The 144,179-nt window shown below is 44.6% G+C and overlaps 1 protein-coding gene across 1 annotated transcript; it reads left to right on the top strand.

The window, feature by feature from the left end:
* The first annotated feature begins 48,221 nt into the window (after positions 1-48,221).
* Positions 48,222-139,654, top strand: TRMT9B (tRNA methyltransferase 9B (putative)). The gene is made up of 4 exons (XM_040334692.1): positions 48,222-48,521; positions 110,302-110,456; positions 131,417-131,590; positions 138,464-139,654. The coding sequence occupies exons 2-4, from the start codon at positions 110,303-110,305 to the stop codon at positions 139,486-139,488; spliced, it is 1,353 nt and encodes a 450-aa protein (XP_040190626.1). The 5' UTR covers positions 48,222-48,521; position 110,302; the 3' UTR covers positions 139,489-139,654.
* The last annotated feature ends 4,525 nt before the right edge of the window (positions 139,655-144,179 follow it).

The raw sequence follows: 144,179 nt of genomic DNA, 5'->3' as shown, positions 1-144,179 counted from the left end.
CATGTGAGGTATCGCTGCGAACGTTGGAGCAAGAGCAATACTTTTGGCCCTAGAGCTCTTCTCCAACTAAAAAGATGTAACCAGTAAAAATATTTAAAGCGTCGCCTATGGGGATTTTTAAGTAGCGAAGTTTGGCGCCATTCCACAAGCGTGTGCAATATTGAAGGGTGACATGTTGGGTATCTATTGACTCGGCGTAACTTCATCTTTCATATTATGCAAAAACATTGGGCTAACTTTAATGTTTTTTTTTTTTAAAAGCACAAAACCGTTTTATTTCCAAAAAACCGCATTCGAACAATTGCTGCGAAAATAACGTGCGCGATAAAAAGTTGCAACGACCGCCATTGTATTCTCTAGGGTTTTTGCTAAAAAAGCATACATAATGTTTTGGGGTTCTATGCAATTTTCTAGCAAATAAATGATGATTTTTCCATGTAGGAGAGAAATGTCAGAATTGGTCTCGGTGCTCCAGAACGCCTGATGGTGCTCCCTGCATGTTGTGCCTCTGTATGTGGCCACGCTGTGTAAAAGTCTCACACATTTGGTATCGGCATACTCGGGAGGAATAGCAGAATGTGTTTTGGGGTGTAATTAGTGTTATGCATATGCTGTGTGTGAGAAATAACCGGCGAATATGAACATTTTGTGAAAAAAATAAATAAATAAAAAATCTTGATTTTGCAAAGAATTGTGGGAAAAAATTACAACTTCTAAAAACTCACCATGCCTCTTTCTAAATACCTTGGAATGTCTTCTTTCCAAAAAGGGGTCATTTGGGGGGTATTTGTACTTTTCTGGCATGTTAGGGTCTCAAGAAATGAGAGAGGCTGTCAGTACATCGGGTGTGATCAAATTGATCAATTTTCAGTAATTGGTACCATAGCTTGTAGACCCTATAACTTTCACCCAGACTAAATAATAACCCAATTTTTTTTTTTTTTTACCAAAGATATGTAGCAGTATACATTTTAGGCCAAATTTATGAAGAAAAATTCATTTTTTGCAAAATTTTATAATAGAAATGAAAAAAAAATAATTTTTTTACAAAATTTTCGTTCTTTTTTCATTATTAGCGGAAAAAATAAAAACCGCAGAGGTGATCAAATACCACCAAAAGAAAGCTCTATTTGTGGGAAAAAAAGGACAAAAATTTCATTTGGTTACAGTGTTGTATGACTGAGTTATTGTCATTCAAAATGTGAGAGCACCGAAAGCTGAAAATTGGTCTGGTTATTAAGGGTGTTTAAGTGCCCAGTTGTCAAGTGGTTAAGCCTGTAATTCTTAGGAATATGGTATATACTCGAGTATAAGCTGAGTTTTTCAGCCCTTTTTTAAAGGCTGAAAATACCCCCCTCGGCTTATACTCGAGTCAGTGTACCTAAAATTATTTGACAGGCTGCGGGCGTCCATTGTTTAAAAGTCGTGGTATCCTCCTGGTCCCTTCCGTGATAGGCGTTTCTCAGCAGACGCGGTTCCGCCTATCATGAACGTTCTCTCATCCTCGGACTCAGTTTCCCAGCAGACACTGTGTTCAGTGTTCCACCAATCACGGATGTCTTTTCATCCTCGGACAAGAGGACATCTGTCATTGGTGGAACACTGAACACGGTGTCTGCTGGGAAACTGAGTCAGAGGATGAGAGAATGTTTGAGATAGGCGGAACTGTGTCTGCTAAGAAACGCCTATCACAGAAGGGACCAGGAGGAGACCGCGATTTAAAAAAAATGAATGGACGCCCGCAGCCTGTCAATTTCAGGTACACTGACTCGGGCACAGTGAGGCTGCAATGGGCACAGTGAGGATGGCACAGTGAGGTTGCAATGGGCACAGTGAGGTTGGCACAGTGAGGTTGCAATGGGCACAGTGAGGTTGGCACAGTGAGGTTGCAATGGGCACAGTGAGGTTGGCACAGTGAGGTTGCAATGGGCACAGTGAGTTTGGGCACAGTGAGGTTGCAATGGGCACAGTGAGGTTGGGCACAGTGAGGTTGCAATGGGCACAGTGAGGTTGGGCACAGTGAGGTTGCAATGGGCACAGTGAGGTTGGGCACAGTGAGGTTGCAATGGGCACAGTAAGGCATGCAAATTGGCATTGTTGATCCTCTTTTCCGCTTACAGTAGCTGCTGCATGCTCACCCTAGGCTCATACTCGAGTCAATACGTTTTCCCAGTTTTTTGTGGTAAAATTAGGTACCTCGGCTTATACTCGGGTCGGCTTATACGCGAGTATATACAGTACCTCACTTAAAGTGGAGGTTCACCCTAAAAACACATTTTTAACATTAGAGCCAGCATAGTAAGGGCATATACTTTTGGCAGTTTTTTTTTTTTTTTCTCCGTACATACCTTTATATTTTGATTTGGTCCAGGGCTTCCACGTTCTGATGACTCCGGGACTGGGCGTTCCTATCCCTGCCTCAGGGTTCCGATGACTGCGGGACTGGGCGTTCCTATCCTTCGGTTCAATGATTGACGGCTTGTGAAACAGGTGACCTGTCGCACAACGCGCGTCACCAAATTTCTGGAAAAAGCAGAGCTGCGAGTCGGCACTATACGGCGCCTGCGCCCGCCATGTAGAGCTGACTGCGCAGGCGCCGTATAGTGCCGACTCGCAGCTCGGCTATTTCCCGACATCTGGTGACGTGCGTTGTGCGACAGGTCACCTGTTTCACAAGCCGTCAATCATCGAACGGAAGGATAGGAACGCCCAGTCCCACAGTCATCGGAACCCAGAAGCCCTGGACAAAAACAGAATATAAAGGTAAGTACGGAGAAAAAAAAAAAAAAAAAGGCCGAAAGTAAATGCCCTTACTATGCTGGCTCTGCTAGATTTTTTGGGTGAACCCCAGCTTTAAATCTGTCCAAACAAGAGTCTAGTAGACAGTCCAGGTATGATAAAGTTTGAAACACGAAATCATAAATTATAATATTATAAATAACTATAAATCATATTATAAAAAATAATAATACATTTTATTCAATAGTGTAATCAAATCAAAAACACAGAAATTTGTCCAAACAAGGGTGCAATATTACTAGTCACTGTAATACTAGAAACTGCATATTGGTTTAGTAAATATCCTGGGTATGAAAAATTTGAAACATGGGACTGCATAAAGTCCAATGTCACAATCAGGACAATGGAAAGCGTCCCTCTACGACAAGAGCGATAGTAAATTCGAATCACTTGCTGAATTGAGCGATAGTGAATCGTGGGGAAATTCGTCATCAGACATTGAAAGTGACGACAGGGACGATTCTGCGACTGAGCTCAGTGATGTGTGAACTTGGTGCTCTATTGACTGTGGTACGGATCACGCAGCACTGAGCTCAGTCGCAGAATTGTCGCCATCGTCCCTTTCTGTGTCTGATGAAGAATTTCCCCACAAATCACTATCTCTCAATTCTGCAAGTGATTCTAATTTATTATCGCTGTTTTCTAGCCGGTCTAAAACCGCTTTTGACGTAAAGGGGTGCTTTTTGGATGCCATGGACAATCTCAAGTTTCCAGGCAGAAAGAATTGCAGAAAGAATGGTAAAAGTACAGGCAGGTCACTGGACAAAGTACTAGGGAGTCGAGAAAAAACTGATGTGAAATGATTTGATACAGAAATGTAATCTACAGATTACAATGTATTGTGTGTGTGTTATGTTTTTTGTACTTTTTTGAATTTGCTTTTACATTATTTTCCTAAAGGGTGTACAGGACGCCATGGCTGGGTCCTGGAAGGACGTTATATTTCCCCTCTGTTTGGACTGTGGTGCCTTTAAGGGAATGGAAAGGGTTAACGCACCTGTGTAAGGAAGTAGTTTAAAGCAGACAGGAAGTGCAGGTGAGAGTGAAGGAGTGTAGGAGAGTCCAATGCATGGTGAATGGTGGACAAGGAAAGCTGTGGAAGCTATGAAAAGCTATGAAAAGCTGTGAAAGGACTTGGCAGTGTCCTGCCTAAAAACCTGCTACTGAAGGACTTACCTGGAAGGACTGTTTAACTGCGATAGCAGTTCTGAGCTGTACAAGTCGGTGAGACTGTTATTTCTTTTGTTTTTGCTGCTGCTAAGCCATTTAAGTTTAATAAACCATAGTTTTGATTTAAGAAGCCTGTGTCCTGCGATCCAGCTGGTCCCCCAAACATTACACTGGTGCTCGAATGCGGGCAGGACTGAATAACAGGCATAAGAAGAGGGAAAAAAAAAAAAAAAAACGTTTTTTTTTTTCTGTTGCATTGGACTTTATATTGAACTAACATTTAAAGGGACAGTACATTGAATTTATGTCCTGGGTTAAAGCTGCACAAACATTGAAAGTTGAAGCAATGGAGGAGCTAATTAAACAGCTGACCCTGGCTAACATACAAGCGCAAACTTACCACAAAGAGGCGCTGGCTCTGCAGCAAGAAAAAGGCAGAAATTCTGGCTCGTCTGGGGGTGACTACGGCCGTTCGGGCCCAACGTGTACACCAATGGAAATATCGTCCAGATCGGCCACCCCGGTCTCAAATGCATGACCTGGTGCAACTAGTAAAAAAATGGCTGCAGCCTGAGGTGTTGTCTGGCCCCCAAATTGTGGAGCGGGTCGTGCTGGACCGATACCTGAGGTCCCTGCCAGATGACCTCCCAACGGTGGGTCAGCCATGGAGACCCCAAAACAGCAAACCTCCTTGTTGAGATGGTGGAACGATATACAGTGGTGGAGGACCTGCTCGGACCTACCAAGCGCATAGGGCCTAGTCTGCCACGGCCTGTTCGACCAACTGCTGCCCTTCGAAAGGATGTTCCAAGGAGCCCTGGGACAAACACCCCGGAAGGCCAAGAGACACTCCCGGTACCTTCGCAGCGTTCTGTTCCTGTTCGGAGAGGAGGGGATGTACAATGTTGGCGATGTCATTCCTGGGGTCATACCCGGGCACACTGCCCACTGCAAGAGGAGCCCATGGAATGCGGGGTTCTTCGGAGGGGGTCTTTTTGTGCCCACAAAGTGTGCACCACACACCTCGACCTGGATGAGGAAAAGTTTGAGTGTGAAGTCCAAGTGAACCACCTCCCTGCCCGGGCTTTGTTGGACTCTGGAAGCATGGTAACCCTGGTTCATCCTAGAGTGATTGGGAAGATCGGTCCGGTAAGAAAAACTTTACGGGTGGTATGCATTCACGGGGACACTAGAGAGTACCCGCTCATCACGTTGTCTATCTCCTCAGCATGTGGCACTGTTACTCAAGAGGTGGGGGTGATAAAGAACTTGGTGCATGATGTTATAATAGGACGAGACTGTCCATTGTTTACAAAACTGTGGGAACAAGGAGAACAGTTCAGAGACTGGGGAGAAACTAGCCCCCCTGTTCCTGCTGCTGAGAGGGATAACCCTGAACTGCCAAACGTTAATGTGGACCCAGATGGGGAAAATGCTAATGATTGGGTTAATGGTGATGAAAGTAGTGTTGATACTATTGAGGATGTCAAGATATGTGGTCCACAGACCTACCAAAACACTAAGGGGGAGGAGCCTTTCCCACTTCAGGTAATGCTGGGGGAAGAGGATGAGGAAGTGGCCTCTACCCCTGCGCTGCCGGATTTGGGTGTTCCCCATGGGGCATTTGGGACTGCTCAGATGCAGGACCCCACTTTGGCCCATGCACGGGAACAAGTGGTAGTAGTAAATGGGGTTCCCCAAGAGCCAGGTGCGAATGAGAGGTGGCCACACTTTGCAATATATAATGAATTGCTGTATCGGGTTACCAAGGAGAGAGAAAATGTGGTAGAGCAATTGTTGGTACCCCAACAATATAGACGAAAGGTTCTGGACCTGGCCCATAACGATGTGTTAGGGGGACACCTGGGAGTTGAAAAAACGGAGGCACGGATCACTGACCGGTTTTACTGGCCAGGTCTGAAAGCAGAGGTAAAGAGATACTGTGCCTCTTGTCCGACCTGTCAGTTGACCGCTCCGGTGACTCATTTTCGGAGCCCTTTGGTCCCTCTGCCCATAATTGAGGTCCCATTCGAGAGGATAGCCATGGATATAGTGGGTCCCTTGGTAAAGTCAGCTCGAGGTCACTCCTACATATTGGTGATTCTTGACTATGCCACCCGATATCCTGAGGCGCTACCCCTGCGGAATACCTCCTCAAAGGCCATTGCCCGGGAATTATTCCAGATGTTTACACGGACTGGTTTCCCCAAGGAAATACTCACAGACCAGGGTACCCCGTTTATGTCAAGGGTTATGGCCGATGTGTGTAAGCTGTTCCGGATTAAACAGCTACGCACATCGGTCTACCATCCCCAAACGGACGGGTTGGTGGAACGCTTTAATAAGACCCTTAAATCTATGCTCAAGAAAGTGGTACAAAGGGATGGGAAAGATTGGGACTGCCTGTTACCAGCTCTCCTGTTTGCTATCCGGGAAGTGCCCCAGGCCTCCACGGGTTTTTCGCCCTTTGAGTTGGTATATGGGCGGAGACCTCGCGGACTTCTTGACGTGGTTAAAGAGGAGTGGGAAAGTGAACCTGTTCAGCATAAGAGTGTCCTGGAATATGTCTCCCAAATGCAGGAAAGGATCCAAACCGTGATGCCGCTAGTCAAAGAGCATTTGCAAAAAGCCCAGGAGGCTCAACGACGGGTCTATAACAGGGCTGCTAAAATAAGGCACTTCCAAGTGGGGGATCGAGTAGCGGTACTAATTCCCACTGTGGAAAGTAAGTTCTTAGCCAGGTGGCAAGGACCCTTTGAAGTTGTGGAAAAAGTGGGAGAGGTCAATTATAGAGTCCACCAGCCAGGCAAGAGGAAACCGTATCAGATATATCATGTCAACTTGTTAAAGCCCTGGACAGACAGGGAACCGGTGACCTCCCTGGCTAGTGCAAGGCTTGAGCCACAGGTTGGGGTGGAGAGTGTCCAAGTAGCAAATACCCTATCTAAATACCAAAGTCAGCAGGCAAAGGAGTTCTTGCAGAGAAATAAAGAGAAGTTTTCAGACTTGCCGGGGCTAACTAGTATCATAGAGCATGATATTATCACGGAACCGGGAGTCAAAGTTTTTGTCAGGCCCTACCGCATCCCAGAGGCTCAAAGGAAGGCCGTTTCAGAGGAAGTAAAGAAGATGCTGGACCTGGAGATCATTGAGGAATCGCAGAGTGAGTGGTCGAGCCCGATTGTGTTGGTACCAAAGCCCAACGGGACTCTGCGATTCTGCAATGATTTCCGGAAGCTTAATGAAGTTTCACGGTTTGATGCCTACCCCATGCCCCGGGTAGATGAACTTATTGAGAGACTAGGTCCAGCTAGGTATATCACAACATTAGACCTTACCAAGGGGTATTGGCAAATCCCATTAACCACTTACCCCCCGGACCATATTGCTGCCCAAAGACCAGAGTACTTTTTGCGATTCGGGACTGCGTCGCTTTAACAGACAATTGCGCGGTCGTGCGACGTGGCTCCCAAACAAAATTGGCGTCCTTTTTTTCCCACAAATAGAGCTTTCTTTTGGTGGTATTTGATCACCTCTGCGTTTTTTATTTTTTGCGCTATAAACAAAAATAGAACGACAATTTTGAAAAAAATGAATATTTTTTACTTTTTGCTGTAATAAATATCCCCCAAAAATATATAGAAAAACATTTTTTTTCCTCAGTTTAGGCCGATACGTATTCTTCTACATATTTTTCGTTAAAAAAAATCGCAATAAGCGTTTATTGATTGGTTTGCGCAAAAGTTATAGCGTTTACAAAATAGGGGGTATTTTTATGGCATTTTTATTAATATTTTTTTTACTAGTAATGGCGGCGATCAGCGATTTTTTTTTTCGGTATTGCGACATTATGGCGGACACTTCGGACATTTTTGACACATTTTTGGGACCATTGGCATTTTTATAGCGATCAGTGCTATAAAAATGCATTAGATTACTATAAAAATGCCACTGGCAGTGAAGGGGTTAACACTAGGGGGCGGGGAAGGGGTTAAGTATGCCTGGGTGTGTTCTTACTGTGGGGGGGGGGGTGGCCTCACTAGGGGAAACACTGGTCTTCTGTTCATACATTGTATGAACAGAAAATCAGCATTTCCCCTGCTGACAGGAACGAGAGCTGTGTGTTTACACACACAGCTCCCGTTCCCCGCTCTGTACCGAGCGATCGCGTGTGCCCGGCGGCGATCGCGCCCGCCGGGCACACGCACGGGAGTCGGGGGCGAGCGGGGGGCGCGCGCGCGCGCCTCCGGCGGCGCGCGTGCGCCCCTAGTGGCGGCTAATAGGCAGGACGTCCATTTACGTGGTCTCGCCTAGGAGAGCCACCTTGTGGACGTATTTCGGCGGTGCGGCGACGGCAAGTGGTTAACTAAGGCTGCTAAAAAGAAAACTGCTTTTTCTACTCCAGAGGGGAGTTTTCAGTACAAAAGAATGCCTTTTGGACTGCAAACTGCTCCAGCCACGTTCCAGCGAGCAATGGATAGGATTTTACGACCTCATCGGGAGTATGCCTCAGTGTACTTGGACGACATAGTCATTTTTAGCAGAGACTGGGAGTCACACTTGCCCAAAGTCCAGGCAGTACTGGACTCTCTCTGGAAAGAGGGGTTTACAATAAACCCTGAAAAATGTGCTTTGGGAATGGAGGAGGTGAAATACCTGGGCTATATTGTGGGTAGAGGGGTGGTGAAACCTCAGGTCAGCAAGGTAGAGGCTATAAAGAGTTGGCCCCGCCCCCTCACAAAAAAGCAGGTTCGTGCATTCCTGGGCATGGTGGGATACTACAGGAGGTTCGTACCCAACTTTGCCACATTGGCGGCTCCATTGACCGATCTGACTAAGGGTCGGAAATCGGTCATGGTGGAGTGGAATGCAGACGCTGAGAAGGCTTTTTTGGTGCTCAAGTCAGCACTGTGCCAACACCCTGTCTTGATAGCGCCCAATTTTTCAGAAGAGTTTGTTGTCCAAACTGATGCTTCCGATGTAGGATTGGGAGCTGTGTTGTCACAGGTTGTTTGTGGTGAGGAACACCCAGTAGTCTTCCTCAGTAGAAAGTTGACACCAGCGGAGAAAAACTACGCTATTATTGAAAGAGAGTGTCTGGCCATTAAGTGGGCTCTGGATTCCCTCAGGTATTACCTCTTGGGGAGGAAGTTTAGGCTCATTTCTGATCATGCCCCTTTAACATGGATGAGGCAGGGTAAAGGGACTAATGCCAGGATTACACGTTGGTTCCTGGCGCTCCAAGAATTTAAGTTTGTAGTGGAGCATAGGCCCGGGAGACTGCATCAAAATGCAGATGCCCTCTCCCGAGTCCATTGTTTGAGCTCCACTGTTGCCTCCACCTCCTTGGCGTTGGGGCACAGGGGGGGGATATGTACAGGACGCCATGGCTGGGTCCTGGAAGGACGTTATATTTCCCCTCTGTTTGGACTGTGGTGCCTTTAAGGGAATGGAAAGGGTTAACGCACCTGTGTAAGGAAGTAGTTTAAAGCAGACAGGAAGTGCAGGTGAGAGTGAAGGAGTGTAGGAGAGTCCAATGCATGGTGAATGGTGGACAAGGAAAGCTGTGGAAGCTATGAAAAGCTATGAAAAGCTGTGAAAGGACTTGGCAGTGTCCTGCCTAAAAACCTGCTACTGAAGGACTTACCTGAAAGGACTGTTTAACTGCGATAGCAGTTCTGAGCTGTACAAGTCGGTGAGACTGTTATTTCTTTTGTTTTTGCTGCTGCTAAGCCATTTAAGTTTAATAAACCATAGTTTTGATTTAAGAAGCCTGTGTCCTGCGATCCAGCTGGTCCCCCAAACATTACAAGGGTTTTCCACCACCCTCCTGGTGGGACACTCCTCCACAGCTGCTGGTCTTTTTCCAGTAACCCATTGACGACAATAATATTCCAAGGCTTTTGCTGCTTCTAAAAATATAAGGTAGAGGGCGCTCAACCACACAATAGTGATTGTGAAATGTGGGATACCACACAACAACGTGCAACAATAAATTAATAAAATTGTTTTCAAAAAGCATATGTGAACAGTGGTTGCTATACCATACAAAATATATAAATCAATATACAGCAGAAATGTCTCACACAAACGTGCATGGATACGCAGATTCCTCTACAGTGTAAGCAAAAAACACTAGAGTTCACTGTGTTAAACACCACAAAATATGTATAAAAAATATATAAAAAAATATATAAAAAATATATAAAAAATAGAGTCCCAATAGCATGCATAGAAAGCCAGACGAATCTTGACAATCACTGTGATCTTCCTAGTGTAGAAAAGTAGAAAATGCCACCACCGTACTTTTCAAATTTCACTTGTTTCCACCCAAGGTGCTTTGTATATAAAATGCTCTTACCAGAGCCTGTTGACCACTTTACTTAAAAAGATGGTCGTACAGGCTAGTGCAGGATTGTGCCTACACACACATGGATATGGACTATTTGAATCTCGTTTCCAGGCGTTCCAGATAAGGGGGATATGCAAAAGAAGAGAACCGGTAGACGCCGATAGCGTAATAACGTTTTAATAATAAAAACAACTAAAAACAACGGAAAGCCAAATGGCCTCTTACTTTAAAAGTGCCTACCCGGCACTGGGACTGCAGGCCTGTCACCGCCAATCTGCGGTTCCAATTTGGGTTATCAGGATCGGATACCACCGCCGTAGTTCCACCATAAACTCCTTCCTGTCAGCTTCACCAGAGCGGGGGGGCGTCACGTGACCAGGACCGCCTCCATTTTGAACCGCAGATTGACGGTGACAGGCCTGCAGTCCCAGTGCCGGGTAGGCACTTTTAAAGTAAGAGGCCATTTGGCTTTCCGTTGTTTTTAGTTGTTTGTATTATTAAAACGTTATTACGCTATCGGCGTCTACCGGTTCTCTTCTTTTGCATATCCCCCTTATCTGGAATGCCTGGAAACGAGATTCAAATAGTCCATATCCATGTGTGTGTAGGCACAATCCTGCACTTGCCTGTACGACCATCTTTTTAAGTAAAGTGGTCAACAGGCTCTGGTAAGAGCATTTTATATACAAAGCACCTTGGGTGGAAACAAGTGAAATTTGAAAAGTACGGTGGTGGCATTTTCTACTTTTCTACACTAGGAAGATCACAGTAATTGTCAAGATTCGTCTGGCTTTCTATGCATGCTATTGGGACTCTATTTTTTTATATATTTTTTTATATATTTTTTTATATATTTTTTATACATATTTTGTGGTGTTTAACACAGTGAACTCTAGTGTTTTTTGCTTACACTGTAGAGGAATCTGCGTATCCATGCACGTTTGTGTGGGACATTTCTGCTGTATATTTATTTATATATTTTGTATGGTATAGCAACCACTGTTCACATATGCTTTTTGAAAACAATTTTATTAATTTATTGTTGCACGTTGTTGTGTGGTATTTCACAATCACTATTGTGTGGTTGAGCGCCCTCTACCTTATATTTTCATTATCACAATTCAGTATTGTTCTTTGAGGAGCAGCTTATTTAGTTTAATCTAGCACTTATTTGTATTTGGCGCGGAATTTCTATTTTCTCATTTTTGCTGCTTCTAGCTTAAAGTGAAACTTTACCCAAAACAGTTTGATAAAAAATGATGTTCTTTAGCAAGGAGCATACAATCCACAATAATAAATATACTACCAAAATATTGTGTGCTGTAAATTGTCTCCAGCATTGTTCCTGTTTCTTCCTGCTGTAGGCTACCATTTTGCTGAACCCTAGAGCCCCTGGGCAGCAGTAAGTCTTTAGGCTGTCATCAGATCGACCTCTACATTTTAAGCACAGTGCCCAAAAATAAAGAGCAACTGAGCATGTGCAGAGTAGGATGAGTGTATTACTAGATTTTAAACAGTGAAAGTACTTATTTTTAATGTTTTACATTACAGTACAGCAGCTATATGCAAAAGGGGCCAGCCTGCAGACATCCAGCAGGACTTCATTTTCTGGCTAAAGTTCCATTTTAACTCCTTGGTGCCGTCTGCACAGAAAATATGCGGGCTCTCTGCACCCGGTCCTTGGTGTCAAGAGGCAGCATATTTACGTGAATTGCTGTCTATCCTGGCACAATTACCAGCGTCTAACCGAAAGCTCCTGATCGCAAGCAGCAGCGTTTTCAAGCCAATCACAGCGGTCATGTGCTCTTAAGCCCCGCCCCACCTCTCGGCATCATAAACCTCTTAAAGTGTCGGGAGGCATCGACACAAAAAGTTTAAAATAGCAAAATAAAGTTTGCTTTGAGCATGCTTATGGTGTAACAACAGCTGATAATAATATGTTATTTTCTATGCAGCATTATGGCCAGTGGATGGAGCCAACAATCATAGGAAACAAACACATTAGACATATTAGAATTATTTGCAATGGCTATGTGAGCGCTGAGATATTCTCACAGTGAATATCTTTAAAATAGCCCCCATAGTTTTGGCTGGTAGATGCAAAAAAAAATACTGTGTATGTTTTGTGTGACCACCATTATTTTCCAGCACTACCTTAACCCTCTTGGGGATGGAGTTCACCAGAGCTTCACAGGTTGCCACTGGAGCCCTTTTCCACTCCATGATGACATCACGGAGCTGGTGGATGTTAGAGATTTTGCGCTCTTCCACCTTCCGTTTGAGGATGCCCCACAGATGCCCAATAGGGTTTAGGATATGGTTTAGGTCTGGAGACATGTTTGGCCAGTCCATCACCTTTACCCTCAGCTTCTTAGGCAGGGCAGTGCTCATCTTGGAGGTGTCTTTTTGGTTGTTTTAATGTTAGAATACTTCCCTGCGGCCCAGTCTCCTAAAGGAGGGATCATGCTCTGCTTCAGTATGTCAAAGTACATGTTTGCATTCATGGTTCCATTCATGACACTCCCACCACCATGCTTGACTGTAGGCAAGACACACTTGTCTTTGTACTCCTCACCTGGTTGCCGCCACTCACACGCTTGGCACCATCTGAACCAAATATGTTTATCTCGGTTTCCTCAGACCACAGGACATGGTTCCAGTAATCCATGTCCTTAGTCTGCTTGTCTTCAGAAAACTGTTTGCAGGCTTTCTTGTGCATCATCTTTAGAAGAGGCTTCCTTCTGGGACGACAGCCATGCAGACTTATTTGATGCAGTGTGCAGCGTATGGTCTGAGCACTGACAGGCTGACCCCCCCACCCCTTCAACTTCTACAGAAATGCTGGCAGCACTCATACATCTATTTCCCAAAGACAACCTCTGGATATGACGCTAAGATGCACTTTGGTCGACCATGGACCATGGCGAGGCCTGTTCTGAGTGGAACCTGTTCTGATAAATGGCTGTATGGTCTGGGCCACCGTGCAGGAGCTCAGTTTCAGGGTCTTGGCAATCTTCTAATAGCCTAGGCCAACTTTAGGTAGAGCAACATTTCTTTTTTTCAGATCCTCAGAGAGTTCTTTGCCATGAGGTACCATGTTGAACTTCCAGTGACCAGTATGAGAGAGTGAGAGTGATAACACCAAATTGAACACACCTGCTCCCCATTCACACCTGAGACCTTGTAACACTAACGAGTTCCATGACACTGGGGGAGGGAAAATGGCTAATTGGGCCCAATTTGGACATTTTCACTTAGGGGTGTACTCACTTTTGTTGCCAGCGGTTTAGACATTAATGGCTGTGAGTTGAGTAATTTTTAGGGGATGGCAAATGTACATTGTATTTGTTGATCTCCGCTGAGCCAGCAGATAACAAGTCCGTCTCTGCTCACTGAGTGGGGAGGGACCTATCAGAGCCCTGCTGATCTCTATGGGGAGATCGGACGAAAAGAGGCAGCATATCCGTTTTCATCAGATCTCATTTGATCTGCCAAGACGGATGGCAGACGTATAGCCATACGTCTGTCCTGAGCGGATTGGATGGCAGACGGGTGTCAGCGGACACATCTCCACTTCATCCGCCTGCCCATAGGAGTCAATGGATGGTCCGATCGGATCTGCCTAAAAAATGGACAGGCGGATCCGAGCGGGATTATCGCGTGAAAAGGGCCTTATACAAGCTGTACACTCACTACTTTACATTGTAGCAAAGTGAAAATTTCTTCAGTGTTGTCACATGAAAATATATAATAAAATATTTACAAAAATGTGAGGGTGTACTCACTTTTGTGAGATTATATATATTATATACAGTAAAACCTTGGTTTGCGAGCGAGCATAATTCGTTCCAGAAACATGCTTGTAATCCAAAGCACTTGTATATCAAAGCATTTTTTTTACAGGGTATAAAAGAGAAGAGAGGCACCTCTCAGGCCGCGTACACACGGTCGTTCCAAACCGATGAGAATGGTCCGACGGGCCATTTCCATCGGTTCACCGCTGAAGTGGCCTGATGGTCTGATGTGCGTACACACCATCGTTCCAAAAACCGATCGGGTCAGAACGCGGTGACGTCAAACACACGACGTGCTGAATAAAACGAAGTTCAATGCTTCCAAGCATGCGTCGACTTGATTCTGAGCATGCGCGGGTTTTGAACCGATGCTTTCTGTACTAACCATCGGTTTGGACCGATCGGGGCAGCGGTCCATCGGTTCGATTTTGAAGCATGTTTTAAAATTTTGGACCGAAGGAAAACAGACCGATGGGCAATACACACGGTCGGTTTGGACCGATGAAACTGAACCTCGGTCCATTCTCATCGGTTTTGTCCGACCGTGTGTACGCGGCCTAAGTGTAGCAATAAGTTGTTAATTGTTGTACCTTCATTAAATGTAACCATATCGCTACACTTAGAGGCTCCTCTCTTATTTCTTATACTCAGTTTTGACATGACGCTACTCTTATATCAAGACATCACTTGTATATCAAGGCAAAATGTATTAAAACATTTTGCTTGTCTTGCAAAACGCTCTCAAACCAGGATACAGATTTATATTTAGCATCAAACGGGGTCTACCACCGCAGGTTTTTCTTTTACTTATGGAGTGGGTCATAATAGAGGGTCTGCTGTGATTTTTTTTTTTTTTTTTTTTGTACTGGTAGCTCATTTCCATTTAGCATTTCTATCACCATGGGTCCTTAATGGATGTGAGTGTCAAAAATCACTGATTTACAGCCTAGCTACAAAGGCAGCCAGCAAGCAATAAACGATCAGAGGCAGATGTCACTGACTGAACAAATACATTTACTCCTACATTTGGTTCACTCTCCATCATAGTGGAACATCGTGTCTTTTGCTCAGTTAGCTTTACGCAATCAGTTTCTCTGTAAGAGTGTGTCCTTATCTTCATGTTTAATGTTCAGCTTTGTTTCCATACTGTTGCTGTACCGACAATTATTCCCAGGAAGCTGATTCATTCTTCACATTATACAAACACTATACTATTATGAAGTGCCAATCATTTCCCTATTCTGAAGGGCATGTAATGTTTTCTGTTGCCATAGCGGCAAAATGGGCCATTGGAGAAGCTGGAATAAAAAACATCTTGTTCTATTATAAAGGCTGAAGAGGTTCAGTCAGACCTGTAATACTAACGCCTTGTGATTTGGAGACATTGTTAGGTTTACTTGATCACCCACGGAAAGTACCTTGTGCCGTACACACATGGGCCCCAAGTATGGTGATGCGTGCATTCAGGAGATCTCGAAACTCGTACTTTCTACATTTATATCTCATTGTCTTCTTCCTACGCACCTGCCAGCAGTGTGTCATTTACTGTAACAGCCTTCTTTAAACAGTGGAAAATCTAGTTTTAAAAGCTGAGATCACTGATCAGTAAAATAAGTTACTCTAATAAATATTTTGCCATATAAAGTTCTATATCATTGAGAAGCAGCTTGTGAGACCCGTGTGTAGGAATTTCCAGGCATTGGAGGCTGTTTTGTGGGCGATATTGTTATTTGTAATGTGATTTAATATGTGCAAGTTTACCTTTTTTGTAGTAGTGTGTAAAGAACCAAACTTAAACAAAACTTAAACTTCACTCTCCCAATCAACATTGATTATTTATAATCCTCATGCTCAGTGGCAGTGCGTCCATAGAGGGCGCAGGAGCGCGGCCACCTCTCGCTCCTGCACCGCCACTGAAAAACAATACATAGATTAATGCATTGCATGAATCTATGTATTGTCACCGCTGCCCACTATTCAGATGGCTAGCCCCCTGGTGAGCGCCGACCACCTGAATAACGGCAGCTGGTTGGCTGTGGAAGTGTCTCTCAGAGCCAGCGGCTCTGATAGGCTTTCCGATTACAGCCTGAGGGCTGTAATCAGCTTCCAAATAGTTAACCAGGGGACGCACGGGGTGTGCGTTCCCTGGTTAACACTGACACGCATCTCAGCCAATCAGGTTGCCAAGTGAAAGTTCTATCAGAATTAAGCTGGAGAGATCCGGGTGCTGAATCATGTGGCAGGGGATTCTGGACCAAAAGTGCCTCCTCATAAAGGAAGGTCTGAGGCAGAGACTGTACTTTATTCCGTGCAATGGACTGGTTTAGACCAAAGCATATTCATGTGTTAGAATGGCCCAGTCAAAGTCCAGATCTAAATCCAATTGAGAATCTGTGGCAAGACTTGAAAATAGCTGTTCACAGACGCTCTCCATCCAATCTGGCAGATTTGCAAAGCTGGTAGAGACATACCCAAAAAGACTTGCAGCTGCAGTGAAAGGCGGTTCTACAAAGTATTGACTCAAGGGGGCTGAATACAAATGCACGCCACACTTTTCACATATTTATTTGTAAAAAAAAATAAAAAACATTTATCATTTTCCTTCCACTTCACTATTATGTGCCAGTTTGTGGTGGTCTATCACATAAAATCACAATAAAATACATTTATATTTTTTGGTTGTAACATGACAAAATGTGGAAAATTTCAAGGGATATGAATACTTTTTCAAAGCACTGTACATCCCTATATAAGTAAATTCTGACTGTTGCATGTCCACCCCCCACAATGTTGTATGGTATATTCTAACCTCTATATTTGTAACGTTTGCTGGACAACTTGGTCTGCATGCAAGTGTGGATAAAAATGTAAAGGCATGTTAAAAAATGAAATACTGTATTTATTGGCGTATAACACTCACTTTTTTACCCTGAAAATAGAGGGTAAACTGTGCCTGTTATACGCAGGGGGCTGTGGAACGTTTGTTTTCTGAAACTTCCCTCTTAGGCGGCGTACACACGGTCGAACATGTCCGCTGAAACTGGTCCGCGGACCAGTTTCCGTGGACATGTCCGACCGTGTGTACGGCCTAGCGGACAGGTTTCCTGGCCTAGCGGACAGGTTTCCAGCGGACAAAAGTTTCTTAGCATGCTTAGAAACTTGTCCGCTGGAAACCTGTCCGTCCGACATGTCCGCTGGTTAGTACGTCTAACCAGCGGACCGAAATCCCATGCATGCGTCGAATTGATTCGAAGCATGCGTAGAAGCATTGAACTTCCTGGTTTGCGCACGTCGCCGCGTCACCGTCACCGCTACGTCACCGCGTTCTCTGTCCGCGGGGATTTTGGTCTGATGGTGTGTACACACATCAGACCAAAATATCCCAGGAGACATGTCCGATGAAAACGGTCCGCGGACCGATTTCAGCGAACATGTCTCCTCATGTGTACAGGGCCTTAAAGTTAGGGTGCGTGTTATATGCCTGTGCGTGTTATACGCCGATAAATACGATATATAGTGAATACTATGCTTACAGATCCCATACAGTTACCAAATTCAATATTCTTTACTCTACTCTAGTGGTCCTTAAAGACAAGGGCCCAGATTCTTGTACACTGGGCTTATCTCTGCGGCGGCGTAACGTATCCGATTTACGTTACGCTGTCGCAAGTTTTTCAGCCAAGTGCTTTATTCACAAAGCACTTGCCTGTAAAGTTGCGGCGGCGTAGCGTAAATCACCCGGCGGAATTCAAATTCGGCGGGTAGGGGGGCGTGTATCATTTAAATGAAGCGCGTTCCCGCGCCGAATGAACTGCGCATGCGCTGTCCGTAAAATATCCCAGTGTGCATTGCTCCAAATGACATCGCAAGGACGTCATTGGTTTCGACGTGAACGTAAATGACGTCCAGCCCCATGCACGGACGACTTACGCAAACGACGTAACTTTTTAAAATTTTGGCGCGGGAACGACGGCCATACTTAACATTGGCTGCGCCTCATATAGCAGGGGCAACTTTACGCCGGGAAAAGCCTAACGTAAACGTTGTAACTTTACTGCGTCGGCCGCGCGTACGTTCGGGAATTCGTGTATCTAGCTAATTTGCATAGTCGACGCGGAATTCGACGGAAGCGCCACCTAGCGGGCAAAAAAAAATATTGCAGTTTAGATCCGACGGCGTAAGAGACTTACGCCTGTCGGATCTAATGGATATCTATGCGTAACTGATTCTGAGAATCAGTCGCATAGATACGACGGGTCAGATTTGGACTTACGACGGCGTACATGCCGTAAGTCCTTTAAGAATCTGGGCCAAGGTATTTTCTAGAGCTGGAAAGCTGCTTATATTTTCACATGCAACCATATAAATTGACAGTGGCAGCTGGGGCTCAAAATGTTTGTGTGTGTGTGTTGGGGAGGGGGGGATATGGGCAAACAATCTGCAAAATTCTGGGGAAAAAAACACATCAATTGCAGCCTCACTGTGCCCATAAAATGCAGCCACTGTGCCCCATAAAATAAAGCCACTGTGCCCATTGAATACAGCCACTGTGCCCATTAAATGCAGCCACAGGTCCATCAAATGCAGCCACGGTGCCCCATCAAATGAAGCCACTGTGCCCATCATATGCAGCTTGTGCCCATTATATGTAGCCTCTTTGCCCATCATATGTAGAATGTGTGCCCATCATATGTAGCCTCTGTGACCCATCATATGCAGCCTCTGTGCCCACCATATGCAGCCTGTGTGCCTATCATATGTAGCCTGTGTGTTCATCATATGCAGCCTGTGTGTCCATCATATACAGCCTGTGTGCTCATCATATGCATCCTGTGTGTCCATCATATGCATCCTGTGTGCCCATCATATGTAACCTGTGTGCTCATAATATGCAGCCTCTGTGCCCATCATATGTAACCTGTGTGCCCATCATATGCAGGCTTTATGTCCCATCATATGTAGCCTCTGTGACCCCCCCACCCACTGTCTGACCGCGTACACACATCAATTAGCACTTGGCGCCCAGTGGCCTATTTAAACTGCTCGGTCACTGTAAACAGTGCTGGATGATCTTTAGCTTCTTCCTGACTTACCAAGACCTGATCTACTGCTCCTGTTTGCTTGTGTATGACCCGGCTCGCCTTTGAACGTCACCTCTGCTTGTTCCTTTACTCTGTTTCCTGGTATCCTGACTTTGGCTTGTTTACTGGACTTGATCTGCCTACTGATTTGGTACCACATTGTCCAGCTGTTACCGACCCTGGCCTGCCTTCTAGACTTGCTTTGCCTGCTGATTTGGTACCCTGCTGTCTGGTTGTTGTTGACTGCTGCTCTTCTCCTGGTTCCGCTCCTGCTTCCTGCTCCTAGGACCGTGACTGCCAGCTCTACCCACCTACAGAGGGGACATCACCAGCCAGCTACCTGGCACTCGTGCCACTCCTTGCCTTTACACTTTCTGTTCCCACCTTCAGGAGTGTAGGTGGGAGGAGCAAGGGAGGCCTCCATCACATTCCAGTCTCCATGTCATGGACAAGTCAGTCCACTAGATGACGCCAGCAGCGCATTGTCGAGCACGGGCACGCACACGAGCGGCAACGGCGCATCGGCGCACACGGGCGCGCACAATTGCGGCACTTTGGCGCGCACGAGCGGCAGCGGCATGCGAGCACGTGCGGACGCCATTTTGGTGCCGAACCAGGCTATTTAATGGAGCTGATGCTGTGGCCTCTTGCTGTTCAGTCTACAGCGCCTCCTGTGACCCATCTGATACCCGTTACCTGATTGTCTACCAGTTCCTGCAACCCGGCTTGCCTCTGATCATCCTTGACCTCCGCCTGCCCTGACCCCCAGCGTGTCTGACCTTGTCTCTGCCTGTTCCGCTAATCTGACTGCTGCCCGCCTGTTGCTGATCCGGCCTGAACTACGACTTCGCTCCTGCCTCTAACCTGTAACTGATTCGCCTGCCAGTGTTTGATCCGGCCTGTCTGACCCTGACCCTGTACTACAGCACACCTCCCTCCTGCTGTTGATCCCGGCTTCCTGCACCAAGCTCCAGCTGTCTGCTGTCTTGCTATTACCGGCACCGCTGACATCTCCCTGAAGTCTACAGGAGTCCACCTCAGCTCCAGCACAGCGTTCCTGCCAGGCGCTTGTGCGACCTTGTACTCTCAAGCTCCCTGTCCACACTGCCAGGGGCTCTGAGAGAAGCACAAGAGAAGCTCAGAGAGAAGCACGAGTAGCCGCTCCCTGCACGTCAGGCTCTCTCACCAGGTATGTGACACTCCACCAGGTACGTGATAGACATGCAGCAGGTGACGACAGCAAGCTCCTGTGTCCTCCATGGCTCTCTGGTATCCCGGTCTTCCGTTCAGTTAGGCGTCCAATCAGGTGATGGGTATTAGATCTGCGCCTCCTGTCTGCCTAATATGCAGCTCAGTGTTAGCAAAGCAAATATTCATTCATTGCTTTGCTAACCCACCTGGGTGAATTGTGAGTGCAATGCTTTGTGCTCGCAGTTCACCATTTTTGAAGCCTATTAGAGCCTATGGCTCAAACCCCCCCCGCCTCTATAATTTAGGCGCCGGCAACCGAAAAGGGGCCGGTTGCCTGATTAGAGGGTGTCTACAGCGGCAATGAATCTATCCATTCTACACAGAGGGGGGTGGCTGGAGAGAGGGGGCGGTGCCCGTGCGCCCATATGGAAGCACCGCAGCTGTAACATGGTTGATGACTAAACACGGAGCCTGTACAAAATGTGGTCTTTATAACATCGTGACTCCATCTGATATTAGCTCAATAGAATATTACAGCACCATCATTAACATGTGCTTGGACTACATGATTACTAGGCGCAGCCAGCCTTGCATTTCACATCAAACCCTTGGCCGTATTCCCCTTCTTCGTAACAGAGCATTTACTTGTGACATAAATCCTATTATTATTTTGCAATTTAGAAGAGCAGATCCATTCTGATTTCTTAAATGACTTCTCATTCAGCAGAAAGTGAAGCAGGTTCTGTGTGTGGGTGTATGTGGAAACCAGTACAGGGTGTTTATCAGCCAAAGGATAATCAAGTTTTCAGTAGTAATCAGAGGGTGAATTTCAACATGTTGTTTTTATTTTTTGAATGTTTTCAAGCACAATTGAAGTTTTTGATCTATGTATTTCCTGTACATTTAGAACTATGTACAGTAAAACCTTGGTTTGAGAGTAACTTGGTTTGAGAGCGTTTTGCAAGACAAGCAAAATGTTTTAATAAATTTTGCCTTGATATACAAGCGATGTCTTGATATACAAGTAGCGTCATGTCACAACTATAGTATAAAAAAGAAGAGAGAAGCCTCTAAGTGGAGCAATATGGTCACGTTTAATGAAGGTACAACATTTAGCAACTTATTGCTACACTTAGAGGCGCCTCTCTTCTCTTTTATACCCTGTAAAAAAAATGCTTTGATATACAAGTGCTTTGGATTACAAGCATGTTTCTGGAACAAATTATGCTCGCAAACCAAGGTTTTACTGTACTTAGCACATGTTTTATCACAATGTTTAAAGTGATACCAAATATTTTTTTGCTCTGTGCATACCTCTTATTTTGGGGCCCCCTGCCAGCACTGTTTGCTCCTCCTTATTTCAGGTGCTCCCTTATCTGGTAAGCCACTCCCCCACTCCCTCCTCAAAGGAGTTTGACTGAAAGCAGCAGCAGCCTATGGCTTCCGCTGCTACCTGTGTCTACTGTGAGACTAGAAAGTTGAGAAGCAGTGCTGAGCTGGAACAGCGCTGGATTGGTGAGAGGAGCCAGGTACAGTAAGTGTTTATGGGCAGAGATGCTTGGACAGTTTTTTTTTGTTTATTTACAAACATGTTAGACCCCTTTCACACTGGAGCGTATTGCAGGCGCTATAGCGTTAAAAATAGCGCCTGAAATACGCCCTTAAAAATCTGTCCCCATTCACTCCAGTGTGAAAGCCCGAGGGGCTTTCACACTGGAGTGGTGCGCTAGCAGGATGGTAAAAAAAGTCCTGCTAGGCGCATATTAGGAGCGGTGTGTTTACTGCTCCTCCTTCGCTTCTACCCATTGAAATCAATGGGACATCGCGGCTATATAGGTTTTAACCCTTTCTCGCCCGCTAGCGAGGGGTAAATGCGCCCTGCTAGCAGCCGAAATGTGCCGCAAATCCGCCCATAGCGCCGACGGTAAAAAATAGCGGTGTTTTACTGCCGATGCTATGGGCGGCACAGTGTGAAAGGGTTCTTATACTTACAATTGCGGGGCACAGTGGCGACAATTGCAGGGGCACAGTGGCTACAATTGATGGGCACAGTGGTAACAATTGATGGCACAGTGGTAACAATTGATGGGCACAGTGGTAACAATTGATGGCACAGTGGCGACAATTGATAGGCACAGTGGTGACAATTGATGGCACAGTGGTGACAATTGATGGCATGGCATAGTGGTGACAATTGATGGCACAGTGTCTGTGTTTGATGGCATGGCACAGTGACTGCTTTTGATGGCATGGCACAGTGGTGACAATTGATGGCACAGTGGCTGCATTTGATGGCATGGCACAGTGGTTGCGTTTGATGGCATGGCACAGTGGCTGCGTTTGATGGCATAGCACAGTGGTGACAATTGATGGCACAGTGGCTGCATTTGATGGGCACAGTGAGGCTGCAATTGTTTTTTTTTTTTTTTTCGTTTGCGCCCCCCCAAAAATTTCGAGCACCAGCCGCCACTGCCCTAACTAGAACTTGTAGGTTTTGTCTCACTCACAACTGCCATGAGGCATGTGTCTGATTCTGATCCACAGCGCCATGCCGTATAATGGAGGGACCCATGGCGCAAACAGCATCTTTAGCTAAGTATTATTGTTATATTTTCTAATATTATCTGTACCTGTCATTACTTTTATTAAATGTTATACTTACAAGTATTTGTGTGATATCTCTTTGCGCATATAGAACACCCCTAAAAATGTAAAATATCATGTGACCGTGATAAAACACATGGGTTACTGCACTTTGAATTACCCTTTCCTCCAACTCCAGGCCAGGCAACCCATTTCTTAATTATAAATATATTTTTGCCTGCGATCTTTCATCTGATAATGTGATAGCTCTTCCCCATCCAGCAGTGGGTGCTGCGGGTAACAGTAGCTAAAATCATCAACTCCGATTCCTGCAGCATTCTCCTGTAAGTCTATAGCGTGACCCAAAATGTGCCCATGGAATAATTAAATGTTCTACCAAGTGAGTTTCCATGGGATACTGCTTGCATCGTCTATTTTACAATAGAATGAATGTACGCAAGACGAATGCAGCATCTGGCAAACAGACATTGAAACTCACATGTAGCGTATCAGTGAGGATGTGTGTTAAAATACATGGGTAATTGTTGCAATACACAAGAAACTGTTGCAATATCCAAACAATAAAATACACCAGCAGTTGATACAAAAAAAGCTGTGATGAAATACACCAAAAATTACAATACACAAGCAGGGCCATCTTAATGGAAGGGCCCTCCTGGGCACTGCCCATGGGGCCCCAGGTACATGGCGGGCCCCACAATAATCTTGCATTACATCATACTTGCCAACTGTCCCGGATTAGCTGGGAACAGTCATACTTTTTACTAAACTGTCCTGATATGGTCGTGTCCTGGGAAGCTTCCTAGAACCTATACTGTGCTCTCCTGATCCCAGTATTGTGCCCTCCTGACCCCCCTGTACTGTGCCCCTCTGCACCCTCCCCCTGTACTTTGCCCTTTGTGTTGACTAGTCTTTGGTTTATGGAATATTTTCCTTTTGTAAAACCGATTTTATTGAAAGTACTAATGAATATATGTTTAATTCTATCAACTATTTATACTTTATTTCTTGAAAGTAGGTGTGTAATTGGGGCAAGCTGGTAGGGACCCCAGTGCATTACTTTGCCCAGGGACCTACGATGCTATTAAAGTGGTTGTAAACACACTTTTCATGCATGCGGGAGCTGCCAGTCATGGCACGGCCTCCTTTAGGAATGGCACGATCGCTGTTTCTAAAGTGCGCTTGTGCCGTTGTCTACGACACATGCCCCGTAGACATCGGTGCCCGGCATTATTGTAAATATCTCCTAAACCGTGGAGGTTCAGAAGATATTTTGAGCACCTATAGGTAAGCCTTAATCTAGGCTTACCTGTAGGTAAAAGTGGTTGTAAAGGGTTTACAATCACTTTAAAATGGCCCTGTACACAAGCAGTAAAATACATAGGGCCAGATTCAGAAAGGAGTTACGTCGGCGTATCTCCAGATACGCCGTCGTAACTCCGAATGAGGGCCGTCGCATCTCGGCGCCTGATTCATAGAATCGGATACGCCTCACTGTTGCCTAGATACGAGCGGCGTAAGTCTCCTATGCCGTCGTATCTTAGGGTGCATATTTACGCTGGCCGCTAGGGGCGCTTCCGTAGATTTACGAGTAGAATATGCAAATGAGCTAGATACGCCGATTCAGAAACGTCCGTCCGGCGCATTGATTTACGTCATTTACGTAAGGCTTTTTCCGGCGTAAAGTTACCCCTGCTATATGAGGCGTAGCCAATGTTAAGTATGGACGTCGGGCCAGCGTCGAATTTTGCGTCGTTTACGTCATTTGCGTAAGTCGTACGTGAATAGGGCTGTGCGTAAGTTACGTTCACGTCTAAAGCATTGACTATTTGCGGCGTAATTTGGAGCATGCGCACTGGGATACTTTCACAGGCGGCGCATGCGCCGTTCTTTAGTACCGTCAATTACGTGGGGTCACGATTAATTAGCATACAACACGCCCCCTACCAGCCTATTTTGAATTAGGCGGGCTTACGCCAGCCCATATACACTACGCCGCCGTAACTTTGGGCGCGAGTTCTTTCTGAATATGGGACTTGCCTCTCAAAGTTGCGGCGGCGTAGCGTATATGAGATACGCTACGCCCGCCTAAAGATAGGCATTTGTTTCTGAATCTGGCCCATAGACTTTGTTGCAACGCACAGAAAGTAAAGTGCACATGCAACTCTTTTAACATACAGCTAATACAACACTCAGACAATAAATGTGCACAGGTGATCCAACACACATTACATATTTGTATTACAAAGGTGGTAAAACAAATAGTAATCTGTGCAATTCACAGACTATAAAATACATAGAAAATTGTTGCTGGATATGTACTGGAGGACAATATGTCAACCTCTGCTCCTCCTGGCTCCTTTCTCCATATATTATTTTATATAGATTTTATCATAGGCCCAGGTTAAAATAATAATTCTCCAGCCCTACCTAAGGTTTGTGTGTCGTTTAGTATATCTTATGATAATGGCACCACTGGCTTTGACCTAGATCAGTGTTGTGTAAATGGGCTTTTTGCAGTCACACTGTAGCTGGATGGTATTTGTGAATTTGCCTATAGATGTGGAAAATATTGTGTCTCTAAGGATAGAAATCATTTCATGCATTGTAGTTTTTTCATGTTTCAATTCCATTTCTTGGCATCATTTTTAAGTACATCAATATTTCCTATTTATGTTTGTTGACAATCTATCAAGCTGAATAAATCATTAATCTTGCATTCAGCCACGTGCACTCTCCAATATTAGTATACACCAATAAATATGTATGTGTGGAGAGACTGATATGTAGGATTAGTTATGCATGTTTTGGATTATTAATCTGAACATGATTCATGGCTGCAGTCTGCATTATAAATAATGAATACTGACATAGATGGTAAGAATCACAGGCTTCCAACTAATTTGTGTTTTATTGAAGTAACAGAAGAAGATATGACAAACCCTCCTTGCGGATAATATTCCTCTGCTGAGGATTCATCTAAGCAATACTTATCATTAGGATAAACCTAGTTTTTTGACATTTGCGTGCATTTTTTACCTGTGCACATGTACATGTGCATTTTACCATGTCTTTACTTTTTTGCTAACTTCCAGAATCTTTGCAAACCCTTCTCCTACCCATTACCTGACAGCTGCTTGACCAGGCCCTTAGCATTCCTTGGCAAAAAATACTCTAAGGCCCCGTACACACGAGAGGATTATCCGCTGGAAACGGTCCTCCGGACCGTTCCCGCGGATAAATCCTCTGGCGGATTTTGATCTGATGGTTGTACTAACCATCAGATCGAAATCCGCGCGGAATTCATCCGCGGTGACGTGTCGCGCCGTCGCCGCGATGATGACGCGGCGACGTGCGCGTCGCTGGAAGGTAAAGACTTCCCACGCATGCGTCGAATCATTACGACGCATGCGAGGGAGGGGATCGGACGGATTGATCCGGTGAGTCTGTACAGACCACCGGATCAATCCGCTGGACAGGATTCCAGCGGATAGATTTCTTAGCATGCTAATGCCTAGTACACACGAGAGGATTTATCCGCGGAAACGGTCCTCTGGCGGATTTTGATCTCCTGGTTGTACTAACCAGGAGATCAAAATCCCTGCGGAATTCCGTCCGCGGTGACGCGTCGCGCCGTCGCTGCGATGATGACGTGGCGACGTACGCGACGCGGTGATATAAAGGCTTCCACGCATGCGTCGAATCATTACGACGCATGCGGGGGATGGATTCGGACAGATTGATCCGGTGAGTCTGTACAGACCAGCGGATCAATCCGTTGGAATGGATTCCAGCGGATAGATTTCTTAGCATGTTAGGAAATTTTTATCCGTCCCCGGGGACAAAAATCCGCGGAAACAGATCCGCTGGATTGTACACACCAGGGGATCTATCCGCTGAAACCGGTCAGCGGATCAATTTCAGCGGATCGATCCTCTCGTGTGTACGGAGCCTAAGAAATTTTTATCCGCTGGAAATCCATCGGCCCGAAAAATATCCGCAGATAAACATCCGCTGGGCCGTACACACCACCGGATCTATCCGCTGGAACTGATCCGTGGATAAAGACCAGCGGATAGATCCTCTCGTGTGTTCGGGGCCTTAGCTGTGTGCTGTGTCATATGTATGACTGGGAAATAATAGGGCTTAATTTTATCTGTGGCCCTACAGCTTATTAAAGTGGTTGTAAACCTAGTTACACTAGTTATAATAAGGCTTACCTGTAGGCACGGTTTAGGAGATATTTACCATATACACTTGCGCCAACGTCATCAGGGCATGCGCACTGAAGAAAGGGCATGATCGTGAGGTTTCAAAGGGGACGGCAGTTCCGATCACATTTGGGAGTGATGCCATGTGAATCCAGCCAGTCACAGAGCCAGAGTCCACGGCCTCAGAAGGAAGAGGGGGTGAAGATGGATGCGGCCACCAGCTGGGACATCACAGGCTTCGTTTGCAGGTAAGTGCAACATAATCAGCTTGGATGCGATGTAAATTAGTCCATTATGCTTTTTACTTTGCAGGGGGAAAAAGAGGAATTAAGTAAGTTAACTTCCTCTTTAACCACTTAAAGCTGAGTTCCGGCCACAATTTCACTTTTTAAATATAAATACCCCTGTAATACACAAGCTTAATGTATTCTAGTAAAGTTAGTCTGTAAACTAAGGTCCATTTTGTTAGGTTGTTACAGCATTTAGACACTTTATAAAATAGAAATTGACTGGGGCCATCTTAAGTGTGGGCATCATGAAGCCAGACTGTATGACTTCCTGGATTTCAGCCTTGTAGATCTCGCACATGCTCAGTGCTGCACAAGCAGTGTCCAATCAGGTTTCAGCACCTGTACTGTCCAAGTCACATGATTCTTCGAGACTGGGGAGTGCACAGACTCCTGGAAAGTTACACCCACTACATTCCCAGGAGTCTGTGCGGTGAAGCTTAAGCACCTAGGTGCAGGAAGAGGGAAGATTAACTATTCTGCCTAGCAACAACACTTTGAAGGCATCTAAAAAAAAAAAAAAAAAATTCTTAAAGGACTAATGACATTTTTTTAAAACTACTGATGTAATGTTATATTTATGGGTGGAACTCCACTTTAAGGACCGCCTCCTGCAGATATACGTCGGCAGAATGGCACGGCTGGGCACAAGCACTGTACGTCCTCTTTAAGTGCCCAGCCGTGGGTCGCGGGCGCGCGCCCCTGACCCGGTCCAAAGCTCCGTGACCGCGGACCCGATCGCCACTGGAGTCCCGCGATCGGTCACCGGAGCTGAAGAACGAGGAGAGTTGTGTGTAAACAAAGCTTCCCCATTCTTCACTGTGGCGCTGTCATTGATCGTGTGTTCCCCTACAGTTATGCCCCGTACACACCATCACTTTATGTGATGAAAAAAAACGACACTTTCTGTGAAGTAAAAAATGACGTTTTTGAAACTTCAATTTTCAAAGACGAAGTTGCCTACACACCATCGTTTTTCTCACAATGTTCTAGCAAAGCGAGGTTACGTTCTCACCACTTTTTCTATTGAAGCTTGCTTCATAAGTAGCTTCTGGGCATGCGTGGGTGAAAAAACGTTGTTTTAAACTACGTTTTTTACTACACACGGTCAATTTCTGTGAAGTAAAAGTTGACGTTTTGAAAAACGACACATAAAATTGAAGCATGCTTCAATTTTTTTTGGTCGTTTTTTAGAAGACATAAAACGACGTTTTCCCCCACACACAGTCAATTAAAGTGACGTTTTTAAAAACGTCATTATTTTTCATCACATAAAGCGATGGTGTGTACGGGACATTAGAAACACAGATGAGGTCACACTTAACCCCTTCAGCGCCCCCTAGTGGTTAACTCCAAAACTGCAATTGTCATTTTCACAGTAAACAATGCATTTTTAATGCATTTTTTGCTGTGAAAATGACAATGGTCCCAAAAATGTGTCAAAATTGTCCGAAGTGTCCGCCATAATGTCACAGTCACGAAAAAAAATCGCTGATCGCCGCCATTAGTAGTAAAAAAAAAAGAAATTTATAAAAATGCAATAAAACTATCCCCTATTTTGTAAACGCTATAAATTGTGCGCAAACCAATCGATAAACGCTTATTGCGATTTTTTTACCAAAAATAGGTAGAAGAATACGTATCGGCCAAAACTGAGGAAATTTTTTTTTATATATATATATTTTTGGGGGATATTTATTATAGCAAAAAGTAAAAAATATTGCATTTTTTTTTAAATTGTCGCTATATTTTAGTTTATAGCGCAAAAAATAAAAAACGCAGAGGTGATCAAAGACCACCAAAAGAAAGCTCTATTTGTGGGGAAAAAAGGACACCAATTTTGTTTGGGATCCACGTCGCACGACCGCGCAATTGTCAGTTAAAGCGACACAGTGTCGAATCGCAAAAAGGGGCAAGGTCCTTTAGCTGCATTTTGGTCCGGGTCCGAATTTTTTTTTTTAACATTAGATTGATGCTCATTTTGTCAAGGGGAATCGGGTAGTTTTTTTAAAATCGAAGCAGTACTTGCCGTTTTAGAGAGCGATCTTCTCCGCCGCTTCTGGGTATGGTCTTCGGGACAGGGCGTTCCTATTTGATTGACAGGCTTCCGACGGTTGTATACATCGCGTCACGAGTAGCCGAAAGAAGCCGAACGTCGGTGCGGCTCTATACGGCGCCTACGCACCGAAGTTCGGCTACTTTCGGAAAATCGTGACGCGATGTATACGACCGTTGGAAGCCTGTCGGAAGCCTGTCAATCAAATAGGAACGCCCAGTCCCGCAGCCCATACCCGGAAGCGGCGGAGAAGATCGCTCTCTAAAGCGGTAAGTGTGACGGTATTAGAATGATATCCCCGTCAAAGATTCCCTTCTTCCCATAAAAGAACATCCCATCCTGGAATCGCCATAATAAGCCACACATGAGCCAGAGCTTACTGCTGGAACAAGACACACTTTAATGGCAGCATTCAGCTGGTTATATGCAGGTTACAAGCTGTTACAATGACAATCTCCGCCCCCCCTCACACAGTGGGGGGTCTTCAATACAGATCCTTGGAAACAATGATATCTCCTTGAACTAATCAGTCTCTAGACCCTCTGGCACCGAACCTGCCAGGCACATTTCTTTAGATAATGACATCAGTGACGTTAATTACTAGTTGTACAGAATACATTATCTAGACAGCTTGGACCCGCATATAGAAGGGATGATTACCACAATGAAGCAATCAGAATAATTAACATGAGCCACTTATCTAATAACAGTAAACAGTAAACACAGGGCTTCTTCACACAACACACTAGACCATTTACCCTTTGAACTAGGACTGGCTGAGGAAAGGTCATTACCATATCAACAGCCTGTTAGCCGAGGAATGAGTCACACCTGAAATCCTCTAACCCACACACAGCATAACGAGCAGGGAGAATTAAACTGAAGCATCCTTCACAGTAAGTACTGCTTCGATTTTAAAAAAAACTACCCGATTCCCCTTGACAAAATGAGCATCAATCTAATGTTAAAAATTAACTTTTCGGGTGAACCTCCACTTTAAGTGGTTAACGAATAAAAATGCATTTGTCTAAAAAAAAAAAAAGTTTAACGAAAAAACAAAAAATAGAAATATCATTGTTTCTCTTCTTATTCCTTGTTCAGAATATGAAGCCATAAACAAACCTTGTACCTGGTCCCTGCAGAGAAGTAAGCCAGAAAATCATTAATTTCTGTTGTTACATTAGATTTCCTTGAAACTTCTATTTCCTCTACTATTTGTATGAGGAGAGCCAGCAGATTGTCCAGACATGAGGATTGCCAGCAGGAGGTAGGTAAGAGGCTTTGTGCGGGAACGGATAAGGAAAGAGTAGCAGTTTGGCCACCTGAGACACGGTTGTTTTTATAGTCTGCAAACAACAGGATGTCTTTGTACAAGGAAGAGCTTTCAGAACATTGGACCGAAGAGGCTTTTAAACTTACTGATCTGTCAATAGAGACTGATGAGTTGAAATGACTGACAGTGTTTAATAATACACACTATCAACTTACTTAAACAGCAACCCACTCATGTCAGAACTCAGCAGAATGAATCAGCAGAATATTCATACAGTCTAATGGGCATTGAGAGAAAATTTTAAATATAACACATTCCAATGAATTTTTGGTTATATGCCTGATAAAATGCAATATATACTATAATGTATGATGTGGACGTTTTGTAGTGCCTGTGTTCTACAAGTTGAAAGTGTATCCATGGCCAATTTTTGGTTTCAGATAGAGTAGGGAAAGGTTATAGCGATTGTAAAATTTAAGGTCACTTACCTTCAGACATTTATGCAACAGCCCCCCCCCCCCTCAATATTTAGTCGAGCCCCATCTTGATCCAGCAATGTGCACGAGAGTAGAGGCTCTCACAGGTCTCGCGCTTCGTGTGTAAATGGACACACAGAGCAGTGGCTTGGGAATGAGCCTGCTCAGGTGCCCCATAGCAAGCTGTTTGCTATTGGGGCACCAGACAGGAAGGAGGGGCCAGGAGCACAAGAGAAAGACTGGATCAGGGCTGCTTTGTGCAAAACTACTGCACAGAGCAGGTTAAGTATGACATGTTTTTTTATTTAGAAAAAAAAATCACTTTAAAACTCCTGCTGTTTTTTTGTTTTTGTTTTTAGTAAAATACCTATTTTTCTGATTCTTCCATTATCTACTTAAAGTGATGTTCCGGCCCAATTTTTTTTTTCTATTGATCCGAACATTAATAATTATTAATTTAAAAACCGAGTATACAATGTTTGTTCTGGATGTTCCTAAAATCAAAATTTACCCAGCATGCGCCTCTTGATCTCGCGCATGTGCAGTTCACTGGTGGCCGTAGCGCCAATTGTTCGTTATTTCCTGACGTCACAAGGGGGTGGAGTCTCCAGTTGATGTCACCACATAGCCATGCCGAATGACTATATAAAGGATGGCAGACACCAAACCTGACATAACAGTGGGAGGCAGCGTCGGAGAAAGACTGGGTCAGCGGAGGAAGAAGAAGCAGGAGAGGAAGTGGAGGGAGAAGAACCAGGAGGAGACTGGAGGAAGAAGACACGGAGCTATGACAGGGGACATTCTTAATTTTTAATAAAGGACTTTTCCAAAATCGTCTCTTGTTTTTTTGTAACACTATACATTTTTTGGGTGAATGAGTAGGGGTACAATGTACTCCATACTCATTCACCTGGGGAGCAGGGATCTGGGGTCCCCTTGTTAAAGGGGCTTTCAGATTCCGATAAGCCCCCAGCCCAAAGACCCCCACAACCACAAGCCAGGGTTGTCGGTAAGGGGCCCTTGGCCCCTTACCCCAAAGCACCCACCCCCCATGTTGAGGGCATGTGGCCTGGTATGGTCAAGGAGGGGAGGGGTGCTTGCTCATCCCCCCTTTTCTGACCTGCCGGGCTGCATGCTCAGATAAGGGTCAGGTATGGATTTTTGGGGGGGACCCCACGTTGTCTTTTTATTATGGCGTGGGGGTTCAACTTAAAATCCATACCAGACTGAAGGGGGTGGAATTCCCCCTCAAGATGCAAACCAGACTCAAAGTCGGATCCCGTTCATTGAAGTCGCATGGAAGTCGGTTGCAGGGCAAAGTGGGATCAGAGGTCATGCAACTTCAGTGTCGGAACAGTGTGAACATAGTCTAATTGTTACAACACATAGCAATATTTTCAATTTTCTTCTCATTTAAGCCCAGGTATACAGTGCACCGATTTGGCATGCGATTTGACATTTAATTCAGTGTGAACATAGATTGAATGCCACTAAATTACATTTCATTCAACTCTACGAACTGCAAGGTGTTGGTGTGCTCTAGATTGCATGGCATAAAAATGCAGACATGATTTTTCTTTATGCCACGTACTGTAATGCACTGGAACACAGTTTTAAGGTGTCAACGGGGCACAAAAAAGGTTTCTTTGTGTTGATCGCGATCAATGCAGATCAACCTTGCTCAATCTGGTGTAAACAAGCCCTTGGGTATGAAAATATACAATTAACAGATAAAATTATGTTATTTGTTAATTATGTTGTACTTTAGGTTTTTACAGTTATATATATTATATTTAATTAATAAACTTAAATCCTGAACTTTTGATTAGATGTGAAATTGGATAATGAAATTGAGCTAGTATTCCGTTATTATATTGTATATCATTAACTTAATCACCTAATGAGGGACGCAACCTTGATGTTGCTATGTGTTATAATGAAAAATCTGGCTATCAAACTGATCGTAATACTTTTTTTCTTAATAAGGAGGTAATTAAGTCTTATCGGTAACCAAATAAAAAAAAAGAAGAAAGTGTTTCTGAAAAAAAAAAAAATGGTATTGTATAAAAAAGAAAAAACATTTTAATTAAATGTATTCTACTCATGTAGCCATGTTAAACATTTGGAAATCCACTTATTCAGTATAACCTTGAGTTTAAATTCAGGCAATTCAAAATGAACTAACAAGAAAAATATGCAGAGGTGATATCCAGTTAAGGCCCCTCTGTCAAGGCATATAAGCAGATGAATCTATATACAAATCATGACTTATCCAACCTCTTTCCACTGTTAAGCTTTCTTGTTTGTCAGTGAGATCACCCATTACATTACACCCAGCAGGCAGGCACAAGTGGGCTGAATCAAGGAAATATTGAGATTTGCATATAACATCAACTGCTCATATCTGTGTTTTGCCTAATTGGTTTGACATCGGTAACCTTTGTGGATTTATTTCATCGTATACTGAATTGTCCAAGTTCTTGATGGGTTTATTCTAATGCTATCATGGATAAATGATATGCCAAATACTTAACAAGGCTTCCATTTTTTAGCCAGTTTATTTATAGAATCAAGGAGTCTTTTCGCTTTCCTTCCTATTGTTAACATCCTCTGTTCTGGCCATTTCCGTACACTAAACAAACCGCATTAGCAGTTTCCTGGAAGACTTTCTATAATGAGCACAGTCCTTATATAGTACTGTATTCGGTATTTCAGATTTAGTGCTTATATAGTACTGTATTCGGTATTTCAGATTTAGTGCTTATATAGTACTGTATTCGGAAATTCAGATTTAGTGCTTATATAGTACTGTATTCGGAATTCAGATTTAGTGCTTATATAGTGTTAGATTTTTCAGATTTAGTTCTTATATAGTACTCTATTCGGAATTTCAGATTTAGTCCTTATATAGTACTGTATTCAGAATTTCAGATTTGGTGCTTATATAGTATTCAATTTTTCAGATTTAGTCCTTATATAGTACTCTATTCGGAATTTCAGATTTAGTCCTTATATAGTACTGTATTTGGAATTTTAGATTTAGTCCTTATATAGTACTGTATTCGGAATTTCATATTTAGTGCTTATATAGTATTCAAATTTTCAGATTTAGTGCTTATATAGTACTGTATTCGGAATTTCAGATTTAGTCCTTATATAGAACTATATTCGGAATTTCAGATTTAGTCCTTATATAGTACTGTATTCAGAATTTCAGATTTGGTGCTTATATAGTATTCAAATTTTCAGATTTAGTGCTTATATAGTACTGTATTCGGAATTTCAGATTTAGTCCTTATATAGTACTGTATTCGGAATTTCATATTTAGTGCTTATATAGTATTCAAATATTTAGATTTAGTGCTTATATAGTACTGTATTCAGAATTTCAGATTTAGTCCTTATATAGTACTGTATTTGGAATTTCAGATTTAGTCCTTATATAGTACTATATTCGGAATTTCAGATTTAGTCCTTATATAGTACTGTATTCAGAATTTCAGATTTGGTGCTTATATAGTATTCAAATTTTCAGATTTAGTCCTTATATAGTACTGTATTCGGAATTTCAGATTTAGTGCTTATATAGTATTGTATTCAGAATTTCAGATTTATTGCTTATATAGTATTACATTTTTCAGATTTAGTGCTTATATAGTACTGTATTCGCAATTTCAGATTTAGTGCTTATATAGTACTGTATTCGCAATTTCAGATTTAGTGCTTATATAGTACTGTATTTGGAATTTCAGATTTAGTCCTTATATAGTACTGTATTCGGAATTTCAGGTTTAGTGCTTACCGTATTTATCGGCGTATACCGCGCACTTTTTTGCCCAAAATTGTGGGTGCGCGGTATACGCCGATACCCGCTTTCCCGCGCCGAGTTTGAATACTGCGCCGACATATACCAAGCGCAGTACACTCGGGTATAGTCGGGCAGTCTTGGCTCCTTCCGCGCTCACGTCCTGGACGTACAGGACGTCAGCGCGAGAGTTGCCGAGCCTGCCCGACAATACACAAGTGTACTGCGCTCTGCATATGTCGGCGCAGTATTCAAACTCGGCGCGGGAATTGAGCGGGGAGGACGCGAGGACGCCGCAGAAGGACGCCGGACCCGACGAAGAGGACACCCGCAGACGGACGCCGGACCCGACGAGGCCGCCGATGGACGCCGCGCAAGACACCAAAACTGTAAGTACAAAAAAAACTTTTTTTCCACAGGATTCGGGGCAACATTAGGGGTGCGCGGTATACGCGGGATCGCGTTATACCGCGATAAATACGGTATATAGTATTAACATTTTTCGATTCAGAGCTTATATAGTACTGTATTCGGAATTTCAGATTCAGTGCTTATATAGTATTTGAAATTTCAGATTTAGTGCTTATATAGTACTGTACTGTATTTGGAATTTCAGATTTAGTGCTTATATAGTATTAAAATTTTCAGATTCAGTTACAATTGTACAAGTCAACAAGTAAGTTAGCTTTTGTTCTTCATTAGGATTCTATACATCAGAATTTTATAAATAAGAATAAAATACGCTTTAACATTTATAAAGCGTTTATTACAGGATTTTTACAATAAAAATATTACAGCGCATAATTCCTTTTTTCACTGCACACGCATTGGAAGGTGACATCCATGTGACATCTAGCAACCAAACAATTCACCTAATGAGCTCTATCATTCTTGTATACTGAATTTCCATTAGACCCAGAAATATTACTATAGAAAACAAGAGCTCTGGATTCATTAAATATCTTTCTATTCATAATATGTAGAGGGGAAAAACAAAAGCATATACAGTGAAACATGCCATGGGAGATAATAATTCTTATAGGAATGCTTATAGCTATATAACCAAAAATAGACCCTGGATATTTATGCAACATGGACTCGCCACCCACAGGTTTATCTAATAGCTAGTACCAAGATAATCAGATTAAAGTGTAGAGTGAGCAGCCAAGTCAATGGAAGTAATGCCGCGTACACACAGTCGGAATTTCCGACAACAAATGTTCAATGTGAAATTGTTGTTGGAAAATTGGACTGTGTATATGATCCATCGGACATTTGCTGTCCGAATTTCCGACAACAAATGTTTGAGAGCTGGTTCTCAATTTTTCCGACAACAAAAGTTCTTGTCGTAAAATTCAGATCGTCTGTAGCAAATTCGAACGCACAATGGACCAGATTCACGTAGAGCGGGCGCAATTTTACGTAACCGGTTTACATTACACGCCGCAATTTTTCCGATTTAGTGCCCGATTAACAAAGCACTTACCTGGAAATTTGCGGCGGTGTATCGTAAACAGGTCTGGCACAAGGCGGTCCAATTCAAATGGGGCGGGTACCATTTAAATTAGGCGCGCTCTCGCGCCGGACATACTGCGCATGCTCCCGTCGCAAATTTCCCAACGTGCTTTGCGCGAAATTACGACGCGCCGACGTTTTGTGAATCGCGACGTGAAAAAAGAGTTGCGCCGGGAAAATTAAAAAATTTCAAAATAATTCAAAAGCGACACGGGAAAGACAGGCATACTTTAACATGGTGGAGTACTTTTACACCATGTTAAAGGTGCACTATCTTTGCGACGCAAATCTAACACTCGTGACGACGTAACGACAGGAAAAAACTTTGTGGATCGCCGTAACTCCTAATTTGCATACCCGACGCTGGTTTACGTTGCGAACTCCCCCCAGCGGCGGCCGCGGTACTGCATCCTAAGATCCGACAGTGTAAGTCCATTACACCTGTGGGATCTTCTGCCTATCTATGCGTAACTGATTCTATGAATCAGTCGCATAATTAGAAACAGAGATACGACGGCGTATCAGGAGATACGCCGTCGTACCTCTTTTGTGAATCTGGCCCAATAATCCTACGCATTCTCGGAATCATGGAACTTTTTCTCGGCTCGTCGTAGTGTTGTACGTGACCGCGTTCTTGACGTTCGGAATTTCCGATAACATTTGTGTGACCGTGTGTGCAAGACAAGTTTCAATGAAAAATCAGTTGGAAAAAAAAACAAGATTTTGATGTCGGAATGTCCGATCGTGTGTACGCATCATAACAGTGAAAGAGGGCTCAGATGTTGTCACTGTGAAAAGGTGAGAATTTTGTCTTAAAATTGGGTGCACAGCGGGGGAGGGTTGGATATACTAAAGGAAAATAGACTGTGCACTTTGCAAGTGCAGTTGCACTCATTTTCCTCAATGCTTATGTAGTGCTGGCCCTGCAGGAGCCACTTGAATTTTGTGCCCGGGTCTCCCACTGATTAATCCACAGCCAGTTACATGGTATTTTCAAACAGCCAGGTGCACAGGAGAACTTGGATAGGAGAAGGGATTGAGTAGGATGCTCCAAATAACTATTCACAAGTGAGGACAACTTTCTCAATAGAACATTGTAGCAGACTTTCAGTGGAACTATGCAGCAGGCTGTACAAAATAAAGCAAGTTGCTTTGTAGCAGAAGGAATTTAATGGAATTAGCTTTTTCAAGACACTAGCCAGTGTCCTATTTAGCTTACACCCAGTATGCTGACTTCTAGCACCAAGATGGGGATTTTAGCAACAACATTCTCTAGGATCCCTTGAGGGCAGGGGTAGGCATCCTGGGGCCCTCCAGCTGTTGCAAAACTACAAGTCCCATCATGCCTCTGTAGCACTACCCCCGAAGGAGCTGCTGGTTTTAATTTGGGCCTGCCGTTACCTCACCACATTCGTCTTCCTTGAAGAGTTATTCACAAATGTCGGCCCCAACACTTTTTCTTCCAAGGTTTTATTAACAACTCATGGATGGAGGGTTAGGGGAGATTCAGGTACCTTGCTTTGCGGATCACGGGTACGTTCTTGGATCCAGAGGACAAACCGTTTCCACACTGGATTCAGCAACCACCGGATAGGTCTCTCTCACTGACCTTGCAGCCGATGCAAAGCTCGTTCAAAAGTCTCTGCCACAGACTTGATGAGTGCCCTTGAGTCGTTGCACAGTCCTCTGCCACAGGATCGTGTAACCACACACACACACTTTGCAAAAGTTCCAAAGAAACAGCTACACAGTACCAGGATCTTTCAGTCAGCCAGCAGCACTGTGAGGTAGATTGGCCAGGATGCGTCCTCCAATTGAATCCCCAACTCTACTGAAGAGATCCCAAGCTACGTGCTGTGCGGTGGGGGGTCGGCTCAAGGAGAACCAATCGGCAGGTTGTCTGAGAAGCTTGAACGAACCATCGGGGATCTGGGTGACCGAATACTGACAGATAACCTTAGTACTGTCAGTCGGTGACCCCAAAGCACAATTTACTGGGAGGATAAGCTTAACTATTCCGCTTATCCAAGTTCTAGGCCTGTGGCAGAGGCCCCACTAGAGCCAGGTCTGTGGCAGAGGCCTGTTCCTCCCAGCAACCTTAAAGGGGAGTTCCACCCACAATTTCACTTTTTAAATATAAATACCCCTGTAATACACAAGCTTAATGTATTCTAGTAAAGTTAGTCTGTAAACTAAGGTCCGTTCTGTTAGGTTGTTAGAGCATTTAGATAGTTTATAATCTAGAAATAGACCGTGGCCATCTTAAGCGTGGGCATCATGAAGCCAGACTGTATGACTTCCTGGATTTCAGCTTTGCATATCTCGCACATGCTCAGTGCACAAGCAATGTAATAGGTTTCAGTCAGGTTTGCAAGGACTACTGGGAAACATGATGCCTATCTCAGAAACCCTTGCAAATAGCCTAGGCAAATAAGGAGGAGGAAGTAATGAAGGACTACAAAATAAAGGTATTTACAAGCAACAAATTAAATAAAAATTGTCCATTCTGAGCACTATGAGATTAGAGCATGCAGCACAGACAAACATAAAAAAATGGGTGGAACTCCACTTTAAAGTGACACTTCGGCTGCCAGGCTCGTGGCAGGAGTCTGTCCGGGTGCACTTCACCCACTCTGGCTAGAGTGGCGACAAACTGTATCTATTACTACTGAGAGCAGGATTACTCGTCTCTTATCAAAGCCTGATACTGCAAGGTTCTCTTACTTCATCAACCTTTTCTGTCCTATCTCATGTTGATGTTGGTCGTGTTGGGCCGAGACAATAAAGCATTCAGAAAATCGTATACGCTGATTGGACATTCGTTTACTGCTCTACTCACTACAATCACCCTAGACAACGATTGAAGGTATATTCCAGAAACATAAACATTAGCCAGGCCAAGGTCATACACAGGGAGATCAGCAGATGGGATAAGGAACACAGGACAGGGAGAGGATGGATGGTCAGGACAGGGAGACAGGATCAGGAACTCAGGTAGCAGATTTCAGGAACAGGTTCAGATAATCAGGCAGCAGGTACAGATCAGGGCACGAGGACGATAGCAGGGCAAGGTATGTTTGCACTTGCCGGGTATTTATAGGAATGCCTGTATTTGGCCTCAAGTCACACCTGAGCGCAAAAGGTGCTGTCTGCTCCACACTGCCAGGATCCATCCGCTGGTGGACGCCAGTACTTCGGCCCAAGGATGACATAACACCAGCAGGGAGAAGTTCCCCTGACAGTTCAAAACTGCCAGGAGACACCTGCTGGTGGACCTCAGTACTGCATGCCAAATGATAGATATTACCAGCGGATGGAACCTTTCCTGACAGCAACTAGCCAAAATTCTCTACGTACTTGGCCCTATTGGCCACCTTCTCCCTGACATCCTTCGACTGAAAAATTAAAGGAGTTGGGTGAAAAATGATTGTCCAAACAGCAAATGCATCCAATCAGGTGCAGCAGTTGCCTAGATATTCTGACAAGCGGTCAGACTATAGTAGCCACAGTGGGAGATTCCTTTATTCACGCTATATAGCCTAGATGGGGAATCGGTTTGGATATTTTTGTTCAGCTTGCAGGTATAACCTAAAATAATCTACTGTATGTGTGTATACTTAGCATCACTCAAGTTTAAGCACAAATGGATTGTCCTGCACCAGTTAATAAGGCAGGTCTTCCTGCAATACTCCCATTACCTCCTGCTTTATCCCACACAGGCTGACTACTCTGTAATCCAGCACCAGTCCTTATCTGGGTTGAATGAAGCCTAGGATGTCTAGGGTTGGTCCTCAGGGGGTACATTATCAGACCACTCTGGGCTCAGAGGAACATGCTGCAGAGACTAGCACCACATCATAAGATAACTCAAATCTCCAGAACATTCAGAATTACCAAGTGCCAGAGGAAGAAGAGGAGGAAGAGGACATGTGGAAATTAAGAAGACAACAGACTCATAGAAAAAAAAGCATTGCTTTTACATTTTCTTTACTTAATAGGAAAGTATGACAGTTCTGTTCATGAAATACAACTTTGATACGACTTTACACCTCTGGCACAAAAGTAGCATTAAAATAATGCAGAAACCTTTATGTGTCCAAAGTCACTAGGGTTAAATATTAGTGTTAGGCCTTGTACACACGACCGAACATGTCCGCTGAAACTGGTCCGTCGGACCAGTTTCCGCGGACATGTCCGACCGTGTGTACGGCCTAGCGGACAGTTTTCCGGCCTAGCGGACAGGTTTCCAGCGGACAAAAATTTCTTAGCATGCTAAGTGCAACTTAAAGCGGACCTTCAGTAATTTTTTCAACTTTCTGTCTATTAAATCCTGTGTCCTGGTTGTTTAAACTTTGGATCGTAAAACATATTTTTTTCTGCCAATAAATACCTTATACAGCCCACTTCCTGTTTCTTGTCTGGTCATTAGCCTAGGCTTTTGACATCATGCTCAGGTGTCTCTATTACTCTTGTCTCTATTACTCTTGCCAGGAAGGGAAGGGGGAGGAGTCATAAGAGGGCCAATGAGAGCTGCAGAGCTGGAGGTGTGTCTCTGTGTAAATCCAGGAAGTGAATAGGCAGCAGCTTCAGTTGCCCACAGTTAAAATGGTTGCAGCCAGACTCAGTGGAGGGAGATTTCTGCAGCATATTTGGCAAGTACAGATCCACAGCATATATAAAATAATATGCAAAGTGGTTGGAGGGAAGCTTCAGAATGGCAAAGAAGTTTTCATTACAAATTATGTGAGCAGATTGCAGTTCCTCTTTAACTCTAAGCTAATGAGCTGTAATGCTTTTTAAAGCCTATGATCTCTTCTTTTATATTTTACAGAAAATGTGGAGATTGTCTTGTGTATTATTTTTTTATTGAAAATATAGATTTGATAAACAATTGACTAATATTGTGCAACATACAAAATTGTTACTACTATCTTTTAAATCATCGGGCCCATTGGGTTTTAAGTGGCCCATTGGGTTTTAGGTGGCCCATTGGGTTTTTACTCATTAATAAGTGACAGAAATGTTAGCGTGAGTGCGTTGCGGCAAAAAAAGGTGACCTGGCAGGTTTTCTGATAAAGCAAGAAGAAAAAAAATAGGTGTACTGTTTAATGAATCTACCATTCACACCTATAATTCTCACATACCAAAGGATTATATCACACCACGACAATGACAGAACTGCCTAAGGTGAGCAGGGATTACTGCATGAACAGCAGCTATGTCATCTTTAACTATTTTGATTATATACTCATATATATATTTCTATTGTATTCCTGCCATATTTAGATAAATGATGATATAACTACACCTCTTAAAAATAGTCTACCCCAACCTCAGGTAGGCAAACACAGGGCTGGTCCGGTATCCTCCCTGCCTCTGCATCACCTTTCCACCTCCTGCACTGTGCAGAACTGAACTGTCAAGCTGATGGCTCAATCCTGAAGATTTATCATGTGTAGATCATAGGTCTCCCTGTACAACCAGCGCAACTCCCCTGTGAACCCGCCCCTGCGTGTCTTTTTTAGGTGGGCAGAAAGGGGTGGTATAACCATAGCTCGATCACCTGCTTTTACAGCCTCCTGGCCGCCCTTGTAAATGAGCCTTTAGTGTGACAGCTCCAACCTTTTAGCCTTTAGTGAACCATTTTAGATTTTTTCATTTTTTTTTAGGTACAATCCCTTAACATTTTGTTTTTTGCTTTTTCTTTTCCTGATTTTTTTGGTTTGTATGTTTGTGTTCATTCATGTTTGTAACGCCAAATAATAAAAAAAAAGCTTTGTACCAAAAACCTGATTCACGTGCCTTTTTATTAAAAAAAAGGAAATATCACAGATTAAAACTTGTGGTTAAAGTGGAGTTCCACTCTGTAACGGAACCCCAAATGGGACAGGGGTTAAATCCGTTCACGATTTTCCATCCCATCCAAGACAGCTTATCGACACCCCAACCAACAGGACCCGATCCATCCCATTTTCCCAGAATCAAGACGAGACACGCAGCTCTGTACTTGTTCCAAAATGAATGAATGCTTTAATGGTTTCTTCTCAGCTTTTTATGCAGTTTCAAGCATGTGACAGTAATCAAAGGGACAATGCAGTCTCCACCCCCCTAATCACACACTAAGGCTAATTACTAAACATTCTAGACATCTCGGCGCTGGGCTATAATTATCCGGACCTAATCACTGCACATTCCTTCATTAACAGAACTCAAACAAAACACCATCACACAATGATCTCTTCTCAATCCACATCCCTAGACAGACGTTCTGTCTCCGCATACAGCTTGACAGAAAGGTATTCACACCTCTGCATCAACAGGCTCCAAACCGTGCTATCACACGATGGAAAGGTCTAGGAGCAGACCTGAATTAACACCTTTACACAATGGACAATGAAATGTCTAGGAGTAGATGCAATTAACACCTTTCAAAAGAATGTGTCCCCACATTGAATAAGCCAACAACTTGTGATATCTCATGACATCCTGCAAACATGAATTATTATTAATGTCCCATCTCATGTAGTACATTAATTATGATTCACTTGCCACCCCATCTCCTGGCTCAATCTGTGCCCAAAAGTCACTCCTGTTACACACTCATTTTTGTGTTTATTAACCACTTAAGACCCGGACCAATATGCAGGTAAAGGACCTGGCCCCTTTTTGCGATTCGGCACTGTCGCTTTAACTGACAATTGCGCGGTCGTGCGACGTGGCTCCCAAGCAGAATTGATGTTGTTTTTTTCCCACAAATAAAGCTTTCTTTCGGTGGCACTTGATCACCTCTGCGGTTTTTATTTGTTTGCGCTATAAACAAAGATAGAGCGACAATTCAAAAAAATAATGCAATATTTTTTACTTTTTGCTATAATAAATATCCCCCAAAAATATATAAAAAAAAAATTTTTTTCCTCAGTTTAGGCCGATACGTATTCTTCTACATATTTTTGGTAAATGTCCTTATTTCTTCTGAGAAATCCTCACTTTCTGTTCTTCCATCTGTAACTCCACACAGTAATGCAAGGAGAGTCATGATGCCCACTAACACACAGCTCCTTTCTCTATCTGCAACGTAGCGTCCTGACTCTCCTGTAGTGCAAGGGAGGGGGCGAGCACGACACTCCACACCAGGGAGAAAGCCTCACATTACTGTGTGGAGTTACAGACAGAAGAACAGGAAGTGAGGATTTCTCAGAAGACATAAGGACATTTAAAAGCAAAATGGAAGGATGAGGTAAGTGAAGGAGGACTGCACTAAGGTACAGGAAGCTATTTAGGGAAACAAATTGTACCTTTACAACCCTTTAACCACTTCAATACCGGGCTTTAAAACCCACCTCCTTCCCGGGCCTATTCTGGCACTTCTTTCCTACATGTACAAATCCTCATTATTTTGCTAGAAAATTACTCAGAACCCCCAAACATTATATATGTTTTTTTAGCAGACACCCTAGGTAATAAAATGGCGGTCATTGCAACTTTTTATCTTGCACCGTATTTGCGCAATCATTTTTCAAACGGCTTTTTTTTGTAAAAAAAATGGTTTCATAAATTAAAAAATAACAAAACAGTAACGTTAGCCCAATTTTTTGGTAAAATATGAAAGATGATGTTACGCCGAGTAACTAGATACCTAACATGTCACGCTTTAAAATTGCGTACACTCATGGAATGGCGCCAAACTTCGTTACTTAAAAATCTCCATAGGCGACACTTAAATTTTTTTACAGGTTGCCAGTTTAGAGTTATAGAGGAGGTCTAGTGCTAGAATTGTTGCACACGCTCTAACGCACACGGCGACACCTCACATGTGTGGTTTGAACGACGTTTACATACGTGGGCGGGACTTACGTGTGCGTACGCTTCTGAGCGCGAGCTACCGGGGACAGGGGCATTTTAATTTTTTTATTATTATTTTTTATTTTTTATTTTACTTATTTCTTTATTTTTTACACTTTTTTTTTACATTTTTTTTTTTTTTTCAATCGCTTTTGTAAACATCCCTTGTAATAGGAATGTGTGTGACAGATCCTCTTTAAGGAGAGATGTGGGGTCAATAAGACCCCACATCTCTCCTGCAGGCTGGAAAGAATGAGATCGTGAAAAAAAATTCACAGATCTCATTCAAACTAGCCGCAATTGCGGTTTGTTTACTTACGGGGACCCGGGCGTGACGTCATCACATCGCGCCCGGGCCTCCGACGGTCATAGAGATGACTGGTGACCAGATGGTCACCAGTCTTCTCTATGGCAAACATCCAGCGGACGGTGATCATCTCTCCGGGCCCCCGGTGGGACGGGAGAGCCCGGAGAAGCACCGGATGGCGGCGGGAGGGGGGGGATGTCCCCTCCCGCCGCCTGTAAGAACAATCTAGCGGCGGAACCGCCGCTATGATCGTTCTTACGGTGCGCAGGATCGCCGCCGCTAAAAAATGATATCTCAATGATGCCTCCGGGTGCAGGCATCATTGAGATATCCCCCCGCAAATCCCAGGACGTCATATGACGTCCACCCAGGATAACAGGTCCCCGTTTTGGACGTCATATGACGGCGTGCGGGTGTCAAGTGGTTAACCACCAGCAGCTATAAATACTGCAGCTGCTGATTTTTAATATAAGTACACTTACCTGTCCAGGGAGCCCGCAAAGCCGACCCTTCCCTCGGCTCCAGGCCTTGCGGCTTCATATCTGGTTTCCTACTGCGCATGCGCGAGTCACGCCACGCTTTCTGAATGGTCCCTGCTGTGTTCTGAGACCTGTGTGTCTTCCAGAAGGCAGTGGTGGAGAAGGAGGAGCCGAAAATTGCGTAGTTAACCGCACAGATTGCAGCGATCTTTCCCCCAGAAGTGGGAACAGATACCTGGCTTTGACAGGTATCCGCTCCCCCCTCCCCCAAATGTGGAGGGGGGGGGGGTCCGATCCGCGAAAGTTCAAATTCTGGGTGGAACTCTGCTTTAAAGACCGAGCCTTGTACTGACTTTTGTTGCTTACAAGTTCTTTTTTTTAAACTTTATTTAATACACCCGTAAGTGAAAATGTCCAAATTGGGCTCAATTAGACATTTTCCCTCCCCAGTGCCACGTGACTCATTAGTGTTACAAGGTCTCAGGTGTGAATGGGGAGCAGGTGTGTTAAATTTGGTGTTATCGCTCTCACTCTCTCATACTGGTCACTGGAAGTTCAACATGGCACCTCATGGCACAGAACTCTCTGAGGCTGCATTCACACCTGAGCGACAAAACGCCTGAAGCGCGACGCTCAGATACGCTGGAGGGGAGAAATAACATTAATCTCTATGGAGATGGTTCACATCTCCATGCCAAACGCCGAAACGCCGATCGCGTGAAGCTCAAACAAGTCCCGGACCCTTTTTTGTCGCGTGTATTCAGGCGGCTTCGGCGTTCGGCATAGCCGACAATGACCTGTTAAAAAAACGCGGCGTTTTGTCGCGCCAAATCGCGGTACAAAACGCCGCAATTTTGTCGTGGCAAATCGCGGTACAAAACGCTGTGCTAAGGTGTGAATGCAGCTTGAGGATCTGAAAAATAATTATTGTTGCTCTACATAAAGATGGTGTTGCTTACAAGTAGAGTTGTGCGGACACCTGGATGTTCGGGATGGGGTCCGAACCCGAACTTTAAAAAAAAAATTTGGTTCGGGAACCCGAACCCGAACTCCGAACCCCATTGTAGTCAATGGGACACGGACTTTTAGAAAAAAAAATGCGCGGAGGTCCCTGCAAATTCAATAACCAGACCCTTTAGGTCTGGTATGGATATTAAGGGGAACCCCGCCGTCAATTAAAAAAAAAAAATGACGTGCGGTTCCCCCTAAATATCAATAACCAGACCCTTCAGGTCTGGTGTGGATTTTAAGGGGAACTCCACCCCAAATTTAAAAAAAAAATGGCGTGGAGTTCCCCCTAAAATCCACACCAGACCCCTTATCCGAGCACGTTGACCTGGCCAGCCACAGAAAAGAGGGGGGCACAGAGTGCGGCCCCCCCTCTCCTGAACCGCACCAGGCCACATGCCCTCAACATTGGGAGGGTGCTTTGGGGTGCCCCCCAAAGCACCTTGTCCCCATGTTGATGGGGACAAGTGTCTCATCCCCACAACCCTTTCCCAGTGACGTAGCACAGTGTGCGTCAGAGGGGGGTGGGGTCACGTGACGCGCGGCCGCCTCCCCTATAAAAGCTCCGGAGCGTCATTCGCTGGACCAATCGTGGGCGAGAACACCCGTACACCCGTCGATGGAGAACTAACCCGCCCCTGGATACAAGACAACGATGGATCAGGGAGCAGCATGGATCGTCTATTTTCAATGCTGGATTTTTATTTGGTTTAATTAATAAAGTATTTTGTTCAACGGTGTGTGTTTTTTTTTTCAGACAACTACTATTTTCACTTCCTTCGTGAAATGGTAGAGGTACAGTGTACCCCATTACCATTTCACATACGGGGGGGGGGCGGGATCTGGGGGTCCCCTTTGTTAAAGGGGTCTTCCAGATTCTGATAAACCTCCCGCCCGCGTACCCCCACAACCACCGGGCAAGGGTTGTGGGGATGAGACCCTTGTCCCCATCAACATGGGGACATCCTCCCCATGTTGAGGGCATGTGGCCTGGTGCGGTTCAGGAGAGGGGGGGGGCCGCACTCTGTCCCCCCCTCTTTTCTGCGGCCGGCCAGGTCAACGTGCTCGGATAAGGGTCTGGTTATGGATATTTAGGGGGAACCGCACGTCATTTTTGTTTTTTAATTGACGGCGGGGTTCCCCTGAATATCCATACCAGACCTAAAGGGTCTAGTTATTGAATTTGCGGGGACCTCCGCGCATTTTTTTCCCCCGAACTCCAATCCCGGACCCGAACTTTTGCTAATTATTCGGGTCCGGGTTCGGGAAAACCCCAAAGTCCGTACCGAACTTTACAGTTCAGGTTCGCTCAACTCTACTTACAAGTTAAAATCAGTATTTTTTTGCTAGAAAATTACTTAGAACTCCCAAACGTTATAACGTTATAGACCCTAGGGAATAAAATGGCGGTCGTGCCAATATTTTACGTCACACTGTATTTGCGCAGTGGTTTTTCAAAATGCAATTTTGGGGGAAAAATACACTTTTTTTGTATAATGTGAAAGGTGATGTTCTTGAGAATCGTGATCTTTATTCTAAGCAAAAAAAAAAATATTGTGATTCTGATTTTTTCCAGAATCGTGCCGCTCTAATCACTAACCATGTATTGTAATATGAAAACATTTTGTATAAAATTTTCTTTAAATTGTAATATGAAATGAATAAACTTCGTCCTTGTAGCATAAGGATGTTGTGCCTGAAAAGTCCCAATATTGTGATCCTCCTGAGTTTTGAGGGATTGGACATGGAGGGACACACACACACAGATCCAAATGTATCTGGTTCATCGGGGACATTTGATTGGTCTGTTGTCACCTTCAGGATTTTCTCCCACTTTAGGGACCATGATTTCCTTTATTTGTAGTATGGGAGGGGGAGGTGGAGTGTAATGGTACATCCATGGAGTGAGGGGTAAATATCAGACAATGACATGTAAGGAAGGTGATCTGTGTGTGGATCATGTAGGATGGATGGACACACACTGGCCGATGTGTGTTGGAATGGACTTGTCACGTCCTGTCACCTTGCAGAGATGATCATCACACAGGCAGGAAAAGAGAAGCGAGGTCACATGAGCAGCCCTCCCCTCCCCCTCCTCCCCGATCGGCTGTGTGATGAAGCCGGGACTGGAGGAGACACATCTGGACCGAACCTCGTCCATCCGACCGACACCTGACCTTCATCCGTCCACCGAGGGGGGGCGATCGGTGTCAGCTATGGAGGGGCCACCTACCCATGCTGGCCACTGACCGTCCAATCCATCCGCCGCAGGTAAGTCACAGCCGGCTTCTACTGATCTGGATGGGGGCTGAGGACACATACCGATCCTGGGATCACACAGCACCGTACACTCATCATCACCCCCAACTTTTCATTCATTTCCCGGAGTTCAGCTGTGTCGGGATCACTGATCACATAGGGATCACATAGAGATCACTGATCAAATAGGGATCACATAGAGATCACTGATCAAATAGAGATCACTGATCAAATAGGGATCACATAGAGATCACTGATCAAATAGGGATCACATAGCGATCACTGATCAAATAGGGATCACATAGCGATCACTGATCAAATAGGGATCACATAGCGATCAGTGATCAAATAGGGATCACATAGAGATCACTGATCAAATAGGGATCACATAGCGATCACTGATCAAATAGGGATCACATAGCGATCAGTGATCAAATAGGGATCACATAGAGATCACTGATCACATAGGGATCACATAGAGATCACTGATCAAATAGGGATCACATAGAGATCACTGATCACATAGAGATCACTGATCAAATAGGGATCACATAGAGATCACTGATCAAATAGGGATCACATAGCGATCACTGATCAAATAGGGATCACATAGCGATCACTGATCAAATAGGGATCACATAGCGATCAGTGATCAAATAGGGATCACATAGAGATCACTGATCAAATAGGGATCACAGAGCATTGATCACATAAAGAGCACTGACATAGGGATCACATAGAGAACATTATCACATAGGGATCACTGACATAGGGATCACATAGAGAACACTGACATAGGGATCACATAGAGAACACTGACATAGGGATCACATAGAGAACACTGACACAGGGATCACATAGAGAACACTGACACAGGGATCACATAGAGAACACTGACACAGGGATCACATAGAGAACACTGACATAGGGATCACAGAGCATTGATCACATAGAGATCGCTGACATGGAGATCACATATAGGGATCACTGACATAGGGATCACATGGCGATCACTGATTATATGAAGGTCACATAGAGATCACATATAAACCACTAATCACATAGAGAACACTGACACAGGGATCACATAGAGATCACATGGAGAGCACTGACACAGGGATCACATAGAGATCACATGGAGAGCACTGACACAGGGATCACATAGAGAGCACTGACACAGGGATCACATAGAGATCACATAGAGAGCACTGACACAGGGATCACATAGAGAGCACTGACACAGGGATCACATAGAGATCACATAGAGAGCACTGACACAGGGATCACATAGAGATCACATAGGGAGCACTGACACAGGGATCACAGAGCACTGTTTGCATAGGGATCACATAGAGATCGCAGAGCACTGATCACATAGGGATTACTGATTACATAGGGATCACATAAAGCACTGTTTAGCTCCAGTCCTGGGAGAGCAGCATGGAACTCTGGGTATTTCCAACAGATGACATTGTAAATATGAAATTGCTGTAGGTGTCACTGGTAAGTGCGCATGTTTGGATGTGTGCCCCGGGGCAGATGACAAGCTATTAGATTGTAAGCTCTTTTGACCCTCTTGTATTTTATGGTACTGTCTCCCTTTCTATATTGTAAAGCGCTGTGTAGACTGGTGGCGCAATATAAATCCTGTATAATAATAATGACAGCGGCCACACATCCCCATCCAGTGGCATTCCCAGTATGAATGTGTCATTGGAATGTCACTGTGTTTGGAAGCGCGCTCCGGGGTGTTCATTGAGATGGGAAATGGGGAGATCACAGTGAGCAAATGTCATTCATCTGCCGCGCCATATCCTAAAGGGCAACATTTACACTTCCAGTGAATGAATTTCTGTTCTATATGTTATCAGAATTATTAACCCCCTCAGAGCCAACATGTTTCAGCCCCTTCATTACCCGGCCATGTATCAGTTTTCACTGCTGTGATACCTGGACTGACAATTACTCGGTCATATAACACTGTACTCTCATAGAGATCTGCTGGGAGAGCAGCATGGAACTCTGGGTATTTCCTTCTGATGACTGCTGACATACATCCCCATCCAGTGACATTCTAAATATGAATTTGTCATGTGTGTCATTGGAACGTGCGTGCTTTTGGATCTGTGCCCCGAAATGCGTTCATTGAGATGTGAAATGGAATGAGTCCAGTCTAATGGGAAAAGATCATGGTGGGCAAGTGTCATTTATATACCTCGCCATATCATAGAGTCCCAGTTACTGAATATGTTATCAGAATCATTGACCATCTCATTACTGCCATGTTTTACCTCCTTCATTGTCCGGCCATTGGGCAGTTTTCTGCACTGTGATACTTTGACGGACAATTACTCAGTCATACAACACTGTACTCTAATGGAGTTTATATCATTTTCAGAGACACATGGAGCTTTCTTTTGGTGGATTAAAACACCATTTGTTTTTGTTTGTTTACTTTATAAAGAAAAAAGACAAAAAGAAAAACACTGTTAAGTCTTTGCTAAAAAACAAACAAATGAAAATGACAGGACAGTACAACCCCCCCCCCCCCTCCCCATAGCAAATGAAAATGCCAGGACAGTACAACCCCCCCCCCCCATAGCAAATGAAAATGCCAGGACAGTACAACCCCCCCCCCCCCCCCCATAGCAAATGAAAATGCCAGGACAGTGCAACCCCTCCCCAAATCAAGTGAAAATACCAGGACAGTACAACGCCCCCCCCCCCCTCCCCATAGAAAGTGAAAATGACAGGACAGTACAACCCCCCCCCCTCCCCATAGCAAGTGAAAATGCCAGGACAGTACAACCCCCCCCTCCCCATAGCAAGTGAAAATGCCAGGACAGTACAACCCCCCCTCCCCATAGCAAGTGAAAATGCCAGGACAGTACAACCCCCCCCCCCCCATAGCAAATGAAAATGCCAGGACAGTAAAACCCCCCCTCCCCATAGCAAGTGAAAATGCCAGGACAGTACAACACCCCCCCCCCCCTCCCCATAGCAAGTGAAAATGCCAGGACAGTACAACCCCCCCTCCCCATAGCAAGTGAAAATGCCAGGACAGTACAACCCCCCCTAATCCCCATAGCAAGTGAAAATGCCAGGACAGTACAACATCCCCCCCCCCTCCCCATAGCAAATGAAAATGCTAGGACAGTACAACCCCCCCCCCTCCCCATAGCAAGTGAAAATGCCAGGACAGTACAACCCCCCCTAATCCCCATAGCAAGTGAAAATGCCAGGACAGTACAACATCCCCCCCCCTCCCCATAGCAAATGAAAATGCCAGGACAGTACAACCCCCCCCCCTCCCCATAGCAAGTGAAAATGCCAGGACAGTACAACCCCCCCTAATCCCCATAGCAAGTGAAAATGCCAGGACAGTACAACATCCCCCCCCCCTCCCCATAGCAAATGAAAATGCCAGGACAGTACAACCCCCCCCTCCCCATAGCAAGTGAAAATGCCAGGACAGTACAACCCCCCCTCCCCATAGCAAGTGAAAATGCCAGGACAGTACAACACCCCCCCCCCCCCCTCCCCATAGCAAATGAAAATGCCAAGACAGTACAACACCCCCCCCCCCCCCCATAGCAAGTGAAAATGCCAGGATAGTAGAGCCCGCCCCCTCCCCATAGCAAATGAAAATGCCAGGACAGTACAACCCCCCCCTCCCCATAGCAAGTGAAAATGCCAGGATAGTAGAGCCCGCCCCCTCCCCATAGCAAATGAAAATGCCAGGACAGTACAACCCCCCCCTCCCCATAGCAAGTGAAAATGCCAGGATAGTAGAGCCCGCCCCCTCCCCATAGCAAATGAAAATGCCAGGACAGTACAACCCCCCCCCTCCCCATAGCAAGTGAAAATGCCAGGATAGTAGAGCCCGCCCCCTCCCCATAGCAAATGAAAATGCCAGGACAGTACAACCCCCCCTCCCCATAGCAAGTGAAAATGCCAGGATAGTAGAGCCCCGCCCCCTCCCCATAGCAAATGAAAATGCCAGGACAGTACAACCCCCCCTCCCCATAGCAAGTGAAAATGCCAGGACAGTACAACCCCCCCTCCCCATAGCAAATGAAAATGCCAGGACAGTACAACCCCCTCCCCATTGCGAATGAAAATGCCAGGACAGTACAGTAGTATATAATGTACAATGCGTGTGTTTCTGTAATCTAATTGTGCCAGATACCTTCGGTACAGCGCTGCTCGGCGCTCAGCTGACCTCCCGCTACCCTTCCCCCAGCTGACCCCCCCCTGCAGTGCTCGGAGCAGGGACAGCACTATAACAAAGGTATTTGGCACAATTATATTAGAGAAACACAAACATTGTACATCATATACTAATCATGTAATAGAGTGTTATTATAGTGATTATAGAATTTCACAAGCATTTTAACTCCGTTCTCACTGGGAATTCCTGACAGGCAGGGAGGGAGAGGGGGAGAGAAGACAGCACAATACATGGTAAGACCTACTCCGAAAATAAGCCCTACTATGTCCGGGGGGGGGGTGTTACTGTAACAGAGTAGATGAATGCATTTTAAACTAGGGCTTATTTTCGGGGTATTTACATGGTAAGACCTACTCCGAAAATAAGCCCTACTATGTCTTTTGTTGCCAAAATTAATATAAGACCTGGGCTTATTTTCGGGGAAACACGCTATCACATAAAATCCCAAAGAAATAAATTAACAAATTTCAAGGGGTATGAATACTTTTTCAAGGCACTGTGCTTAAATAGAAATTACATTTTTCAACCAGAGTTTAGTGTCGTATTAAATGTACAGTTCATGTGGCCTTATTAGGTCAAGATATCACGAGCACGATCCTATTGGATGCCTAGGAGGAGAGGAGGAGCCAGGGCAGCTATCGAAAAAACAAGTGTAATCTCTTCTCTCCTCTCTGGGGACCATCGGGCCCCTTACAGGTGTAATGCCTGTAACCCCCTGATGGCGGCCCTGCTCGGAGCTGAGCCGGTGCACCACGCTGCATCCTCGCCCCTTTGTTATGTGCAGATGCTGGAAGTCTTCTGGTCATAGCTCATAGGGCCAGCGGGGATGTGATCAGGGAAAAATAAATGAAGTAAACGCTAAACAAAATAAAATAACAGCTGCTAGCAAAAAAAGGCAATATAGCCAATCCTCCAAAGCATAAAACATAAAATATGTAGAGCTGCATATTTTTTATATTTATTGCTTTGGAGGATGTGATCATGTATACCGCGCACCCCTAAAGTTGCCCCGAATCCTGTGGAAATTTTTTTTTTTTGTACTTACAGTTTGGTGTCTTGCGCGGCGTCCATCGGCGGCCTCGTCGGGTCCGGCGTCCGTCTGCGGCTTCGGGTGTCCTCTTCGTCGGGTCTGGCGTCCTTCTGCGGCGTCCTCCCCGCTTGTTTCCCGCGCCGAGTGTGAATACTGCGCCGACATATACAGAGCGCAGTACACTCGTGTATTGTCGGGCAGGCTCTGCAACTCTCACGCTGACGTCCTGTACGTCCAGAACGTCAGCGCGGAAGGAGCCGAGACTGCCCGACTATACCCGAGTGTACTGCGCTCGGTATATGTCGGCGCAGTATTCAAACTCGGCGCGGGAAAGCGGGTATCGGCGTATACCGCGCACCCACGATTTTGCCCTGATTTTCAGGGCAAAAAAGTGTGCGGTATACGCCGATAAATACGGTACTTTCCTTTACTTCCTACTGCTCCGCTCAGCATCGGGTGCCTAAGGAAATACTAGGTGCCTCTGAGTGGGGTTGGCAGAGCTCTGGGCATTGCCTGGAACTGGAGAGGAGCTGATCACGTTTTCTAGATACGCTGGAGATGAGTTACTGGAATTGGAGCAGAATGGCGTTCCGAAGTCTGGAGCTGACATTCTGCAGCTGCTCTTTTCAGTGCTGATCCCGATGACTATCATACATTTCAAATAACAGGTCAGAATGTAACATTTCCTAATAGAATAACAATTGTCTGGTTATTGGAATGCAGAGTGTTCACCATGGGATCTATTTTGACCATGTTAGTGCATGTCTTATATTCTACCTTCATGTAAATTTGTTACATTGCATTTAAACTAAAAAAGAGAAAACAAATGTATCCACAACATCTAAGGATTGATGAGCTGCAATATATTACATTTTTGTTTTTTAATTTTTCACACACGTTTAAAATCACAATTTATTTATTTTTTTCTCTAGAAAAGGATTTAGAACACCCAAACAATATATAACAGTGTAAATTTGCCATTAATGGCTGTAACGGTCAGGGGTTAACACCGTTTGCGATATTCCATTCCACCAACCCACGACAGCTTATCGACACTCCACAATCCAGCAGACGAACACGACCCATAGGATTCCCCAGAAACGAGACACACAGCTCTGTTCTCTGGTTCAAAACGAATAGATTTTAATGGGAAACTCAGGCTTCTTATATACACGAAAAAAGCATGCTGCAGTAATCAAAGGGACAATGACACACTCTACCCACAACATCATACAATGGGTACTAACCAGCCTCCAATACACATCTTGGGTAGACTTTCTGGCGCCAGGTCTGACACAATTCACATGAGCTAATTTGCTACAGCTGACAAGTCAGACATCATGACTCCGGCTCTTCTCACCTGCTATACAATACACATTTATCATCAATAGAAATTCACACAATACAGTGTTAATTATCATCACACAATGGAAGGTAAAAAAGGAGGATCACCGCTCCAGATGGGTCGCTATGTAGAGTAGACTGACTCAGGATACCGTGGGTGCTGGCAATGCACTGACCATGCATAAGATACGAAGAGAGGAAATGGATAGCCGCACTCCAATAACCAAAAAGGTTGTCTTTTTATTCAAACGAACAGCAAATACATCACTTCACAAGGTTACAGCAAAGGAACAGGGGAATAGCCGAGGCGTTTCGCACTGAGCTAGTGCTTAATCATGGCTGAACACAATGGAAGGTCTTTAGAAGCCAGACTAAGGTTAGTTTACATGACCGTAGCAGACTTGTGTGATTAACAGTCTGTGTTCCCACATGAATGAGTCACTCTTCTATTGACCTGTTGGGTTCAGAATTTAACAACCTGTAATGAGTTCTTGCAGACATTCTTAAATATATTGTGGATTACATTACTGCCCCATCTCATGTAGTCCAAGATATCATTTATCAGTCATCCTATGCCCCTAGTGGACATAGGATGACTTTAGACACAAGTACCCCACACCCTGCAAGAGCCTCTGGGTCCCACGGGCCCTCCCGTTACAATGTCTAAACCACTGGCAACAAAAGTGAGTACACCCCCTAAGTGAAAATGTCCAAATTGGGCCCAAAATGTCATCATTTTCCAGCACTGCCTTAACCCTCTTGGGCATGGAGTTCACCAGAGCTTCACAAGTTGCCATGGAGTCCTCTTCCACAGACATCACAGAGCTGGTGGATGTTAGAGACTTTGCGCTCCTCCACCTTCCATTTGAAGATGCCCCACAGATGCTCAATATGGTTTAGGTCTGGAGACATGCTTGGCCAGTCCATCACCTTTAACCTCAGCTTCTTTAGCAAGGCAGTGGTCATCTTGGAGGTGTGTTTGGGGTCATTATTATGTTGGAATATTGCCCTCTGCGGCCCAGTCTCTGGAGGGAGGGGATCATTCTCTGCTTCAGTAGGTCACAGTACATGTTGGCATTCATGATTCCCTCAATGAACTGTAGCTCCTCAGTGCTGGCAGCACTCATTCAGCCCCAGACCATGACACTCCCACCACCATGCTTGACTGTAGGCATGACACATTTGTCTTTGTACTCCTCACCTGGTTTCCACCACACACGCTTGACACCATCTGAACCAAATACCTTTATCTTGATCTCATCAGACCACAGGATTTGGTTCCAGTAATCCATGTCCTTAGTCTGCTTATCTTCAGCAAACTGTCTGTGAGCTTTCTTGTGCATCATCTTTAGAAGAGGCTTTCTTCTGGGATGACAGCCATGTAGACCAATTTGATGCAGTGTGCTGCGTATGGTTGAGCACTGACAGGCTGACCCCACCCCCACCTCTTCAACCTCTCTAGCAATGCTGGCAGCACTCATATCTCTATTTCCCAAAGACTGAGCATGTGCACTCAACTACTTTGGTCGACCATGGCGAGGCCTGTTCTGAGTGGAACCTGTCCTTTTAAAAAGCTGTATGGTCTTGGCCACCGTGCTGCAGCTCAGTTTCAGGGTCTTGGCAATCTTCTTATAGCCTAGGCCATCTTTATGTAGAGCAACAATTCTTTTTTTCAGATCCTCAGAGAGTTCTTTGCCATGAGGTGCCATGTTGAACTTCCAGTGACCAGTATGAGAGAGGTGAAAGCTATAACACCAAATTTAGCACACCTGCTCCCCATTCACACCTGAGACCTTGTAACACGAATGAGTCACATGACACCGGGGTGGGAAAATAGCTAATTGAGTCCAATTTGGACATTTTCACTTAGGGGGGGACTAATTTTTGTTGCCGACGGTTTAGACATTAATGGCTGTGAGTTGAGTTATTTTGAGGGGGCAGCAAATTTACACTGTTATACAAGCTGTACACTCTCTACTTTACATAGTAGCAAATTGTAATTTCTTCAGTGTTGTCACATGAAAAGATAGAATAAAATATTTACAAAAATGTGAGGGGTGTACTCACTTTTGTGAGATACTGTGTATGTGTGTGTATATGGGCCAGATCCACATACATTTACACTTGCGCCGCGTATCACAGATATGCTACGCCGCCATACCTTACCTGGCTTACTTTTAAATCCACAAAGATTTTGCGCCGTAAGTTACGGCGGCGTAGTGTATTTCTGGCGGCGGAATTCAAATCGGCGATCAGGGGGCGGGTTTCATGTAAATGAATCGCGTCCCCGCGCGGAATGAACTGCGCATGTTTTGTCCAGAAATTTCCCGCCATGCTTTGCGCGAAATGACGTCGCAACGATGTAATTTTTTGAACTTAGACGTGAGTTACGTCCATCCCTATTCACGGACGACTTACGCAAAAAAAAAAAAAAATTCAAATTTCGACGCGGGAACGACGGCCATACTTAACATGACAAGTCTATCTATACGCCGCAAAATACCAGCTTTAACTATACGCTGGAAAAAGCCGACTACAGACGACGTTAGAAAATGCGACAGTCGCACGTACGTTCGTCGATCGTCATAAATCGCTAATTTGCATATCCGACGCGGAAAACGACGCAAACTCCACCCAGCGGGCGCCAAAGTATTGCACCTACGATCTGAAGGCGTACGAAGCCGTACGCCTGTCGGATCAAACCCAGAAGCCGGCGTATCTTGGTTTGAGGATTCAAACTAAAGATACGACGCGGGAAATTTGAAAGTACGCCGGCGTATCAGTAGATACGCCGGCGTACTTGCTCTGTGGATCTGGCCCATAGTGTGTGTGTATATATATATATATATATATATATATATATATATATATATATATATATATATATACCGTATTTATCGGCATATATTGCGCACTTTTTTGCCCTGAAAATCAGGGCAAAATCGTGGGTGCGCGATATACGCTGATACCCGCTTTCCCGCGCCGAGTTTTGAATACTGCACCAACATATACCGAGCGCAGTACACTCGGGTATAGTCAGCCAGTCTCGGCTTCTTCCGCGGTCACGTCCTGGACGTACTGGACGTGAGTGCGACAGTTGCCGAGCCTGCCCGAGTGTACTGCGCTCGGTATATGCTGGTGCAGTATTTAAAACTCGGCGCGGGAAACGAGCGGGGAGGACGCGAGGACGCCGGACCCGACGAAGAGGACACCCGAAGCCGCAGACGGACGCGGGATTCGCCGATGGACGCCGCGCAAGACGCCAAAACTGTAAGTACAAAAAACTCTTTTTTTCCACAGGAATGGGGACAACTTTAGGGGTGCGCGCTATACGCGGGAGCGCGCTATACCCCGATAAATACGGTATATATATATCAGATATATATCAGCATGAATCTGTAATCCTTGTTTGTCCTCACAATAGAAAGCGTCTTAGTTGGGGATTTAATAGTACATAACATTAACCAGACACAAAGGGTTATAAAAAATAAAAATAAAAAATATAATAATTATATATTATAATTATTATATTTTGTATTTATTTTTGTAATAACCCTTTGTGTCTGGTTAATGTCATGTCCTATTAAACCCAAACTAAGAAGCTTTCTCTTGTGAGGACAAACAAGGATTACAGATTCATGCTGCCAGCATGGAGCAATTTATCTTTCATGTTCTTCTCCTATAAATATTTTCTACTTTTATCTGCTTCCTGCATGTCCCAGAAATACATTAGGGCCTGAGAAATGCCTCTGAATGACACACAGGTTTTGTTTGGTCTGTCACGTTTGAGCAATCCATTTAGTATTGAGCAATTTATTGTTTGGAGGTAAGCAGTTTGTTTGACAAGATAAAAAAAAAAAAATAGTGCAAACAAAAGCCTATAGATGAAAAAGCCTTGCACACCATAGAAGGTGACACGCGGGAAGTCATGGCAGGAGGATGGTGTGCGCTATGTAACCTTATAACCTTCTCCGTTGTAGAAAGCCTTGGTGTCTCAGTGCTGGTAATTAAAAGTCACCCCGGAAGACTTATTGTGCCCTATATTGTGAGACGTGGTCTTGATGCTATTATTCGCCAGCTCATTCCCTCTGCACTTTGTCTTTTTCCATGGAATTTATATTGTCATTATATGGAAGCTTTAGGTGAGCTGATTGATATTTGCTGGTCTTGTATAGTAAAGTTCCGATAATTGGCTTCCACCGCTAAACCCCCAAGAGATTTTTTCTACATACTTAAAATAACCTAAGAAGGTGATATGCGGAGAGTAGAAGAATCAATTTAAAACAGCAGCTCATTTGTAGGGAAATGATTGGTGTATAACAGGGGGATTGAATTAAAAATCAAGGAGCTTCGATCAGTAAAACCTTTTTTGTCGAAATCTCATGTTTGTGCTATGACTCAGATCTTAGTACAGTTGTGTGAAAAAGTATTTGCCCCCTTTCTGATTTTTGTTTTTTTTTTGCATATTTTTCACACTTAAATGACTCAGATCATCAAACAAATTTTATTATGTGTAATAATAAAATTTGTTTGATCTGAGTCATTTAAGAATGAAAAATATGCAAAAAAAAAATCAAAAAGGGGGCAAATACTTTTTCAGATAACCTGAGTAAATAAAAAAATGTAGTTTTTAAATGATGGTTTCATTTATTAAGGCAAAAAAGCTGTCCAAACCTTCCTGGCTTTACGTGAAAAAGTAATTGCCCCCTAAACTTATGTAGCACTACCCCCGAAGGAGCTGCTGGTTTGTTTTGGGGGGCATGCTACCTCATGTTTCTCCGCCGTCTAGGGTAAACGATGAGAGCTGAGAAGAACTGCAATGTCCACACTTTAGATGCAGTGGCGGCTGGTGCTCAAAGTTTTTTGGGGGGGCGCAAACGAAAAAAAAAAACAATTGCAGCCTCACTGTGCCCATCAAATGCAGCCACTGGGCCCATCAAATGCAGCCACTGTGCCATGCCATCAAACGCAGCCACTGTGCCATCAATTGTCACCACTGTGCCATGCCATCAAACGCAGCCACTGTGCCTGTCAATTGTCGCCACTGTGCCCTTTAATTGTCGCCACTGTGCTCTTTAATTGTCGCCACTGTGCCAATTGATACCACTGTGCCCTTTAATTGTTGCCACTGTGCCCATTGTCACCACTGTGCCAATTGATGCCACTGCCACTGTGCCCATTGTCGCCACTGTGCCCATTGTCGCCACTGTGCCCATTGTCACCGCTGTGCCTTGTAAAATGCCCCTTCCTCCCGCCCGGCACTTACCTTTCTGGGGTCGGCCATCCTCCTTCCACGTCCCTCGATGTCTTCTCCCGCCCTCGATGACCAGAACCGGTGAACCTGATTGGCTGAGTTGCCTGTCAGTCTTATCCAAGGAACACACCCCCTGTACGTCCCTTAGATAAGTATTTGGAAGCCGAAAACAGCCTGAGGGTTGTACTCGGAAATCCTATCAGTGCCGCCGGCTCTGATAGGCACTTCCACGCAGCCAACCAGCTGCCGTTATTCAGATGGCTGGCGCTCACCATCCGGCCATCTGAAAAGTCGGCGGCAGCGGCAATACATAGATTCATGCAATGCATGAATCTATGTATTGTAATCAGTGGCGGTGCAAGAGCGAGAGGGGGCGGAGCTCCGGCGCCCTCTATGGACGCACCGCCACTGTTTAGATGTCTTTGTCTGTGCTTTATTACCCAACGGGGTAAAATAGCAGTTGAAGAGGTAGAAAGGATAGTAGAAGTAGGTTCAGGTGTATAACTTCGTTCGGAAACAATCCTGCTTCCAGCAATAAACTTTCGTCGCCACTCTAGTCAGAGTGGGTATTGTGCACCTGGATAGGCCTCCTTCACCAGCCTAGCAGCCAGAGTGTCACAAGGAATTTTAGCAAAGTCACTGCCACAGACCTTCCCAAAGATGGAGATGTGTTCGGTCCAGAATCCTTCTTAATACAGGATTAAGCACCCGGATCTCTTTCTTGAATAAACTTTGGTAATTCAAAACTGACTGGCGACCATCATTCAGCCCTTCAGTAATAGTGCGTCCTTCGATGAAGTTCAAGGCCTCTCCTGAGATACCGGCCTTGTGCTCGGTACTCCCCCAGACAGGTTTTTCATCGGGCGGCTTCCTCCCTCAGGACAGACAGCACAGGACCACTCTGCAGCTGTAGACCCAGTCTGACTACCGGGCCTACACGGTAGATTAGAACCCAGGACCAACATGGTCCCAGAGCCAGGAACACCTGAACACGCACCCCCGGCCACGATGGCCATACACGGGTGGTGGTGGGACAACAGACCTGCAATCGACGCCCGCGAACCAATGACGTCTGCCCCTTAAGTACTCTCCCCCAGCATGCACAGCGTGGCGACCAACCCTCACTGATTTGCTGCTGAGGAAAAACACCCAATGCACCTTGACTTGACTGCTGCCACCCTTGACCTGAGGTGGTACAGGCACCCCAGGCAACAATAGTGGTCACTCACAGCACAGCCATGGTTGAAACGGAGGCCCAAATTTAGCAAAATAACATGGTCAGAGGCAACTAAATCTCTGACCAACCTCTACATTTAAGGCAGCACCAGCTATAAAAGTAGCAGGGCGCTACACCTAATAACTGGTTGGCGGCAATAACCCTTGGCAACAACATATACAATCAAACTTTTGCGATAACTGGCAATGAGTCTTTCACATTGTTGTGGAGCAATCTTGGCTCACTGTTCTTTGCAGAATTGTTTTAATTCAGCCACATTGGAGGGTTTTTCCAGCATGAACGTAAGGTAAGGTCATGATAGAGCATCTCAATTGGATTTAAGTCTGGGCTTTGACTAGGCCACTCCAAAATCTAAATTTTACTTTGTTTGAACCATTTGGAGGTGGCCTTTCTGTTGTGTTTTGGATCATTGTCCTGCTGCATAACTCAAGTGCACTTGAGCTTGAGGTCACAAACTGATGGCCGGACATTCTCCTTTAGGATTTTCTGGTAGAGCTCAGAATTCATGGTTCGTTCAAGGTCGTCCAGTTCCTGAAGCTGCAAAGCAGCCCCAGACCATCACACTACCACCTTCATGTCTGACTGTTGGTATGATTTTCCTGTTATGAAATGCTGTATTCGTTTTATGCCAGATGTAACGGGACGCACACCTTCCAAAAAGTTACATTTTTGCCTCATCAGTCCACAGAACATTTGCCTAAAAGTCTTGGGGATAATCAAGATGTTTTTTGGTAAATGTGAGATGAGCCTTTTTGTTATTTTCGGTCAGCAGTGGCTTTGGCCTTGGAAGTCTCCCATGGAGGCCATTTCGCCCAATCTCTGTTAGAGGTAGACCGATATGGGTTTTTCTCTGGCCGATGCCGATGCCGATATTTGGAAATCGGGGCGGCCGATGGCCGATATGTGTGGCCGATATGTGTGGCCGATTTTTGCGGCCGATATTTTAGGCTGATTTTTTTAATTTTTTTTCCCTCATCTCAAAAAACCTAGGGTGGAGAGGTGGGGAGGAGATAATTGTTTAGGGTGGAGAGGTGGGGTGCACCCTGTCAGTGTCACATCAGTGCCCACCAGTGCAGCCCATCAGTGCCACCTCATTAGTGCCCACCAGTGCAGCCCATCAGTGCCACCTCATTAGTGCCCACCAGTGCAGCCCATCAGTGCCACCTCATTAGTGCCCACCAGTGCAGCCTATCAGTGTCCATCAGTGCCCAACAGTGCAGCCCATCAGTGCCACCTCATCAGTGCCCAACAGTGCAGCCCATCAGTGCCACCTCATCAATGCCCACCAGTGCAGCCCATCAGTGCCACCTCATCAATGCCCACCAATGCACCAGTGCATCCCATCATTGCCCACCAGTGCATCTCACCAGCGCATCACCTCATCAGTGCCAACCAGCGCATCACCTCATCAGTGCCAACCAGCGCATCACCACATCAGTGCCAACCAGCGCATCACCACATCAGTGCCAACCAGCGCATCACCACATCAGTGCCAACCAGCGCATCACCACATCAGTGCCAACCAGCGCATCACCACATCAGTGCCAACCAGTGCATCACCACATCAGTGCCAACCAGTGCATCACCACATCAGTGCCAACCAGTGCATCACCACATCAGTGCCAACCAGTGCATCACCACATCAGTGCCTCACATCAGTGCCCACCAGTACAGCATAATGTCATTTACTGCCACAGTGCCACCTCATCAATGCCCACCAGCGGAGCGCTCCAGGCATCTCCTAGCACAAGAAAGCTCCATTGTCCCTGGTCCTGAGTGCTGCCCCGCCTCTGCCTACAATCCCCAGAATGCAGAGCGGGCCTGTAACAGCCAATCGGAGGCGGCCGCTGCCGACATCCTCCACTCTGAAAAAAAAGGTCCCCTGACGTGCTGCGCGCCCTGCCTCTGCCTACAAAGTCCAGAATGCAGCGCGGGCCGGCAGTTACCGGCCCGCGCTGCATTCTGGGCTTTGTAGGCAAAGGCAGGGCGCACAGCACGTCAGGGGACGTTTTTTTTACAGTGGAGGATGTCGGCAGCGGCGGCCGCCGATTGGCTGTTACGGGCCTGCTGGTTGGCTGCCGCGCTGGGTGTACCAAGATGGCCGCGGCTCCGGAGCTAGGCCGAAGCCGCGGCCTTTCCTGATGCTGCGACCGCGGCGGCAATCCGCGGATTGCCGCCGCGGTCACAGCATCAGGAAAGGCCGGGGCTTCGGCCTACCTCCGGAGCCGTGGCACCGCTAACGGCCATGTTAAATATCGGCCTACTTTTGGATAAAAATCGGCCGATGACGATTTCTCCAAAACGGCCATATATCGGTCGACCTCTAATCTCTGTCTCATTGTTGAATCATAAACACTGATCTTACCTGAGGCAAGTGATTCCTGCAGTTCTTTAGGTGTTGTTCTGGGTTCTTTTATGACCTCCTGGATGAGTCTACGTCATGCTCTTGGAGTAATTTTTGTAGGCCGGCCACTCCTAGGAAGGTTCATCACTGTTCCAAGTTATCTCTATTTGTGGATAATGACTCTCCCCATTGTTTAATGGAGTTCCAAAGCCTAGACCGATACATGTACATTACTTTGTTTCTAATCTGTTCTCAAATGTTTTCAGATTGTGGCATGATGTGTGGCTTTTTGTGATCTGTTAGGCCTTGTACACACGGTCGGACCAAACTGATGTGACTGGACCGTCGGACCGTTTTCATCGGTTCACCTCTGAAGTGGCCGTACGGCCTGATATGTGTACAGACCGTCAGTCCAAAATCCAATTGGGTCAGAACGCGGTGACGTCAAACACACGACGTGCTGAATAAAACGAAGTTCAATGCTTCCAAGCATGCGTCGACTTGATTCTGAGCATGCGCGGGTTTTAAACCAATGCTTTTCTGTACTAACCATCGGTTTGGTCCGATGGGGCAGCGGTCCATCGGTTCGGTTTTGAAGCATGTTTTAAAATTTTATCGAAGGAAAACAGATGGCCTATACACACGGTCAGTTTGGTCCGATGAAATGAAACTTCGGTTCATTCTCATCGGTTTGGTCCGACCGTCTGTACAAGGCCTTAGCGTGCTTCACTTTGTCAGACAGCTTCTATTTACGTGATTTCTTAATTCAACAGGTCTGGCACTGGCAGTAATCAGGCCTGGGTGTGGCAAGTGAAATTGAACTCCGCTTTCCAAAAAATTGTGATCAAAGCAGTAATCAAAGTTCATTCATGAGTCAGCATGGGAGGGGGCAATTACTTTTTCACATAGGACAAGTCAGGTTTGAATAGCTTTTTTCCCTTAATAAATTAAATAATTAAAAAACTTGGATTTACTCTGGGTATCTTTGTGTAATATAAAAATTAGTTTGACGATCTGAATCATTTAAAGGATCACTAAAATTTTTTTTTTTAAATAACAAACATGTTATACTTACCTCCACTGTGCAGCTCGTTTTGCACAGAGTGGCCCCGAACCTGGTCTTCTGGGGTCCCTCGGCGGCTGTCTCGGCTCGCCGCCGCAAGGACTCAACACCTTAATGCGAGTGAGCTTGCATGATGTTGAGGGCTTGCAGGCACGCTCCCGTGATACAGCCGGCAGCCATAGCTGCTCACGGTATCACGCGGCCCCGCCCCCCGGTGCGGGCGTCATTGGATGTGATTGACAGCAGCGCAAGGCAATGGCTACGCTGCTTTCAATCAACCAATGAATGAGCTGGGAAGACGGCCGAGAAGCCTGCTCGTTCACGGCGCGGGACTTTCGAGGGGGCAGGTAAGTAATTAATGCATTAAGGTGAATTTTTTTTTTACCTTTACAAACCCTTTAAAGCGGATGTTCCATTACAAAAAAAATAAAATAAAAGTCAGCAGCTACTAACTGCTGACTTTTAATAAGGACACTTACCTGTCCTAGCCGCCAGCTATGTCTGCCCCCGCCGAGGCCGATCCTAGCAGCTCCAAGCGCCGCCATCCACAGTAAGGGAAACAGGCAGTGAAGCGGTACGGCTTCGAATTTGACGTCTGGATCAGTCATAAGCACAGTTATATGGTGAAGGCTCTTCAGTGCTTATAGATATTTATTTGTGACTTTGGTTTCTACCTTTAGACTGCCTTTGACATCTAATCATTTCAAGCCTGTAATTGTTTTAATAAAAGTGCTAATATCTTAGTAATTTTTTTCCAGGGGCATATTTTCATTTTGCTCAATGTATTTAGTATAGTAGCTTACCTATATCATCTCCCAGCCAGATGCCCATGGGTACGTCACAGGTTATGGGTGCCAACTGAAAGGATGAATGGGAAAAATCAAAGTAATGTACCAGTTAATTCATTTTCTAAGAGTCTTCCATGATAACAGGTATAGCTGCTGACTTTTTAAGAAAGATGCTTACCAGATCATGGAGTCCAACACAGTCGATTTTTTGCTGGGATGATCCTCCCTGGCACCGCCATCTTGGATTTGGAATCTGGCTGTGATTTTCTGATGTCTCCAAGCCGGCACAGCAATGGTGTCCTGCAGGCTCCTAGAACATGTCCCAAGAGAGTGTGGGCAGGGAGGTGATTCCAAATAGACGTCATTCTTGCCTAGGCGAGTATTGAAGAACCACTTGACCCCTGGAAGGTTTTACTCCCTTCATGGCAGGAGCGTTTTTTGCTGGTCAGCACTGTGCTATTTTAACTGGCAATTGTACAGTCATGCAACACTACGCCCATTCAATTTGAAGTAATTTTATTTCACACAAATAGAGCTTCATTTTGGTGGTATTTGATCACCACTGAGTTTTTTAATTTTTTTATTCTATAAATAAAAAAAGACAAAAGATTTAGAAAAAAAAAATATGTTCTACTTTCTGTTATAAAACATATCCAATAAAATATATTTTTTTTCATTCATTTAGGCCAACATGTCCTTCCATGTGGATAAAGTCGGAAACCGGGTGAGGTTAAAAATAATTTCTTTATTGCACCCAAGGAGTAAACATGTTCCAAACAGAGCCACTACTAGTGTTGGGACATGTGTACTCCTTGCTTGAAATAAAGAGACATTTTATTCATCCTCACCTGGTTGCTGACCTTATCTACATAGAAGGACTATTGTGTTGCAGGGTGGAAACCATAAGTCTGGCACGGTGAGTGGAAACAGAGAGCTCTTGCCAGCCCTGATCGCATGATTGGGTTGCAGTGCCATTTATCTTGCATGGGTGTTTAGGCAAAAAGTATTCAGCTACATGTCTTTGGTAAAAAACAAATTGGTGTGTAATAATTGGTATGCATTAACGTTATAGGCCCAGATTCACGTAGGAGATACGACGGCGTATCTCCAGATACGCCGTCCTATCTCTGAGTCTGAGGCGTTGTATCTTGGCGCCTGATTCAAAGAATCAGATACGCCAGAATTTGTATAAGATACGACCAGCGTAAGTCTCCTATACCGTCGTATCTTAACTGCATATTTACGCTGGCTGCTAGGGGCGTGTACGCTGATTTACGCCTAGAAATATGTAAATCAGGTAGATACACCAATTCACGAACGTACGCCCGGCCGTCGCATTACAGATATGCCGCTTACGTTAGGCTTTTCCCAGCGAAAAAGTTACCCCTGCTATATGAGGCGTAGATGAGGCGTACCAATGTTAAGTATGGACATCGGAACAGCGTCAATTTTTTCACGATTTACGTAGTTTGCGTAAGTCGTTCGCGAATAGGGCTGGGCGTCATTTACGTTCACGTCAAAAGCATTGGCTTCTTGCTGGTTAATTTGGAGCATGCGCACTGGGATACTTTCACCGACGGCACATGCGCCGTTCGTAAAAAGCGGCATTTACGTGGGGTCACATTAAATTTACATAACACACACCCACATCTTCCACATTTGAATTAGGTGGGCTTAAGCCGGCCTATTTACGCTACGCCGCCGCAACTTTGGTTTGAGAATACTGCACTTTTCTGTCAAAGTTGCGGAGGCGTAACGTAAATAGGATACGTTACGCCCGCACAAAGATGCGCGCTTCTACGTGAATCGGGGCCATAGAGTCTACAAATGATGGTGTGTGTGTGTGTGTGTGTGCGATATATACAATTGATTGAGCCTGATGTACTCGTGTTTCTTGAGGCCAGTACAAATACCCCCCAAAATACCCCTTTTTCCCTGGTGTGGAGAAAGCCTCTTGAGGAGGCGAGCTGGAGTGTCAGGACGCCCACTAACACACAGCTCTTTTCTCTATCTGCAAAGTGGAGAGCGTCCTGACACTCCTGCTCACCCCTTCCCCCCTCAAGAGGCTTTCTCCACACCAGGGAGAAAGCCTCCCATTACTGTGTGTAGTTACAGACAGAAGAACAGGAAGTGAGGATTTCTCAGAAGAAATAAGGACATTTTAAAAGCAAAATCGAAGGATGAGGTAAGTGAAGGAGCACTGCACTAAGGTAAAGGAAGCTATTTAGGGAAAATTAACTTTACCTTTACAACCCCTTTAACATTCATGACAGCTTAGTTACTGTTGACATGCTGTGATTGGCTATAGCCAATCACATGCTACAGATAGTCAGGTACCATGTGATAGCTGTGAGCTAATCACAGCTTCACAACACTAAGCAAGCAGTCATGAATAGAAAACCATTCATGACTGTTTTGTTTACATTGGTCACAGTGATCACATGAGATCCCGGTCGCTCCTAACAGCCAGGTACTGGTAACTGTAATCCGGTACCCCACGGGGTGGGCACAGCGGACGTACATGTATGTGGCTGTATCTGCGGCCCACTCACAGTATAATTACTATGAGCCATTGGCAGGTGGTTAAAGGCCCCTTTTAATTTTGTGGTCTGATCGGATCCATCTGTAATTTTCTCAGGTGAATCTGAACAGAATCTCCTTATTTTAGTCATTTTATGGGCAGGCAGGTGGGCATCCAATTACTTTCAAGTCCCATCTAGATCAAGAAAAAAAAGAAAAAGGTCTGGATCCTTTTCTGTTTTATCGGACATAACAGATCTGAGATAGACAGATGTAAACAAACGTATATCTGTTTACATCTGCCTTCCCATAGACCTAACATGGGTCCGTTACTCTTCAGGAGGTAAAAACTGAAGAGACATGGATTTCATAATGGTGACTTCTGTACTGTCTAGCTTGGAATCAGCAGGGGATCCCTTGCTTCTCAAAACGGACACGGTTGGTGTGAATAGAACTTTATACTGTTATTTGTATCATGTATGGAGGGCGTAAGGAAAAGTATAACAACAAAGATCAGTGATCACAAGGTTAAAACAATAAATGGGGGGGGGGGGGAGTTCATCAGTGAAGTCCTTGAGCCTGGGTTCATACTTGTGCGTTGCAGGACACGCGTGTGATTCGCACAGGAATCGCACTGCATTCCTGTGCACGTCACACGAGATGTCTGTGCGGTGTGATTTGAGCGACGCTTTTTGTATGGCTCAAATTGCATTGCATCCGCACCCAGTAAACACCCATGCAATGCGATTCTGGCGATCGCAATCGGTTTCGAGATATTGTTAATCTCACACCCACAGTATGATGCAAGGAAATGCAGCAAATCTTGTGTGTTTCCCGCATTGCATCAGTAAAGCCCAGGAAGCATGATTTGCACTGTATATACCACATTGTGATTCTGTTTTGCAATTACATTTAAAGATTGTGGCCCGGATTCACAAAGCACTTGCGCCGACGTATCTCGAGATACGCCGCGTAAGTGCAAATATGCGCTGTCGTATCTGTGCGCCGGGCCCACAAAACTAAGATATGCCTAAAAACAGGCTTCATTCCACCGACGTAACTTGCCTACGCCGGCGTACAGTGGGCGCATAGTTACGCTGGACGCATGTGGCGCTCCCATTGATTTTCTATTCAAATGTGTAAATGAGGGAGATACGCGGATTCACGATCGTACTTGCGCCCGACTACGACTGGTGCGCGTAAGTTGTACATACGGTGTAAAGTTATGCCCCATAAAGGAGGTGTAACTCAGCAGTATCCATGCAAAGGGCCGCTGTCTGTGAATCCAGGCCTGTGTGTGGAAGATAGAAGAAATGCAGAACGAGTGAGATGGTATGTTGTTGATGCACAGATATACCCATTGTTCCTAGAAAGACATGCATTAGAGGGATATGAGAGAAGGGTGGATCAGGCTTTGCTTCTCTCATGTCTATTTCTGGCAGGCTTCAGTGGGAAGCATGCTTGCTAAGTGATTAGCACCCTAGCCTTACACTGGGTTCATTTCATGATCTCTGCATGGAGTTTTAATGTTCTACCTGTGTTTTTAAAATTTCATTGGTGTTTTTTTTTTTAGTTTCACTCTCCATTTCCTGCCCCCCCCCCCCCCACTATAGTGTTTTACCCAGTAGAGTACCAGATTTTACACATGTACACCGCTTCCTACGGCTGTTGGATTTTCCATTGAAATGAAGGATGAAGAAAGCCTGCAATTATAACCTTCGTCTTTTTGTGAAAATCCTCTAACAGGTGTACCTTTTCTTCTCTTTGAAATGTTATAGGATATGCAATTCTAGAACACAAAGGTAAGTTAATCTGTTTCTGACTAATTTGGCGCCAGCGTTCTGTTGTTGGAATTTTAGATTGTAAGCTCTGATGGGGGCAGGGACTGATGTGAATGGTTCTATATATTACCAAACTTTCTCTTTAGGACTGGGGAGAGAGTCGGGTGCATTACTTAACACCTATCAGCACTGGCAAATAGTCGACTGAAATTTTTTTTACAGTCTCTTTCAATTGCTCCACCTTCTGAGATTCCTCACCCAGCGTTGGTGATCAAAACCCGTAGACATGATCCAAATATAAAATGGTGTGACTGGAGATCATTCAATGCCTATCCCAAAAGAAATATAGATTAAGAAATGTAAGGTGGCAGGGATGTTAAAGGGCAAAAACACACACATGATTCTAAAAAAAGAGAAGTTCTTTATTAAACATGTATTAAACTAAAAATGCACCGAAAACACAGGCTTATAATTAAGGTGTGAACGATAACCAAAGGCTCAAAAAGAGCCAGTTGACCATATGATGTAATACAGAACCCCGTAATTTAGCAGAGGCTGGGGAATTGCTGAGGATAAAACACACAGGCGCAACTCTGCTGTTTTTGTACGTTTGCCCACTGAAAAAAAATGATCAGTCTATAATTTTAATGGTAGGTTTATTTTAACAGTGAGCGACAGAATAACAACAAAAATATCCAGAAAAACGCATTTAAAAAAAATGATAAATTGATTTGCATTTTTTTTTTTTTTTTAAGATGGACCCCCATCGTCTCCGTAGAAGTTTTAGCATCATCTGCGGATAGGTGATTTCTTTTTGTAGGTTTTTCATGCTATATATATATATATATATATATATATATATATATATATATATATATATATATATATATATATATATATATATATATATATATATATATATATATATATATATATTTTTTTTAATATATTATCAATTTTTTTATTTTATTTTTTTGAAAAGAGTAAATTCATTTTACAACCAAACAGAGGATGGGGAAAACACATAAATTAAGCCCGACGTTCCCCCCTTCCCCACCTCCTGATCCCCCCCTCCCTGCCATCTCGTGACTCCACTACCCCTTCTTTCCTAGTTTAGCCCTGATGCTGCTTGGCCTTTCTATAGCTCTCTCAAATTTTCTGCATATCTACTGCTTTTTTTGAACTCTTTCCAATTTGCCCATTTGTTCCTATGGTCTATGTTTTCCCCATCAACCCCGTTCTTCCACTCCTCCCACCTGTAGGTATCCTCCACAGACTCCAACCACTCCCACACTTGTGGGCTTTCTACTTCCCTTCACTTTTTAGGGATCAAACGTTTAGCTGCGTTAAGCAGATGGGGAGTCAGAGATCTTTTATATTCTTTGATGCTCTCATCCCCCCCATGGAACAAAACTACCCATGGGTCTTCTATTATCTCTTTCTTAATTATTACCTTAATCAGTGGCAGGATTTTTTTCCAGTAGTTTTTAATTACCGGACAGTCCCACCATAGGTGAGCCATCGTCCCCCTTACTGCACACCCTTATAATTCTTGTTACTGACGTTTTTCCTCTAGGTGCAGCCAATTCTCTTTCCCATTTTAAGATGTATTTTGGGATCTCTATCTCTTCCCTTTTAAACAGATACCTATACATTTTGGAAATGTTGCCTTTTGAACTCACAGTGGTACAAAGTTTTTCTATCGGTGTATATTCCTCCCGTGATCGAAGGGGTAGAGGTAGGCGCTTAATGAAGAGCGACAGCTGCATGTATCGCCATTCATCCAACCTCATGGATTCTATCTTAGCTTTAATCTCGTGTCGTGCCAAAATCTTACCCTTTTGAATTATATCCCTAACTTGAATTCTATTTTTAATCCAATACCCTCCCACCTCTTTAGTCCCTGGTTTGTGTAGTCTATCCCAGATCCGAAGTGCATTAAATGTGATTTCATGTGCGGAAATATCTAAAGTTCTATATTGTGGTGGATTCCAAATTATTCTCCCCAATTGTGCCCTAGCGAGTGCGCATTCAATGTTAATCCATATTTTGTCGTGATTTTCTTTGGCCCACTCCATTACCCGTGCGAGGACCGTTGCAACGTAATATTTTCTGATGTCTGGGACCGCCAATCCACCCATTTTCTTATTCTGTTTTAGTACTTGAGCAGAGATCCTCTGTTTTTTGTTTTTCCAAATGTAGTTCATCAGTAGGGAATTAATTATTTTAATATACGTCTGTGGCAGTGCTACTGGGACCATTTGAAATTTATAGATTATTTTTGGAATTAAGACCATTTTTACGACGTTTATCCTTCCGAACCACGAAATTGGTCGGTAATAGATAGTTTTAATTTCTCGTTTAATTTCATTCAACAGGGGGATATAGTTGACTCTATACATTTTCTTTAGGGAGTTTACAAGTTTTATGCCTAGATAATTTATCTATTTTTGCCAGGAGAAATTGAACGCTGTTTGGAGGTATCGTTTTTCCTCCTTAGAGATGTTGACGTTCAAAATCTCCGTCTTGGAGACATTCATTTTAAAATTTGAGACCTCGCCATATTGTATGATATTTGTCATTAGACTAGGGAGTGTGTTTCTGGGGTTACTTATAAAGAAAAGAATATCATCCGCGAAAGCGGGCAGTTTATGCTCCTCTTCTCCAACTTTGACTCCCGAAATCTCGGAGTTGTTCCTTATCATTGACAGAAGGGGCTCCAGCGAAAGAACAAAAAGGAGAGGGGACAGGGGGCACCCCTGCCTAGTCCCATTCCTCATCTCTAGGGGTGTAGACAGAGTCCCATTAACTTTAATCCTGGCACACGGGTGATAGTACAAAGTTTTAATCCGCCTCAGCATCCTCGGGCCTATTCCTATATTTTCTAACGTTTGAGTCATTAACCCCCAGTCTACCCTGTCAAACGCTTTTTCAGCGTCCACTGACAGGAGTAGACCGGGGGACCCACTGTCTTTAATTTGCCGAAGGAGAAGGAGAGCCCTGACCCCGTTGTCCTTTCCCTCTCTGCCAGGTATGAAACCCACCTGGTCCGGATGCACCATAGTTGTCATTATCCCCTTCATGCGTTCGGCCAAAATCTTGGCATACAGTTTTGTGTCTGCATTTAATAATGAGATGGGCCGAAAGCCTGAGCAGAGTGTATTATCTTTTCCCTCTTTTTTTATTACAATGATTGTTGCTTCCAGAGCTCATAGTCCGCCCCCAACCCATTAAAGTAGTGGCAGAGTCTAGGTATCAAAATGGAACTGAACTTTTTCAAATAAAAGGTCGTAAAGCCGTCTGGCCCTGGGCTTTTCCCCTTAGCTGAATTTTTTAGGGCAAGGCCTACCTCCTCAGTTATAGGCTCCTCCATTTTTGCGGTTACTTGATCGTCTATTTTGGGCAAATTTGCCTTCTGTAGCACTGCTCTTATTTTAGCTTCTTTCTCGCCAGGATTCCACTTCTTTTTGTTTTACAGCGTATAGGCCTTCGTAATAGTTTCTAAAAACTTTGGCTATATCCCTTGTTGAGTTGGCTAATTCCCCATTTTTTTTTTGGATCTTTTCAATAAAGTTTCTAGTTTTCTTTTTTTGTACCATTCTGGCTAAGTGCTTACTGGGTTTATTCCCCCATATGTATCTTTCTCTGTCCCTTCTATTTAATAGTCTCCTTGTTTCTTGCTCTGATAGTGCTCTATATTCATCTCTTTTTAAAGTCAGTGCGTGGAGGGTTTCTCTCTTTTGGCCCTGTGTTTTATGTTCTTGTTCCAGCTTATAAATTTCTTCTGTTAAAGTGTTTAATTTCATGGTACTTACTTTCTTTTTTCTTGCTCCCTCAGCAATAAAGATCCCTCTTATAAACGCTTTGTGAGTATCCCATAGGGATGCCCCCGAAATCCCCTCCGTATCGTTCTCCCGGAAATAAAATTCCAGTTCCTTTTGAACTCTCCCTGCCACCTCTTCGTCTTTCAGTAAACTTTCGTCCAATCTCCACGCCGGTGGATTTGTTTTCTGGAGTGATGTACTAATTTTTATAGTTATAGGGGCATGATCAGAGATTGTCGTGATCTCAATTCCCGCATCGATTACCCTATCAAGTAGTCTATGATCTATGAGGATATAATCTATCCTCGAGTACGTCCCATGCACAGGGGAGTAAAAAGTATAGTCACGAGTTTTAGGATGTAGGATTCGCCATACATCTATCAATTGATTACGTGACATTTGTTGTTTCAGTTCTCTTAATTGTTCACCATTAGTCCCCTGTGCCCGGGACGAACTATCGAGTACGGGGTCCATGCAGCAATTGAGATCCCCCATCAATACCACCTGCCCTACCTCAAAATCTTTTAATTTTGTTAGAATTTTACTTACATATTTAGCTGGATTCACATTGGGGGCGTAGACGTTTGCCAGGGTGAAATCAACCCCTCCTAATTTTACTTTCAAAAATAAGAATCTTCCTTCGGGATCAGTCAGTCTGTCCCCCAATGCGAACCGTACGTTACTGGCAATTCCTATAGCGACCCCTCGCGATCTGTTTGATATTGTATCTCCATAGATCCATGTGGGGTAATTAGGGGAAAACATCTTAATATTAGACTCTGATGTTAAATGGGTCTCCTGTAAGAAGACAACATCTGCCTTATAGTACTTTAGTTCCTTAAGAACTTTGAGTCTCTTACCATGAGAGTTCAGCCCTCTTACGTTATATGAGAGAAATCTAATTTCAGACATCTAAGGGAAATTTAAGTGTATTTACATCTTTCTTGTGGAGTCTCCGAGATGGTCTCCTCCCCCCCTCCCCCAACACCTCCCCCAGCACCCACCTCCCTACCCCCCCTCCCCTCCTTCCCCTTGGCCCCTTCTAGGCCCAGGAGCCGCTATTGGTAACCTCCTCTCCTTCACCATCGGCTCCACGCTAGTGGTGGTGCTCAAAAGAACCCCTCAGCTGGCCCCCCCCCTCTCGTCGTCTAACCAGTTTTGTTAAACTAAGCTACCCAGTCTGGTAGAACAGGAGTTGTCAAATCCATTTTATGGCAAAATCCTATCAACTCTTCAGGGAATCTTAGTCGCGCCGTTTCCCCATCCTTTATGCCTATTAGGCATGCAGGGAAGCCCCATTGGTATCTTATATTTTGAGTGCGCATCAGCTCTAATAAGGGTTTCAGATGTCTTCTCCTTGCTAAAGTCTCTTTTGAGAGATCGGAGAATATTTGTAGCTCGGTATCCCTATATTTCATGGGGGGACTCCCCCTCAATCTTCCCCAGATCTCAGCTTTATCCTCGTAGTTCCTGAACCGAACTATTACATCTCTTGGACCGTTTCTCTCGCCCCTTAAAATTGTACCCTTTCAATTTTAAGGGGCTTTGCTTCTGCTGTTTTGTCTAATAGGGGATTAAATAGAGTATTCATGATCATTCTTAGGTCTTCTCCTTTTTCTTCCACTATCGCACGAATTCTGAAGTTCTGTCGCCTGTTGCGATTTTCCTGGTCTTCTAACTGGTATGCTAACAATCTTTGGTTGTCCGTCAAGGCCTTGACTTGTGCCTTTACTTTATTTAATTCGTGGTCTTGTTCTTCTATTTTTTTCTCTGTCTCTTCTACTCTATCTAGGAGCCCTCCTAGATCCGTTCTTATCCTATTTATTTCTGTTTTTATAACGTTTTCCATCCTCAACAGCATTGCATTCATTTCTGCCTCCGTTGGTGGGCATGTGTCCTGGCTTAATTCCTCTGATCTGATATGTTCACATTCACTTTCGATGGTTGTTTCTCCTTTGGACCGGTCCGAACTGCCTTCCCCTGCTTTAGTCTCATTCTTCTTTTTTTCAGTTTTTTTGAAGGGTCCGGGACTTTTAGAATTTCCATCCTGAGTCATATACTGCTGTATAGAGCTAGACCCCACAGTGCTTTTAGAAACTTTTGAGGCGACGCCTCTCGTGGACCTGCTCATCTTGTTTTTATTTGAGGGTCTAATTCTCTTTCCCAGTTTGAGGGTATTTAAGTTAAATTTCTCTTGTGCCGCTACCACCCACCACACCTGGTCCTAAGGACCCCCTTTTTTTCCTCCTTAGTTGTATGGGCACTGAAGATCAGGCTAAAGACAGTTTTTGAATCAATTCGGCAAGACGGATCCCATATACCGAGTAGGTGGGACCCACCGAGGGTTCCTAAAAAAAAAAAAAGAAATACCACGGTAGGTACCCCCCCTTTTTTTTAATAAGGTAATGTATCCAGGGGTCTCTCTGATCAACACGCCACCCCCGAGACACACTGCGGTACTGTGAATTTTAGGGGATTTTTATGGGTAGCGATACTACCAGGGGTACCTCCCCTAAGTGTGTACAACCGGTTAATTGGAGACAATTTAGGGTTTCTATAGTCCCTGGTCCTCCTCAGAGGTCCACTCTTTTAAGGCTTTTTACTCCCCAGTCAGATCCGCCGTCTAGGCCCGGGATTTCCCAAACAGTATGATGATAGTCCAGAACAATATGTACAGAAGGCCTACTCCTCACAATAGGTATTCAATAAAGCAATAGTTTGTATTCGAGGAGCCGAAAACAGGAGTAGGTACAAGTGAACAAAGATCTAAATTTTAGATGAATTCATGAACTTCACCCCTGCTTTAGACTAATAATTAGGTATAAGGACCAAATAGCAAACAGTGCTATCGCTGGAGACACTGGGGGCAGAGATAACTATATAGGTTCAGAATGCTGAGATCCGGGTGTATACACATATTCATAGTACTGGGAATAGCGGTGAGCCTTGTACCCGAGAGTCTGGGGTCTGAGATATGAAAGTATAGGGTCCAGTACTTTACATTCTTCTCCCCCTGAGTCTCCTGTACAGTTTTAGCTCACTATTTTACTTATTGCATCCCAGAATCAAATCTCCCATACATCATACCATATAAACAATAGTTGCTAGTCTTTGCATTGCCTTGTGTCCAATTGAGCATCCATCAAATTCATAAGGATCAAAAAAAGAGAAAAATCAATGGAACATATTTACATCTGGAGAGTTTGAGAGAGAAAGGGGGGGGGGGTCCGGGGGGGGAAATAGACCCGACCCAGCTCGGCTCAATCTGAGCGCCTCACCACTCCTCGCGTCCCTTCCTCCGTCCGACCGCAGGGCTGTACGACTCCCAGATGGTCTCTCTCCAGGAGCCCTATCGCAACACCCGCAGCGTGGTGTTCACCCCTCCCGCTGCGCCGTGCTCAGCGGACCGGTGCAGGGCAGAATGTTCGCTCGGGGGGTCATGTGGCACTGGGTGATGTTATACTCTCCATCTGGGATATGCCTGGGTGCTTACTGTTTTTCAATTTTCCCGGGGTTTCCCGAGATCGTCGGGTCCTTGGCGGGGAGCGATGTTAGATCTCCCGTGCGCTCAGCTGGGCTGACAGCCTCTCACACTGTCATCACCTGTCTGCCGGTCCGCTGGTGTAATCCACGGATCATCAGCACAGCGTGCGCCGCTAGCAGCCATGGAGCACTCCGGCACCTCCCACCATCCGACGCCTCATGTCCTCACGTCCTCGCCATCCCTGTGACTTTTCAATTGATTTGCATTTTAACAAGTAAAATAAGTATTTTACCCCTTCGCAAAACATGACTTAGTACTTGGTGGCAAAACCCTTGTTGGCAATCAGAGGTCTTGTAGTTGGCCACCAGGTTTGTCCCACACCTCTTTGCAGATCCTCTCCAAGTTGTTAAGGTTTTCGAGGCTGACGTTTGGCAACTCGAACCTTCAGCTCCCTCCACATATTTTCTGTGGGATTAAGGTCTGAAGATTGGCTAGGCCACTCCAGGACCTTAATGTGCTTCTTCTTGAGACACTCCTTTGTTGCCTTGGCCGTGTGTTTTGGGTCATTGTCATGCTGGAATACCCATCCACAACCTATTTCTAATGCCCTGGCTGAGGGAAGGTGGTTCTCACCCAAGATTTGATGGTACATGGCCCCCTCCATCTTCCCTTTGATGTAGTGAAGTTGTCCTGTGCCCTTGGCAGAAAAGCACCCCCAAAGCATAATGTTTCCACCTCCTGTGTTTGATGGTGGGGATGGTGTTCTTGGGGTAGCATTCCTCCTCCTCCAAACATGGCCAGTTGAGTTGATGCAAAAAAGCTTGATTTTGGTCTTATCTGACCACAACCCTTTCAGCCAGTCCTCCTCTGAATCAGATGTTCATTAGCAAACTTCAGACGGGCCTGTACATGTGCTTTCTTGAGCAGAGAGACCTTAAAGACGCTGCAGGATTTCAGTCCTTTATGGTAGGGTTGTCCAGATACCACTTTTTTAGGATCGAGTACAAGTACCGATACTTATTTTCAAGTACTCGCCGATACCGAATACCGATACTTTTTTTTAAATGTGTCCCCAAATGCAGCCATGTCCCCCACAGATGCAGCCATGTCCCCCATATATGCAGCCATGTCCCCCATATATGCAGCCATGTCCCCCATATATGCAGCCATGTCCCCCCACATATGCAGCCATGTCCCCCCACATATGCAGCCATGTCCCCCACAGATGCAGCCATGTCCCCCCACAGATGCAGCCATGTCCCCCCACAGATGCAGCCATGTCCCCCCACAGATGCAGCCATGTCCCCCCACAGATGCAGCCATGTCCCCCCACAGATGCAGCCATGTCCCCCACATATGCAGCCATGTCCCCCCTCATATGCAGCCATGCCCCCCTATACCTAGATGCCGCTGCCGCGTTAATTAGCGTGCGGGGAACATTACAGCTTTCATTTGAATAGCTGTGTGTTCCCCACCGCGCCGCGTATAGACACTCCCCCTTGCTCGGGATTGGACGGGTGATCTGCACTTTGATAGACAGATCACCCGTCCAATCCCGAGCAAGGGGGAGTGTCTATACGCGGCGCGGCGGGGAACACACAGCTATTCAAATGAAAGCTGTAATGTTCCCCACACGCTGATTAACTAGGCGGCGGCGGCGTTGCGGTATGTATCGGATCTGGCATCAGGGGCATTTGCGGGAGTACAAGTACTCCCGCAAATGCTCAGTATCGGTCCCGATACCGATACTGGTATCGCTATCGGGACAACCCTACTTTATGGCGTAGTTGTGTGTTACCAATTGTTTTCTTGGTGACTATGGTCCCAGCTGCCTTGAGATTCTTGACAAGATTCTCCTGTGTAGTTCTGGGCTGATTCCCTACCCTTCTCATTGATTACTGAAACTCCATGAGGTGAGATCTTGCATGGAGCCCCAGACTTCCCCCCCACCCCAGACCGAGGGAGATTACAGTTATTTTGTGTTCCTTCCTTTTGTGAATAATCGCACCAACTGTTGTCACCCTTTCACCAAGCTGCTTGGCTATGGTCATGTAGCCCATTCCAGCCTTGTGTAGGTCTACAATCTTGTCCCTGACATCCTTGGACAGCTCTGTGGTCTTGGCCATGGTGGAGAGATTGGAATCTGATTGATTGCTTCTGTGGACAGGTATCTTTTATACAGGTAACAAGCTGAGATTAGGAGCACTCCCTTTAAGGCTGGGTTCACACTACTACACTACTTTCATCCTACTTTGCTCTGTGTTCAATGTTTCCCTATGAGAGCGTCTTGTAGTGTCCTACACAAGTCGGTCCGACTTCGAAAATGCTCCATGTACTACTTTTGGTCCTACATTGATCCTACTTCAGGCCCATTGAATATCATTGAAGTTGGACCAAAGTAGTATCCTGTTCATGAAAGTAGGATGGATGTAGGACCAATGTAGGATAAATGTAGGACCAATGTAGCAGAGCAAAGTAGGATGAAAGTAGTGTAGTAGTGTGAACCCAGCCTGAGGCTGGGTTCACACTACTACACTACTTTCATCCTACTTTGCTCTGTGTTCAATGTTTCCCTATGAGAGCGTCTTGTAGCGTCCTACACAAGTCGGTCCGACTTTGAAAATGCTCCCTGTACTACTTTTGGTCCTACATTGATCCTACTTCAGGCCCATTGAATATCATTGAAGTCGGACCAAAGTAGTATCCTGTTCATGAAAGTAGGATGGATGTAGGACCAATGTAGGATAAATGTAGGACCAATGTAGCAGAGCAAAGTAGGATGAAAGTAGTGTAGTAGTGTGAACCCAGCCTGAGGCTGGGTTCACACTTGTCCGACAACGGTCCTACATTGGGAGCTCATGTAGCATGACGTGTGAAAATCAATGTTTCCCTATGAGAGCTGTCTTAACTGGTCCTACACAAGTCGGTCCGACTTTGAAAATGCTCCCTCTACTACTTTGGTCCTACAATGATCCTACTTCAGCCCATTGAATATCATTGAAGTCGGACCAAAGTAGGAGCCTTGTCCTAACCATCCGACTTTTGACATCCAACTTGTGATTACAGCAGCAGTAAAAGGAATTTATCTCACTCTGGGATTGTTTTGATTGGTCAAAGAACAAGTCAGACTATCACAAAGTCGGATCAAAGTAGTATCCTGTTCATGAAAGTAGGATGGATGTAGGACCAATGTAGGATCAATGTAGGACCGATGTAGGACCAATGTAGGATCAGTGTAGGACCAATGTAGCAGAGCAAAGTAGGATGAAAGTAGTGTAGTAGTGTGAACCCAGCCTCAGGCTGGATTTAGGTCTGGACTTTGACTGGGCCATTCCAACACCCATTCCATTGTAGCTCTGGCTGTATGTTTAGGGTGGTTGCCTATTTACTAATTAGGGGACTTGTGTAGGCAATTGGTTCCACTAGCCTCAGGCTGGGTTCACACTACTACACTACTTTCATCCTACTTTGCTCTGCTACATCGGTCCTACATTTATCCTACATTGGTCCTACATCCATCCTACTTTCATGAACAGGATACTACTTTGGTCCGACTTCAATGATATTCAATGGGCCTGAAGTAGGATCAATGTAGGACCAAAAGTAGTACAGGGAGCATTTTCAAAGTCGGACCGACTTGTGTAGGACGCTACAGGACGCTCTCATAGGGAAACATTGAACACAGAGCAAAGTAGGATGAAAGTAGTGAAGTAGTGTGAACCCAGCCTGAGAGAGTGCCCCTGATCTCCGCTCGTTACCTGTAAAGAAGACACCTGGGAGACAGAAATCTTGCTGATTGACAGGGAAACATATAATTATTTTACTCATTAAAATGCAAATCAATTTATAACTTTTTTGAAATGTGTTTTCCTGGATATTTTTGTTGTTATTTTATCTCTCACTATTAAAATAAACCTACCATTAAACTTATAGAGTGATCATTTCTTTGTCAGTGGGCAAACGTACAAAAACAGCAGGGGATCGAATACTTTTTTCCCTCACTGTATGCTACATTAAGCGGTTCTGTATTACAGTGCAGTGAAAAAGATTTAATACCCCTGGAAATTTTCCACATTTTGTCATGTTACAACCAAAAGCGTACATTTATTTTATTGGGATTTTATGTGATAGCCCAATACAAAGTGGCACATAATTGTGAAGTGGAAGGAAAATGATAAATGTTTTTTAATTCTTTTTTACAAATAAATATGTGAAAAGTGTGGCGTGCATTTGAATTCAGCCCCCCCTGAGTCAATACTTTGCAGAACCACCTTTCACTGCAATTACAGCTGCAAATCTTTTTAGGAATGTCTCTACCAGCTTTGCACATCTAGAGAGTGTCATTTTTTCCCATTCTTCTTTTCAAAATAGCCCAAGCTCTGTCAGATTGGATGCAGAGTGTCTGTGAACAGCAATTTTCAAGTCTTGCCACAGATTCTCAATTGGATTTAGGTCTGGACTTTGACTGGGCCATTCCAACACCCATTCCATTGTAGCTCTGGCTGTATGTTTAGGGTGGTTGCCTATTTACTAGTTAGGGGACTTGTGTAGGCAATTGGTTCCACTAGATTTTAGTTAGGGGTATCAGAGTAAAGAGGGCTGAATACAAATGCACGCCACACTTTTCAGATATTTATTTGTAAAAAAAAATGAAAACCATTTATTTTTTTCCTTCCACTTCACAATTATGTGCCAAAGGAGTGCTGAAGACCCGGAAGCAACAAGGATTTCATCACTTCCCGTTTTGGCTCTGTGTTTACCTGGATGTTACTGGCAAAGGTAGCAGCTGATCAGGCCGATTTTGTGTCTGATTCCCATTGGATCCCAGAGAAGAGATTTAGGGTCTAATAGACCCCAGATCTCTTCATAAAGAGGACCTGTCACGGCCCATCCTTTTACAAGGTATGTTGTTAATCCTTTGTGAAAATATTATGCCGCGTACACACATCACTTTATGTGATGAAAAAAAACGACATTTTTTGTGAAGTAAAAAAACGACGTTTTTGAAACTTCATTTTCAAAAACGACGTTGCCTACACACCATCGTTTTTTCAAAATGCTCTAGCAAAGCGCGGTTATGTTCAGCACTCTTTTCCATTGAAGCTTGCTTCATAACTTGCTTCTGAGCATGCGCGGGTTTAAAAACGTTGTTTTAAACGTCGTTTTAGCCACACACGGTGATTTTTTGTGACACAAAAAACAACGTTTTAAAAAACGACACAAAAAATTAAAGCATGCTTCAATTTTTTTTTGTCGTTTTTCACAAGACATAAAACAACGTTTTCCCCCACACACGGTCATTTTAATTGACGTTTTTCAAAACGTTGTTTATTTTCATCACATAAAGTGATGGTGTGTACGCGGCATCAGAGTTGATCAAAATGAAAAAAAAAAGTTAAGAGACCGTGTTGAAAAAAAAAGTTTGAATGAAAAAAATACATGCAAACGCATACGTAAGTCCCGCATGCATATGTACACGGTGAGCTCACCACACACGTGCAGTATCACCACAGAGCGAGAGGAATAGTTTTAGCGTGACACCCTGTGTAACTCTAAACTGGGACACGTTCAGTATCTATTTACTTGGCTTAACATCATCTTTTATATTTTAAGAGAAAATTGGGTATTATATAGTGTTTGTATATAAAAAATAAATAAATAATAAAAGTGTATTTTTTTGTCAAAAATAAAATGCATTTGAAAAAAACGCTGCGCAAATACTGTGTGACATAAAAAATTGCAACACCCACCATTTTATTCTCTAGTTTTCTAAAAAAAAATATATATAATGTTTGGGGGTTCTAAGTAATTTTGTAGCAAAAAAATACAGATTTTTACATGTAGGAGAGAAATGCAAGATTAAGCTTGGGTAAGAATTGGTCTTTTTTTTTTTTATTATGTGTGTGTTTTTGCCCTTTAACATCTCTGCCACCATACATTTTTGACCCAGAGACATGAGTTGACCATCATTGTAAGCCGTATCAGGCAATGAACACAAGTTTAGAATCTGATTGCATGTTTGGCATTCCACTTTCCATGGTGTTTGGGGAAAACAATGTACCGTATATATTCGAGTATAAGACGAATTTTTCAGCACATTTTTTGGTGCTGAAAATACCCCCCTCGCCTTATACTCGAGTCACCTTTTTGCGCCTGATCTCCTGGACTTTGGGGACCCGGTACCGGCAGGACCCCAAACTTGGAACACATGTAGCCCCATTCTTCCTCTACAAGTGTGCAGAGTTTGTTTTGCGGGGGACCTACAACCAGGGAGCACCGATTTTTCAAAGTAGGGCAACCCTTCCATAGACTCCCATGTTAAATGGTAATTTCTTCAGTAACTTTGGGGACCTGGTACCGGCCGACCGTAGGTCCCCTGGACCCGAAACAAATGTAGCCCCAGTTCTCCCCTACAAGTGTGCAAAGTTTGCTGTCTAGCGGACCTACAACCGGGGAGCACCAATTTTTGCATGCACATGGACACAGTGAGGCATGCAGATGGACACCCTAGGCTTATACTCGAGTCAATACGTTTTCCCAGTTTTTTGTGGTAAAATTAGGTGCCTCGGCTTATATTCGGGTCGGCTTATACTCAAGTATTTACGGTAAGTTCAGTTCACCTGGAGGTCTTCTTCAGTGAAGGTACTCGCAGAAAATTTGATCGTCTTAAAGCGGTGGTTCACCCTAAATAACAAGTTTCTACCATTAAATCCAGCATACTAGCGTGAGCTACAGTATGCCTTTATTTTTTTATTTGGCGCCGTACTCACAGTTTAATCCCGTAGTGAAGTTTCAGACTCCCCGCGGGGAATGGGCGTTCCTATGCAGAGGGAAGATGATTGACGGCCAGCTATGGCGCGTCACGCTTCCCAAAAATAGCCGGAGTAGGTCTCGGCTCTTCACGGCGCTATACGGCGCCTGCGCACAGACTAGGAGCTGACTGCGCAGGCGCCGTGAAGAGCCAAGTCCTATTTCGGCTATTTTCGGGAAGTGTGACGCGCCATAGCTGGCCGTCAATCATCTTCCCTCTGCATAGGAACGCCCATTCCCCGCGGGGAGTCTGAAACTTCACTACGGGATTAAACTGTGAGTACGGCGCCAACAAATAAAATAAAGGCATACTGTAGCTCGCGCTACTATGCTTGATGGCATGCTAGAAAAAAAAAATTAAATATGATAAATCCATGCAGTTTGGGCAATGATCCGCCTATATCTGAGACTACTTCCAGTGTGTAAGTGAATCAGATCCCCCTTTAGTATCCAGTTCCTGTAGCTATTTGACAGATCACAAAGACCTTTTTTTCAATGACAATCCAGTGAATTATTCTACATGTATAATTCCTGTAAAGACGTAACATGGGAACAAGGTCAACTGAATTATGTCGCGTCACTTCACAGCTGTCAGTCGTGCCGTCCCTGGGGCAAATATACATTTATCTCGCAAAAACAGGAAAGTGTAAAGGAAAAAAAAATCAATATTGTGCTGTTTGCGGAGGATTCGGAGTGCTTTGCTTGCCACAGCTATTTGATCTTGCAGGACACGGCTGTTCAAGTGGAAGTCCATCTGTCTGATAAAGCTGTCAGACAATTTTCTGTCAGGTCCTTTCTAGCTATACCATTTGATAGCCATTTTCTTATATTAGCTATTAAAAAAAAATAAAAAAACAGAAATAGGTTTGAAGAAGCATGTGCGTTTACCGTATTTAAATGTACTAGTATTTGTATTTCTAGATCCTTCCAAGTATACTAGGCATAGGAAAAGGTGAATTATGTGTCTCTCACCAGCAATAATAAACAAAACAAAGTAGTTCACTCTGTACTATCAACTAGATTTTATTTGGGACCCCATGTGTTATGGTGGACATGAACTAAATAGAAAATAAAGTTTTATTATCCTATAGGGAACATCTAAAAATGTTCCTTTGCCTACGCAGTACTCTGAAAGATTTACTCTTCAATTTCTCCTAAAACAATTGCAGTGCTCATCCTGAAACGTGACTGTTGGGTGTAAATCTGAAGTATGAGGCCATTTAAAGCTGGGGTCTCAAACTGGTGGCCCTCCAGCTGTTGCGAAACTACAAGTCCCATGAAGCATGATGGGACTTGTAGTTTCACAACAGCTGGAGCGCCACTAGTTTGAGATCCCGGTTTTAAAGCTTGCTGCATTTGGCTGCTAGTATTATGAGGCTTGGAGTGAGATTTGCTGGTGAAACTAATGTGCCACAAATGTTGGTCATACATGGGTTGAATTTTGGCCAATTCATGCAAAATCTGCTGTAATTCACTCTGTGGATGGCCCTGTCGGTATAATATGGACCAACAGAAGTCAATTAAACAATATACTTTTGTAGAAGGATCGGAGTGGAAAGTTGTCTGCCAGATAACACCAACATCCAATCAGATGCAGGCACTGTCTGGGCACTCTGATAGTCGGCGCCTCTGTCAGGAAGGAGTCATCTGTAAGGCCCCATTCAAACGGGGTGGTTGCCGCCTGCGATTCGCTTGCTTAGCTGGGGATCTGTCTGTTGATCCCCACTGAGCAAGTGGATGACATGTCTGTGTCCCCTGCGCAGAACAGACACAGCAACGATCGCGGGGTGCTTGTGAACATAGGGTCCGACGGACCCGCTGATTGGCTCCTGCTGTGTCCAATCACAGTGAGAGTGGGTCGCTGGTGGCATGCGCGCGCACCCCAAACTCAGTGCACAAAATCACATACAGGTACGTAATTTCATGCAGGAGGGCTGCCCTGCCACAGTATATATGCGTGGGATGGTCCAGAAGGGGGTTAAACAATAGCATACCAGTAATTAGATTACCAGTTATAAGGGGGCAGATCTGACATGAGGAAGCAAAGCCCTGCTTCTACCAACATGGCCTCCATCACATGGATTCATTGTGAAACAAGGCAGGGTGAGCCACTAATTGGTGAAAAAATCAACGACTGGAATTCCACAGGTGATTAGGTCCCGCTGTCACAGTTGAGGTCCTCATTAATATTCCTCTGGTAGGCACATGGTTTGCCTTGAATGTGACTCCCAAAAAGATTTCGCAGAATTTGTGTTATTTTGGTAATGAATAAAGATAAAAGTAAATATAATAGTTTCTTACTATTGATCATGTCGTAGATGATTTAGAATTTTCCTTGATACTATTAATATTGAAGCCGCCAACACCTACGTCATTAGGGCTCGATGTCTGTGAAAGCTGTGCCAAGTATGCCAGCGGTAATACCCAGTAATATATTCAGCGCAGCAGGTTCTATTTCCATTCTTGGCTCTTCTGTCACAGTCAGATTCTGAGGTTCATGGAAATAATACATTTTGTTTTTTTATTCTTTTAATAGCTGTGATCTCAAAGGTTGTCAAGGTAGCACTTGGAGGGTAATTTTCGCATCAGTTGAATGCATTAAATAAGGACATTTTCTCACCATGAAATATGCCATTGTTCTGGATTTTTAGTGATTTTGTTCTGTTACTATTATATATCGGTCGTTTCCTGTGGAATGTATTGGTCATCTGAGAGCCTCCACCAAAAACAGATTGTGGAACCTTGTGATACCAAGTAAAAGGAGCATGTGGAGATAGATCATGGATCTTTATAAAATGTTAATGTTTAAAGTGGAATTCCACCCAAAAGTGGATTTTTCTGCTCATCTGTTCCCCCCCCCTCCTCCGGTGCCAAAATTTGCACCTTTCAGGGGGGGGGGGGGGGTTGTAGGGACAGGATACCTGTCTTCTCCCACTTCTGGGAGTCCGCTGACATCTATGCACAGATGTCTCTGAAATTGCCCCTGAAGTCGGGACTGACATGAGGGAATGAAATTGTGCGAGTTGAGCTGAACTCGCACAATTTTATTCCCGCTGCACAACGGTGGAGCTGATGCGTGTGGCTGGCGGTGGCGATGTCCGCCGGCCACCCACGATCACTTTTCAGAGAGCCAGATCTGTCAATGTAAACAAACAGATTCCCGTTCTGACAGGGAAGTACAGAGTGATTGTCTGTTCCTAGTGATCAGGAACAGCGATCTCTTTGTCAGTCCCCTCCCCCCACAGTTAGAAACACCTCCCTAGAGAACACATTTACCCCCCCCCCCCTAGTGTTCATCCCTTCCCATGCCGGTGTCGTTTATACAGTAATCCATGCATTTTTAAACCACTGATGTATAAATGTCACTGTTGGCAAAAAAAGTGTCAAGTATCCGATCTGTCCCCCGCAATGTCGCAGTCCCTCTAAAAGGCGCTGATCACCGCTATTACTAGTAAAAAAAATTATAATAAAAATGCCATAAATCTATCCCCTATTTTGTAGAAAACCAATCAATATCCGCTTTTTATCAAAAATATGTAGAAGAATACATATCGGCCTAAACTAATGAAGAATTATTTTTCTTTTCTTTTGCATATTTGTTATAGCAAAAAATAAAAACAGCGTTGCACGACCGCACAATTGTCAGTTAAAGCAACGCAGTGCCGTATCGCAAAAACTGGCATGGTCATTTAGGGGGAAAATCTCAGTTTTTCTCCATCACTTAGGTAATAAGAGCCCAACACTGATGGAGAGGGGCAAGGGAGGGCCAAACAAGGATGATTGTAATGGTGCACAATGACAATCGTATGCGGTGTCTGCACAAGTGTGAACCCAGGCTTAATTGTAGCTTTTTGAGGCAGGCTGTGACTTAAATCTTGTATTTTCATATTAAAGCACAAAAAACATCTTTAAGGTGTTTAGCAGCGGGTACTTTAACCACTGTGCCATGCTGAAGATCATGAAGAGTGTTGGTAATGAATCATGATCTGTTTATTATATGTGCTAATTGTGCATCCTCCTCTTGCTGTCCTATAAAGCTCACTGTGAAGGTTATATAAGATGACTATTCCTCAGTGTGCCCTGCTTAGAACTGTACTGGGGACGTTTCATTCAAGCAGAACAAGTTTATTGATTTCATGTTTCTGGAAGATAAAAATAATCTCCATGGAGTACACCGCAGGTTTTACCTTTGTAGACTTGCGTGCCATTCTTTTTCAAATATTTAAAAATATGTGATGCTAGCTAAAATCTTTAGAGATAATGCACTACTTTTGCCCATTCAAGAAAAAGTGACAGGTTCTCTTGTTGGGGCACTTTCCCTACCCACTGCTCCCTAGGACATAAACAGACATTGGCAGATAGATGGATTGGCATTAATGCTGCTCTGTACACCCAGTGCCTCATATCTCTCTGTTAAAAGCAATTTCCTTCAAACTTCTATTTTATGCAGTGTCTTGTCCTCTAATTCACGCAGTGTCTTATACCTCTATTTTACGCAGTGTCTTATACCTCTATTTTACGCAGTGTCTTGTACCTCTATTTCATGCAGTGTCTTGTACCTCTATTTCATGCAGTGTCTTGTACCTCTATTTCTTTAACAAAAGTTTTATTGATAAACAATTGAACATATACCGACAGCAGTAGGATGGTTACAATGTGTAATGAGAAGACATAAAGTCAAATGAAAATATAATAACTAATAATTGAACAAATAAATAACGTTTTTTTCAAACAAACACAAACAAATTACATAAAGAGCAATATTATCAAAATAACCATCCGAGACAGTCTTATACCTCTATTTCATACAGTGTCTTATACCTTTATTTCATACAGTGTCTTATACCTCTATTTCATACAGTGTCTTATACCTCTATTTCATACAGTGTCTTATATCTCTATTTCATACAGTGTCTTATATCTCTATTTCATACAGTGTCTTATATCTCTATTTCATACAGTGTCTTATATCTCTATTTCATACAGTGTCTTATAACTCTATTTCATACAGTGTCTTATACCTCTATTTCATACAGTGTCTTATATCTCTATTTCATACAGTGTCTTATATCTCTATTTCATACAGTGTCTTATAACTCTATTTCATGCATGTTCCAATTCCTCTTCTGCATATATACAAAGCTGTCTTATGCTTCACTACTACATTTAGTGCCTCGTGCCTTTTTACACAGTGCCTTAAAGTGTTTCTAAACCCAGGACCCTGCATTCACTATATCTGTTCTCCTACAGTACACAGAACATGGAAATGCAATCATTTTAATAAATATAAGCCGCTAAATACCTTTTCTCATCAGCTGTATATAGCACCCTTTTGACTTTTATGAGTGTCTGTCTGGCTGAGCACTGGTTAAAGATTGAAGGAGTAGCTTTCATTCTCCTCTGACCATCCAATGAGTCTGCATGACCCCTGACCCTCTGTTTGGACAGTACTGATTGGCCCTGTGCTGATCACATGCACCCCCAGATGACGTGTTATGACACGAAACGCGTCGGAAAGACTCCATTGCCGCCTCATCTATAATCATTACATGCGCTGTAACTTTTACATTTACATGTAAGTGCAATTGCTTATTAAATTTCAGCATTTTTAACGGTATCAAGCTATGTTGCCTCCTCTCTTCTTCTCCATATCCTCTTACTGTTAAAAATATACCTGAGGCAAGCTGTAAGAAATTGGAGCTAGTGCTTATTCGTCACCTGGCCGAATGCATCTCTGTTGAAGAGCCATTGGTCGATTCCTTGTTTCTTAAAAGAGATCCCTTTGGAGTTCATATCGATCCCTAAGCCTGTTTGACTCATGAAATATGTATTTCTTTGAGTCCATGATTTCTGGTAAGCCTACATCCTTATCGGTGAAGGGTCATTTTGCTGCACTTAAAGCGGATGTGCCAGTAAAAAAAAATATTAAAAGCCAGCAGCTATAAATACTGCAGCTGCTGACTTTTAATATTAGGACACTTACCTGTACTGGAGTCCAGCGCCGTCCGCAGCAGAGGACGAGCGATCGCTCGTCTCTCTGCTGCTCCCCCTGCTATCCTCAGTGAGGGAACCAGGAAGTGAAGCGCTCCGGCTTCACTACCCGGTTCCCTACGGCGCATGCGCGAGTCGCGTTGCGCCCGCCGATTGGCTCACACGCTGTGTGCTGGAAGCCGAGTGTTCCCAGCACACAACGGGGGACAGACGGGAAGTCGGGAAAAACCTGTCTTTTGCCCGTGACGTGTGGCTGGATGTGGGTGCAAATACCTGTCTTTAGATTGACTATAGAACAGGCATGTTGGAAAACTTTTGTCGATTGACTACAGCCATTGATCAGTGCTTCTTGACAATGGAGAGTCTTTCTACATACAATGTTCTGGCAGGAGGGATTCCTTCATCCACATTGCTTGTGTGAATAGAGGAATCTGTAAAAAAAAATTCACTCGCTGGCTAAATGAAAAAAAAAAAAAGACCCACCTATGGCCAGCTTAAGTCATGTACAACAGTGGTCCCCAACATTTTTGGCACCAGGGACCAGCTTCTTGGAATAGAATTTTTTGTTTTATCACTTCAATCAATCTGACACCATGGTTGATATGGGAAGAAAGAAAAAGTCCTGGACGGCCGCACACCATTTAAGGCATCTTTATTAATATCTTGTATAGCAGATGAAATGGCTAATGTGACCCCAATGCTAATAGCATGGGTAGGAGAGGGACAAACAAGGATGCTGTGCAGGTGCCCATCGTCGTTCTTATCAACTGATGACATGATTGGTTGGTAGTTTCGGTGCCAGCAGGTATAAGGTTCTAATGGTGTGAAAGAGAAAAAACTGTGGCTTTGTGTAACTAAAAAGGCAAGCTTGAGCAACCCGCTGGTTTGTATACAATTTTTTGGCAGGTTTTATGCATTTTGCCAAGGCACCCCTGAAGAAATCCTGAAGGTATTCCAGGGTGCCTGGGGAAAAAAGCTGGCCTAGAGTATATCCTGTACAAGCATAATGTATAAATGTGTCTCCTGGCACTCTCCAAGTCTCTGTAATTCTCTAACTTCACATTGCATTAACAGCTTCTTACTTCTGGTTTTCCCTCAATGGATTGCCATTCTGATAGTATGCTTAAGATGCTCTCTTGGCTCCGTCTCTACGTTTGTGCTCATAGGTTCTCTTCAACAATCTTATTAAATATGGATCACCTAATTGGTTTACTCCTCTGAGCACTCTGTCTGTTATATCACCATGCACTTTTCTCAATCCAGCGTGTGTTTGTGTATGAATACCTAATATATGTAGTATAATAACCATTTATATAGGTAGAGAACATGCATCCTAATCGTTTATATATTTTGTGCATTATTTTTTGTTATCTTTTGTTTTAATACATTTTTCTATTTTATAAAAAAAAAATCTGAACTTTTGCACTGTCAAAGGGGGCTGATGTGACAAGCCTTATTTGACTGTAGAGGTCTAGATTCATGATGCCTTTTCTGCATCCAGCCAATGCTGATTGGAGACTCAGAGCCCTGAACGGCAGTAATTCTGACGATTTTATGAGCCATACTCTAATTTTCATGTGAAACATTTGCTTCCCTTTTCCCTGGGTTTTGATGCATACACTGGACTTGTGTGTTTCTCTGGACCATTGGTGTTCCTTTCTATCCATGCAACTATGTTGACTTTTTAGTAAATAAGATGAAGAAGCAAAGCTATGTGTGAATTTTGTGTGGAAACATTTATAAATATACCCCTATGAATAGCTAATGTGCTAGTACTGATGCTGGACTGCAACATATTTCATGATTAAAAGCAGGGATGAGCTTCGTGTTCGAGTCGAACCCATGTTTGACTCGAACATCGGTTTCGAACGTTATGGGCCGTTTGCGCCAAATTCAAGTGGCATGTCAAGACCCATAATTCACTGCTGGCTGATGATTGGCCAAGCATGCACTATGACCCGCATGCTTGGCCAATCACAGCTTGCAAAAAACCGAGAGCCATTTTTGTCTAAAGCCAGGGTGGCTTTGGCCAATTATGGCTCAGGGTGTTTAGTACACGCCCCACACTATATAAGGCCGCCTCCCTGGCAGCCTTGTGTAGTGTGTTGTGGTGGTTTACAGAGACCAGAGAGAGAGTGTAATTTTTTGCAGTTAGATAGAGCAGGCAGGCAGGCTATTCAGTTAGAGTTACAGTGTGTAGAGCATATATATGCATCCCAGGTTTTGTGTGTGTGTGTATATATATTTGTACACTGTATTGAGTTTAGCTAGATCCACTCTTCCTAATATACTGACAGGCAGGCAGGTGATTGTGCTAGCTGCAGTATTTTCAAGTGGTGTACTGTCTGTGTCCTCTGTACAGTGTGCACCTAAAGCTACATTAAGCTGGTGTTTCTCATATTAGAGGCAGGGATCTGCTCATATTAATACCACAGGTAGGGGATCATTCTGCAAGTACTTTCACGTGGTGTACTGTCTGTGTCCTCTGTACATTGTACAACTAAAGCTGGTGTTTCTCATATTAGAGGCAGGGATCTGCTCATATTAATACCACAGGCAGGGGATTATTCTGCAAGTAGTTTCACGTGTCTGTCTGTGTCCTCTGCACAGTGTGCACCTAAAGCTACGTAAAGCTGGTGTTCTCCATATTAATTCCTACAGGCAGAAATCTGCTCATATTAATACCACAGGCAGGGATCAGCAGGTATTGTCAGTATTTGTGCAGCTACATCTCCCTGCAGGCCATTAGTATGTCTGGAAGGACAACAAGGAGAGGCAGAGAGTCACGAGCCGATAAAAGAGGGCAAGCAGGCTCTGCGTCTAGAGGCAACAGTGCTGGTCTTGGACATGGTGCATCCTCATCAGCACGTGGCCGTGGGACACGCTCGTCCTTTTTTTCGTCAGCTGGCCATGTTGAGCCGCAACATGTCGAAGACTTGGTAGAGTGGATGACAAAGCTGTCCTCATCCTCCCCATCCTCTCTCACCCAGGCTCAGGGTACTTTGTCTGGCAAAGCAGCTGCCAACGCAACCTCTTCCCTCTGCTCAATGGCATCAGTCACTCCTTCCCTAGCCCAACCATGTCCTCCTGAAGAGTCCCCCTAACTGTTTGACCACAGTGTTGCGTACATGCTGCAGGAGGATGCGCATCGTTTTGAAGGCTCGGTTGATGGTACACAGCAAGAGGAAGGCAGTAACGTGAGCCCAGAGAGAGGGGGTGCCCAAGAAGGACAGCAATCTGGCAGTCATGTTCCCCCAGCTGCAGCATACTGCCAGGTTTTCTACAGTGATGAGGAGGGAGGGGATGATAAGGTCACAGACTCCACGTGGGTGCCTGATAGGAGAGAGGAGGAGGAGGAGGCGCATTTCCAACAAGGCAGGATTCCCTCCAGGGGCCAGATTAAGGGTAGCACACCGACTGCATCACAATGCAGAGCTCCGCATGTGCAGGGCGCTGCTGTCTCTCAGCGTTATTCCAAAAGTTCTTTGGTGTGGCCCTTTTTTGAGACGAGTGCATCAGATCGCACCGCTGCTATTTGCAACATATGTCTCAAGCGTATCTTGTGTGGCCAAAACATCACCCACTTGGGCACCACATGCTTGACCAGGCATATGTCGACCTGCCATGCAGTTCGTTGGCAAGCGTACCTCAAAGACCCACACCAGAGAACAAAGCAGACCTCTCCTTGCTCCTCATCAGCTGGGATCTCCAACCCTCTATACCCTCAGTCCTCTCTGAAGCCTGCACTGATAGGACTGAAGGTGTAGAATTAGAAGTACTTGCGGGCAATCTACTATCGGTACACCGACGTCAGATTGTACCAGGCAAATTTCCCTGCCCCAGCTGCTGCAGCGCCAAAAGAAGTTCTCTCCCAGCCATCCACATGCCCAGCGGTTGAATGCTAGCTTAGCTAAATTGCTAGCACTTCAACTGCTGCCTTTTCAGTTGGTAGATTCTGCCCCCTTCCGTGAGTTTGTGGAATGTGAGGTACCTCAGTGGCAAGTTCCCAAACGCCACTTTTTTTCACAGAAGGCGATTCTGGCTCTCTACCGGCATGTGGAAGGCAATGTCCATGCCTCACTGGACAGGGCGGTCAGTGGTAAGGTGCATATTACCACTGACTTATGGTCCAGCAGGCATGGACAGGGACGTTGCCTATCTTTCACAGCGCATTGGGTGACTCTGCTGGCAGCTGGGAAGGATGCAGAAAAAGGTACAGTAGTGTTGGAGGTTGTTCCGCCACCACACCTCCAAAATGCTACTACTGGTTGTGACACACCTCTCTCTTCCACCCCCTTCCTTTTCTTCTTCCTCTGTGGCCTCTTCCTGTGCTGATGTGTCCTCGGAACCAGCGGTGCTCCGTAGGCGTTCAAGGGGCTACGCAGGTATGCAGGCAAAGAGATGCCATGCGGTGCTTGAGCTGGTGTGCTTGGGGGACAGGAGCCACACTGGGGCAGAGGTTCTGTCAGCTCTGCAGGGGCAGGCTCAGAGGTGGTTGACACCACGCCAGCTTAAGCCAGGAATGGTGGTTTGCGACAATGGCACCAACCTCCTCTCCGCCCTGCGACAGGGACAACTGACCCATGTGCCCTGTTTTGCTCATGTCCTTAACTTGGTGGTGCAGCGGTTCTTGGGAAGGTACCCGGGCTTACAAGATGTCCTGAAGCAGGCCAGGAAACTATGCATTTCCGACGGTCATATAATGCCAGTGCTCGGCTGACAGACCTGCAAAAAGAATACAACCTGCCCAAGAACTGCCTAATCTGTGACATGCCCACCAGGTGGAACTCTACGTTGGCCATACTGCAGCGGCTGCACACGCAGCAGAGGGCCATAAATGAGTATCTGTGCCAATATGGCAGCAGGACAGGGTCAGGGGAGCTTGGGTTTTTTTCCCCACGCCAGTGATCAGGGATGCATGCACTGTCCTGTCACCATTTGAGGAGGCCACAAGGATGGTGAGCAGTGACAGTGCATGCATCAGTGACACTGTCCCTCTTACCCACCTGTTGGAGCACACGCTGCGTGGAATAATGGACAGGGCCCTTGAGGCAGAACAGAGGGAGGAAGAGGAGGACTTCCTTACCTCTCAAGGCCCCTTTTACCCAGACAGTGTTCCTGCTTGCCCACCTATCGCACAGGAAGAGGAGGAGGAGGATTGTGTCAGCATGGAGGTGAAGCCTAGCACTCAGCATCAGCAGCAGTCTTCAAGGGATCAATTACAGTCCCAAGAAACCCATGGACTTGTACGTGGCTGGGACGAGGTGGCTGCGGATCCTGTTGTCCTCAGTGACCCAGAGGACTCCACACCGAATGCCTCGGCAAACCTACACTGTATCGCCTCCCTGATCCTGCAAAGACTGCGGAAGGATCCTCGTATTCGTGCTATCAAGGAGAGGGATCATTACTGGCTGGCAACCCTCCTTGATCCATGTTACAAGAGTAAGGTTGCGGACCTTATCTTGCCGGCACAGAGGGAGCAGAAGATGAAACATCTTCGGAAGGCCTTACAGAAAGGTCTGTGCAATGCGTTCCCAGAGACTGGGAGGTTACAAAATCCTGGTCCTGGACAACGTGTTGCTGAGGCTTCAGTCAGTCACAGAAGGAGCGGGTGGAGAAGGTGGCCTTCTGACTGATGCGTTCAGACAATTTTTTAGTCCGCAGCCCCAAGGTATGACCAGTTCCAGCAACCATTGCCAGCGTCTGTTTTACATGGTCCGGGAATACCTGGGAAAGATCAGACTTGGACACCTTTCCCACCGAAAATCCTCTGGCTTACTGGGTCTTGAGGATGGATCACTGGTCAGAGCTTGCACAGTATGCAATTGAGCTACTGGCCTGTCCTGCATCCAGCGTTCTTTCGGAACGCACATTCAGTGCTGCTGGAGGCTTTGTAACCGATCACAGGGTAAGCCTCTCCACTGACTCGGTCGATCGACTGACCTTCATAAAAATGAATCGGGCTTGGATCACCACCAAGCACCTGATGCTGATGTAACTGAATATTTTTTTTTTAAATGTCAGATCCCTTCAAGACTACCTATGCTGATGCTTAGTGACTATCCTGTTATGCAGAGTGACTATCCTTTTCCTCCTCAATGATCATGCTGATAGCTTGTAAGAACATTTTTGGTTCTGGGCACCGCCACCAGTGGCTAAGGCCCAATTTTCTGCCCCTGTTTAACACAGTTTTTGATGCAATACTTTGCAGCAGGGCTTATTACTGCGCTCAAACTAGAGTATCTGTGAGGGGTTGCAGTGTTGTAGCACCAACACCAGTGACTAAGGCCTCATTTTTCTGCCCCTGTTTAACAGGGGCGTGTAATTACAAATTTTGATGCAATACTTTGCAGCAGGGCTTATTACTGTGCTCCAACTAGAGCAGGGCTCAAAATTTCAAGTCCTGAGCTACTAGCCAGGCCTCAAGAGTTACTCGCCACTAGTTGCCCCACCTAATTCATACACTGCCCTGCGCCTAATTGCACCCGTAAACACGCCCTCGTAGATTATCTCATGGAATGACAATGTTTTATGCAGAATCAAGTTACAAAATTAAATATTACCAACAACAACTTTAACAAAATGGGACAGGGCACTGGGGGCAGACCAGAGGGACAGGGCACTGGGGGCAGACCAGAGGGACAGGGCACTGGGGGCAGACCAGAGGGACAGGGCACTGGGGGCAGACCAGAGGGACAGGGCACTAGAACTGTGTCTCTTCCCCATTCTCTTGCTGTCTCCTCTGCAACTCCCATCCATCCTCTCTCTCTCTCTCTCTCTCTCTCTCTCTCTCTCTCTCTCTCCCATTCATCTCATCATCAGGAGACTGTGTGTGCTGCTCCACGCTTGCATGTCCCCACTTCCCCCTTTTATTCAGGCTGGCAGAGGGGAGAGGAGCTGCAGCACAGCGGGAGGGAGTACAATCCAGCGCTGAGATCCACACAACTGCACAGCCATTGACAACATAGCACAGCGCACACTGACAGCGCACAGCACACATTGAGACCAGTCTGTTCACAGTGCTCAGGCTAAACTGTTGGACACTTAGAGCACAAAGAGAAGAAAACTGCACAAACTAGAAGGCTGCCGCTCTCATGTCAGGGCAACTTTCAGTGAGCGCTGCACCGGAGTGGTAATATTGGCAATCCTCCACCTCACTCATTACTTTCTGCTCTCCAGCTACATTGGTTGGGGCCCGGGGGAGGGGGGCAGGCTCAGAGAGGTCATACTGTTAGGTCCCATGGCTTAATGAGAATTGTAAGTAGAGCTCTGCCTGTGCGCGGCTCACCAGACTACTTTTCCCGAGCATGCACCTTTCCTCTTCGGCCGCCAATCTCATCGGGACTCTAAGGCCTCGTACACATAGTCGGTTTGGTCCGCTGAGAATGAACCGAAGTTCAGTTTCATCAGACCAAACCGACTGTGTGTATAGGCTAGCGTCTGGTTTCCTTCGGTCCAACATTTCTAAACATGCTTCAAAACTGAACCGCTGGACCGCTGGGCGATCGGACCAAACCGATGGTTAGTACAGAAATGCATTGGTTCAAAACCCGCGCATGCTCAGAATCAAGTCGACGCATGCTTGGAAGCATTAAACTTCTTTTTATTCAGCACGTTGTGTGTTTTACGTCACCGCGTTCTGACCCGCTCGGATTTTGGACTGATGGTGTGTACACATATCAGGCCGTCAGGCCACTTCAGAGGTGAACCGCTGAAAACGAACCGACGGACCAGTCTCATCGGTTTGGTCCGACCGTGTGTACAAGGCCTAAGTGTAGGCACAGATTGGAGGGAGATTGGTCATGCAGCCCTTTTATCACTCGCCCCCAGCTTAAATCCACTCGCCAAATGCTAGTAGGCGAGTGGAAATTTTGAGGGCTGAACTAGAGTATCTGTGAGGGTTTGCAGTGTTGTGGCACCAGCACCAGTGCCTAAGGCCCAAGGCATGTAATTACAAAAAGTACCAGTACCAGTTCAATATTACAAACAGATTCTACTTAACAACAAACCTACAGTCCCAGTTTAGTTTGCACTGCATGTATACTGCTGTTCAAAGTATATAGGGCCAAAGGGACTGGTAATGACCTGGGGGGAGGGGGGTGGGGAAACCCATGTTATTTTTCTCAATGATTTTCATCCATATTGCAGGGACCAGACATTACATTAAAGCCGCAAGCAGTTTTAACCACTTCAGCCCCGGACCATATTGCTGGTCAATGACCGGGCCACTTTTTGCGATTCGGCACTGCGTCGCTTTAACTGACAGATGCACGGTCCGGCGACGTGTCTCCCAAACAAAATTGGCGTCCTTTTTTCCCCACAAATAGAGCTTCCTTTTGGTGGTATTTGATTACCTCTGCGGTTTTTATTTTTTGCGCTATAAACAAAAATAGAGCGACAATAATGAATATTTTTAACTTTTTGCTGTAATTTATTATCCACAAAAACATATAAACAAACTATTTTTTTCCTCAGTTTAGGCTGATACGTATTCTTCTACATATTTTTCGTAAAAAAAATCACAATAAGCGTTTATTGATTGGTTTGAGCAAAAGTTATAGCGTCTACAAAATAAGGCATAGTTTTATGGCATTTGTATTAATATTTTTTTTTTACTAGTAATGGCGGCGATCAGCGATTTTTATCGGTACTGCGACCTTATGGCGGACACTTTGGACACTTTTACACATTTTTGGGACCATTGTAATTTTTATAGCGATCAGTGCTACAAAAATGCATTGATTACTATAAAAATGCCACTGGCAGGCAAGGGGTTAACATAGGGGGTGAGGAAGGGGTTAAGTATGTTCCCTAGGTGTGTTCTAATTGAAGGAGGGTGGGACTGACTTGGGGAAATGACAGATCGCTGTTCATACTTTGTATGAACAGCAAAAAGTAATTTCTCCCCCTGACAGGACCGGGAGCTGTGTGTTTACACACACAGCTCCCGGTTCTCGCTCTGTAACGAGCGATTGCGGGTGCCCGGCGGTGATCGCGACCGCCGGTCACGCGCGTCGGGACCAGGGGCGAGCATGCACGCCGCCGGAGGACCACCGTATAACTGCGTCGGCTGGTCGGCAAGTAGTTAAAGGAGTCGTAAAGGAAAAAAAATATCACCTTAATGCAATCTATGCATTAAGGTGAAAAAACATCTGATGATGTCGCCCCCCCCGGAGCCCCCGTTTTACTTACCTGACCCGTCGAAAGTCCCGCGCTCGGTCCAGAGATCCTCTTCGCCGCTTAGCCTGGCCGCTGATTGGCTAGAGTGGATGGATTGAGAGCAGCGCAGCCATTGGCTGGCGCTGCTCTCAATCACACCCAGTGACGCGGCGCGCTGAGGGGTGGGGCCGAGTGATACATTGAGCGGCTATGGCCGTTTGCTGTATCACGGGAGCACGCCCGCAAGCACTCGCCACCATGCGATCTCTCTCGCATGAATGTGGTGAGTTCTTGCGGGGAGGACCAGAGACAGCCGCCGAGGGACACCAGAAGATGTGGATCGGGGCCACTCTGTGCAAATCGAACTACACAATGGAGATAAGTATAACATGTTTGTTATTTTAACCCTTTCACGCCGACGGATCGCATATATGCGTCCTCGGCTTTCAGGGGTTATACCGGGATGATGCCTGCAGCCGCAGGCATCATCCCGGTACCGTTGTTTAGAGCGGGCGATCGGCTTTCCAAACATAACAACCGATGCGGCTAAAAGCCGCTCGGTTGTTATGCCGGAGGAGCGGGAGGGGACATCCCCCCCCCTCCCGCCGCCTCTCGCCGCTCTGACCGGGCCTCCCGTCCCACCGGGAGACCCGATCCACGATCCGGCGCCTCCAGCGTCTCGGCGAGCTCTGAAACAAAGCCGTAAACGGCTTTGATTCAGTGTCCGCATTGAAACCACGGAAGCGGCGTCATGACGTCACTTCCGGGTTTCTCAGATGACAATGGCGCCGGATTTAAAAAAGTACACAGTATTCAGAATCGCCGTTTTCGGCGATCTGAATACTTTGAAGTGCAAAGGAGGGCTCGGAGGTCTTTTAGACCCCCGATCCCTCCATAAAGAGTACCTGTCACCACCTATTGCTGTCACAAGGGATGTTTACATTCCTTGTGACAGCAATAAAAGTGATCAAAATGTAAAAAAAAAAAAAAAAAAAAATTAATATTAGAAAAAATAAATAAATAAGAAAAAAAAAAAAATTTTTTAAAGCGCCCCCCTCCCCGCGAGCTTGCGCAGCAAAGAAAGCGCATACGGAAGTCGCGCCCGCATATGAAAACGGTGTTCAAATAACACATGTGAGGTATCGCCGCGATCGTAAGAGCGAGAGCAATAATTATAGCACTAGGCCTACTCTGTAACTCTAACCTGGTAAACGTAAAAAAAGATTAAAGCGTCGCCTATGGAGATTTTTAGTTACCGTAGTTTGTCGCCATTCCACGAGTGCGTGCAATTATAAAGCGTGTCATGCTTGGTATCTATTTACTCGGCATAACATCATCTTTCACATTATGCAAAAAAATTGGGCTAATTTTACTTTTTCATTTTTTTAAAATTCATGAAAGTAAATTTTTCCCCAAAAGTTGTGTTTAAAACACCGCCGCACAAATACCGTATGACATAAAATATTGCAACAATCGCCATTTTATTCTCTAGATTCTCTGTTAAAAATATATATATAATGTTTGGGGGTTCTAAGTAATTTTCTAGCCAAAAATATGGATTTTAACTTGTAAACACCAAATGTCATACATGGGCATAGGCATGAAAGGGTTAAACACATTTTTTTCCCCTATAGTAACCCTTTAAATTACTTTTTTCTTATAGTAATGTCATTTTGTGCAGGGACAGTTCTAAACACGTGCCACTTCACAGGCATACTATAGACACCCAGCAGGTATGATATTTAAAGGAATTTTTTATTTTTTTTTCACTTCAAGCATCATTAAAATCACTGCTCCCAAAAAAAACATTTGTTTTTAAAACTTTTATTTTTCATTGATACATGATCCCTGGGGCAAGACCCATTTCAGGACAATAACTTGCAAATTAGCCTTTAAAATGAGCACTTTTGAATTCGAACATTCGAGTCCCATAGACTTCAATGGGGTTCTAAAGTTTATGCGAACGTTCGGTCCGTTCGAAGGTTCTGGTGCAAACCGAACGGGGGGGCGGGGGTAGGGGGAGTGTTCGGCTCATCCCTAATTAGAAGGTGGCCCCAGACTAAGATCATTTTTATTCATGCAGGTCTCCCTAAAAATGTGAAACAAGTCACTTGGTTTGTTAAGCCTTTTAAATCTTATTTCTGGATTCTGTCTTTTTTCCGGGAGAGAACTTAAGAGCATAACCTTCTAAAAGGCATCACGATGATCTATATTTAGAATGAATGAAAAGAAATCTCTCTTTATTTTTGTCAGTGGTGCATTAAAATGAGTCAGAAATATTTAACAAAAAAAGAAAATGTCAAGAAGGACAAGTACACATAAGATTCAGGCAAGAAAAGGAGGCAGCAGAAATTGTATATTCTGAGAGGATGCATACAAATGAAACCTGACCCATTTTTGAAGGAATGAGAAGAAGATGTGAGGATGGTGAATTTGATATGAGCTGTATCTTGAGGAGAAACGAGAAAGATATGTGAATAGGACAAATGACACCTGACCCATATCTGGAGAAGAGAGGGAAGGAGATGTGAGGAGGACAAATGACACCTGGCCCACATCTGGAGAAGAAAATAGAAAGAGATGTGATGAGGACAAATGACACCTGACCCATATCTGGAGAAGAGAGGGAAGGAGATGTGAGGAGGACACATGACACCTGGCCCACATCTGGAGAAGAAAATAGAAAGAGATGTGATGAGGACAAATGACACCTGACCCATATCTGGAGAAGAGAGGGAAGGAGATGTGAGGAGGACAAATGACACCTGACCAATATCTGGAGGAGGGGAGTGACAAGGAGATGTGAGGAGGACACATGACACCTGACCCATATTTGGTAGAGAACAGAGAGAAGGAGATGTGAGTAGGACAAATGACACTTCTCCCATATCTGGAGGACAAATGACACCTGACCCACATCTGGAGGAGAATAGAGAAAGATGTGATGAGGACAAATGACACTTGACCTATATTTGGCAGAGAAGAGAGAGAAGGAGACGTGAATAGTACAAATGACACCTCTCCCATATATGGAGGAGGAGCGAGAAGGAGATGTGAGGAGAACAAATGACACCTGACCCATATCTGGAGGAAGAGCGAGAAGGAGATGTAAAGAGGATGGGTGACACCCGATGTGTCTAGAGGAGACATGAAAAGGAGATCTAAGGAGGATGAATGACACATGACCCATGTCTGGGGAAGGAGATGTGAGGAGGACAGGTGGAACATGACCCATGTTTACAGAAGAAGTGGAAAATGAGATGTGAGAAGGACACAAGTGACACCTGACCCAAATCTGAAGGAAAAGGGAGAAGGAGATGTGAGCAAGATCTCATATCCCATATGATCAGGGCTTTTTTTCAGGGGGAACTTGGGGGAACTCAGTTCCACCACCTCTGGCTCAGACCCTTTGGTGCCCGCTCACCACAATCACTTGTAAACACAGAAGTCTGGTTTCTGCGTTTACAAGTGACAGCTCTGCACTCTGTGTGTAACCCCCTGAACTCTGCACTCTGTATGTAATGCAATCCTGGTATTTAATGCTAGAGGTCGACCGATATATCGGTCGGCCGATATATCGGCCGATATTTGGCAGTTTTTAAGAAATCGGCATCGGCCGATTATTGTAAAAAAATCGTCCGATTTTCGGCTGCCGCGCTAAACCCCGCTCCACGAGAAATGAATCCTTCAGCCACGCTGCTGGTAGCCTGCGCGCCGGCCCCTCCCCCCCCTACCTCGACGGGCTGTAGCAGAAAGCAAACTTGTCACAAGCCCGAGCAGCTGCAGTAGTTGCTTGTCTGCGCGAAGAGATCACAAAAGCTTCCTGCATGCTGGGACGGTGGCGGGATTACTTAACATGGGCTCTAGGCTACGGCTGCCGTAGCCTAGAGCCCATGTTAAGTAATCCCGCCACCGTCCCAGCATGCAGGAAGCTTTTGTGATCTCTTCGCGCAGACAAGCAACTACTGCAGCTGCTCGGGCTTGTGACAAGTTTGCTTTCTGCTACAGCCCGTCGAGGTAGGGGGGGGAGGGGCCGGCGCGCAGGCTACCAGCAGCGTGGCTGAAGGATTCATTTCTCGTGCTGCTGGAGACTGGGGTAATGTACAGTATTCCTATCATCTCTGATAGGTGCCTCGGCTCTCTAGTGATTGTACTCCAACTCACGTGGGAGCTCACAGGTGTCATCCAATGGACAGTGCTGGAGGGAACAGTGTGTACATGTTAGAGCACACACCTCTCCTGTATACACACTCATTTTATCCATCCCCACCCACGGCCAGCTCCATCCATCCACCCCCCTCTACAAAGCATCTCCCACCCACGGCCAGCTCCATCCATCCATCCCCCTTCACAATACATCCCCCACCCACGGCCAGCTCCATCCATCCATCCCCCTTCACAATACATCCCCCACCCACGGCCAGCTCCATCCATCCATCCCCCTTCACAATACATCCCCCACCCACAGCCAGCTCCATTCATCACCCTTCACAATACATCCCCCACCCACGGCCAGCTCGCTCCATCCATCCATCCCCCTTCACAATGCATCCCCCACCCACGGCCAGCTCCATCCATCCATCCCCCACCAACGGCCAGCTCCATCCATCCATCCCCTTTCACAATACATCCCCCCCCCACGGCCAGCTGCATCCATCCATCCCCCCTCTACAATGCATCCCTCACCCACGGCCAGCTCCATCCATCTTCACAATACATCCCCCACCCACGGCCAGCTCCATCCATCCATCCCCCTTCACAATACATCCCCCACCCACAGCCAGCTCCATTCATCACCCTTCACAATACATCCCCCACCCACGGCCAGCTCGCTCCATCCATCCATCCCCCTTCACAATGCATCCCCCACCCACGGCCAGCTCCATCCATCCATCCCCCACCAACGGCCAGCTCCATCCATCCATCCCCTTTCACAATGCATCCCCCACCCACGGCCAGCTGCATCCATCCATCCCCCCTCTACAATGCATCCCTCACCCACGGCCAGCTCCATCCATCTTCACAATACATCCCCCACCCACGGCCAGCTCCATCCATCCATCCCCCTTCACAATACATCCCCCACCCACAGCCAGCTCCATCCATCACCCTTCACAATACATCCCCCACCCACGGCCAGCTCGCTCCATCCATCCATCCCCCTTCACAATGCATCCCCCACCCACGGCCAGCTCCATCCATCCATCCCCCACCAACGGCCAGCTCCATCCATCCATCCCCTTTCACAATGCATCCCCCACCCACGGCCAGCTGCATCCATCCATCCCCCCTCTACAATGCATCCCTCACCCACGGCCAGCTCCATCCATCTTCACAATACATCCCCCACCCACGGCCAGCTCCATCCATCCATCCCCCTTCACAATACATCCCCCACCCACAGCCAGCTCCATTCATCACCCTTCACAATACATCCCCCACCCACGGCCAGCTCGCTCCATCCATCCATCCCCCTTCACAATGCATCCCCCACCCACGGCCAGCTCCATCCATCCATCCCCCACCAACGGCCAGCTCCATCCATCCATCCCCTTTCACAATGCATCCCCCACCCACGGCCAGCTGCATCCATCCATCCCCCCTCTACAATGCATCCCTCACCCACGGCCAGCTCCATCCATCTTCACAATGCATCCCCCACCCACGGCCAGCTCCATCCATCCCCCTTCACAATACATCCCCCACCCACGGCCAGCTCCATCCATCCCCCTTCACAATACATCCCCCACCCATGGCCAGCTCCATCCATCCACCCCCCTTCACAATGCATCCCCCACCCACGGCCAGCTGCATCCATCCATCCCCCTTCACAATTTATCCCCCACCCACGGCCAGCTCGCTCCATCCATCTATCCCCCTTCACAATGCATCCCCCACCCACGGCCAGCTGCATCCATCCACCCCCTCCCTCCATCCACAGCCAGCACCATCCATCTCTTCCCCTCCACAAAGCATCCCCCCTCCAAGGCCAGCAACATCCAGCCATCCCCTTCCACAATGCATCCCCCAGGCACAGCCAGCACCATCTTTCCCCCTCCACAACGCATCTCCCACCCACGCCCAGCACCATCCATCCTCCTCCACAATGCATCCCAATCCAAAAATCGGCCCAAAATATCGGCCGCAAAAATCGGCCTCATATATCGGCCATCGGCTGCCCCGATTTCTAAATATCGGCATCGGCATCGGCCAGAGAAAAACCCATATCGGTCGACCTCTATTTAATGCACCTTTAAGACCCTTCTACTGTTTGTGAAATTTGAATGGGGTCGTGGTTGAGTTCCTGCACCTATTTTTTGAGAAAAAAAGCTCTGCATATGATTCCCATATTTCGAAGGAGATGTGACCCATATTTCAAAAAGGAGTGAGGAAAAGTGGCAGATGCTGCTTAATATATTGGGAGGGAGGGGCAAACTAATAACAAACCACGCATCACACCCACAAGATACGGCAGGGAATGCAGTGATTGCACACCCCAACCCCCCTGGAGATGGAAGGGAATAAGGTGACCGACCCCCCCCCCCGCAGGAAACGAATGGGGTGGTGGCGATTGGGGCATTACCTTTGGAGTCAGAGGGGAATTAAGATCTGGGCTGTTGATTCTCCTCCCGGGCGAACAGGAAGTGTGTCCTAAGCCAATCAGGTCACCAGAACTGCTTCCTGTTGTGCCGGGAGGAGAATCAAGACAATAGGACAATAACAAATATTCACTATTGTCATACAACTGGGTGGGCACTGCTCCCAGAGCCCATCATTTTTAGAAGCAAATTAGAGCCTCAGGCTCTAATTGCATGCTTAAAAAAAAAAAAAAAAAAAAAAAAACATTGAAATCCTTGCATGTAAATTGGGGGGCGGAACCCCTGTGCCCCTAATGGAGCGGAAAAGTTACACCTCACCCATGACTGGAGGAGACATGAGGAGAAAATCTGAAAAGGACAAGTAATAATTGACCTATTTCTGAAAGAGAAGTAAGAAGATGTGTGGAGGATGAGTGACACCTGACCCATATTTGGAGGGTAAATTACTAAAATTTACTCTGTTGTGTGATTGGACAGGCTCGGCTTGCCCCCAACACCCTGTGTGTAAGTGGTGGGAGAGAGGAGTTGCTTAGAGCAGGGGTCTCCAAACTGCGGCCCTTTGCTTGCCTTTATCCGGCCCTTCCTTGCATCCACTGACACCAACAATGGGGAATCATTCTTGTTGCTAAAACCACCAATGGGGCACTAGTCATCCAACTGACACTATCAAAAGAGTACAATTTCTTCTATTGGCACCAACAATGGGGCACTAGTCCTCCCACTGACACCAAAGATATTGTATTGTTTACTCCTACTGGACATTTTCTACTCACAATGGCCCTAGTCTGGCCCTCCTAAAGACTGAAGGACAGTAGACTGGCCCTTTGTTTAGAAAGTTTGGAGACCCCTGGCTTAGAGGAAAGATTCACTTTTCAATAAACTCAAAATATATACTTTTTCATTAACATGATTATTTTATTTTTGAATTTAAAACTGGGTCTTTGTTAGAAATGTTGGTACAAATTCCCTTACCCCCTCCCCCCCCCTTACTCCCCTTTTGGTAATTGAATGTGCTATTTTTACCAGTGATAATATAATTGGACAGTTAGCTTTTGAAAGGAATGAATGATGGGAGTTAACCTTGTGACCCTTGAGGACAAAATGACTAAAAAGGTTACATAAGTGCCTGACTCTTCAGCATTCTTCTGTGAGTCCGGGACAAGGCTTGACTGGGATAACACACCCTCATAGGGCTCACAGGACACGGGAAAAGGACTGGTGCAGGACCACATAGGATGTTGGAGGGTTGGAGCAGAGATGGCATGTAGTTTTTTTTTCTCTCAGAAAGACAGAAGGGGGAATCTACAAAAAAAAAAAAAAAATTAAGTTGGGCTTTTTAGCTGATGTTTCCCTTTTACTGAGCAATAAGTATTTAGAGTAGCCTACATTAAATGGCAAAAGGCCGACCGTCAGCCCACCAGTCTGCAGCGCCGAATCCCCGCTGCTCAGCAGTCATTAATTGCTCGGACCACTGCTGTCCCAGCAACTAGTGATGTCGCATGTACATTTTGCCCCCTGTAGTAAGTTTTTCAGCCCAGCTTCTACCCCCTGCAGCTAGCTCCTGCCCCGTGAAGCTCCTGTCTTCTCCCATCTCACTCCTCTGCCTTGGATGGGTTTTATAGGTGCACACTGATGTGCAAATATGGTGTAAAGGGCCACTCTGGTGAGCATAAATGATGGAAAGGAGCACTCTGATGGGCACATATGATGGAAAGGGGACACTCTTTTGGGTACATTTGATGAAAAGGGGACACTCTGATGGGGACATATGATGGAACGAGCATGCTGATGGACAGAAATGATGCAAAGAGGCACTCTGGTGGGGTAAACTCGTATAAAGGGGCACTCTGATGGAGAAATATGATGTAATGGAAGCTAGCTAATGAGCACATATTATGAAAAGGGGCACTCTGATGGGCACATATGATGGAAAGGGGCACTCCAATGGGGACAGCTGATGTAATGTAAGAATGTTTCAACTTGACAATAAATATTGTTGAAATGCTATAGAAATTGTACATTTCTCAGTTTTTGATAGACATACAGAGACTTCAATCTTTCTGAGTCATAGCACAAACTTGAGATTCGGACCTCGACCGAAAGAAAATTTTAGTGAGCGGATCTCCTTGAATTTTAATTCAATACCCCTGATTTACAGTAATAGTTAAAGGGTTTGTAAAGCTTTGTTTTTTTACCTTCTATGTGCAAGGGTTTTGCACAGAGTGGCCCTGTTCCTCCACTTTTGGGGGCTCTCCAAGGTACTCCTGGCTCCTCCTCTTCTCGAGTGCCCCCACAGAGAAGCGCTTTTCATGGGGGCACTCGTGCGGGTGCGCTCCTGATTGGTGCTGCTGCATCCATTGACACAGACAGCGGGACTCAGTCCCGCCCCGACTCCCGCGCTATTGGATTTGATTGACAGCAGCGAGAGCCAATGGCTGCTATCAATCTATCCAATGAGGATCCAAAACAGCAGCTGGAGCTGCTGTGCTTGTCCCCGTGAATGAAACAATCGGGTTAAGGTAAGTAAAACGGGGCTCTGGGGGGCTGCTGCACTACAGAAGGTTTTTCACCTTAATGCATAGAATGCATTAAGGTGAAAAACCTTGAGGGTTTACAACCCCTTTAAGTTGTAGAGCAGGCACTATATGTTCAGTGACACAGAGGATGTTGGTTTTGGAGTAGTGTATATGCAGACAAAGAATTATGTTTTATGCTGGGCAGGATTATTGTTGGGTTTAGAGGAAGGGTTGGTGTGAGGCTACTATTGGTAGGACCTGAGCTGAGACAGCCTGAGCTCTGCTTATAAAAAAAAACACCAGCACCAGTCTCCCAAAATGCAGTGTTCACTACCTTAGAGGATAATTGCCAGGGTGGAGCACAGTCAGGTGAGGGCATTGGGAACGTATAATTGGCTGCAAACACTAACTTTCAGAAAGCCGACCTTTTCTCATCAGCAGTATATAGCAGTTTTGTGACTTCTGTGAGTGTCTGGTTAAAGCTTGTAGGAGTTTGCATTCTCCTCTGACTGTCTTTTGAGACTGCATGACTCCTGACCCTCTGCCTGGACAGTGCTGATTAGCCCTGTGCTGATCACATGCACCCTCTCACTAGCAATACACACCAAACTGAGCATGTGCAGAGTGCCTCCTAGGGCTCTGTGCTATCAACAGATGGATTGGGGACAGTGAAAGAAGGGGTAGATCAGGGAAGACAGGATCAAACTGACTTTTTACACAATGCAGAGGATTAACCCCTTAGGTTCCACAGTGAGTATAACAGGCATGCTTTACTGCATATACAGACTGGCCCAGATTCAAGTAGAATCGCGCAATATTTGCGTGGGCAAAGAGCACATTTTTTTCTCTGCGCCCACGCAAATATTGCGCTTTGCCCGCGATTCACGGAGCAGTTGCTCCGTAAATTGCGCGGGCAATATGCTAAGCAGCCGGGCGCAAGGCTGCCTAATGTAAATGATCCCGCCGGGGGCGGGAATCATTTAAATTAGGCGCGCTCCAGCGCCGAGCGAACAGCGCATGCTCCGTCGGGAAACTTTCCCGACGTGCATTGCGGCAAATGACGTCGCAAGGACGTCATTTGCTTGTAAGTGAACGTGAATGGCGTCCAGCGCCATTCACGGTTCACTTACGTAAACAACGTGAAATTTGAACGTCGCGAGCGGGAGGCGCAGCTATACTTTAGCATTGGCTGCGCCTGCTATTAGCAGGAGCAACCTTATGCTAAAGGCGCCGTACGGAAACTCCGTACCTTGCGTACGCAGGGCCCGCGCAACTTTTGTGAATCGGTGGTAGTATGCAATTTGCATACTACACGCCGATCACAAAGGCCGCGCCCCCTAGCGGCCAACGCAAGAATGCAGCCTGGGATGTGAAGGCATAAGGAGGCTTATGTTTGTCACATCCTAGGCTGCATTCGGTGTAACGAGGTTCCTGAATCAGGAGCACTCGTTACACCGGAGCAAGTAAGCACTTGCGCCGCGCAACTATGGTTGCGCGGGCGCAAGTGCTTCTTGAATCTGGGCCACTGATTTTACTGTTGTGGGTTTAGTAACACTTTAATGATTTAAATCCAACTCTTTATTAGTGTCTAATTTTTCTTTTCTGTTTCCAGTATTGGTGTCTGTGAAAACAAATGTCTGAACATTGTGCCAAACAAGTGAATGTAATTAATATAACTTTTTTCTGTTTAATGAAGGGGATTATTTTGGCTGGTTTAGGCAGGCGTGCTCTACATGAGATGTATTTATCTATGATGTTTCTGTTCTAGCTTTCTCTTTCATACTTAAACTAAGCATTGTTTGGCTGTTCTCTTTCAGCATGGACTATGAAGCTGCCCAGCTGGAAAATCAACATGTGCACAGCGTCTATGAGAGCACAGCTCCATACTTCAATGAAGTGCAGAGTAAAGCTTGGCCGAAGGTTCGACAGTTTCTGCTGGATCAAAAGCCAGGCAGTCTCATTGTGGATATAGGTAAGGTTCTCACTGTGGTATTGCTAGTAGATTTATCCTGCCAAAGGATTTGTATTTTTGTTCATGTAAAGTTATGCACTTGGGGGCTAAGAATATGTATGCATCATACATACATAGGAGGAGTACAACTGGGGGAATCCGTAGTGGAGAAGGATCTGGGGTTTTTTGTAGATCATAAGCTCAATAATAGAATGCAATGCCAAGCTGCGGTTTCCAAAGCGAGCAAAGTCCTTTCTTGTATTAATAGAGGTATGGATTCCAGAGAGAGAGATAGATCATTTTGCCCCTGTACAAATCATTAGTAAGACCTCATCTGGAATATGCAGTCCAGTTTTGGGCACCAGTTCTCAAAAAGGATATCGGGGAACTGGAGAAAGTGCAGAGAAGAGCAACCAAACTGATAAGAGGCATGGAGGAGCTCAGCTATGAGGAAAGATTAGTGGAACTGAATTTATTCACTCTTGAGAAGAGGAGATTAAGGGGGATATAATCAACATGTACAAATACATAAGGGGTCCATATAGTGAACTTGGTTTTGAGTTATTCATTTTACGGTCAACACAAAAGACAAAAAGGCACGTCTAGAGGAAAAAATATTTCATCTCCAAATACGGAAAGGTTTCCTCACAGTAAGAGCTGTGAAAATGTGGAATAGACTCCCTTCAAAGGTGGTTCTGGCCAGCTCAGTAAAGTGCTTTAAGAAAGGTCTGGATTATTTCCTAAATGTACATAATATAACTGGGTACTAACATTTATAGGGATGGTTGTTCCAGGGAAAATCCGATTGCCTCTCGGGGGATCATTTTTTTGGATCATGCTTTGCTGTTTTTTTTGTTTTTGCCTTCCTCTGGATCAACTGTGGGTATAGAATTGGGTATATTGGATTGTACGATATTTTTTATTTATTTTTTATTTTTTTATGTTTGAACTGGATGGACTTGTGTCTTTGTTCAACCTGACTAACTATGTAACTATGGGGTCCTGCGATTTATACAGCTCTGCCACACCACACAGCATTGCCTGGGCAGGGCAAGAGAGCTAATTTTTCTATGCTGCAGTTCCATATACCCAGTGAAGTGACTGGAATCAGGTGATACACAGAGATGAAAGAAATTCTCCTACAAAAGTTTTAACTGTTTATATGCAGTTTTATCTAGAGCCATTCAAAGTCCAGCATTTATAAAGCTTGTCTGAGCTGTCAAAAAATGGGGTGGAGAGCTGAGAGTTACACTCTGCAGCACTCAGTGAGGAGAAATCTGAGAGCTGATTGGAGGGAAGAGACAAACCCCCCTTCACACCGCACACGGGAACAGGGCTGAGGCTGTCAATCAGCTGAAGGTCCCTCCCCTGTTACCTTTTTTTTCTTGGTGTCAGGAAAACTTGTCAGAAGTGATTCATGCCAATAGCAGAGGAACAAAGCAGCAGACAGAAATTACACTTTGTGCTCTTAAAGGGGAGTTCCAGCCATTTGTATGTTTATTAAAAGTCAGCAGCAACAAAAAGTGTAGCTGCTGGCTTTTAATAAACAGGCACTTACCTGCTCCAGCGCTCCAGCGACGCGCCGGCCGGGGCTCCGCTCCTCTCCCCCCCTCCCCGGCCGGCGTCTTCATTTTCAGTGTGGGCACCCGGCCGTGACAGCTTTCGGCTTCACGGCCGGGCACCCACTGCGCATGCGCGAGCGGCACTGCGCATGCGCGAGCGGCGCGGCCCGGCGCCGCGCCGTGTAATTGGCCAGGAGATCGCCTAGGACCTGTGACGTGTCCTAGGCGATCGCCTACAGCAGCCACTTCCTGAAGGCGATTAAGCTTAGTCGCCTACAGGAAGGAGGAAGTGGGACAGGAAGTCCCACTCGTGCTGAAGCCCCCACTCCCCCCCAAAAAAAATTACATGCCAAATGTGGCATGTAAGGGGGAGAGGAGTGGGTTAAGAGGAAGTTCCAAATTTGGGTGGAACTCCTCTTTAAGCTAGACAAGTACACACTATAAATTTCATATTTTATGTCTGAGGTTTACAACCACTTTAGAGTGACACTAAACTCATTTTTTTTTAATCTTCTCAAGTATATATTCCTAACTTAAAGTGCCTTCTATTTCTCTCAGCCTCCTCCATAAATCTCCTAATTCCATTTTTTTTAGCTGTTTTGATCTGACTTCCTACTAGACTAGAGGGTGGCTACATTCATTATAAAGGGTCCAGCTGTATGTAGGAACGTAGCCACCCTCTCTTGGTCACTCAAGAGATGGACTATATAAAGCTCACTGCACATTTACAAAACAAAGTACAAAAAAAGAGGCTCGGGAGCTCATAGAGCATATTACAGGGTAGTAGGAAAAAAAAAAACGGTAAGAATGTGGAACTCGGGCATACATGCAGAAGAGTGTACTTGGCTGGAAAAAAAACCTCCTCCTAACCTAAAGACTCCTGGGATATATCACATTTGCCTGGGCAAGAAACCAGGAAGTAACTGAAGAAATGTAAAAAAAAGTTTAAGGCCGGGTTCACACTGTCGCCGCATGCGGCGCACAGCAGGGGTCCAGCGCGTGCTGGTTCATCGGTTCAGGTCCGATTTCAGCCCGAATTTTGGGCTGAAATCGAACCTGAAACGCACCAAAAAAGCACACGTTTTTCCGGCACACCGCACCGGACCCGCTGTGGAGATATGTGAACCGGCTCCATAGAGAGCCAGTCACATTCTCCTACTATGCGAATAGAATGTGGAGAAACGCGCATTCAATTCGCATAGGTGTGAACCCGGCCTAAAACAAGTAAATAAGATATACTTTCCGATTTACTGATGCTAACAGCATGAGGACAAAAAATAATCAGTGTTGACTGGGGAAAATTAAGTTTCCCTTTTAACTGTGATGTCGCATGACCAAGTAATTTGGAAAGTATCCCTGCACAGCTTTGCCATAGGTGATCTTTCTGTTAGGCCGGCCATAGATGGAGTAAATATCCTTCCTGTAGCTCGATTAATTCATCAACACAGAGAGTATTGACAGGGAAATCCCTCCTGCCGAGACATTGTGTTGTCCTGGCAGGTGGGGGGGGGGGAGGCTATCCTCACCGGGAGAAGACAGTGGGGGGGTAGATTCAGGAAGCAATTACAAATCCATAGATACGCAGCGTAATTGCTAAGTAGCGCCGGCGTATCAACTTTCTGTATTCAGAAAGCTCGAAACGCCGACTGTAGCCTAAGATACGACTGGCATAAGGCTCTTATGCCGTCGTATCTTAGGGTGCAATCTGACGCTGGCCGCTAGGTGGCGTTCCCGTAGTGGTCAGCGTAGAGTATGCAAATTGCATACTCACGCCGATTCACAAACGTACGCGCGCCCGGCGTTCGAGTTTTACGTCGTTTGCGTACGTCGCTTCCGTCGTAAGGCTGCTCCTGCTATTAGGAGGCGCAGCCAATGGTCAGTATGGACGTCATTCCCGCGCCGCGATTTTCGAAATTTGCGTAGTTTGCGTAAGTGGATCGTGAATGGCGCTGGACGCCATTTACGTTCACGTCGAAGCAAATGACGTCCTTGCGACGTCATTTACCGCAATGCACGTCGGGAAATTTTCCCGACGGAGCATGCGCAGTACGTTCGGCGCGAGAACGCGCCTAATTTAAATGATCCACGCCCCCTACGGGATCATTTAAATTACGCGCACTTACGCCGGCCCCTTTTACGAAACGCTGCCGCAAATTACGGAGCAAATGCTTCGTGAATGAAGCGTAGCTCCAGTAATTTACGGAGGCGTAGCGTAAAAACGGTACGATGCGCCGCCGTAGCAGTGCGCGCCCGTACCTGAATCTACCCCAGTGATTATTGCCAGTGGCTATAACAGCCACTAGCGCTAATCGCATGTAAAATCCAGAAGGCTGGTTGTACCAAAGTTGATTGATCGAACAACTTGGGTACATTCAGCCTGCCCATACAGGGATCGAATCTTGGCCAGTTTCTGTTATTGTTAACAGGGGTCAGTCCAGAGTTTGGACGTAACTATGTAAAAAAACGTTAGGTCTCCCACAGTAACTTTATAGACACAAAGCCAAACATTAAAAAAAAAATCTTTATTCCCATGATCGTATCCCCGCATACCCCCCCAATTTAAATTATATTAACCATATCACCCGGAACTGATGAGTAGAACTGCAAACTCAGCAATAATCAAAGAATTCCAATAATAAAAATGAATGTGTTTAAATCAAAATACTGTAATCCATATGCATAAACATGATTTTCCTTACTGGAATTTTTACTACTAAAGGAGTGGACAGTCTGGACACGGCTTCTACTTTGGGGGGGGGGGGGGGGTTAGTATAACCAACTGGCTCTGGTTATATGGCTTTAACTTGACGTTGAATACGTTCCTGTTCCAAGTTTGATGGATAATGACTTCTATATACTTGGATGGCATACTCTGTTAACCTTTGCATCATGAGGCTTCTCCTAGATATATGACCTGCACATTATTGAGTTAGCAGCACACCTCCAATAACGCTGTAACAAGTTGACTGTTGCCTATTATCATACAGCTTCAATCACACAGTTCTAACACTCTGGGGAGGTCTGTTTGCTAATTAAGTGGGTTCATCTGGCTCATTATGTATTCACAGCATATGGAGTGATACCTCGGTGTGATGGCTGTTTATTGAATGCTCTATTTGGAGAATGCCTCTATGAGTGTATTTTCAATTATTCCTGCACGTGTTTGAGTGCAAACCATGCAAGTGGTTTATCCGTCTTGGGTTTGTTTTGTAAGATCCAAAACCCATGTTTTTCAGTTGTAGAAACCTATTTAAACGTTCGCCTGTTAGAATTATTATTGATGTCTAGCTTATTTCCACCCCAGAACTTCATTACATGCAATATTCCGTTATGCTGTGTGCTCAGTATTTATTAGGTCATTGATTTCTTTGAGTTTGTCCTCAGGTTATTCCTTTAAATAGGATCAGTATATTGCCTTCTTGTAATACTATATTGGTACAGTTGAACCTTGGATTACGAGCATATTCCGTTCCAGGAGTATGCTCGTAATCCAAAGTACTCGCATATCAAAGCGAGTTTTCCCATTGAAGTCAATGGTAATGAAAATAATTTGTTCCGCATCGACTTCAATGCGATGCAATACCAAATGTGGGCAAAGGTGGGGCGCCAGAGAGCACCAAAAACGTCCAAAAAGACCCGAGGACACTTTGGCTTGTTTCCTGCGCCCCCGTAACTCAGGCCAAATGAGGTACTGCAGGCCAATGTTTGGCTTTTTCTCGGCTCCTGCGCCCCTGTACTTCAGGCCAAATGAGGTATTGCAGGCCTATTTTCGGCTCTGTTAGGCTTTTTTCGCCCCAGTACCTTAGGCCAAATGAGGTACTGCAGGCCTATTTAGCTTGAATTCTGCTCGTCTTGCGAGTCAACACTCGCAAACCGAGTCAGAATAAAAAAAAAAAAAGTTGCTCGCAGATCAAAACGCTCTTAAACCAAGTTACTCTTAAACCGAGGTTCCACTGTATTTCTTGGCATTCTACTTGGATAGGAACTTATGATGAACCTATTTTTTTTGTGCTCAACCTGACTTTAAGTGGAAGGCCATGCAAAAACTAAAATCCCTGCATCTATAGACACCACAATCTAACACTAACCTCTCTATCCCTGTAAAGAAAAGATGACTATACATACCATTTTGGAAACCGATCTGACCAGCTCTGACCCGATCTCCAGCGGCGGAAGCTCTACGGAGGACAAGGCCGACAACGGCTGTGTAATGAATGGGAACTGATGTCACCCATAGACTTACTATGGGGCTTCCATTGTCATCTGTCTCCTCTGCAACCACCTACACAGAGAAGCCACGGCTGACAGCTCAGCGTAGGATCAGGCCGGATCGGCTTCCAAAAAGGTATGTATACCCGTTTTTTCTTTACAGGGATAGAGAGGTTAGTGCTAGATCAGGGGTCTCCAAACTGCGACCCGAGGGCCAGATGTGGCCCTTTGCTAGCCTTTATCAGGCCCTTGGGGCACAAACTATAAGACACTATATCTTCCACCGATACCAATGATGGGATACTATTCCTCCTACCAATAGGGGGAATACTCCTCCTCCTATTGACCACCAAACCCGAGGCCATATTCATTCTCACTGATGCTGGGCCCGTGACATTTCTGCTCCTACTGGCCACAATTCCCGGCCCTCCCAAAGTCTGAAGGACAATAAAGTGGCCCTTTGTTTGAAAAGTTTGGAGACCCATGTGTTAGATCATGGTGTCTCTAAATGCAGGGATTTTAGTTTTTGCATGGACTTCCACTTTAATATTTTGAGTGTGTTTATCTATTACAGTACTTTGATTGAAACACAATAGTTTTTTTTTTTTTTTTCTGAGTTTGCAGTTCTACTCATGATTCCTTCCAATAAATGTGGTGCTATCATTATCTTTGCACAAATGTACAATTACATTACTTTATACTCCTAAAGAATTATGCCTGATTGTTATGCCAGAACAACACATACAGCACTTCACAATATAAATCAAATACATACAAAATAAATAAATAATATCATACAGAAACAAAAAATATATCATCCCCAGTATAAGGGCCCGTTCACACGTACGGACCGTATGTCCGCATTTTCATTCGTCCGTTTGCAGATGAAAACGGGACATGCATGGGTCCCTATGTGATTACGGGTGTCAGCTGATGAACATCCGCCGACACCCGTAATTTGTCCGCCTCCGCAAAGATCCGCATTTGCGGACGGAAGACATCCTATTTTTCTTCCGTCTGCCGGATCGGATGAACACGGACATACAGTCCATGTTCGTCCGATCCCCCATAGGGGAGAGCGGAGGAAACACAGGGCGGTCCCTGCACAGTGTGCGGGGACCGCCCTGTCAGCTGCCAGCTCAGCGGGGATTTTACGGAGGATCCCCGCTGAGCTTTGCTGATCCGCTCTGTGTGAAAGGGCCCTAAAACATTCCCTTCTAAGCTGTTAGCCCTCTATTTCCATCTAAATCTTCATTTAAACTCTCAAATAATAATTGTTTAATTTGAACAAGATGGAATGCTAGCTTGTATTAGGGAAAGATTTAACATCTTTGTGAATACCCCAGTAAGTTGGTTACAGGGGCGTTGACTATACTCCTAGACACCCCATCAGGCCTTTGGATTCAGAGTGCTAAGCACCATGTTCTTTGAATGTACTAGTGGCTTCACAGGGCCCTGCTGCACTTTAGTAAAAATTAAGAACCACAGTTTTTGTGCGGGCTGGCTGCGCATTCACATAGACTTACATTATGTCCTGCGGTATTGGTGCGCTGTCAGAAATTGCACCAAAACTTTTGCACTACAGAACTCCATGAAGTGCATGCTTGGATAAGGGTCTAATATTGATTCACGGAGAGGACCCCATGACATTCATTTTTTTTTTTTTGGCATGGAGTTCCCATTAAAATCTATACCAGACCTGAAGGGCCTGGTATAAATTGGCTGGGGACCCCCTTTTTTTTAATAAATATATATTTTCTTTTACAAAGTTTTATTAATTGAAAAAATTAATACAACAAATAAGTACAGCAATGTGATGGTTACATCAAACAAAAAAATGAGGAGGAAGACCCCAACCGAGGGATGCTATATACGTGACTCAATATTAGTCAGTACAATAATAATAGTATTAATATATTTTAATAATTAATATATATATTTTTTTTAATAAATAGAAGGGAAGAAGCGGCAGCGATGCGTCACAATAAAAGTCAATCAACATAAAGGGATGTATATAGCCCTGTAACAGCTGCGTATGGATTAAGGATAAAAAAGACAAATAATGTTAAATTCTTATGTTTATGCTTTGTTTTGCCTTTAGTCTTTCTATTTTTTATTTTCCGTTCTGTATTGCTGTAACCATCGTCAATTGGACCAACGCCTTAAAATCATGAGTCTCAAAAAAAGAGTTGTACACATACAAAAAAGAAAATGCATAGACTACAGAGAATAGGGGGGAATAGAAGAGAATGAGAAAAAATATATATATTTTAATGCTAGTGTTCTGTCAAATTCTCCAACTACTTAACGTGTGGTTTCTTTAAACCAGCAGTAATTAGAGTTTTTGACAAATTGGTGGTAGGACACAACAATAGCAACCAAAAAGAGTCCGGTGCAGGATATTATGAGTGAAGATTCTTACTCTGCTCTGATAGTAGCCAACAAAATGGCTGCCGAGGTGGCGACAACTTTGTCCTTGTTGCTGTCAGAACAGCTAAATCTTCAAAACTGACATTCCTATTGTAGGAAGTGCCTTAAATGTGATTTGTAACTTAGTGCAGACTGCTGTGAAAATAAACAATCACACAAGCAGGAAATTACATTTCTGGGAGCATTCTGTAAAGAACGCCTCTAGGTAGGCATATTGCATTGAATTTTCAAGAAATATACAAGGCCTGTAGATTGAAATTGAAAGGTCATTTTTAAAAACATTAAATTACAGGGGTGAGATGCTGATATATCTGCCCATTGGGAGAAGCAGGGACAATTGATTTACAAGTGTTGCGTGATCTTCGGATGTGTCAAGCTTATGCTTTTAATTTGTTTGTGAGCTTTTTTATGATCAATACATTTTAATCATTTATTATGGTAATGCACTATGGAAGCTTTTTCTGATATTTGAGGAATTTATGAATGGGAAGTATTTGAAGCACGTGAAACATCCAGGAAACAGATGAAATGTTGGGACTAGTGTTTTCTCCAAATGTTATTTGCAGAGCATTTCTATGTGTTTGAGTTACCGTATTTGCCGGCGTATAAGACGACTGGGCATATAAGATGACCCCCTAATTTTCCAGCTAAAATGTTGGTTTTGGGATATACTCACTGTATAAGACCCCTCACTGTGCCATCTATACATGCCTCAGTGTGCCATCTATACATGTCTCAGTGTGCCATCTATACATGCCTCACTGTGCCATCTATACATGCCTCACTGTGCCATTCCATTCCCTGCCTCGATGATCTCCCTACCTTCTCCTGTTTGCAGAGTCAGTCAGTCAGACGGCGGCCATCCATTATTCAAAAGCCGCGCCTCCTCCTCAGGCGGTTCCGTGATAGGCGGAACACTCATTTTCCCAGCAGAGCCTCTGTTCAGTGTTCCGCCTATCACGGATGTCCTCTCGTCCGAGGCTGAGGATGAGAAGGCATCCGTGATAGGCGGAACACTCTGCTGGGAAAATTAGTGTTCCGCCTATCACGGAACAGTCAGAGGAGGAGGCGCGGCTTTTGAATAATGGATGGCCGCCGTCTGACTGACTGACAGGTACCCGGCGTATAAGACAACCCCCGACTTTTAGGGCATGATTTTAGATGAAAAAAGTTGTCTTATACGCTGGAAAATACGGTGTTCACACAAAGGGGGCTCGGTGGAGCACTTTGGGTGACTTTTGAAGAGAGAGATCTGCACGTGGGATTTTCTTTGACACTAACTTCTCCACTCTTCATTTCTTGTTTGGCTCTTAGAATTTAGAGAAATCTTGATATGCAGCACCTCTGAAATTTATGAACTTTAAAGCGGAGGTTCACCCATAGAGAACACATTTTCCCCTTAGATGAATGCTCGTTTTGTCTAGGGGAATCGGCTAGTTGTTTTAAAATTTGAGCTGTACTTACCGTTCACGAGATGCATCTTTCCCCTGCCACTTCCGGGTATGGGCTGCGGGACTGGGCGTTCCTTCTTGATTGACAGTCTTCCGAGAGGCTTCCGACGGTCGCATCCATCGCGTCACGATTTTCCGAAAGAAGCCGAACGTTGGTGCGCAGGCGCAGTATAGAGCCGCACCGACGTTCGGCTTCTTTCGGCTACGAGTGACGCGATGGATGCGTCCGTCGGAAGCCTCTCGGAAGACTGTCAATCAAAATAGGAACGCCCGCTCCCAAAGACCCATACCCGGAAGCGACGGAGAAGATGCATCTCGTAAACGGTAAGTACAGCTCATATTTTAAAACAACTAGCCGATTCCCCTAGACAAAACGAGCATGCATCTAAGGGGAAAAGAGAAAAAAAAACCTAATTGGGTGAACTCCCGCTTTAAAGATTTCTTGTTTTATCAAGATTAAAATACAATATGGATAGAGTAGCAATTGTATATGCTAGATTATTTATTTAGCATTTTCTGTATTTATTCCATTAAAGTGCCTGATTAAAATCCCTAGCATTAATAATAACTCAATCAGGATAATCCCATTCTTGTTTGTTTGTGGTGTTACGTAATTGGTCAAGAGCTGCGCTAGAATTTGCGCCTGGGGGTGTATATTTAGAGCTGTAACAATTACTACTGTCAAAACTCTCAGCAAATAGAATGGTCTACAGTACATTGTTCTACTGTCAGATTCTAGATCAGCAAAATAATGATTATTTTATTTTTTTATTTTACTATACATATGCCGGTCATTTAACATACAAATACAACCCCACCCCTCCACTCTTTCCAGAGTCTTTGTTTCTTTCCTGTAATTGTTCCCTCTAATGTAACTTTCTATTGTTGCTTAACTTTTCCCCACGTTGTACCAACTTTTTTTTGGTTCATCAGGAAACCTACAATATAGTATGAGTTCTGTTGAAGGTTCTCATTTTCCCTGGAGCTACAGAAAGTCACAGGAGTGTGCCAGGCTGACATGCATTAAACTATTGGGATTTTTGGACAAGCAGTTCAAAAACAACATTTCAAGGGGCATCAAAACTTTTTTTTTTTTTTTTTTATAAATGTATTTTTATTGAAAGTTTATTGAATTTTTTTAAAATGCATGCGTAAAGCTCGGTCAAACAGCATGGTGAAAGAAACTAGCAGAAAACATTGTCATCTGCGACTAGTACAGCATACTCCTCATCCTAAACTGAAATAAGGATATAAAAGAAATTCCAAGAGTCTAGAGCGATCTCCAGGGTATAACGAGCAAAAGCATGTGATTCAATAGAACATATACTGATGTCCAGGAATAGACAGTCAAATTAACTGCAATGTATTCTGGAACACAACCGTAAGAACATACAGTAGTGCAAAAGGGTTAGTCCTAGACAGTAGAGGCAGAAACCTTATTAAACTTGGAAGTTACACCTCTATTTGAGAATATGGCTTTGTAAAGGGAAGAGCTCTATTCACCAAGGCCTTCCAGGCTGCAAGAGTAGGCTCAAAAGCCTTCTTCCAGGACAGGATAATGTAGTAGAGCAACAGTGTAAGTAAAGTACAAATGACTATAGTAGATGTCATAGTGTCTACCAAACTTAAGTGCTATACCCCGATAGAGGGAGGAAGAGAAATAGTGGTAATCGACTGTATACAGGCCAGTACATCTACCCAATACTGCTGAATAACTGGGCAGTCCCAGAAAATGTGAATGAGATTAGCATTGGCATGAGAACAATGCCAACGGGAGGAGGGTCGATCTCTGTAAATTCTGTCCAGTTTAACCATGGCCAGGAAGACTGTGCATACATTTATAATGGATCAATTGGTCTCTAGCTGATAAGAATCATGTAAAGGGTGTTTCCCATAATTCATCCCAATCATCAACATTTAATTCAGGGTCATCAGCCACCCATATTGCTCAGTGCTGCCCATACCTGCAGCAGCCTACCAGGGAATAATTGTTTTTTTATAGGAGACACTGGCTTAGTAAGGCCATCATCCCTCAACAGTTGTTCAAGGCTGGTTGGCTGAGAGGAGACCAACCTGAAAGGAGATAATCAAAGAAGTGAGAGGGAGCTGATATAAGGATTTCAACGCAAAAAAAAAGGAAAGAAATTGCGCTGTCTGATAATAAACTAAGAACCATATCCTCTATCACAGTGTTGAATGATCTACATACAGGCAGCATCTTCCACTTCATCCATAAGATGGGATCTGGATAATTGTAAAAATGAGGCAGGCAAGGGTTCGTCCACAGTGGAGAGTGAAGAGAAAATTAGTGGGAGCCACCAAACACCATCCCATGAACCACTCTCCAGCTCTAATATCAGATCTCATTGAGCAGGTCTTAGTATGTGGAGACTTCGAGCTCTTATGTACCAGATCTGTCAGGGCTTCATAGGAACCATGCTGATTCATTAAAAGGAGTGTTTAGCCATCGATGGGTGACAACCAGTTGACCAGCCAGAAAATATTTATGAAAATTTAGCACTGCCAGATTGCCTATCTTCCAAGGTTGCTGCAGGACTGCGAGTTTGATCCTGGGTGTACCTCTCTGTCAAAGAAAGTCATTCATTGTTTTAAAAATAGTCTTTGGAATTCATACTGGGGAGTTGCAGAAAACATCCAGAAAAAGTGGAAGACTGCTCCAGGCATTTAGTTTAGAAAAGAGAGTAAGGGGAAACATTCAAATGAATAAAGTCAGAGACTGATCTGGTAAGGGTGATGCCAAGGTACTTAAAGGGTCACTAAAGGATTTTTTTTTTAGCTAAATAGCTTCCTTTACCTTACTGCAGTCCTGGTTTCATGTCCTCATTGTTAGTTTTTGCTTTGATGTTGCTGTAATTCCTCTCTGTTCTGGACACTTCCTGGTTGTCTGTTTCCTGATCACCACAGTACTGGGAGATTTCTCACTGTGGTGACTAATCAAGGAGGTGTGATTACTGTGTGTCTAAAACCCCTCAGCACCAATCCAGTTTTGTTTTACAAACCATCACTGCCTTCTATTGGCTCTCTGGCTCTGTACATCAGAGAACCAGGAAACAACAGCAAAAACGAAACTAAACTGCAGGTACATTATATGATTGTTTTTTATCTATTTTGAATCATTTTTAAAAGGAATCAGTTAACTATTATGTCTCTATACCCTGTAAACAGTAATTTCAGCAAAAAACTTTTTTTCCTTTACAACTCCTTTAATTTGTGTTAAAAAATAGTAAATTATACGCTGCGCTTTGGAATATTACACAATATATGCGTGCTGAAGATTAAAACAAACACATGTAGTGCTAATGTGACATAGATGGGATATGACCAAAATAAAAACAATAATTATGTAAATTAAAACATTAATAATAAAGTGCTCATGTGCATCCAAGTGCTTTGTAACACAGCTATAAGGCCCCATTCACACGGACGGATCGTTCAGGTCCGCCTGTCAGTTTTGACGGCTGACCTGAACGGCCGCTCCATGCATCCCTATGGAGCGTCGGATGTCAGCGGAGACATGTCCGCTGACATCCGACCCTATCCGATCCGCTAAAAACAGACGTATAGGGGGCACGTCCCCATCCGTCCATGCGGATCGGATCGGGTAAGATCTGATGAAAACGGACATGCTGTCCGTTTTCATCAGATCGCTCCATAGGAGACAGCAGTGCCCGACAAGCCCCTCCCCGCTCAGTGAGCAGAGAGGAGCTTGTCATCCGTTGGCTCAGCAGAGATCTGCGGACTGATCTCCCACTGAGCTGGCGGGAGCAGGCGGACTCCGTAGCAACGGAGTCCGCCTCGTGTGAATGAGGCCTAAGTGTCCGGTGGTATATAGGGAACAATACTAGTCCCACTTTAAATAGCAAAAATGCTATTGTGCAAAAACAAGTCTTTTTATAAAACAATGCTGTGACAGTCCTGTTGAAAAAAGTGCATATGCGTGGTATCCAGTAATAGCACTGCTGACATGCTTCTAAATCCATGCGTCTAAAAATGATTGACAGGTGTTGCAGATCATGCATTGGTGCTCTTATTCCAGTGACCACCTAGGTATTTAATGCTCACCTTGGCACGTGCGACTTAGCGATTATGCTCAGTCAGTACACGCTTGTGAACCACCCCTGGGTTCTATAATGGTAACAGGATCCTGGGCTTCCCACGTAGTATCTCGGGAATAACAGGGAATAAAAAGCCTTGATAGTGTGATACCGCTTTAACCACTTCGTTACCGGGCCTATTTTGGCACTGTTCTCCTTTATGTAAAAATCACAATTTTTTTGCTAGAAAATTAATCAGAACCCCCAAACATTATATATTTTTTTTAGCAGACACCCTAGGGAATAAAATGGCGGTCATTGCAACTTTTTTTCTCGCACAGTATTTGCGCAATAATTTTTCAAACGCCTTTTTTTAGGGAAAAAAACAGTTTCATGAATTAAAAAATAACAAAACAGTAAAGTTAGCCCAATTTTTTTGTATAATGTGAAAGACGATGTTACGCCGAGTAAATAGATACCTAACATGTCACGCTTTAAAATTGCGCACACTCATGGAATGGCGCCAAACTTCGGTACTTAAAAATCTCCATAGGCGACGCTTTAAATTTTTTTACAGGTTACTATTTTTGAGTTACAGAGTAGCTCTAGTGATAGAATTGTTGCACACGCTCTAACGCACTCGATGATACCTCACATGTGGGGTTTGAACGGTGTTTACATATGTGGGCGGGACTTGCATGCGCGTTCGCTTCTGCACGCGAGCGACCGGGACAGGGGCGTTTTAAAAAAAAAAATTATTATTATTTTTTTTTATTTTTTTACTTCCTTTTTTTATTTTTACACTTTTTTTGACATTTTTTTTTTTTTTGATCACTTTTATTCCTATTACAAAGAATGTACACATCCCTTGTAATAGGAATCACTGTAACAGGTCCTCTTTATGGAGAGATGTGGGGTCAATAAGACCCCACATCTCTCCTACAGGCTTACAAGCATGAAATCGGTGAAAAACATTTCACCGATTACATGCCGACAGCCGCGATTGCGGCTTTGTTTACTTCCGGGTACCGGGCGTGACGTCATAACGTCGCGCCCGGCCCTCCGACGGTCATAGAGATGACTGTGACCATCTGGTCACCAGTCATCTCTATGGTTCAGCAACGCGCGCCGGCCGATTCGCTCTCCGGGCCCCCGATGGCACGGGAGAGCCCGGAGAAGCACCGGATGGCGGTGGGAGGGGGGGACGTCCCCTCCCGCTGCCTAGAAGAACGATCGAGCGGCGGAACCGCCGCTTTGATCGTTCTTCTGGTGCACAGAATCGCCGGCTGAAGACAGAGATATCTGAATGATGCCTGCAGCTGCAGGCATCATTCAGATATCACCGCTCAAAGTCCAGGACGTCCTACGGATCTGAAGTGGTTAAACATTTTATTAAACAAATAAGAACAACCCCCAAGTGGGGTACTCGCATGTGCCAGGTGTGTTAGTGCACCACTCTGTGTATGGCATGAAATATTACAGCGGCTGGTTTTGGAATGGTGTATGGTTTCTCCTAAGTAGGTAGACTGGCTGTCATGTCATCCTGGCCCCTCCCCTAAATGTGTTTGATACAGGGTAAACGTATCTTCATCAGGGGGAATACTTAATTTGTGTTACCCACTGAAGAGGGGCAATGGAGATTTAGTTGGGGGGGGGGGGCAGTATTGCCAAGTGGTTAAATATTTGATTTGTTCCAATTGACATGCAGGCTCGAGAAAGTAGCAAAGTTATCAAAAATAGAGGGCACAGATATCTGACTTGGAATGATCAAGAAATAGAACCAGATCATTGCGGCTTTGAAAAAATTGAAAAAACACTGTTTTCTTTTCCCAATTTTTTCTTTTTTTTTGCAGGCCTTTCAATCCCTTGGTGGGGACACCCTTGTGTAGTTTTTGTATAAGCTTACTGGAGTTCAGATCTAAAATGAAGCACCACAAGCCATCTACTTGTCCCCTGCCTGATTCTTGTAATCAATGACATGGGCAGCGCATTAAACGTTGGCAGAATATGTTTCAATACGTAATATGCATTCTTGGTAAAGTTCTTCCATCCTGTAAAAATAAATGGACGTGATTTGCACAGTGACATGAAAATGAAGATCTCATAAAGCAAATACCGCTAATGAGTGTGATGATTTTTATAGCCTTGCATACTTAACACTTCAATATATCAGCCTGTGTTCGTAGGAATTCTCTTTTAAAAGCCTCCCCTGTATTATCCGTCTCCCACAGCCCTGCAGAGACTTGCTAGGTCTTGGACTATTAATGGCTTTTGGTTTCTTCACACATTGCTTTTGTTTCCAATTAACATAACTTGGGCTAAAGTGTTTAAACATCTATATTCAGTTTCAGGGTTTTATTGGCCATTGATTTTCATGTATGATTTATCAGTGCCAGTATACTGCTAGGGGTGAATAGGGTGTGTATAGGGACCTTTGCTGAAGATATTAACAGTGTTTTTCTACTGCGTTTCGCTCAAGTGATCCTGACACATAATGAACAGGCTTCATGTAGAATTATCCTAGAGAAGCTTATTGCTGCCATCTTACTGTATATTATACAATGAGCTGTCTCTTTATGCATCATCCTCTTCTCTACCAATAATTGTGCTAATATATCATTCTCTAAAGCAAGGCTAACAGAATGTGAGCCCAATAATTGAGACATATGAAAAATGTGTACATAATAAGCAAAATATACATCTATTGCTATAAAAAGATTATATTGTCTAAAAAAAGCATTCTGCAAAATAAATAATAGCTGCATGGCAAGCGGTGACTTCGCTCTTTGCTACCTTGCAGATGCCTGTGTCTCCAGCTGTATTAAAGGGGTTGTAAAGGAAAAAATGTGTTTTCATAATAAGCATCCTTTACCTGCAGACATTCCTCTTTTCACTTCCTCATTGTTGGTTTTTGCTCAGAAGTTGCTCTATTTCTTCTCTGTTCTGTTCACTTCCTCTTTGTCTGATTATTACTGACCACCGTGAAGGGAGGCTTTACTGCGGTGGTCAGTAACATTCTCACCCCCTCCTGGGAACTACATCTGTGTGGCAGGACGCTCTTGACGTGTTAGAGACTTCAAGGAGGTGTGAGTTACTGGGCGTGCCGCAATGCATACTGGGAAATGTAGTTCTTACATGAACGAGCGCCGCAAACCAGGAAGTGCATGAGAGAACAGAAACTAGAACGCCGAGGGTGATATAGATGAAGGAATTTAATAGGTATTTACTAGTTTTTTAACAAAATCATTACACTAATCTGTCTGTCTACCTTGCAGACATTAATTTTAGGCAAATATTTTTTTTCCTTTACAACTCCTTTAATGTACACTGGCCACTATGCCATCCTGTGCCCTTTAGAGCCTATTCACGCGCCTGGGCTGTGTCAACGGGGTTGTCTTCGGTAACCCCTGTTACATGTGTTTGTGCGCCGCAGTGTCATTAATTGTTAACGGCATCCTCGCACACCTACTGTGCGTAGTCTTGTGCTGCGCTAGCAAAAATGCTGTTTGATTGATTTTTGGTCTGTTGCAAAGCATTGGGCAGCCCAATCAAATTAACAGGTGGGGGTAACACGCACTTACATGCATGTACTTGTAAACCCGGGGGTAGATTCAGAGAACAATTACGCCGTAATTGCTAAGCTGCGACGGCGTATCTACTTTCTGTATTCAGAAAGCTAGATACGCCGACATTAGCCTAAGATACGACTGGCATAAGTCTCTTACGCCGTCGTATCTTAGGGTGCATTCTCACGCTGGCCGTTAGGTGGTGCTCCCGTAGTTTTCAGCGTAGAGTATGAAAATTACCTACTTACGCCGATTCACAAACGTACGTGCGCCCGGCGGTAGTTTTTTACGTTGTTTGCGTAAGTCGTTTTCGTCGTAACGTTGCTCCTGCTATTAGGAGGCGCAGCCAATGTTAAGTATTGACGTCGTTCCCGCGTCAAAATTTTTAATTTTTACGTTGTTTGCGTAACTCGTCCGTGAATGGGGCTGGACGCCATTTACGTTCACGTCAAAACCAATGACGTCCTTGCGACGTCATTTAGCGCAATGCACGTCGGGAAATTTTAGGGACGCGCATGTGCAGTACGTTCGGCGTGGGAACGCGCCTAATTTAAATGATCCACGCCCCCTACCTGGATCATTTGAATTAGGCGAGCTTGCGCCGGGGGATTTACGCTACGCTGCTGCAACTTTACAGGCAAGTGCTTTGTGAATCAAGCACTTGCCCGTAAAACTTGCGGCGGCGTAACGTAAATGTCATACGTTATGCGGCTGCAGATTTGCCCAATTCTACGTGAATCTGGGCACCTGATTGTACATAGTACTAACCTGCTGTCTCTGGGGATTGGACACCACCAAACATTCTGTGAGGTCAAACAATATAATGTTATTGAATGTGAATAAACCAACTGCAGCTTCCTCATCAAAAATAACCCGCAATAAATAAAAAAAATGCTCAAAGACGCTACGCTCAGATGTGAATGCAGTCTTAGAAATGGTTGGGGCATGCTGTGCGAACAGCTTCTTCTTAAGAAAGGGGTATGATACTCCTTAAATTGTTGGGGTTCTGCACCTCTTTTTCCAGGATTTCCCTCTTGAGAATAAGGTGTAATACACACTGACATATTGGGGTTCTGGGGCTTTCATCCTTGGCTACACTGCCACTGATTTTAATCTTTTTTGTATTTATGCATATGTCCCGGCTGATGTTGAATATATATTTTTTATTTTAGGTTTTGTATATTTTTTTATCAGTTCATTAGCATTTAAGATGTTATTGCTTTTATTCTCCGGAAAGTGACAGAATCCTACTAAACTTGCACTGTTTAGGACTTGGATTTTTTTTCAAGTTTTCTGGAAACTTTTATTAAATGTGCTGTACTGCTGCAAAGATTTTATTTAAAAACCTTAATCTGGTAAAATGGTTCCTATAAGGAGCAGATAATTAATTGTGTGTGCTGACATCTCATCGCCAGCATGTTGTCATTCCATATACTAAGTGACAGGGGGTGCTCTTGTCTACTTGCTGGGAATTCACATTACGATGTGATCCCTTTCGGCAGTCAAGTATATGAGACATTATGAAGCATCTCTGTACTGTTAATACAATGCCTCCCACACACTTCTATTCACTTAACTTTGTGATTTTTTTTCCTAATTTGAAACAGTTTTTAGCCAAGCCAAGTTTTAGAAACCTCTGATTGAAACAGACATTTCCTAACCTATAGGTCATTCACTTTACTTGGCGTGATTTGGAAAAGGATTACTTCGCCGGCAATGACTGCTTCCATTAGAAGCTTCTGAGAATGGTCTTCTCCTTGTGACAGGTTCCTTATCTTCCTGGCAGACAATACACAGACATACATTTGGATGTAGACATAGGTGTGCACAGCTAATTGCATTAGGGTGTGCGCCTCAAAGCTCAAGCACATACTGTATATGTGTGTGCATGTGTGTATATATACTGATGGCGCCAGTAGAGCAGTGGACAGTATCAGTAGGGCAGTGGGCGGTGTCAGTTGCTTTTCTTTTTATAATTTTTTACAATTTTTATTTTATTTTATTTTTTATCGTTTTGTACACATTTTTTAGGAGCCCTGTTAGGGGGCTTTGGTGAAATATTAGGGAAACATGGATTGTGCCCTTGGGACTTCGAAGGCGAGGTGTGCACAATTGGCCAATAAAATTGACAAATGTAAGTACAGTAAAGTATTTCTTACAGAAATAGTCACACATAAAAAAGTAACATACAAAGGCAAAGCCGATACAATATTGCACATAGTTAAAGATTGCATTGCATTTAAAGTACAGGGTGGGCCATTTATATGGATACACCTTAATAAAATGGGAATGATTGGTGATATTTACTTCCTGTTTGTGGCACATTAGTATATGTGAGGGGAAAATTTTTCAAGAGGGTGGTGACCATGGCGGCCATTTTGAAGTTGGCCATTTTGAATCCAATGTGACACATCAAACTTATTCGGAATTTCACAAGAAAAACAACGGTGTGCTTGGTTTTAACGTAACTTTATTCTTTCATGAGTTATTTACAAGTTTCTGACCACTTATAAAATGTGTTCAATGTGCTCTCCAGTGACATGCGGCGAGTGCTACGCTGTGGGCTCTTGCTGAATGAAGCGCTAGGACAGCCACTGATGTTTCTTCATTGGTGACAGATTTCATACGTCCACATTTTGGCAAATCCAACACTAAACCAGTTTGACGAAACTTAGCAAGCAGTTTGCTAACTGTAGCATGGGAGATGGGTGGTCTCGTAGGCTGTCTTGCATTGAAATCTGCTGCAATGACCCAGTTACTGCGTTCACCAGACATCAACACAATTTCTATCCGCTCCGCACGTGTTAACCTCGGCGACATGTCAATGGCTGTAAACAAAGAGAAACTTGTAAATAACTCATGAAAGAATAAAGTTACGTCAAAACCAAGCACACCATTGTTTTTCTTGTGAAATTCCAAATAAGTTTGATGTGTCACATGACCCTCTTCCTATTGAAAAAACAAAAGTTGGATTCAAAATGGCCGACTTCAAAATGGCCGCCATGGTCACCACCCATCTTGAAAAGTTTCCCCCCTCACATATACTAATGTGCCACAAACAGGAAGTTAATATCACCAACCATTCCCATTTTATTAAGGTGTATCCATATAAATGGCCCACCCTGTACATGAGTATACATGACATCTATAACAACTGATGCGTTTTGCGAGATGTGGCTCGCTTTTCAGGGGTGGATGCATGTAAGATATATCTGGAAATGAATAATAAAAAAGTAATTTAACACATGAATAAATGATGGACAAATGGTAAGAGGGGTCTCATAGAAAAAAGAAAGACCCCATACTCGACAAAAGGCAAAGCCTAGGTGTCTGTGGCTGTGTTCACTAAGGATGACAGCAATATATGCTTGGGAAGGGAGCTGAGGAAGCGGTGCCAACCAAAAAACTCAGACCAAGGAACAATGGGAAGGCAGACATGGCATGGGTAGAAATTAGTGACCTTGGAGATTCTAAGTAATCCGTTCTGGTGTCAGCTAAAATGTAATGTGATATGTATATATTGGTGAAATATTAGGGTTTTAAATGGGGAATCTGTGCCACAAAGAGTGATTAGGATGTGCCCAGGTACATCTGGCACACCCTGTGCACACGCCTATGGATGCAGAGCTGAAGAAGACTGCTGTATGAATCAATCTATTTGATGCATCCAGTCTGTAAAGTAACACAAGACATTTTTTCTTTTTGCAGGTTGCGGTACAGGCAAGTACCTAAGTGTGAATGCCGAGACGTATAATCTGGGCTGTGATTACTGTGAGCCTCTAGTGGAGATTGGTAGGAATAACAACCTCGAGGTCATGGTGTGTGACAACCTGAATCTGCCTTTTAGAGACCAGTGCTTTGACACTGTCATCTCCATTGGAGGTAAGTCTAACACTTTTGTCTCCATTTAGACCGGATTTATTCCATTTGGACAGATTTTAGTAATAGCTAATGATTTACAGGTAATTTTTTTCAACTTGTTTGGAAATATTCCCTGAAGCTGTCGCACAAGGGAATTTATGTAGAAACATAATTAGTGTTCCCAAGAAAAAAAATAAGGTAAGGAATATTATGCCTTCAGATACATATCTGGGATGCCCCTTGAATATAGATATTTATGAATCAGAGGACACATAATCGCTGTGGGCCAAGTATCTGCACTGCAAGGGTGAAAGAGCATCTTAGTGCTGCACACCACCAATGCAACATTGTGTGCCCACTATACATAGTATAGAGTTGGTAAACTGATGCTATGTACAGCACTGCAGGATCTGTTTAGGGATTTGGTAGTGGTTTTCAGAATAAGAAACAGGCCTAGTCACTGGTGATACTAAGCCATGTTATTTCTGTTATTGGAAACATAGAATTAGTATTCTATGTCCCGGCAGCGCTCCTGGCTCCTCCTCTTTATCGGGTGCCCCCACGGAGAGGCGCTTTCCATGGGGGCACCCATGTGGGCGCGCTCCTAAATCCTGCAGTTGCATCCATCAACAGAGACAACAGACTCGGCACCGCCCCTGTGTCCCTGGATTTGATTGACAGCAGCGGGAGCCAATGAGGGTCCGAGACAATGGCTGGAGCTGCTGGGCTTGTGCTCGTCGCTCGGACGATCGGGTTCAGGTAAGTAAAAGGGGGCTCTGGGGGGCAGCTGCAGCGCAGAAGTTTTTTTCCAGCACTCATGTTCTCTGTGCTGCCTCTCAGAGACACGGCAGGAAAGAGAACTGATCAATCCTAATTAACAAAGGAGCTTATGCCCCTTTCATTAATTAGGAACCGCATCAGCTCTATTTTATGTTTAGGAGAACGATGCATTGTGCTTGCACCACTTTTTGTTAATTCCTCACAGTATGTTTTACAGAGACATATGGGCAGAGCTCCTCTAATGGCTAAACTATCTTGTAAATAACGGGCATTTTACATTTTTCATTTTTTGATACTATCATTGGCAAGTCTGTCATCATTTTCTACCTGTTAGCAGCCACTATAAAAAATAAACTGTGTGACAGCACAGTATTCTACATTCTATTTCAGTCCTGGTCTGTCACTAAGTTCGCTAGTTAGTTCCACTGTTCCTTATACTGCTGACTTATTGCAAAGGATTCAAGTATTGTCACTCCTCATAATGTGCATCAAGGTAAGCAATTTGACAGTTTTGCTGGTTCTCCCCTGGGAAGATGGCTGCTGTCAGTGCTGACGGTTATAAAATGTTACTGAATTGTCCTTCAAATATAAATTGAAGTTCTATTTTGTAGAGTAAAAATGCATTGTATACAATGACAGTGAATTTTGTCTGGGGTAAGATTCGGGCACTCTGTACAACTGAAGAAGCTCTTTAGATAAGCAGCAAATATCTCCAACATTTCAGAAGCAGCTCATTTCAGTTTGACTAATACTAGCTAACACAATGGGCTCTGTTCGTACACAGGAATTTTTATGTAATTTATCATTACCATTACTCAAATTCTGGTATAGTCTTAGGGCCAGTTCACATATTGCAGTGCAATAACCAGCGTTTTTCCATACTGAAAGAATGCCAGTGACCGCTAGGACACACAGAAAGCAATTGTGTGATTTCTGTGTGCCCTATTCATACTAACACTCAGCCCAAAACAGTGCTACAGTGATCTACGATAAAATGCAGACATGTTGCATTTTATCACAGCACACTGGACAGGATCACATTTCACTCTACAGCAGTGCAACGCAACATGCTGCTACAGGGCCGCCATCAGGAATTATGGGGCCTCTTACACAGCTTCAGGCATAATTACAAAAAAAAAGGGGGGTTGCCATCCGGGACCTCTGGGCCCTTTAATAAAAATAAAAAAAAATAAACCTCTGGGCCCTTTAATAAAAAAAAATAAATCTATATATAAAAAAATAAATAAATAATAGACATGTGCACAGAATTTTTTTTTGTTTTTTTTTGTTCTGTTTCGTATCGTTCCGTAGGTTCGTTTCCGTTCGTTTTTCGTAAGACGCCCGTTTTCCTGTTCGTTCCCGTTCGTTTTTCGTACGACGAAATTTTTTCGTATTCCGATCGTTTCGTATTTTCGTTACTGTTTTATTTTCGTACATGCGGGATGGTTCGTTATTCTGTTTAATTCATGTTCGTTACTTGTTAGACAATAATTTTCATGAATTTTCGTCAATGATTTGCATTCTGTGTTTTGGATTCCTTTTTCTGTTCGTGTTTTCGGTCGTGTGTTCGTGTGACATCTATGACAATTTGTTGTGGATGTCATGTGGGCATGCGACTGAAGATACGAACAGAAAAAGGATTTTCGTCATTTTGTACTTTCGTAAATATATCACGGGGATTCGCGGCACTTTCAACACGCGGCTCATCCATATTAACGATTTTTAAGCCCCATACACTTGGTCAGACTTTTTTAACAACAAACATAAAAACGATCGTTTTCCGTTCGTTCTCAGAAAATTTGTTCGTTTTTAAACTCCATCAGAAAACCATTTTTGGGTTCAACTGATCTCCCTTCAGATGAAAATCCACAGAAAAGTTTATTTGGCTTTACTGTACTACTCGGCACAAAAGAGAAGCTGCTTCACTAACTACACTCACTGCCCATTCAAAAAAACGAAAATTACATCTATAATAAAAGATTTCTATTCTGTATTTTGGGTCCTTTTTCTTTTGGTGTTTTCGGTCGTGTGTTCGTGTGACATCTGTGGCAAAAGATTTGCATTCTGTTGAATCCAAAATACAAACAGAAAAAAGGAATTCAAAATACAGGGTGCGGGTCTTTTGTTGTGGATGTCGTGTGAGCATACGACTGAGGATACGAACAGAGAGGGGATTCAAACAAGATACAGAGTGCGGGTCTTTTGTTGTGGATGTCGTGTGAACATACGGCTGAGGGTGCGAACAGAGAGGGGATTCAAACAGGATACAGAATGCAAATCTTTTGTTATAGATGTAATTTTTGTTCTTTTGCCATTTTCGTTTTGTCGTATTTTCGTCAGATCGTTCGTTCGTATTTGCGGTTGTTCGTTATGCGGCTCATTCGTAATCCTGTCGTTTTCGTATTTTGGTGCTTTATTTTTTTCGTATGTACACATTATTCTGCGGGTACGAAAATGAAAATTTTCGTATGAAAATAACATTCGTACGAACGGGAATGCACATATCTAATAAATAAACATTTATAAAAAAAAGGGGCTTGCCAACCAGGGCCCTGGGGACCTCTGGGCCCTTTAATTAAAAAACAATTAATATATATATATATATATATATATATATATATATATATATATATATATATATACAGTATATATAAAAAATAAATAAAATTAATATAATTTTTTTTATCTTTTTTTATAAAAAAAAGGGGGGTTGCCATTCGGGCCCCTGGGGACCCCTCCGCACCTCTAAAAAAATAAAAAATTGTCCCTTTAATAAAAAATAAAATAAAAATATATTAAAAAATATATATATTTTTTATAAAAAATAAATAAAAAAAAGGGGCGTTGCTATCTTGGGCCCTGGGGACCTCCGGCCCCCTTACAGGTGTACTGCCTGTACCCCCCTGTGCTGCTATACAGTAACATTAATGAAATGTCACTTTTGTGTGCTTTAAGTAAAGTTTGCTTGAAAAAAAAAGCAGCTGTGATGTGCTGAATCACGCACCACATTGTCCCTTACCGCCGCCTTAATGCAGCCGAAACAGATAGCTCGCAGCCAGCAAACTGCTGTGGTTCACTGTGCGACAGCTGCTTATGTGTGAATGGGCCCTAAAGCTTCCTGATTTCCCAGTTTGTTTTTAATCCTGATTTATGCCTAGTTATAGTTCCTGCTATCTGCCTTGCCTGACATCTCAGGCCTGCACAGAGCGACCTCAAACTTTCTTTTCTGGGTTGTCCCGGCGGCAGGGCTGGACTGGGACAAAAATTTGGCCCTGGACTTGATCCAGACTGGCCCACTTTGACAGGTCTCTCCCATGGCAGCCAGGCAAATCCTGCACCCCCCCCCCCCCCCCTTCGGCCACCCAAGCCCCCTCTCCCCCTTCACTAGCCACTAGCCGTTCTACTTTATTACAGTAGAACGGCTGGTACTGGTACTCTTATAGGCAGTACCAGTGGGGAAGCTAGACATTATTTCATTATTTAGGCAGAATGAGAAACTCCCAGGCCATAGCTGTTGAGTCAGCTGTCTGTCCCCTCCCCCATGCTCCTCTGTCGTCTCCTCTGCTCCTCCCCCTGCTTCTCTGTTCCCCCCAGGTGAGCGCTGCGGGGAGGGAGAGGAGGTGAGCGCTGAGGGAAGGGAGAGACAGAGGAGCGGAGAGGGGCAGCAGCCCGCTGTCACTGAAGCCGGCCCACTGAGCCATCGGCCCACCGGGAAACTCCCTGTAGTCCCAATGGCCAGTCCATCCCTGCCCGGCGGCGCTAGGACACAGAAAGCAATTGTGTGTTTTCTGTGTGCCCTATTTATACTAAAACTCAGCCCAGCGTTTGACTTCCTGCATAATCTGACCTCGCTTGAACTCCTCCTGCCCTGAATTTTGCTTTGTTAATTTAATATATTCCGACACAATCATTTGGCTTAGGCTGGATTCACATATATCCTGTGCGAATTGTATGTCCGTTTTCACTGCGAATAAAAAAAGCGTTTGTTCAGCGCTTTTAGGTGCGTTTTTGGTGCAAATTTGCAAGGCTCAGGACCGGATTTTTGTCACAGCTATGAATTCAGTGCTGGCCAATACATGGTAGATAGAGGGGGTCAACTCCTGTAGGAGGAGAGCAATCCGTGCTGAAATCTTTATCACAACTGAACACATGTGCAATTCAGAAGCGTTCCCATTAGGGTTGCCACATCATCCCTTTAATCCACGACACACATTAATTACACAGGTTCTATGCCGCGTACACATGATCGGTTCATCCGATGAAAAGGGACCGATGGATTTTTTCATCAGATATCCAATGAAGCTGACTTTCATCAGTCTTGCCTACACACCATTAGTTAAAAATCCGATCGTGTCCAACGCGGTGACGTAAAACACGACGACGTGCAGAGAAAAATGAAGTTCAATGCTTCCGAGCATGCGTCGACATGATTCTGAGAATAAGTGGATTTTTAACCGATGGACTTGCCCACAGACGATCGTTTTTTTCTATCGGTTTTTTAACCATCAGATAATTTTAAAACAGGTTCTACGTTTTTTCACCGATGGGGGAAAAAAACGATGGGGCCCACACACGATCGGTTCGTCCGATGAAAACGATCCATCGGACCGTTTTCATCAGACGAACCGATCTTGTGTACAGAGCATAACAGACCACTTTATGCTACAGGTAAGCCTACAATAAAACCCTGTACACACGTTCGGATATCTGATGAAGCTGACTTTCATCAGTCTTGCCTACACACCATCAGTCAAAAATCCGACCGTGCCAAAACGCGGTGACGTAAAACACTACGACGTGCTGAGAAAGTTCAATGCTTCCCGAGCATGCGTCAACTTGATTCTGAACATGCGTGGATTTTTGACCGATGGACTTCCACACAGACATTGTTTTTTTTCTATCGTTTTTTTATCCATAGGAAAAACTTAAAACATGTTCTATTTTTTTTCACTGATGGAAAACAAACTGATGGGGCCCACACACGATCGGTTTGTCTGATGAAAACAGTCCATCAGTCTGTTTTCATCGGACAAACCGATCGTGTGTACAGGGCTTAAAGCGGTGGTTCACCCTAAAATCCACTTTCTGTCACTAGATCCAGCATACTGCTGACATCTGCAGTATGCTGGATTTTTTTTTTGTACTTATCGTTTTATCCGTATGTCTGCTCCGGCTCCGAGCGGCGTATCCTTCCGGGTATAGGCGTTCCTAAGTAAAGCGCAGTTGATTGATGGGCTTGGATAGCGCGTCACACCTTCCGGAAATAGCCGACGTGACTCTCGGCAATTTACGGCGCCTGCGCAGTCAGCTCTACACGGCATGCGCAGGCGCCGTATAGCGCCGTAAGCAGCCGAGAGTCACGTCGGCTATTTCCGGAAGGTGTGACGCGCTATCCAAGCCCGTCAATCAACTGCGCTTTACTTAGGAACGCCCATTCCCCGACGGATTCCCCGCTCGAGCCGGAGCAGACATACGGATAAAACGATAAGTACAAAAAAAAGAAAAAAAAATCCAGCATACTGCAGATGTCAGCAGTATGCTGGATCTAGTGACAGAAAGTGGATTTTAGGGTGAACCACCGCTTTAAGGCTTACCTATAGCTACCCAGGATATCTCCTAAACCTGCACGGTTTAGGAGATATCCCCTGTCCCCTGCTCTTTACCGAGATCGGAGATGCAGGGTGTCAGACTGACACCCCGCATCACCGATCGCCGTGCTGCGTGCCCCAGCATGTTATCCTGCTGGACATCAATAGATGTCCAGTCAGGATAACAGAACCACTTCTCGGACGTCTCGGACGTCAATTGTCTATTGACCGGGCGGGAAGTGGTTAAACCATATATTTAGTTTAATGTCTCATGCAAAGATTTATCCTCTTTTTTTTTTTTTTTAAATCATTTTGATTTGTTATCTTAAAACGATAAATGTAATGATTGCAGCTATGATGAGAATTATGAAAATGGTGACAAACAATTGCTAGTCAGTTCTTGGTTCTCATGTTCTCATGTTGTTAAGTAATCGAGAAAAAAGATTATATTTTAAAAGCAAAGTGAAGACCATTTATTAAGAAGCTGACAGATAATTCTGGATTCTGTTTTTTTTTTTTGTTCTAGTTATTCATCATTTTTCCACCAAACAAAGAAGGATCCGTGCAATAAAAGAAATGTCCAGAATCCTGCTTCCAGGTGGTCAGATAATGTTATATGTATGGGCCATGGAACAAAAGAGCCGCAGGTTTGAAAAGCAAGACGTGTTTGTGCCATGGAACAAAGCATTGCTGACTCGATGCACCTCTGACACAAGCCAATGTGAAAGCAAACAGAATTCAAAGCAGCACAACACAGCCTTGAAGTCAACGAGAGAGAATGAGACCATTAACTTACATAATCTGAAACACACACTGGAATCGAAACAAGCGCACAATTCTGGCAACTGTATAGCAGCTGAATCATGCTGCATTAAGTTTTCTAATGAAGAATCAAGACTCTACAGTGCCATAGGAAAATCGATCCGGTCCTGGTTCTTCTCTCGATCCCTTGATGAGTCCTCCTTAAGGAGACAAATTGACAAAATGAAGTCTCTGAGCCCGGTCAGTGGTTGGGTGAATAGTACTGTATCTGTGCAGCCTTCTCGACACTGCAGTCTAGATCTTGGACATCAGAGAATAATACTCAAGGAGCACAGTTTTGATGATGATGATGTTTTCATTAAAAACAGTTCCCATGAAAAGCAGCAGTGGTTCCTAACTTTAGATTCCTCAAAAACAGGAAATGGAAGGCACTGTGAAGTGGCTCAGGATGGCACAAAGCAAACCGGCTTTCAGACCGACTCTAAGCACTGCACTTGCATTAGTAGCAATGAGACTGATAAGTGTACCCAAAGCAGAGTTCTAAAGAGAACATCTACGACTGATTCCAGCGATTCAGTTCTGGATGAAACGGTAGCCGCCAGCGATCAGGAGGCTGATACTTTAGACTCCAAGGAATTTTTGAGATATTACCATGTGTTCCGTGAAGGAGAATTACGGAGTCTTTTGGAGAGTGATGTCCCAGAACTGCATGTTATCAGTTGCTGCTTTGACCATGGCAACTGGTGTATAATTGCAGAAAAGAAGTTATCTTGTGTTGCAGACAGCTAATATTTACCAAGTTAGCTTGAAAGGAATATGAGATCACTCATTGCTGAATTGCTTTTGGAGGTACAGTACATGGTCCTGGGATGTCCTCCTTATCCTTTCTTGTGTGACATTGATTAATTAGCATCATTTTATGTGTAAAGCAATTCCTTAAAGTGGAGGTTCACCCGGAAATAACGTTTTTTAACCATAGATTCCTGCTCATTTTGTCTAGGGGAATCGGCTAGTTGTTTTAAAATCAAAGCTGTACTTACCGTTGTAGCGAGCGATCTTCTCCGCCGCTTCCGGGTATGGGCTGCGGGACTGGGCGTTCCTATTTTGATTGACAGTCTTCCGACAGGCTTCCGACGGTCGCATCCATCGCGTCACGATTTTCCGAAAGTAGCCGAACGTCGGTGCGCAGGCGCAGTATAGAGCCGCACCGACGTTCGGCTTCTTTCGGCTACTCGTGACGCGATGGATGCGACCGTCAGAAGCCTGTCGGAAGACTGTCAATCAAAATAGGAACGCCCAGTCTTGCAGCCCATACCCGGAAGCGGCAGAGAAGATCGCTCGCTACAACGGTAAGTACGGCTTCGATTTTAAAACAACTAGCCGATTCCCCTAGACAAAATGAGCATCAATCTAAGGGTAAAAAATTTTTTATGGGTGAACTTCCGCTTTAAATGTGTAATTTTAGCATTTAAAGGGGTTGTAAAGGTTCGTTTTTATTTTCTAAATAGGTTCCTTTAAGCTAGTGCATTGTTGGTTCACTTACCTTTTTCTTCTATTTCCCTTCTAATTGTTTTTTTCTATGTCTGAATTTCTCACTTCCTGTTCTTCCTCAGTAAGCTTTCCACCATCATTCGAGCCGTTCTGGCTGGGGGTTAGTCAGCGTGCTGAAGCGTCTCCCCGCAGGGATGTAGTCCCAAGGGAGGGGGGCGAGCACGCTGACTAACCCCCAGTCAGAACGATGGTGGAAAGCTTACTGAGAAGGAACAGGAAGAGAGAAATTCAGACAAAGAAAAAAACATTTAGAAGGGAAATCGAAGGAAAAGAACCTATTTAGAAAATAAAAAACAAACCTTTACAACCCCTTTAACTCCCAATTAAATGCAGCAGAGCACTTCTAGGTGATAGTGTCAAAGTTCCCCTTACAGGAGGCTATTATGCGAAAAGCAGCAGCTGCTCAGCCTACATAAACTAATGACAGACTAACACTGGCTGCTGCTGTTTGTAGTTGCACACCAAGCATTTGCCCACAGACATCCGCTGTCAGCCTGTCATTAATGTATATAGGCTGGGCAGGTGCTGCTATTTGCATGATCTGGTCATTCCAGCTGCAAGGATCTGCTGCTGGTATCCAGAGAATCAGTGGTGGCTGGTGGTTTATTTTATTTTTTGGGGGGGGCGCAAACAATCCACCTGCCTAAAACCCCTGGTCAGGTCACGGACAGAACAGAAGCCCGACCGGTCGGCTGGGTCACGGGTGTCACCACTACCGTCGGTCAGTCACTTACCCCATCTAGCGGGCAGCACTCCAGGTGGCGGGGTATCTCTCTGGGCTGTGAGCGGCTGCTATCTTGGTTCCCCAGCATCTCCTCTGACGGCCAATTGGATTGGATCTCGTTTCGGCCAATCAGTGATGGGCCTCATGACCCGCTTCCTTATTGGCTGGGAGGAGAATCCGTTTTACAACAGCATGAATATTTGTTCGCTATTGTCACACAACTGGGTGGGCTACAGGCGCAGTTCTCTGTGCCCTGAGGCCACCCTTTTTTTAAGCCTATTAGAGCCTCTGGCTCTGATCATGTGCTTCAAACCCCCCTACCCCCCCTCCATTGAAATCTATGCGTCTGGTGCATTGCAAGTAGACCAGATGAACGGACGCATGGATGGGGGGGGGGGGTGGCGCCCGTGTGCCCCTACTGGATGGGCCTCCACTGCAGAGAATGCAACTAACCAGCCATGTGAAGGAGGCCCTATACTGATGGCATCTACAGAGGGACAGATTTTGGAACAGAAAGAGCAAAATAGTGTTTTTTAAGCGGAGGTCCACACAAAAAGTGAACCTCCGCTTTTTGGAACCCTCCCCTTCTTCGGTGTCACATTTGGCACCTTTCAGGGGGTAGGGGGGTGCAGATATCTTACAGGTCTTTGCACCCACTTTGCACCCACTTCCTGGAATAGACTCATGCCCCCCCCTCCCCTCTGTCTTCTGGGAAACACACTGGTCCCAGGAGACAGCGGGGACCAGTGAGGACGCGCAGCGTGACTCGCGCATGCGCAATAGGGAACCGGGAAGTGAAGCACAACGATTCACCTCCTGATTTCCTCACTGAGGATGGCGGTGGGGGCAGTTCGGCTGCCGATATCGCAGTCTCCCTGGACAGGTAAGTGTCCATTTATTAAATGTCAGCAGCTGCAGTATTTGTAGCTGCTGGCTTTTAATTTTTTTTTTTTTAGGCGGACCTACGCTTTAATAACTGTAAACATGTCTTTTGTTTTAACATAAAATCAAAGATGAGTATTGGTTCTGTATTTTAATGTATTTTGTTTTTGTATGGTAACATCACTATTTTGTTATTTATTTAATTTGCTATTAGTGCATACAACAATACTTGAAACTATTTTATACAAATTAGTCATTTGCTCATTATCATATATTTTTACTATGCATGTTTCTCTACTGTTAATGTTAATTTATTTTAATACAAAAAATGAGTATTAAAGCAATACTATGTGTGAAAAATATTGTCATTCTCATATCCACAATTGTAACTTAATATTAGTTATGGTGGTTTTGTCCAGAATTATAATGTGTTCAACATAACTACAGCTAGTGCGTCATTTTGAATACAAGTTAATTTGCTATTATGTATTAGGTATTTTATTTTGCTGAATGTTATTTTGCTGAATGTTAAGAAATTAAAGTGGATGCTGTTCATAACTCTCAGCATTGCTGTATTTATTGCAGGGCATGTTAGTATAATATTCAGGTAAGTAAAATTTCCGGAATAACAACTTTCTGATGAAAACCTAAGTATGCAGTAAGTGATAAATTGAATTCTATATACAGCGAGTAAAATTAAGTATTGAAAACGTCACCATTTCTCTAGGTAAATATATTTCTAACGGTGCTATTGACATGAAATGTTCACCACTTAGGTAACAGTCAATACAATCCGTACATACAAAGAAACCAAAACAAATAAGTTCAGAAATGAAGTTATGTGTAATAAAATGGAAAGACACAGGGAAAAAGCGTATTAAATCTTTTTCTTGGTAATGACAGCTTCAAGACCCCTTCTGTATGGAGAAACTAGTCGCATGCATTGCTCAGGTGTGATTTTGGCCCATTCTTCCACACAAACAGTCTTCAAATATTGAAGGTTCCATGTGCATCCTCTACGAACTTTGATCTTTCGTTCTTTCTATAGACTTTCTATTGGATTTAAGTCAAGTGATTGGCTGGGCCATGCTAGCCGCTTTATTTCTTTCTTTGAAAACCATTTAAGAGTTTCCTTGGCTGTGTGTTTGGGATCATTGTCATGAATCTGCAGTAATGTTTCATGCCCTGTCTGTTTGCTTATCTCTCTGGTCTGTGTATCAGCGTAGGGACCATGCTCTCACACCTGCATATTTAAGTAATCTTCTCTTAGCCTGGCTCTACCCCAGCCTCTAACAGGAAACACTATTTAACTCTGTGCACTGCAAGCTAGCTTTGCCCGAGCAACAGTTGTGCTTAGGCTTCTGGTGTGGCGTCCTACTCTGTTATCTCTGACTACCGACCATAGTGTGTCCTTCTGACCTTTCCTGTCTGCTAGTAACCCCGACCTTGGCGTGCCTTCTGACCATTCCTGTCTGCTAGATGCCCTGACCATGGCTTGTTCCTCTGACTATCATGTGCTTAACCCTGAACTGCGGTTTCTGCTCTGTCCACTAAGGCCAATCCCTGAGCATGAGTTGAGAGGTCCCGGGGGCTGTGACCTGGAGTCAGCTGCAGCTAAAGCCATCCTCGCCGCTAGAGGCTCTGGTGAATACCTGCTGGCTCTTAGACTTTGCACCCTGGGGAATCTTACTCTCTAGCTTCATGCTTGTTCTGTGTCGGTGTTCAGGTGGAGCTCCTTTACTGAACCACCCAGAGCTCCATCTGCAGCAATCAGTCGTAGGGTCCACAACATTAGCTGTGTGCTCCTAACCCCAGCTGTGTGCATTTGTCACCTAGCCTCAGATGACCTGACAATTGTCTTGCTGAAATGTCCACCTTCGTTTCAGCTTCATCATCCTGGTAGATGCCAGCTGATTTTTATCAAGAATGTCTTGGTACATTTTTCCATTCATCCTTCCATTAATGATATGACGTTTGCCTGTACCATATGCTGAAAAACAGTCCCACACCATGATGTTCCCACCTCCGAACTTCACTGCCATTTGACCTCCAAACATGGTGTGTATTATGGCATCCAAAGAGTTCCATTTTTAGTCTCATCTGACCAGACTATATTAAAAGACAAAAACAGATCATTCCATAGCTCAACTGACCAACCAAATTAACTTGTCCAACAGTCTGCATTAAAAACAGGGGTTTAGTTGGCACACATTTGCAAATGCATGCGCAAGCTGCAAGGCCTCTTCACGGCACCCTGTGTATGCTTGCAATCCTACTGAATTTATGAGGGTCTCCACAGTGGGAGCACATGCATTCAATAGAT

This window comes from Rana temporaria, chromosome 1 (genome assembly GCF_905171775.1).
Source record: "Rana temporaria chromosome 1, aRanTem1.1, whole genome shotgun sequence".
Classification (NCBI taxonomy): Eukaryota; Metazoa; Chordata; class Amphibia; order Anura; family Ranidae; genus Rana; species Rana temporaria.
This window is presented reverse-complemented; position numbering and strand designations above follow the sequence as displayed.

Bases quoted from the DNA above. Each gene is read 5' to 3' on its own strand.
- TRMT9B (XM_040334692.1), top strand. From the start codon at position 110,303: ATGGACTATGAAGCTGCCCAGCTGGAAAATCAACATGTGCACAGCGTC. The intron at 110,457-131,416 runs GTAAGGTTCTCA...TTCTTTTTGCAG, and splicing joins CAGTCTCATTGTGGATATAG to GTTGCGGTACAGGCAAGTAC. The intron at 131,591-138,463 runs GTAAGTCTAACA...TTTTTGTTCTAG, and splicing joins CACTGTCATCTCCATTGGAG to TTATTCATCATTTTTCCACC.